Genomic DNA, 144,179 nt, shown 5'->3' with positions numbered 1-144,179 from the left:
ATTCCTTGAGGCCTTTTGAGATTGTATATGACTCCTCACATATCAAAGAGGCCAAGTTCACCAGCATAGATTATGAAAAGCAGAGTCCCTGTGATGCTCTGCTTAGCTATCAATGGCTAAAAATGATGGATAAGATCTTTGCATGATAGATTCTGTTTATTTGTAAAATTATGTACAAATTTAGTTTTCAAAATTTGAATCTTAGCCAGGCTATTTTCTTTGATATCATTTTTAATCTTAATATCATTAATCAGGGTACATACTCTCCAGGTAAGCTATAGGGACCACGGGTTTCTTGAGATAGGGGGCTATATTATGCATTTTTTAAATTTCTAGAACCCAGCAGAGTTTGTGCCATACAAAGGATACTTAATTGGGTAGACAAGACCTTTAGGGGAGGTAATATACCATAATGGTTTAAGAACATGATTAAAGGCAAAGGCATTGAAACCCCTAGTATGGACATCTCCTTCCTCTCCTTATCCCTCTAGCTCAAGCCATGATACTCATCTGTGATAGCTATCATGTTCTCTGACCTCCCAAAACTGAGTTGAGTGTGATTGTTCTGTATTCTTATAGGAGCCATATGTTTTACCATATCACACCCACCTTAGTTGATGTTTCCTGCTTGCCTCCTGCTTGTCCATGTGCCCGGTGCCTAGCAGCATGCCTCACTACAGAAGTGCTTGTTGAATCAGTGAATGATGAGAAACATTTGTTTGCTTGGCCTGTTACCTCTTAGATCTTGAACCTTTCAAGGCCTGAGTAGAAAAGAGATATTGGAAGACAATGCACAGGAGGAGAATAGTAAGGAGGTAGAAGAATTTTACCTTTCTCTTGAAAGTATCGCACTGCCCGCCCCCCCCCCCCCCCCTTCCGCCACTGTCATCAGCAGGCCTGGATTCAGGGATGTTTTTCTGCTCCTTTAAAATTTGGGTTTAAACATAGACAAATGCTTTCTATCTTGTTTGTGATGTAGATATGTTAGGCTGATATTTTTATCCATCCATCCATCCTTCCATTTGTTTATTGAGTCTGTCAACACATATCTACAGTGTCCTCTGTGTGTTGGGCACAGTGCTAAGTGCTGTTCATAGTGGTGAGTGAGAGGCAGTCTCTGACCTCAAGGAGTTTTCCTTTTGGCAGGTTAGTTGGGTTCTAAACAAATATAGCTTGAATGTCCCCCAATCCCCTCCAGTTTATGGATCTTAACTGAGGTCACTTTTTGTCTTTGTCAATAAGTCCAGGGTATCTATAGTCTCCCATGTACCAAATGGCATGCTGTCAGTTCTGTCCCTCTCTTATGTCTCTATGGGCTCCTCAAAAGCTATTCTTTCTTGGAAATGAAATAATGCCTATCATTGATACATGCTTGGTAGTTGAGTAAACCTTTTACAAATTGAATATTTTTATTATTATTACTAATATAATCATATAAATATGTCCTGCTAATTACATTTCTACTTCTTCTCCTTTGATGCCTCCTCTCACCATATTTCCTGGCCATTGCATGCTGCTTTGTTTCTTACTATAAAGCTGCTTTACCTTTTTACTGTGCTCCCACAGCTGTTGGAAACGCCTACATGATGTGACCTTCTGGTTTATCAGCTTCCTCTATGGCGACTGTCTTTAGATTTATGTTCCTTTGTAAGCATTTACAATTATCTACTACTAAGACTTGCTTTGCTCATCTCATCACCCAACCACTGTTCTCCCCAAGACCTCTTGGAGCATCTGCTCTTTCTCCTGCCAGTTTGAGTTTGTTGCCGTTTTTCATACCTCCAGATCTCAGGTGCTCACCTCTCCCCAGTCAGCAGTGAAGCATTTTCCTCTTTCATGTCTACCTGCTTTTGTAGGGATCCCATGACATTGTAGCTTGGGCTTCTAGTGAGAGTTATTTCATTATCACATGTCTTTCCTTTTCTTACACTATTAAATGTTAGAACCTGCCCCGGTAGCTGGAACCACTGATGCCATCCAGCTTTTAGGCCCCTGTACCAGCCTCTTTTCTCATTTATGGTGTTGATTATTTCCCCCCATGGGGCTTTCTATTTTACCTCTGTTCGAACTGGAAGGTTTGAACCAAGGAAGAAGAAAAAATTGGGATTAGGTAGTGGAAGAAGGGAATCAGGATTAGGTAGGGTACATGGAGGAGATGAGAGATCCAGCAGAAGGAATCGCCCTGTGCAAAGCCACAGAGGCCAGGAGCAGCATGGGTGTGTGATAGAGCAACATGAGCTGAGAAAATGCAAGCATCATGATGTAGCCAGGGCACTATAGAATGCAAGGGCTTAGATGGCAAGAGGTAATCCTGCAAAGTTTGATTATATTAGAACCAGGAGGGCCTCTCCTAGATACTGAGAACAGAAAAAAACAACCTGGAAGTGAAACAGGTTGGGTTTTTCCAAGTGCAGGTGTTTTATTGGTAGCTATTTTTTCCCTGGCCTCTAAAAGCTGAAATACAAGCTGATGACCTTTTGTACATATTAAGGATGGCTTTCATTTCTTCTTGGTCCTTTTTTCCATCATTTTTGCTACCCAATGTGACTGGTTTAGCCAGTGTATAGATTACTGTTTTCTGGATCTGTTGATTGTCATGACCTGATAGTTGCCTCAAGCTTCCAGAATCCAATTATCAGCCTTTCCAAGTTTTGGATATGTCGGGACTCTCAGGTGAGTCTTTTTGTCTTTTTTTTTCCCCCAAGATTTTCTTTTTTTGAGCCCAATATGGGGTTCAAACTTTCACCCCCAAGATCATGAGTCACACACTCTATGGACTGAGCCTGCTAGGCGCCCCTCAGATGAGTCTTCTTTGCCCACATACAAGGAATTACCCTTGTCTGAACCCACCAGATTTGAATAGTCTCCACATGGCTATCTTGAAGATATCATCACCATGACAATCCTTTGACAAAAATCACATACCGACAGCAATGGAAGACTGTGCTCCTACAGGGAACTCTCATCCTGGGCAATCTTCATGGTCCCTTTCATGTGAGGCCTTGCTAGTCTATGCTTCTCTCACTTCCCTTTGAACTCTAGAATCTATTTATTCCATTTATTTGACAATTACTAATACCGCTTAAATTTTGTCTCTTATTATACCATTTAGCTTTCTGTAAATTTCAGTCTTGCATCCCCAACTAACTCTGAGTTCTTTGAAGGCAGAGAACATGATGTTAACTGCTTGAAGCCTCCTCAAGAGCCAGTCTTATGGCTGGAGACATAGGAGGTATTTGGTATTACCAAATGAAATGTGAAATGAAACAATGGGGCCATGGGCAAATGAACTGCAGGAAAGATTGAACTGCTTGGAGAACTCAGAGGTGGTTCAAAAGAGCAGCTAGGCAGCATGAGCCTGGGCTCTGGAGCTATTGGACTTGGAGTTGCAGCTCTGCTAGGCTGCTCACAGGCTGTGTGACTTAGGGAGGTGGGTTGGTTTCTCTGAGCCTCCCCCTCTACCTTTTTTTCTCTTCTTTTTAAAACAAAGTTGATGACATGAACTTCACAGGTTTGTTTAAAGATCAAATGAGATAATGTATCAGTAATGAAATCACTGCTGTTACTGTTATTCATCATAAAAATGGTTCTTTGTGTTGGAAAAATCAGAAGGACAGGGAAAGGTTAGGGCAAATTATTTATCATAGAAAAGACTAGAATAGAAAAAGTTGCTTATTTGTTGGATTAAGTACAAGATCCTCTTTCTTGGAATGAGTCCTGCTCTGGAGTTGGACTGCCTGATTTCCATTTGGCCTCCTTGTCTGCTAGCTGTGCCACACTGGGAAAGCCAACTTAAACTCTGTGTGCCACAAGTTTGTAATCTATAAAATGAAAATTGTAATATTTACTGCATAAAGTTATTGGGAGAAGCAAGTGAAACAACCCCTGTAAGGTGCTTAGTAACACAATGCCAAGCACATAACTCTAGATAAGCTGAGTTTTTTTTAAGATTTTATTTATTTATTAATGAAAGACACACAGAGAGAGAGAGAGGCACAGAGACACAGGCAGAGGGAGAAGCAGGCTCCATGCAGGGAGCCTGACGCAGGACTCAATCCCAGGTCTCCAGGATCAGGCCCTGGGCTGAAGGCGGGGCTAAACCGCTGAGCCACCGAGGCTGCCCTAGGCTGGGTTTTTTATTGCTACTTACATCAGTTACCTATTACTGTATAATTAACTACTCAAAAACTAAGTGTTTTAAAACAATGAGTGTTTTTTATTGCTCATGGGTATACAGATCAGCTGGACAGTTCTCTTGATGTCAGCTGTGCTCATTCATACCTTTGCGGTCAGTTCTAGGGCAGGTAGGCAGGTCTGTGATCTTGGCTGGGCTCTCTCACATGTGTGGGGTCAGTGAGCTATAGGCTATCCCAGGATGGCCTTGATGGGGCTCACGGGGCTGTGTTCTATGTAGTTTTTCTTTCTCTAGAAGGACAGTCAGGGCTTGTTCACATGACAGCTGGGCATGAATCCAAGGGAGAGTTAAAGTAAGCAAGAACTGACACAGCGGGATTTCTACTGCATTCTATTGGCCAAAGCAGATCATAAGGCCAGCCTGGATACAGGCATGGGGAATAGACGACATCTCTTGAGAGGAAAATCTACAAGGTCACATTGCAAGAGGCATGGATACACGGAGGGGTGAAGATTGTGGCCAGTTTTGCAGTTGCTCTACCATACTACCTTTATGTTCCTTCTAGAAATATAAGAACAAATGTTTGTACCGTGGTTTGCAGATTACAAAGACCTTTGGCCTGAAAGTACCGAGTCTTATGATGAGACTCTGAGTTAAGTATTTTTGAGCCTTTACTCACTGCTACCTACTATCTCAGGCACATGCTTCTATTGAAATCTTTTTCTTACCCTTCCAGCACACAGTGATGGCTAACATTTGGGCAATAAAGTTTCCTCCTCAGCCTACTGTTCTGACTCTTCCAGGGTCGTTTTATTTACTTTCATGGTTTCATGTTCTACCTTTATGTAGGGACATTGATATTCCTGCCTAAATCTTCCAGAGTCTTATTCTTAGGGCTTGTTAATCAGTGCTTTGTAGCTGTCACATGACCATCTCAAACTCAGCATGCCCAGATATGTAAACAGATGTGTTATCATTTTAAGATATAATTAGGCTGATATTTCCCAGAGTAAAAATGCTATGAAAATACAAAATACATATTGTAGTCTTTTGGCCCCTCTATGATTTTTATGTCTTTTAACTCCTTAAAGTTTTAGAGACACTGCACATGGCCTTCTGTAATTAACATTCTTAGCAAAAATACTTTTTGGATAAAGGCATTTCCTAATTGGCCTTAATCTTGGGTTGGAAGGTAGGGTCCTGGATGTAGATTGGGTAGTTTTTATTTAGGGTTTTAGTGGTGCTACTAAATATAGCATGTCCCATTTTTCCTTTTCCCTCAAACTGTCTCATTGATGTAACATGAAACCAAATAGAACAGTGCCGAACAGCTTGAAAGAGTGAATATCATGTGTTGAAAAGGAATATCACAGTATCACCTGATAAAAATAGCTTATACCCACAGCAAGCAGAGATTGGTGCGCTCTAGAAGAGTGCATGCTTTTTAAAGGTTTGATTCACTTTTTTACCCCCAAGAAATTGATAGTTGTTTGCAAAAGCTGTACCAAGTAATGGTTTGCTAGATGGGGAAAAATAGCCTTTAAACTTGGTGGTCAAGTACAGTTCTTAAAAATAAGCAGAAGAAATGTGGTTAAAGGGGTGCTTAACTTTTCCATGTTACCAGTCAAATATGTTCAGATTTCTGAGGATTGAGGTAGAGGTTTGACAAAGTCACGGTTAAGATGCCTGAAGAGGAAGGGATGATATTACTTATTTATTCTACAGGTCTTAGCCAGGGACAACATCATTTATTCATTCACCAGTTGTTAACCAAGGAAATGCTTTATCTTGAGTATCAGGGGATACAAAGACAAACTCTTCAAGGAATTTCCTACATGTAGGGATTACATTTTATTTATATAAGTATGCATAAAAATATTACCATGTCAAAAGGGACAGGTATTGTCAGAAAGGTATAACGTGATATGGAATTTGTATGTTCTATCATTTATTCTGACAAAAATTGATTAAGTACCTACTTCATCCAGGCACTGTGGTAGGAGCTGGGGACACAGTTCACACTCCAGCAGGGCATATAAATAACAAGCTAATGAACTATTAAATAAAGTAATACAGGTTAGCAGACAGAGACCTGCAGGTGTTGTTTTAGGTAGGTGATCAGGATTATGTAGAAATGAGCGTGGGGAAATGAAGGTCTTTCTGAAGTAAAAAATCTAGACATGGCTAGGTATGGGGGAGCAAGTAATGTGTTTGGGGAAGAGCAATCCAATTGGACTGGCTTGGGGGTGGGTGAGATGAGGGTAATAAGACAGTTGGCAAACCTCCATCTTCTACTCTTTTGAAAGGTTCTCAAGTTGGAGAAGTCAAGACTGACCTAGAAGCAATGGCTGGGGGTTTCAGGGCTTGAAGTCTATGCTGTCGAGTAGTGAGTGGTAGAAGGAATTCTGGTACCCTGTTAGAATGGAACTCCAAAAGGCCAAAAGAACAGGAACGTTGTCTTTTTCATCTATCTCTATATGGTGCCTATCCCAGTGTCTGACACATAGTAGGTGATCAAGAGTTGAGTTTTGAATTATGTTCTGAGCATCACACGTGTGGTTCTGTGAAATCCATGGATCTTCTTGCAAGTATTCAGTTGAGATGGCTATGGATTTAAATGGAAGTCTATAGCTAAGTTTTCCCTAAAACGCCAGCCAATTCCACTTTGACTCCCCTGGTTGACATGAATTACAAGTAACCCCTTTTTCATTTCATAGACATTTTCTCTGCTAGGATCAGAGAATGGTTTTACTGTCCATAGAACTGTACCTGATTTAAACAGGGTATGGTAATTTAATTTCTATTTATTTCGCTTATTCACAAACATTTATTTATTTCAGAAAGAGTAATTTTATCCAAGATTTCACAGACAGTAATCACTGAGACCTTGTGGCTCTGAGTCCATGCTCTTTCTACTACATCCTGCTGTCTTATATGAAACGGATTTCATTTCATGCAAGTTCTGTTTATGTACCTCTGTGTTATATTTCAATTTCTTTAATAGCAGCACCATTTTACTAGCTAAGCAGACTGCCTGTTCTGGATGGAGACCTACTCACTGTGCTGAGGAGGACACCTTACTCTCTGTTCCCTGTTTAATGAAGTCCTTCTAGATCTCTGGCCCCCGTGATTCTCTTGTCTCTGGTTCCTGCAACATTTATACCCTGCCCCCACACCCTCTCACACTTAGCTTGTTTTCCTACTGTTTTTCCTGGTTGAGTCTTATCTCCCTAGATGGGTTGTATGTTCTAACACCAGAGCTGGGGATCCCTGGGTGGTTCAGCAGTTTAGCACCTGCCTTTGGCCCAGGGTGCGATCCCGGAGTCCTGGGATCGAGTCCCGCATCGGGCTTCCAGCATGGAGCTTGCTTCTCCCTTTGCCTCTCTTTCTCTCTCTCTCTCTCTTTCTCTCTCTCTCTCTCTTTCTCTCTCTCTCTCTCTCATGAATGAATAAATAAAATAAAAACAAAAACAAAAACAAAAAATAAACTAACACCAGAGCTATCTTTTAAACCAGAAACTCCATTTGTGTTTGCGTGACACTAGACATGGGTACTTATGAACTACTTGGTTGATTCAGAACCATCCATGGGTGAAAGGAAAGTGATAATGAATTCCTCCAGGACATAGGTCATATTGTCAACCTCATTTATATTCCTGGCCAACTATGGTATCAAGCCCAGAGTAGGTGCTCAGTAAATATGTTTTTGATATGTGGCCCTAGCTCCTCTACACCCTTGGAGTTTGTTCTTGGCATCTCTATTTAGCAGTATTCTTAGTGATGTTAATTACTTCACCATCCTTGAGGCAGAGTCTGGGGTTTATTTATCTGTGCAAAAATGAAAATAGTAATAATAGCTTGGTTTTTAGTTATTCCTATGCACTGGGCATTATACTAAGCATTTTACGTAAAGTACTATATTAAACCCTTATAACCACCCTCTGAAGCCAGTCAGTCTCCAGAGCCCAAACTCCTGACCTTGGTACTATGTTGCCTTTGAAGACCTTGTCTGTACTGGATAACTCCCAGCCCTCACGATTCTCTGGAGAAAGCCAATTGAAGGCGTTGCCTAAGCATTTTTTAAAAATATTTTATTTATTTATTCATAAGAGACACAGAGAGAGAGAGCAGAGACACAGGCAGAGGGAGAAGCAGGCTCCTTGCAGGGAGCCCGATGTGGGACTCATCTCAGGTCTCCAGGATTAGGCCCTGGGCCGAAGGCGGGGCTAAACCACTGAGCCACCCGGGCTGCTCTGCGTAAGCATTTTAAACATTTCTAAGTCCTTTGTATTTTAGTGTCAGGGCTATTATGAATATATTCTATGAAATTCTGTGGTTTCTTTTTCCTCTTTGCTGAATTGGCTAAATACAGGATTAATACAGGGAATATCTAGAGTAGACTAGAATTGACGTATTTGCCACCCCTGGCTTTGCCAGGGAACAACATTCCCTGTTTTCTAAAGCTTTCTTGGCACTGTTAATGTGGATAATGTGGTGAAGGATATCTGTGATGTAAATAATGGTCACTGGGACGGAGGAGATAACAGTTTTGGGGATGGTATTTCTAGTTTTGGGGAGGTGCAAAAGAATTACAGTGGCCAGGGAGGGTTGGATACTGCATTTATTTTCCTGAGACCTCATTCAGATTTCTACTCATTTAGCACTATTTAAGAGTAGTTCTTGGTGGTGGGGGTGGGGGTGGGATAGGGAAGAGGAGAACATGGGCTCTTCTATGAGCTCTTCTTCTCCATCATTTTCATTTTCTCCTTAACTGACCTGTGTTTTCAGTTGACGGCAAGAATATAGAATATGAAACTTGCACAACTAAATGATGAGATTTCGTAAGGGCAGAGAAAGTTGTATAATCATTTTAGACTTCAGTGTTTTCCTCTGTAAATACCATGTACTCCATAGAACTGTTGGTGGAATAAATGAGATCCAGATACCTAACTGTGACCTACAACATCCAGTATTACCTGATCTCCCCCTGCTTCTCACATCTCAGATCACCCCAGTCCAGCCTCACTGGATTTCTTGTCTTGTTCCAGGGGCCCCGGCTGGCTCCTGACCCTGTGCCATCCTGCTCTACCCACACTTCCAGATCCTTAGGTGGCTGGCTGATTTCCTCCTTCCCTTGGCTCAGGCCTCTGTTCAAATGACCTCTCCTCAGAGAACCTTCCCACCCTCAATCTAGAAGAGCCCTCTCTCCTTCCTCCCCTGTTTTGTCTATCCCCTTATCCTGCATTATTTTCCTTATACTACTTACTGCTATCTTAAACTACTTTATTTTTTATTACTTATTTGTTCTCCCCTCACTTGAATGAAAGCTCCATGAGGGCAGGGGTTTCGTCCATCAAGTTTCCTTTTCTCTTCAGTCCCTCCAGGGCTGCCTGGCATGTGGTAAGCACTCAGTGTTTCTTGTCATGTATGTAAATGCGCCCCACATGATCCATTTCTTGTGGAATGGATAGACTTCTTAATTAAAGCTTTGTAGCAACTTTTTTTCCTGGGTTATGCATTTTTTATTTTTATGTATTTAACCAGTAAAACTTTATTGAACTTGGTTACAGAGAATCAGGGTCAAATTGAATCCGGACAAATGGAGACAGCTTCCTAAGGATTAGGTGGCTACCTTACGGGGTAAGAATTATTAAGTGCAGGGTTATCGCTGACAGCTGATTTTTAGAGAAGTAGCCAAGGTAGGATGGGAAGAACTGGATTCAAGTAGGTGAAGAAAACAAGAGTAGTGTTTGAACATGACAGGGCTGTAATCAAACTGGACAGGCAAGGAGTGCCAAAGGCCTTATACTTACTGATGATGTGACTTTGTTCAAGTCCTTTGACCTCTTCTACACTTCTGATTCCTTTTCTGTAAAATGAGACTCTTCTTCATAACTGAAGAAGGGAGATGGGGGAGGGACTGCCTATCACATAAGGGTTATTGTAAAACTGTTGGGAGAATGTATGTGATAATACTTTATATCAAGTGGAACTCATATAAATTAATATAAATGCATATGAAGTGCTTGGCACCCAGTAAATACTCAACAAATAGCACCTATTGTTTGTCTTAAAATTATTAAAGCACTGGAAATGATTTGAAACACTTTTAAAGATTTCAGTGTCTTAGTGTTAATGATCAACCTTTTTTGGATTTCAACAGATTTTAAACAAACTGTTGGATTGTCTTCTACTCTCTGTTTGCTTTTAGTAAGCATAGGAGGTCCCTTGAGCACAGTGAGAATCTGGACTCTGGAATCAGACAGAAATGAGTGCAAATCCTGAAGTGAATGAATAAGTAGGCAAATGGACTAGTGCCCAAACCTAATCTTAGCCTATGCAAGTTTCAATTTCCTTTCTCTCTCAAATTGCTGTCCATCATGTAAAAGAAGCATGTGGCCAAAATGCCAGAAGCAAGAGAAATAAACTGTGGACTAGATAATTCACAGATGCCTTTTGTACCCCTGCATGAATGTGAACCACCCTGTATTTCCTCCTTGACAGACGCATGCTTGGTTCACACAGCCCTACTGAGTCTGCCCACTATTTTATAAGACAGATACCAAGATCCATTGAGTGTCAGCCACTCACTGTCACCATCACTGGTGAATGACAAGAGTCCTGGAAAAGAAAGGGCTATAGGCAGGTCACCTTTCCTCTAGCTTATCAAGGGGGATACATAGATCCTCCTTTTCTTGGTAACTGGACTCCGACTTAACTTTGAAGGTCTCTCAAATCTATGGTCTTTGCAACTTCTGGGAATGATGTAAATAATAATAATCTTGATACAAAGTTTGATTGAGTACTTGCTAGTATCAGACATTGTACTCAATCCTTCATCTGAATCCTTCCACAGCACAAGAAGGTATAGGTATTATTTTTGTCCCATTTTTTTCAGATGGGGGAAACTAAAGTTTCTTTCTTTCTTTTTTTTTTTTTTTAAAGATTTTATTTATTTGTTTATTTATTTATTTATTTATTTATTTATTTAGCACAAGCACAGAGAGGGAGAGGGAGAAGCAGGCTCCCTACTGAGCAAGGAGCCTGATGTGGGGCTCAATCCCAGGACCCTGGGACCATGACCTGAGCTGAAGGCAGATGCTTAACTGGAGTCACCCAGGCACCCTGAAACAGAAGTTTCAAGAGATGAAATAACTTTCCCAAAGTACCCCAACTAGAAAATGGAGAAGTTGAGAGGTCAATGAAAATCATCTGACTCCAGAGCCCCTGCTGGGTTGTCAATCTGTAAGGTGGTCTGTCATCTCTGCCAGCCTGTGAAGTCTTTGGAAGGAGAGATAGATCTCCTTCACCTTAATCCCCATTCATCCCCAATACCCTACTTGGTCAGTGGTTATTAAGATGAAAATTTTTAAAAATACGCATACACACACACAGAGAGAGAGGAATATTACTCAGCCATCAAAAAGAATGAAATCTTGCCTTTTGCAATGACATGAATGGAGCTAGAGTGTGTTATGCTAAGCAAAGTAAGTCAGTCAGAGAAAGACAAATACCATATGATTTCACTCACATGTGGAATTTAAGAAACAAAACAGATGAACATATGGGAGTGAGGAAAAAGAGAGAGGGGGAATCAAACAATAAGAGACTTTTAATGATAGAGAACAAAATGAAGGTTGACGGAGGGAGTAGGGTGGGGGATGGGCTAGATGGGTGATGAGTATTAAGGAGGGCACTTGTTGTGATGAGCCCCCTGCGTGTTGTGTGCAAGAGATGAATGAATTCTACTACTAAAACCAATATCGCACTGTATGTTAACTAACCAGAATTTAAATAAAGTTTTGGGGAAAATAGAAACTTAACTTTGAAGGTCCCTCAAATCTGTGGTCTTTATGTGGATGGTGCCCTAATCTATATCTTGAGCTGCAAGATAAAAAGTGCCTATACCTAGGCTTCTACTCAGCCATTTGCTCAGACAGGTAGTCTCCCCAAGCTTCACAGCACCTTTGGAGGAGGAGGGGGTATTACTCCATTTTACAGAGGAAGAGATATCCTCCCAGTCCTTTTTAGTAATCGGCAGTGAAGTTGGGATATAAACTCAGGTTTCTTAATATCATACTTAGTCATTTCCCCTCCTCTGCATCTTTGAACTTTTAAGAGACTTAGACATTTTCTTGATAGAGGCAAGGTTATTTGACAAAGTCTTTTTTTTTTTTTTAAAGCCTACCATAATTGTGTGGTAAAAGCTATTTTAATCACTAATACAGGCACAAATGCTCTATTGATTTTTTTTTAAAGCGAAGTTACAAAAACCCATGTCCCTCTTTTTGTGAAAAATCATTATTACTAGGTGTTGTGGTCTGCAAGATGCTAAATAAGGATTCTAGCTAAAATGCTTTGCAAAACTATTTCATTGCAAAATCAATAATATACATGAAAAATTTATGAAAAGGTGAATTAAGGCTAAAACAACTCTTTACCTTTTAGTGAATACACACACGTATGAAACATTAATATGCATTGTTAACTTTTGGTCATCTGCCAGGATTTGAGATCTAGTGGCTTTGTTTATTTATTTAGTTATTTTAAAGATTATATTTATTTATTTATGAGAGACACAGAGAGAGGCAGAGATACCAGCAGAGGGAGAAGCCGGCCTCATGCTGGAAGCCTGATGTGGGACTCAATCCCGGGTCTCAGGGATCACACCCTGAGTCAAAGGCAGATGCTCAACCGCCGAGCTACCCAGGCGTTCCGAGATCTGGTGGCTTTGTAGATGAAGAAAATACCGAGAGTTTTGCCTGAAATGTAATGGTAACCATAACCAAATTGGGCAGGCCACAGGTACCAAAGGCCTTAAGTACTTAGAAAGGTAGAGCTCTAATATAGGGGGCCAGACTCTGTATTCCGGGTAAGATTCCTGGGCCTCCAGGTGCTTTCTGGATGTTTTCAGTACACCATGTGAATAACACAGTGAGCTGGTATTTGGCTTATCATGGCTGCAAGGCATGCTGTGCAGAATAGAGCCAAGACAATTAGGAATGGAGAGGGAGGGGGAGGATTTGAAAATTATGTAGGGGTACCAGGCATGGCCCATAATGGCAGTTTCTCAAATGAATGAATGTACAATTAGGAGGACTCAGAGAGTCCTGGTGAAGAAGGACAAAGAGATAAGCTGAAAGCTGGGCAAGTTATTCAACTTCTAGAGGAGAAAGGTAAGAATACTTCCTGTATTGGTTCATTAGTCAGGGTTTTCCAGAGATGGTTGTATATATATAGAGATTTATTATAAAGATTTGGCTCATGTGCTAATGGAGGCTGACAAGTCCCAAGTTAGCAAGCCAAAGACTCTGGACAGCCAATGGTGTCATTCCATTTTGAGTCCAAAGGCCTGAGAGCCAGGAGACCTGATGGTGTAGTTCCACTGAATGCCTGCAAGCTCAAGACCTAGAAAGAGCTGATGTTTCAATTAGAGTTGGAAGGCATGAAGGAACTGATGTCCCAACTCAGTGCAGTTCAAGCAGGAGACGTTTCCGTTTACTCACTGGAAGGTCAATCTTTTTGTTCCATTTCTGACCTTCAACTGATTAAATGAGCCCACCCACATTTGGGAGGGCAATCTGCTTTACTCCATACACTCATTCAAATGCTAATCTCATCCCAAACACCTCATAGACACCCAGAATAATATTTGACCAAATATGTGGGCACCCTATGACCCAGTCAAGTTGACATATAAATTAACCATCACAATTCCCATGCTTGTCGTAGAAATGCTACAGGAATTAAAAAATACCGCACAAATGTAAGAGTGCCATCATTTATTCAAGGGAAAAGGTGTTTATTCCTTAATGATAATAACGTACATTTACATAGTGCTTCCCATGTGCTAGTTAGTGTTCTGTTTTACTTGCCTTCTCTCATTTAATTCTCACAATAACCTTATCTCTCCCTTTACCCTGAGAGTGTCCATGTCTATAATTGTTACTGCAGGTAGACTGCCTGCAGTATGACATGGAGAGCAGGAGCACAGGCTCTGGAGCCAGCCTGCCATGGTTTGAATTCTGGCTCTTTGCACCTTGATTTCCTCTCCTGTGAAATGAGATAACAGTTATAAAGTGCCTAGAAAAGAGCCTAGCATTTAGTATGTAAATATATGCCAGGCCATCTATATGTAGAGGTAGCACATGAGTGTGTACGTGTGCATGTGGCAGTGGTGGTGGTCACAGTAATTACAAGCTCACTTGCCTTCAGGAGCCAGTCAGATAACATCAGGGTGTGAAGCAACCAATAATAAGTCAGTAAGGAGTGGTAGAGTCAGTGTAGAACTAGGAAGTGCCCTCTTCCTTTAAAGGCACTGACGGCAGCCCCAGTAGTGCAGTGGTTTAGCGCTGCCTGCAGCCCCGGGGGCGTGATCCTGGAGACCCCGGATACAGTCCCACATGGGGCTCCCTGCATGGAGCCTGGTTCTCCCTCTGCCTGTGTCTCTGCCTCTCTCTCTGTGTGTCTCTATGAATAAATGAATAAAATCTTTAAGAAAAGAAAAGGAAAGAAAGAAAAAAAAGAAAGAAAAGAAAAGAAAAGAAAGAAAAGAAAAGAAAAGAAAAGAAAAGAAAAGAAAAGAAAAGAAAAGAAAAGAAAAGAAAAGAAAGGCACTGAAATTTGGGAATTTACAAATCATGCTCAGACCACCCCCACCACCCCCTCCCCCCCCAGCCTCCACCGTCTGTCTCATGCCAAGCTGCTGTAATGTGTGTTTTATGAGGACCTAACAGTTCTGCTAGCAGGGTGGCCCATTTTACAGGTGTCAGAATCAAAGCCCACTCCCCACATAGTAAGCACCAGAGGGAATTGGGACTGAACACAGGGCCCTCCCTAGGCAAATCCCATCCCCTGCTGACCTCACTCTCTTAGCCATTCTTAGGCCTAACACAGGAACCTCTGTCGTGGCCACCCCTGTCGTGGCCACAGAGGTTGTGGCTGTGTTTGCACTTGTGTTAGCCACTCCCTTGTGAGCTCAGAAGGGTTGAGGCCTTACTCATCTTTGTGTTTCCTGCTTCCCTAGCACACTGGTATCCATTGAGTAACATCTGCGGGGTCTAAGTTCTGGTCCTTGTCCATCTCTCAACAGGTGGTGGACTTGGGCAATTAGTGTAGTGTCTAAGATGTTCAATTTCTCCATCCTCAGGACTGGAATAATTCCCACAGGTTGTATTCCCTGGGAAGCAGACTCTGAGATGTGTGCTAGCATGCCAGAAGGAGACTTTTAGTGAGTGCTCTTGAGATTGATGAAGTTTTGGAATATAGGTGAGGTCTGGAGCCAACAACCAAGAAAGAATTCTTGAGACGTCTTTGGTGCAAAATGGTGGTTTTATTAAAGCCCAGGGACAGGACCTCAGGACAGGAAGAGCGGCTGCCCTGGGCCTGTGAGAGGTGGCTGATTATATACCCAGGAGTTGGGGGAAGTAAGCAGAAGGGAGATTTCAAAAGGATTTTCGTATGCTAAGGAGGAGCTACAAGATATTGGAGGCCTTGCCATTGTCAAGTTAGATTGTTTTTACCTCTAGCAAGGCTTTCACATTAAGACAACTGCAACTTTCCTGAAGAATGCCACACATATCCCACCCTGGGTGGGGGTCATTTGTGGGACATCAGCTGTGCTTTGTCCTCAGCTAGCCCTGCTCCCTCATCAGGATCATAAAGAGGGAAGGAAAGAGAAAGGAAGGGGAAGAGAAGGGGGAGGCGGAATGGGGGGAGGAAGCAGGATCAGACCGAGGGAGAAGTGGGGCTGCAGCACGGTCTCAGTGAAGGCCTCAGCCAAGCCCATGAGGAGCCAGAAAGCTAAGATAGCGCTTCCAGAGTGTCCAGAGTCAGAGTAGGGGTGCCAGGTCTCTAGACCCTATGCTGACCAGGCACTGGATGTGGGGTGCCCCAAGAATGGGGCATGACTTTGGGAGAGACAAATCTGTCTTGTCAGCTGAGGGCTGTCTAGGGCATGAAGTCCTTCTATCCTGAAGGAGGAGCTGAGCAGCTCCCTACAGCCTCCACTACAGCAACTTCACGGGGTGTTTGGAAAGCTGATACTTGTAAAAGCATACCGGGAATTGCTAAACAAATGTAACATTTTTAGTTGGTAATATTAGCAGTAGTACATTTGGGGCTCAGGAGATATTTCAGCTAAGTTGAGTCTATTTTTTTAGGACAGATTCCCAGTAAGAATCATGAAGTTGGTATATACCGTGGTTTTATTCCTCTCACTTCCCCCAAAGACACCCTTTCCCCTCTTTCTTTTGTTATTAATCTCCTCTTAAAAGTGCTTATGCCATCCTATTTTAAAACCTCTAGGGTTGGTTTGATTTGATTTCCTTTCCACTAAAATGACTGTTCTGAACCCTGACCTTAATCCGGGGTGGTTAGAGCAGCTGGAAGCACTTTCTTGACTATCTATCTATCTTCACACTTTATATTCCACATAGGCTCAGGGAAATTCTAAGTTCGAGTGCAGTTTTTAAACATTGCTAACATTAACTATTCCTATTATCAGTGAGGTTAATTAAACATAATTGAGTGCCAGCCCTAGCATTCCCAACTCTGTACTGACCCTGGAGTCAGTCTGTCAGCTTGTAGAGCTCAGACATGAGAACACCACAGCAAAAGCCGTCAACGTGAAAGATGAATGTTCCAGAGATCAAGAGTGTTGAGCAACTCTGAGTCAATTCCGGGGGCCAGCTGCTTATAGAAAGAACTATGTATGAGAGTTCAAAGGTGTAATATATTGTTGATTTCACACACACACACACACACACACACACACACACACACACTCATGTACCCAGGCAGTACCACTGTGAATTCCAGCATCATGTGATTTCTCTCAAACATCATGTGTCTGTATTTCTAACTCATAAATTTCATCATGTCCCTTCTCTGCCAAAATATCTTCTGTTGCTCCCTTGACATCTCCACCATAAAATTTAAAGTCTTAGCAAAGCTCTTTTAGTCTCTGAATATGTCAGCATCTTGTATGCTGTTGTGTCTTTGCGGATGCCATTTCCTTTACCCCAAAAAGCCTTCTCAATGTCACCCCTACCGAGCAGTCTTCCCTGGCTTCATCACAATGCCACAGTGTCACTTGCTGCTCTGTACAGGCTTTACTCCCACTGAGCCACCTGATGGGAGAGAAATGAATTCATGGAACTTTCAAGAGATGACAGGGTCAGGGTGGAGAGAGAACAGGAGAAGTAATAAGCAAAACCCTTTTACTTAAAACTTATATCCTATGGAGTCAATATTCAGTTATAAGCATGACTTTATGTATCTGATCCTTGATTTTGGTTTTGGTTTTAAGAAGAACCAAGAACCAACCACCTTTTGACCCAAGGATTAGGAGCTTCTAAGAAGAGGTTTCGTGACAGAAGTAAAACTTTCCCCTGACTGCCCCCTTGTGGAGGTGCTGCAAGAGCCCAGAGACGATAGACAAAAACACAAACCTTGTTCCCCAGGTGGAGAGATCTTGAAATATATTGTGGATTGTCCATTGCTTTGTTTAGTCAGGCTACCACGTGTAGATAGTTACATACTTTTTAAAATTAGAGTATGGAAAGTCGTGCCCCGAAATGAATTCAGTTTGCCTCTGGTAAATCCGATGGTTCTTCAAAAACATTAGAATACACAAAGAGAAGGCTCTGAATAGCACATGAGAAAAGGTCATGTGTGGTTAAGAGAGGCCTCTGGCAGGTGAAGTGCTAGATGCACACCAGCTTCTACTCGCTTGCCTTCACAAACTGAAGACAGCACTATGAAGAACACTTTCAGTTCTGTTTCTCTTAGATTAGCGGCTCTTGCCGTGCCCAAGAATCACCTGATGAGCTATGTTAAAATGCTGATTTCTGAGCCTCTCTTCCAGATTCTGATTCAGTGGATCTGGGCTATCGTCCAGGAATATACATTTCAATAAGCACCCTAGGGTGATTCTAATGGACACACATCTTGCAGTGTGGATGGGTTTTACAGAGCCATTTACACACTTTTCCGTGACTAGGCACCTTTCAGTAGAAGTTATGATTTCAGATATTCTGAACCATTGTCCTTTGATAGCACCCTTTTTAGACTCATGCCCTGATTTTTGGCTTGAAAGACATGGTCTTCATTTCTGCATATGAGATTGCTAGTTAGAATTAGCATTTGACCTCCAACTATGAAACAGACTTTCTCCTTTTCCACCTCCCTGTCTTTCTTTGTACCCATCTACCTGTCTACCTCGCTGTGTAGCTATGTACATATCCACTCATATATCTATGCGCTTTGTGTTCAGTGAAGCAACATGAACCACGGGATAAGCCAGTCTTTTGAGACACGGGTTACACTAGGGTTCTGGCATTTTTGATGGGTAAAGGTGAAATGTGCTGGCCAGGAACTAACCCCCCTGAGAACAATACCAACAACCATTTCTTGAGTACCTGTGAGGTACTTGGTACTCTACAGGCCTTCTTAGGTACATCATTACTAACCCAGAAGAGGGTAGTTCACAGTTGAGGAAACCAGAAACTTAAAAGAGATTATGTAGCCAGGACTCCTGGGTGGCTCTGGGGTTAAGTGTCTGCCTTCGGCTCATGGTGTGATCCTGGAGACCCAGGATGGAGTCCGGGTCAGGCCCCCTACACGGAGCCTGCTTCTCCCTCTGCCTGTGTCTCTGTGTCTCTCATGAATAAATAAATAAAATCTTTTTTTTTTTTAAGTGAGAGAGAGAGATTATGTAACCACTCAAGTCCTCCAGAGTCTTGGAGGTTGAACTATGCCTGAATCCAGGTATGTCTGACTCCAAAGCTCTCTGCTTCCTTTCTCTCAATGAACTTGTATCTTTGGCTACACAGATGGGCACCAAAGTTCACTGACCTTTTCCAGGTCCACTAGTCAGTTTTGTTTTCATTAAACATACAATTTTAATTGGAAATTCTGTTTTTAGGAAAGTTAGCAAATCAAGAATTTCTCCAGGGCACTGATACTAATATCTTCCCAGTTTCTGAGAAATCTAAAACTCAGTTGTACTGAAGAAAAAAGAATACTTGCTGTGATTTTTTTTTTTTTTAGAGGTTTCTGAAAGTTGTTTTAGGACCAAACCGGGCAACCATGTATCTTAATTTTGTATTTTTTTAAAAAGATTTATTTATTTATTCATTTAGACAGAGCGAAGAGAGAGAGGCAGAGAGACAGGCAGAGGGAAAAGCAGGCTTCATGCAGGAAGCCCGATGTGGGCCTCGATCCTGGGTCTCCAGGATCACACCCCGGGCTGCAGGCGGCGCTGAACCGCTGCCCTTAATTTTGTATTTTGTAGAGAACCTGCAGCATTGTTGACACTCCTAAAAGGTCAATAACAACTTGTTTGATATTTCAAGATAATTGTGAGTCTCTGCATGTTTGCATAGCTGAACCTTTATTGCTAAAGGTCCCTTATAAATGTTGCATTGCCCTCAATGTTTGGAGCTGCCTTGAATGCCTTGTATGCCAGTGAAAATGCATTTGTTGCAGTGGAAGGGCATTTGATTGAACACAGTGTAGTTCATTTTCCTTTAGCTATCAGAACGTTTTAAAAAATAAAGTTTGTATTTTTCTGATTATGAACTAGGTTTGAATGTTAAAAATTAGGAAAATATAAAATGGTATAAAGAAGATAAGTCACCCATAATCCTCTTATTCAAGAGTAATGGTAGTAATAATAAAAAATGCTTTTTAAATCAGGCATGCTTACTGTGTGTCAGCTCACTGTTGTGAGGAGACATAATTCTAATTTTATAGATTTGGTAACTAAGACTTGGAAAGGTTAAACATCTATCCTCCTAAGTGGTAAGTAGTGAAGCCTGGATATAACATTCAGGTCTTTTTCTAGTTCCAAAGCCAGTACGCTTTTTGTGCCTCTCCCACATAACCACTGTTAACATTCCAGTATGTTTCTTCCAAGTCTTTTTTTATGTGTATTTTTTCATGGCTGAGATCATACTGTGAAGATAATTTTCGACCCTCCCGTTTTCACTTAACATAATGGCATAAGCGTTTTCCTTATAGGATCTGGCTCTGCTTTTCTATCTGACTTCAACTCATACCACCTTCCACCTTGCATGTCACTTCCCAGCCACACTGGCCTTCTGTCTTCCCGGACATGCCAAGAATGTTCTTGCCTGGGGACATTCGCACTGGCCTGGCTCAATTGCTCTTGTCTCAGCCCTCAAATGATTCCTTTTTTTTTTCTCAGCCTTCAGGCCCCAACTTAAATGTAGAGGGCTTTCCCTGAACATCTGTCTCAAGTAGGTCCTGTTCTCTTTCTTAGCCCCCTGTGGGTTTCCTTTGTAGCACTTGTTGTAACTTACCATTAGTTTATTTTATTTGCTTTTTCACTGTATCCTCATGTCACCTTCATCCTTTTAGGTCTAGCCTACCACAGGCTTACACATGATTCTATACTAGACATTTTTGTGTCTAATATACTTTATTATTATGGTAGTTTCATGGTAGTTCATCTACTGGGTCAAACTATAGGAACATTTTGAAGCCTCTTGCTTCATATTACTGACAAAATTTCATTCCAGGCCCCTGGGTGGCTCAGTCGGTTAAGTGTCTGACTCTAGATTTCAGCTCGGGTCATGATCTCAGGGTTGTGAGATCAAGTTCTGCATCGGGCTCCTCACTGGGAGTGGAGCCTGCTTAAGATTCTCTCCCTCTCACTCTGCCCTTCCTCCCCCCAAAAAAGGAAAAAAAATTTCATCCTAGCAGCCCAAATATATATAACTGCAAGCTCTGTCTGAGGATGCTGCTTTCACTGTACCTTTACTGGTGCGATCAGTTTTAAGTCTTAGCTAAGTATATATCCGTGAAACCATCACCTCCATAAATTGGTTTAAAAATAAATAAATAAATAAAGTAAAATAGACCAAAAACACAGCTTTAGCTCTTTTGATAAGTGACTCAAATGATGCCCACACATTTTAGGTGCTCAGGACATTTTTGTTGAATGAATAGAGGAATCTCATTTGATAAGGTTGCATTTAGCCAGGGTTCTAAGAACACTCAAATCCTTTTCTGGACTCCTTTTCTTGTGAGATCACAGAGAAATATAAGTGCAGAGAATGAGCAGAGGTGCACAGATGAACTCCATCTGTAGTCCTTATAATCTGGACTGGACCTTGTGAAGAATTCCTTTTGCTGGGCCTACATGCGGCCGGAGCCTAAAAATGGGGTTGTCCTGTGTCTCTTTACCCCATTTGTTTTGGAATGGTGAGGAAAGTCCTATTCAGAGTAAGGAAGACTATTTGCCCTATCATTGCTGGTATAGACCTGTCCATATGCCATTTCCATATTATCTCCTTGACAGAGGAGATACCATTTTTATTCAAATATATCAAATCAACAAAGCCTTTAAAAATTGATAATATTTAATGCATGACGCTATCAAAACTTTACCCTGAGATCATGATCCAATAAAAAGCTCTGAAACCTGACTGGATTTATTCCTGCAAGTATCTTCTTTAAGTGGGCAGTAAAGAGGGAGACAGATACTCAGACTTCCCCTTATCAGTGTTGTTTTAATGTACATAGTTTTTAAAACTAGCTGTGAGGTTAGATATTTTCCATACTTGTTAATCAGCTGTAAGTCCTCTTTTGGATAACTATTTGCGTGTTTTGCCTAAGTCTATACTGACGTCCTTTATAATTTATGTGAGTGCTTTAAAAAGCACTAGTCCTTTTTTATACCTGTGGCAAATATTTTTCCAGCTCATATTCTTTATAATTTTTATTGTTTTAGACTTATGGAAGTTTTGAATTTACACATACGTAGTCAAGCCTATCAATATTTTTCCTTGTTAATTACTTTAAGCTTAGAAAAGTCTAGGATTAGACAAATAGTTATTTTTTTCTTATTTTACAGTTTGATAAGCATGTCTTGTTTAGAAAGTGCTTTTTAATGGTATAAAGGAACACTGAAATTGTTTGAGTTGTAAATAACTGGTTCTGTAGTACCTTCCCTAAAATTGGTGTGAACTTTTTTCCAATTTGGTTTTGAGAAAATAGATTTCAAAATTAGGTGTAACTAGATAAGCTTTAAAGATGTTTCTTTGTTTAGTTCCTTGGAATCATTCAGCTTTTTTTTTTTTTTTTTTTTTTTTTTTTTATGCTCTCCCTTCTATCTCCTGGAATAGTACGCAGAGGAACTCTTTAGCATACTAATATAATAAGGATGCTTTTTATGGCTTAAGAGATCTTGGGAATCCTTGGGAAATTGTTCGGTGACTCTCTGCAATGGAATTAATGTTTTTAAGTCAGAAGCCTGGATTCTATATCAGAGATACACTTTCAGAGCTCTTCTTGCTGTGAGCTCTCCCAGCCCCTCCTTCCTGCTGGCCGTCCTAGGAGTCGTGCATCCCCCCCATAATTGGATTGTGGCCAGTGTTCCTTTGTTGTTTGCTGTTCAGGGAGGGGAGATTGTGTATTATATTCCCAAAGGAATGGGGGCTGTAGTAGTGTCAGCGCATTGTCTCAGGGGTTCTGCAGATCCAAGGCCAGTTCTTCATTCTCTGTCCCTCAAGTCACTTCTCGGCCTTGGCTGTTCTTCGGCTAAAGAGAAAGATTCCCAAATGTTACTGATTATTCTCATCTATTTTTCCAAAAGGAAAATGTCAGTACCAAGGAAGAGGGTGGGTGTGAAAGGGCAATTAATTATATTAAGGGCTTAAAACTAAACAAAATGGAAAAAACTAAATAGATTAAGGATACTATTTTATCATCCATTATTTTCCTTTTTAGACCCCTCCAGAGGTGATTCTTTTCCTAATCACTATACTGTTTGGATCCTCAAAACAACTGACTAGAAATGGCATTCTGAAACATGCTTTATTTTAAATTGTGTTTTCTTGTTTAAACTAGCTTGGTATGATGAGGAAACAGAGGCACAGAAAGGGCTGGGGACCTAGTCAAGGTGGCACAGCTAGTTAGTTACAGAATAAAGGTACTTGGTGTTCGTGCTTCCATTCCAGTACTTTCCATTGTCTCTTCTTACAATCTCCAAAGAAATATGTTTTACAACTTTAGTTATGAACAGCAAACAGCATACATCTTTTGGATTGTATTTTTTAAAAGCTAAAATAACCCATTGAGGGGAACCCCTGGCTGGCTCAGTTGGTAGAGCATCCCACTTTTAATCTTGGGGTCATTAGTTCAAGCCCCACATTGAGTATAGAGATTACTTAATAAAATTTTTTAAAAATAACCCATTGAAGATAAATATATTTTTATTTCTGTTAATTACATCTTAGCAATGTCACTTAAACTGTAACCACCTGAAGTAGACACTGAACTTTCTGTATGAGAGTTGCAATGTCCTGAATTGTGTCACTCCAAAATCTATATGTGGAAGCTCTAACCCTCCAATGTGACTATTTGGAGATAGAGCTTTTTGGAGGTGATTAAGGTTAAATGAGCTCATAAGGATGGGGTCCTATTTCAATAGGATTGTTGGCCTTATAAGAGAGAGAGAGAGATCTTTCTCTTTGCCATGTGAGCACACAGCCAACACAAGGTGATCATATCTGCAAATCAAGTAGAGCGTCCTCTTCAGAACCCATGACACCCTGATCTTGGACTTACAGACTTCAGAACTATGAGAAAATAAATTTCTGTTATTTAAGCCATGCAGTCTATGGTATTTTGTTACGGCAATACAAGCTGACTAATACAAAAGTTTTATTGTCTTATTAAATTCTGGTTCTTAGACCCAATACACCCAGATCTTTGATACTCTGGATACCTTTTGTGTATATGGATTGTGAGCACTTAAGAGCACTTATTTTACTTGTAAGAAATAACTTATTGTTGAGAAATATCCTCACTTACATATTGAACTGGTGGATGGAAGGTGGCCTGTCCTCCGTTGAACCAGGAATAAAGGATGCATTAGAATTGTGATGTCACTGTAGCCAGACGTCTTTGCTGGGCTGCGAACTCAGTTCTTGGCTCCTGAAATAACTTAATTAAAGGCAAGTGCACATAATACCTGAACAGCATTACTGCACTGGTTTTGTCTTCCCTGCCATGCTGAGTTATTCATTAACATTTGTGTAAAACATCTGAATCATAGAATCCTTTTAGGAGGTCATCCAGCTTTTTCTCTGTAGACCAACTCTTCTGCAAGCATCTCTAATGAAATTCTGAGCCTCTCATTTTCTCCACTGCAGAGTTGGTGCCCTTGCATTGATAGATTCAGCTGATGTCAAAACTGGAAACAAATATTTAACAATGCAACCTTGGACAAAGTATGAGATCTAAAAATGTATGGCTTTGTACCTTATAAAGTTCTTGAAATAAGAGAAAGCCACCTGCTGGTCTTTATGTCTTAACTGGATAGTAATGTTACTTCCATAATGTTAACCACCAAATGTCCTCCACCTCCCAGGATGGTCAGGCTCCTTGGATCACTCAGGGCACTAAAAACAATGAAACAAGAAAGAACACCCACCCACATAGCCAGCCAATACCTGTACATCTTTCCACTGACCCTACTCTCCATATATTAGAGAATAATCAGTTAAGCCTTGGTGACTGTCAGTGATACTTCAGATCCATTCAAATGACTGTGTTTGGTTCCTACTCAGAGTTGGTAGTTACTCTGTAAAGTAGGCTGGGTGCAACCAGAGCCCCATTTCACAGCTGATGATGCTGATGCAAAGCAAGGCTTGAGGGCTCCACAGTAAAGGAATCGAGCAGCTCCATTACTATGAACCACACTGAAAATTAACCAGCTCCTCAAGGATTATCTGGCACATTGCCAGGCACTGGCATAAAGAGAAGAATCAGGCATGGTCCCTGCCTGGCCTTGCAGAACTCTTAATATAGTGGGAAAGAAAGCCCCATAAACTGATCATTAGAGTGGGGAAAGTGCTGCAGTGTTAGAAAGGAAGCAGAGGCGGCTGTGAGGGCAGAGAGGAGGATACCTAATGCAGATTCTTGAAAACTGGTCAACTTAAGTTAAAGAGATAAGATATTGTTACTTAGGAAGGTTTTCCCTTTGATTCCAAGGTGATCTCCATAGCTTCTAATGGAATGAAAAAAACCAGACTTTTGATATATATTGGCTTTCCTGCATTTTAAGTTAAGGACTTTATTAGACATAGAGCCATACGCTTTTAGATCTCATACTTTGTCCAAGGTTGTGCTGTTAAGTTTTGACATCAGCTTGATTTACCAGTGCAAGGCACCAGCTCTGCAGTGGGGAAGATGAGAGTCTTACACTTTCAAACTTTCGGAAACATTGATTTAATTTCAACATTCTCTCAGGTGTTGGCTTTTCAAAAACATCTTTCTTTCACATCCCTCCTGTAGTTAGAATGGGCTGTAGGGGTGCATTTTCTCAGCAGATGCCACCAGGGATGGGAAAGATGAGTCCCGGTACAGTAGAACACAGCTGTTTGCTACAGCCACCCGGAGAAGAGCACCCAGACGGGGAGACCCAATGTCCAAGGGACTCAATTGTTTGTTTTAAGAGTCATGAAAACACTTGGCATATGGGTCCTAACATGGAAAGCATAGCAACAGGGATTCTGAGGTTGGTGTTTGGGCATCAGAGAGATAGGTGGAGGTTGTGAGAAGGTCTATTCACAAAAGCCAGTTGGTAGGCTCTAGTGCTGAAATCAGTGGGAAATGGCTGTGCCCAAGCATACTCAGGTTATGTACATCAGCCTGCCTGAACATCTGTTTCCTCCTGTTTAAAATGGTGGTGATTCTATCTCATAGGGTTATTATAAGAGATCAATAAAATTTACATGCATAAGGAGGCAAGTCTCTGAGAAAATGTGGCTTTTCCCACCTCTCCCTCCTTCCCATATCCTCTTCCCCTGCCTTCCCACACTACTCCTTTCCATTTTCAGGAGCTAATGGTACATAGAACTATATTCTACATATATTCTGTGCAAGTGCGCCACTAAGCCTTCTAAGAGAGATTGTGATACAGGAACTCCTAAGACCCTTAGTCTGGTATTGCCACTTTAAAAAATTGGATGGCTGGTCTCTATGTCAGAATATGAATTGTTGTAGCAGGCAGCCCTCAAATGTCAGTGGCTTAAAGCAGTGAAAGTACTTTTCATGCATATCACAGTTCAAATGGGTCTGCAGGAGGCTGTGCTCCTCATGGTCATTCATGGCCCCAGGCCCCTTCCACCTAGTGGCTCTGCTCTCCTTTCAGGCCTCAAGAGTTCAGCATTGTACCCGCTGCATCTACTCAGTAGGCAAGGGAAGAAATAGAAGGTGAAGCATCATACAGAAGTTGTAGGAGGACCAGGCTAGGAAGGATGTGCATGCATTACTTCCATCCACATTCCAGTAGCCAGAGCCCAGGTACTCAGCTCCACTATAGTCTAGCTAGATGGCCAGGCAGAAAAGGAAACAAGATTTGGTGGACACATGACAATCTCTGCCCCATGGCCAGACCTAACCCCAAATTGGTCAAACTACTAGAAAAGTAGTGAATGAGCTCCCTTTCACTGAAACTGTGTAAGCAGAGTCTGATGACCCCTTGTTTGGAATGTCGTGCTGGGATGGGGTAGGACAAGTTCAAGCTAGAAGAATACAGAGGACAGTTCTCTCTCTGAGATTCTCTGATTCAGTAAAGCAGCAGAGAATTGGAGCCGATTTACTCAGCCGAATTTCCGGTGCCTTAAACTGAGTTCTTGGAGTAGAAATAGAACATTGAATTTCATTTCATAAATTGTTCTTCCAGCTTGACGTATTGGAGATTTTTAGCACGCACACTCACACCTGGCTACCCGCCACCTTCTGCCATTGCAGATACGCTTACAGGAAACCGTAAGTGGATCTGCTTTTGATGCTGGCAGCATCTTAGTAAAATGCTTTTGCTGGCATCATGGAACAGGAGCAGAATTCAGCTGGGACCAATAATGAGGCTATTTAGAAAGTTCTTTCCTCCACCCCCTGACAAGGCAGATGTGGTGGGGATTTTTCCACTCCCATTCTGTCGATGGTGGCCGAAATTAGTTCAAGGCCATCAAAAATGTTTAGACCTCGAGTGTTGAAACCCCAGGCCCATAAAAAGGACAAATTCTTTCTCCTATCTAGCGAGAGCAAAAGAAACTCACCCCAGAGACTCCTAGCTCAGAGGTTTGTCACCTATTTGTCCTGTTAGCAGACCTAGAAAAAGCACAGCCATGTGTCAATTTAGAAGGAAAGAAGTATTGGTCTAAATTTAAAGTATCTCCAGATAACATTACTGTGGCTAATGCTTCCCCTCCCCGTCTGAAATCATGTTATATTGAAGCAACATTTTATTCTAAGCATTTTCACTTCTTTCATCTCATTTAAAACTCCCAGTCATTGTTGTGTGAGGAAGGGATTTCATGCTTTATCCCAATTTAACAGATAAGACTAATTGAGGTCCAGAGAGATTAAGTGCCTCACTTAAGGTTAAGTGACTTCAGGATTGGCACCTAATCTCTATAGTTCCAAACTCTATAGTTCGCTAGACTACATGAGGTTATATCAGCTGGTGCTTTTTTTGGTGGGGAGGAGAGAACACTCCAGTTCATAACTGAGTCCATCTGTATGTTGTTCCATTCATCTATATGTTCATCCACAAACTCTCCACCAGGCATTATGCTTGAGATACAAAGATGCATGAGGGTCTTTGCCTTCAACAAGTTCATAGCTTAGTAAGGGAGATGGACCTATAGATAAATAAATGATAGATACAATTAAGTATATAGACAGAGTACAGTGGGTAATATATGTGGGGAAGGAGCAGGATTGGACACACAGTGAAAGCATGGTCAGTTTTTTTTTTTTAAAGAAGTTCAGGAATAGTATCACAAAGGAGGCCACATTTGAGCTGAATCTTAATGACCATCAAGTATACAAGGGGTATTGGGGCATCCCAGGTAGGATACCAGCTTGTGCAAAAGCAAGGAAGCCTGAGAGAATGTGGCCTGTGTAAGGATATGCTGGCACAGTGGGGATGGTTTTGGAGAATGGTGAACCCCAGGGGGCAGCCTGGCAGCATTGCTAGGCTAAAATGAAGGATGATGATCTGTAATACTTGTGTTCACCTTCATTTCTGGGCCCATGGTGACATTCTAGTTCTCAAAACTTAGGGAATATTTTAAGTCTGATCCACACAATCTATCTAGTCCTTGAATATGTACCGTCTTGTCTTGTTCTGTCCCTGTTCTCATCAATAAACCTGGCCTCCCAAGTCTGATTATAAATGCTCAAAGATCCTGAACCATATCACATTTTTGCCACATCACCATCCCAATGCTAAGAACAGTGTATTGTGGGTGCCAAGAAATTGCCTGGTGTTTTAAAAATGTTCAGAAATCAAGCAGCGAGCTCAAGGGAATGTTAGCAGGCTATGACATTTCGAGAAAGAAAGTGTGGAGCTTTCAGTTCAACTGGGTAACCCAGGACTGTGTCAGTCCTGGAGAACATAGATGAAGGTGGGTTATGGTCCTCAGAGAGCTAACAGTCTTCAGTGAGAGGTAGACATGGAAGGCAGCCATTGAAATTCTGTGAGAAATGGAGTAATCTGGAGGACAAGTTCTATGAGAAGTCAAATAAGAAACTGCTAATTCTGTCTGGGGAGATTTGGGAAGCTTTATTGTGGACTCTCAGCTCAATGTAAACTCTTGAGGCAGAGGATGTATGCGCCTTGTTTGATGTTTAATATTTAGTTTCCAGCACATAGTGGGTTCTCAGTAAATATTTGCTGAATGAATTTGTGGGAATTAATACTCAAACTTTATTTTGAAGGATGAAGAGCTGTTCAGTAAGCAGAAGAATAGAGAGAATAGCTCATACAAAGTTAATATACATAAGTGTGCATTTTTATTTACCGGAGTTATTTCCCTAAATATAATTAAAGAGGGCATTCTGGGAGAGTATGGCTATCAATGGGATTTCTGCTTTGCATGAACAGTGCTGGTTTCTGTCTCTTGTCTCGATATGATTATTAATAGAGTCTCCTTGCACTCTCAAGTGTCTGGATTTGACCAAAAGAAGGAGAGGTCCCTTCTCTTGGGCATCAGTCAAGAAAAGTGGTTGATGTAGAAAGTAAGGCCTACTACCAGATTTCAGGAGCACTAATTCAGTGCTTATTCGGCAGATATTTATTGAATGTGATTCTAAACTGGATACTAGAGACTCCTAAGGATGAACAAGACATGGTTTCTCCTTGCCTTTATTTTAAAGTGATGATTGCACATATCCTTTCTTGCTTGTAGTTTGTGTGAAAATAGCACTGTAAACACTGTGAATGTTTGTTGAATGATTATGAGTCAGTATTTATTATTTAACCTCTCTGTTCTCATTAGTTGTCCTCATCTGTCAATGAAGAGATAACAGTGATAGTACCTACCTTATAGGATTATTGTGATTTAAGTGAGTTAATGCATGTGAAGAGCTAATACTAGCACCTGATATAGTAAATGCTCAGTACATAGTAGTTGTTGTGTGAAACCACGTTGCAAATGGAAGAGAGCTACCTATAGCTCTCTGCAGCTTAAAAATGAGAATAGCAATTCTTTGGAAGCTTTGTTTAGGGAAAGTTGGATTTGTTAATCTATTCATCCATCATTTATTGTGAATCATATATGTGCCCCACCCTTTAAGGAGCTCAAGCTTGGTAGGAGAAATAGACATGCAAAAGAAGACTATGAACTTATATACATCTGTGTCATGAACTTATATACATTGGTGTCATGAAACAATATCCTATTAGCTTGTGGAGCTGGAGGTCTGCTGGGTGGATTTCATTGGAAATCTCGGCAGGACAGGGATGAACATTAATTAATATTAATTGAGGAAGCAATGTGATTAACTTGGAATCTTAGGTCAATGTGTCTGGCTAAAGGGGTTCAGTAAAAATTAGAGATAAGGATATATTGATGATAATAATCCAGGTGAGAGATACAGAGACTTGAGTAATATCAAGTGAGTAACATTGGGTATAAGAAAAGTTAGGGAGATAGAATCTACACAACTAAGTGATTGGCAAGACTCCTTAAGAAGCTTACAGTTAACTTTTCTTGACTGGAGGGAAGTATATCTCTCAGAACAGGATCAAGACACTTTGATATGTGCTAAGCCCCCTAACCTTGTGTGTCCCCACTGTTAATTGTTGAACTTTGTGCTTGTGTAATTAAAGAGTGATTATGAAGTAGATTAGTTGTGGACCTTTAAGGTAGGTATAAAGTAGGAGAGGAGTAAGCACTGTCATTGTTATCTTGTGTGCTTTGAGAAGCCCCAGAAACTGAGGCATTGCGCTTGGAATCTTGGATAGCAATTACCAAATGCTTTGAATTAGAGGTACTAGATGAGGAGGCTTGGGCCTAAGATAGCAGCATTGGTTTTTGATTCCCAATTCACTTTTCTCCCCACTGCAGTATAGACTAGACTAGACTAGCTTTAGACTAGATTAAATTGGTTTAGTGGGACCCACTCTTTTCCCAACCAGGAAAGCAGTACTATTTTATTTGTTTAAATATTAGGAGTTCTAATAGATTTTACTTGGATAAAAAGCACTTTCTGGGGTAAAAAAAAAACCTCAAAAGTAAATCCTCTGGAATTACAAACTGGCTAAATAGCCTGTACTCCTATAGTGCAGAACTATTGGCTGTCCTTTTAAACTAACTATATATATATGTGTGTGTGTGTGTGTATGTATATGTAGCTATATATAATGATATAATTTTATACAAACACACACACACATACACACATATATATATACACATTAAATATTAACAGTTATTGTTTATAAAGGCTGTAACATTGTTAAAAAATATTTGGAATACACTATTAATTCTCTTAAGTATTTGCACTTCCTAGAGTTCTTCCAGAGTCCTGGTTGCATAGAGTGTGGAATGTGGGTAAATGATGAATTCATACTCCAGGCTTCAGCGTAAGCAGTATCCTCCTCTTTTCCATGCCTTCCACATCAGACAGGACTCATTGGACTTGTCTGTGACTGTTACTTCTCCAGTAATGGAAGCTCAAATTTAGTTTGCAAATTCTCACATTATAGCCTCTAAATGAGGTTGCAGCCAGAGAGCATGGTCATCTCTAGTGGTAAAATAACAGTCTTTGTTGAAAGTTCATGGCTTCAGCACCATGGGTTTGTCCTGAAGAGCAACTTCCACTGCGCAGTTCTTGATTTTAGTCATTTAAGCATTTGCAGAGGGAGAAAGACCTTACTTTGGCAGAGATTTCTCACATCAAAAAAATGGTTCTATGGAAGGGTAGATTCCAAAAGTTAATTTTTTGGAGTCATCTTTGGTATTCATCTGTTTATTATTTATTTCTAAGAGAAGCCATAGCTTAAACTGCCATGTGAATATGTTCATTTTACCTTAGCAAATATTTACTGAGTACCAACTATGAGACCACCAATGTGTCCAACCGAAGGAAAACAAAGAACAGCAGCCTTTGCCCTGGAGTATCTTGAGAGCAGCTCAGGGAGACAGACCTGTAAACAACTGGGGTGGAGGTAGAAAGAATAGGCCACTATAAAAGCTCAAATAATGAATCAGCTCATTTTGCTTAGTGAGGTTGAAGCCTTGAAGGATGAGTATGATTTTCCAGGGAGAGAAGTCATTTCAAATGGAAGAAATGAGCAGGAACAAAGACTTGAGGTAGAAGGATCATGGAACATGGGAGAATAGATTGGCATGTGTAGAGCTGTATATATGGAAGGGAATGTCCCAAACGACCAGGAAGCTTAAATTAAGATGAGATTGCAAGGAGCCTTGAATGCCACTCTGAAAAATTAGACTTGATATAAGTAGTGAGGATCACGGAAGGTACTTTAGGCAGGAGAGTAACAACATAGGTTGAACCATACAAAAGTGACCATATTTGATTCTCTTTAACCTATAAAAATAATTGTGTGTTTCTACCTAATATTTAAAAATGTTAAAAATGCTTACTATCTTTGAATACTACATATAGAGCATATACTACACCCTATAATACATGCCGTGCATGCATTATCTCATTTAAGCCTTACAATCTTAGGCATGATTATTGTCCCCATTTTGAATATGATGACACTAAAGTTCAAAGGAACCTTTGAACTTGATCAAGGTCCTGGTCAAAGCTGTTGGTTTTAATGATGTTAACCAACCATCTCTAGTTCTATTTTATTAAGATAACTTTGGTGACCAGACAGGATATTGGAGGAATGTGATGCTAACTTGGCTCTTCATTTGAGACAGATTTTAAAATCCTCAAAAGCTTGACTTCCCTTTAGCCAGCATTCTTACACTGTAAAGTCAATTGAAAATCTGAGTTAACCTTATGGAAAATTTTGTTTGCTAATTAAAAACTATTTATTTATAGACTCTGACATATTAGAGCTGGCAGGGACTTCAGAAATTGCCTAGTTTCAGTTCTTATTTAATCAAAAAGATTCTGGTCCAAAGAGAAGAGTGCTTTGCCCAAGGTCATAGAATTATTAGTGGTAGAAATGGAACTGGCCTTGAGGTCTTCTGGCTTCTCCTGTATTCCCTCGTGATTTAAAATGGATCTTACTTTGAGGAATACACATTGAGCACCTACTGTGTATAAGGGTCATTGCTCTAGGCATGTTTATCAGTAATACCCTGACACACAGAAACATGTAAAACTTCATGTCAGGTGGATGGAACAGCTTAGCTATCTACTGATACCAAGTTAAAAGATGTCAGGGATCCTGGGTGGCTCAGTGGTTTAGCACCTGCCTTCAGCCAGGGTGTGATCTTGGAGTCCTGGGATTGAGTCCCGTATCGGGCTCCCTGCATGGAACCTGCTTCTCCCTCTGCCTCTCTCTCTCTCTCTCTCTCTCTCTCTCTCGTGTCTCTCATGAATAAATAAATAAAATATATATTTTTTAAAAAGTTGTCTTTTCACTGCCCACATCTTGGAATTGGCACACAGAAATCCAAAGTGAGGGTGTTTGTTGTCCTAAGCCCTTGTGCATTTTGTGCCTCAGGGTACCCATGTGCTAATAAATAATAATACACTCAAGCAGACATTTATATATTATCTGAGTTACAAAACCTTTAAGATGACAAAAGAGCTTCAAAATTTTTGAACAAGATAAAAATTTTAATGATAAGGATAACATATATGACATGTACATTTTATATTCCTAAGGGTTTTTGAAGGCTAGCAAAACCTTTTTCCAGCATTCTCATTTCACTGACAATGTAAAAACAATTAAATGTGATGACTTTTTGATTATCTCATGATCCATTTTATAGATAATGAAGTGAACAAGATAAATATTGAATAATAATATCAATAAGTACCAGTTGGGGGTAAAGTTGGAATTTCTTTTTATATTTTCCTTTAAACTGTCCACAGAACCTTAGGTTATATGTAATAAATATAGTTTGTAAAACCCTGATGTAGGTTTTAAAAACTGTGATTTTAGTTATTCATTCTTCTCAGGGAGCAAACTGAATAGGTCAATATCAATAACCCTTTTTAAAGAACTTAAGTATAATTTCTGTAATAACCCAGGATTAATGGTGACTTGATAAAATAAAAGTTATGTATTTGTGAATAATTTCAGAGTAGGACCAGGGCTTGTCTAGGGACTGAAATTTCACAGGAGCCCAGTATCATTATGGTTGCCTCATAATATCATAAAGGAAAGTTAGCATTAAATAGGTATTTGTAGACTACAAGGCTTTGGGGGTTGTAATGTTAAAACATCTGTTCAAAAACCTTACATTAAAAAAAATACTCATCTTCGTTAAAGATGTGATCCTTTTCAAGGAGGTATTTTGAACTTGAAGCTGCCGTTGCTAAGGGGTTGCTAAGGGAAATGAGCTACTCAGCACTAATGTGTAACTTTATTCGTCTGCTTAAAAGTAGTTAAATCATTCCCCCAGCTTCAGAGTCAAAGAAGAGAACCAAAGAGGGTCAAGTGGAGAGTTTCCTCTTTCTGACAGGTATATAGCATGCCTCTCCTGTTTTTCACTTTTTTTCTTCATCTCCTACAGAAAAAGGAAGCAACCTTCCTGGGCATAAGAAGGGTGAAAAGGTAAACTAGACTGCTGTGCAGGGCAGGGCTTATAATGAACGTATACTGTCCCTGGCTAAAGCAGAAGCAAGTCCCCGACCACTGAGAGAAATGCTTCTGCTGATGACCAACCTCAGGAAAGGGCTTTTTATAATAACCCTGCATTAAGGGTGACACGAGAAAGAAAGGTATGTGTTCAGGAATAAAGTACCAAACAACTATGCCCTAAGCATTTGGTTTAAAAGTTTTTCTAAAATATTTGGAATCAATTATTTATGTTCTTTTACTGAGTGCCCACTATGTCCTAGGTACTGACATTCTTCATGCTGGGATGATACGGCAAATAACATACAATTTCTACCTTGTAAGCTCACAGTACAGCGTGAAAATAACAAAGAACTGTAATTCGTTGAACACAATCGGTGATAGAATTGTTTGAAAATTGTTGAAGTTTAGAATTATGCCCAGAGTTGAATTTTTGATAAGTAAAATTTGGAAAATATTTGGAAGGATTAATATCTTGGGGCTTTAGTAGACAATTCCGTTGGAAGATCAAGCACTCTTTCCTCCACTTCCAGACGGAGGCACACACATAAAATAATAGCAGGCAAAAAGGTGACCCTTGTAATTCTCACCCCTTCAGGCCAGGGTTCTATCATCACCTGGTGGCACAATACTGAAATTGCAAGCATAGATTAGGTTTTTTTTTGTTCTTGGGTTTTGTTTTGTTTTTTTATTGTTTTTGCTATAATGTCAACAAATATCAATGACATTGCCTCTTTTTTTTGAAGATTTATTTATTTATTTTAGATCATGCACACACCAGAGGGGGAGGAGCTAGGGAGAGAGGGAGAGAGAGAGAGAGAGAATCTCAAGCAGACTCCCTGCTAAGCATGGAGCCCAATGCAGGGCTTGATCCATGACCCCCATGACGCTGGGATCATGACCTGAGCCAAAATCAAGAGTAAGATGTTTAACCAGATGAGCCACCTAGACACCCTGACATTACTTTATATATATATATATATATATATATATATATATATATATATATATAAGAGATTTATTTATTTACTTTAGAGAGAGAAGTGGGGCAGGGACAAAAGGAGAGGGAAAGAGAATCCTCAAGCAGCCACCCTGCTGAGTGTGGAGCCCAACACAAGGCTCCATCTCAGGACCCCAAGATCATGACCTGAGCTGAAATCAAGAGTCGGCTGCTCAACCAACTGAGCCACCCAGGCGCCCCATTATAGACATTATTTTGAGTGTTAGTTTCTGAGTATAGAATAACATAGAGAATAAGACTTAAATTTCTCTAGATCTTCACTCTTCTATGTAGGGTTGTATTTGTAGGGAAGAGTGTGAACTGAGGTTAGACTTGTATAAATTTGCCTCTTACTAGCTGTGTGATCTTGAGCAAATTCTCTAAACTTTAGTTTCCCTAATTGGAAATCTCAGCGTTATGAGATTTATAGGCAAAGTCCCTAGTGCAATGTTGGACACATAATAGATGTGCAATAAATGTTAATTCCTACTCCTTTTATGGAAGTACTTACTGAATAAAAGGTCTGTTCTCCCACAGTCATCATAATATTCCTCTATTTATAACTTTTAAAAAATGGAAGAGGTTGGAATAGATTCAAAAGAAATCTCATGGGGGATCTAGCTAAAATGAGCTGGCTGCCACTATCCCCTTCCTGTCCTCCTCCCCACCTTTGTTCTTATATGGAATATCTGGAATTTTCTTAGACAAAGCCTATCATTCTTTAAGCTTAGCCTTAGTTCCAGCTTTTTCCAGAAAGCCTTCCCCCATCAGTCCAGATGGCATTGTCACCATCAACTATCCTTCACTATTTCATTTCGATACTCACTTTTTATATTCTCTACACTATCAAGATTCATGCATAAAGAGGGAAGTTCCTTTTCCAACCAGACTGTAAGCTCCTTGAAGGTGGGATCTATGACTTGTATTTCTTTCTGTTCTTCACACTCAGAATTTAGCACTGAACTTTGCCTATTGGGCAAAATCCTAATCTGCAACAGGCATTTTCATCAGAACTGGAACAGATTGGGGGCACCTGGGTGGCTCAGTGGTTGAGCATGCCTTTGGCTCGGGTCATGATCCTGGGGTGGTGGGAATGAGTCCCACATTGGGTTCCCTGCAGGGAGCCTATTTCTCCCTCTGCCTGTGTGTTTACCTCTTTGTGTCTCTCATGAATAAATAAAATCTTTTTTAAAGAAAGAACTGGAACAGATCATTCAGACTTTATTAGTTATTATTCTTTTACTATTCTCTAATTGTTTTGAGAGTGTCTGAATTGTATCATCCTCAACATGATTGAATTATTTAATAGGTAGGTACTAATTCATACAGTTTTTTCCTGTTCTCCATATTAATAATAGGTACCACTTCGAGCGCAGCCTCTACCAAGCCTATATCTGTTTTAATCCTGGCAACAAACACTGAGGGAAGTATTACTGTGCCCATTTTACAGAGGAGGAAACTGAGGCTGGGGAAGCCAGCATATCTTTTCTCCTAAGATGGTGTTCAGCGCCCCCTAGTTGAAGCACATGAAATAGGCCTTGGGATAGTTTTTGAGGTGGTGGTCAGTGAATTGTTGATCTTTATTCCTTTCTTATAACTGAGTGTTGCCTGGAACCAGGCTCTCTCCTGTAAGGGGCTAAGGACGTAGAAGTTCACCTAACCAATGTTTGCTGAGCCACTGCTCTATGTAAGGAGTTTTGCCAGATTTGGAAGAAGTAGGGAATGAGGACCTAATGAGGTACTCACTCTACTTGCTAAGATTTTTTTGCTTTCCAGCTTTAATACTTTGTGTCTCTCTTACTTCAAATGTATAGCCTGGTCATAATGATAGATTAAATAAGATATATTCTGAGGACATGCTGAGTTAGAAGCACATGACAAAGAAATCTCTTGGCCACTTTTTTTAAAAAAAAGATTTTTATTTATTTATTCACGAGAGACACAGAGAGAGAGACAGAGACGCAGGCAGAGGGAGAAGCAGGCTCCATGCAGGGAGCCCAATGTGGGACTGGATCCTGGGACCCCAAGATTACGCCCTGGGCCAAAGGCAGGAACCAAACCGCTGAGCCACCCAGGGATCCCCTCTTGGCCACTTTTAGATGAGGAAAACATCTTTCTAGAAAAATGCTTAGTTATAACCATTGTCACCACTATGATGGCGTATGAGATTGTGCACGTCAGGTACCTACTGTAGTGTTCGATATACAGTAGATTCTTGGTAAAAAAAAAAAAAAGTTTTTATCTGTACTTTATAAGTCCTGTTATTTGTTTCATTATCTCCTCCCTTTCCTCCCCTTCCCTTTATCTTTCCTTCCTTCTCCTCCTCCTTCTTCCTCCTACAAACTTCCTTCCTTGCTTTTTACAATACATCTATTTCTTTATTTATAGTTACAGTATTATACATGAGTTCAGGGTTTTGTTTTAACTCTATACTGAATTATTTTCAAAACTATATTAATATGGATAAAAACTGTATCTTTTGGTATGGCTACTCCGTATTTATCTGCTCAATGGCCTCTGATTTGGAAAGATTAATATTTATATGAAGTTTTTTTGTTTCTTTACTTTAAATTAGTAAGTGAAGCTTATCTGAATTGAAATGGAAAGACTTCAAATCCCTTAATGCAGGGATCTTCAGAAATCTCTGTGTTTGCACATTGACCCTGTTGAGTTTTCTTAGGCTATGGTGAAGAATATAACAGTGAAACGTCCAGACAGGGACTCCACCTAAATTAGATTTTTTTTTGATGAATGTGTATTTACCTTTTTAAGAATTTTGTAAGTAAAGCAGTTTTCCTGTCCTTTAAATTTTCTTTCCCAGAAAAGACATCCTAATGCATTAAGGGTACAGTCAAAGGCACTTCTGAAAAAGTGTACATTGATTCTAGAAAGAACCTTCTACTTTTGGCTGCTATTGTAGTGTAAGGCTTAGGAGTATGGAAAGAAAACAGGAAGATCAAGTGTGAATCAACCTGGAGGTTGGTTTACCTGCACAGGTGGACTCTTGGCAATCTAAGTGGACTAGACATCCATTTCTCACATTTTCCTACACAGTAGCATCCTTGTAGCTCTTTCTCACAATCCATAGTAGATGAAACTACTTAGGAAAGAGAAAAACATCATATGATCGGGTCATATATCTCTAAGAGAACATCGACAGTGAAATCCTGATCTTTCCCATAGACTCCGCGTCAGTCTGGTGCATTTTTCTTGCCTCTGTGATATGTTTGTATTTTTCTCATAAAATTTGATTTCATGTTTTTCATAGGAAAAAAAAGACAAAACCAATACCACAATTCATCAAAGGAAAATTAGGTTTTAAATTTTATCAAAAGCCCTTAAATAGAATATACCATCATCAGGGCATGCTGATTGCATTTTCTCTAAATAAGAAAGACCAGCAGTTTAGGTTGAGTTTTCAAGGAAAGAAGGAGAAGATAAAAAGAAATAGCATTACAGGAAAATGTCAGGTCATAGTCACTGATGATGCTATTTAAATCATGTGCCATAATCATATTAGGACAGAGCACATGGAATTCCCGATTTCTGCATGACAGTGAAGAACGGCCAGCAATTATCAGTGTGTGTGGTGTGTGTGTGTGTGTGTGTGTGTGTGTGTGTGTGTGGATATGTGAGTGTCTGTTTGCTCTACCTTCCCACCCTATTTTGCTAATTCCTTTAAGTGGCAGGAAGAGATAATCCAGACACCCAGAACAGGAGAAAAAGGTCTGCAGCTGTGCTGGGAGGTTACTGGTATGAAGAGAGAGGCTCAGTCAGACTTGGAGTTTTGTGCTATTGCACGTGAATGCTCTGGAACTGCCCTAATCGACTGAAAATGAGCCGGCTACGGTCATATGGAACAGGTCTGTTTAGCCACATCGCTGGGTAGCATGGCAGATGGTAGGCCGTCAATGGGTGGTATTGATTGGCTAGATTTGCCTTAGGGTAACAAGACTATGGTCCTTAAAACCCCGCTTCATCTTATTTTCCTTTGTGCAGCTACGTACAGTTGTGGTTTTCTCTTCTCACTCCCCAAACCCCCAATATCTCCTTTTTATCCCTTTTCAAATCAAAAGTCTTTCTTGGTAATCAAAATAGAGAGGTTACCTTGAGATAAACACTCTTTAAATTATCACCAAGGCAAGAAAACTCGAGAATATTTTATTTACTAGGCTGATTACATTTTAATGTTTGAAGAAAGTGACATTTTTTAATTAGTGTTTAAGACATATGGTGAGTGTACAAATTAGCTTATTTCATACAACCAGAATTTGATGAGAGCAACTCCTCCTTCTCATTCCCCAGTTAAAAATTGTCACTTGAAACTTAATATATGCGAGGAGGTTAAATGGTATTAAGTGATGCAGCCTTGACTTAAAGATGAAGGAGACAGTCACTGTTGTGTGTGGCTAAATATTGCCTGGATGGGCTGGAAAAATACTAGTATCGACATCTGTGTTTGCAAGAGGATGTGGAAGTTCCAGGGCTTTAATTTTGTCCAGCCAAGAAAACCAAGTCCCAGGTATCTGTGCGTGTTGGTTTCTCTTTTAGATACGAGGGGACGTAGAATAGTGGATGCACGCTCTGTAATAAAATCCTCCTTAAAATCAGGCCATATAACAATGTAAGTGATGAGATTTATTTTTGTCCAGGTGGTCCTTTATCTGTGAACATCCACCCTCCATCGCTTGGAGCTCTCAGCCTGGGACATTCTATTTATTCCTGGCAGAGGAGCAGATTAATTGGAATAGAATTGTACAAAGGAGACACCAAGTTAGCTATATACCCAAAATAACACAGGACAGAAACGTTCCACTTGGAGGCAGATCTTAGGGAAAAAGAACAGAACTGGGGAGAGATATATGATTACTTTGCTCTTGTGGTTGTTTATAGCTATTCATATAATTGGATTTTTGAAAGAGGTGCTTAAGATCTTGCTTTTGTTTTACTTTCAAGCTTTTGGGTTATTTCCTATCATGAAGGACCCTATCAGACAAACCTAATGCTTTACCCAGAAGCAAAGTTGCGCCCTCAAACTCTTGCCTCCATCTTGCATGTGCTTCGTCCATATGTTTACTTTTGAATTGGTTTTTTATCATGTGAATCAATATTCTCCTCCCTTTGCTAAAGGAGGATCATTTCCGTGGAGTTTCTGGTCGTCCCCCACCACCCCCTTGCTCTGTGTCGCTTGGGTTTTCCTTGCTCATCCCTCGCTGAATGAAACAAAGCATGTTTGTGTTTCCTTCTTCACAGCTCTTATTAGAATTGGTGCTGGTGTTTTGTTTTGCTTCCTCGCCAGAAGTCAGGAGATGGAATTTTATTTATTTATTTTGACAAGATACAGGGAGAGAGGAGCCCGGTGCCCGTTAGGAGGCTGGCGTTTCTCGCATCACACTCCACACCTGGGGCGGGGCGGGGGGGGGGGGGGCAACAGCCCTCTAGGATGGTTCATCTGAGTCTGTGCCCTCTACCCACCTGGTGGCTGTGTCGTGAACTGTTACTTTAAAGAGTAGTTTAGACACCAGCCATGTTTGGGGCAGGCTGCTCCTTCCTGCAAAGAGAGCAGCGCACGTGAAGGAGCCCACGGTGGGGGAGATGCGGGGAGAACGCGGCTCGCGGGCTCAGGTTTTAATGTGCGAACTCAGGGGAAATCCTATATTGACTGTTCCGGGGCGCGCAGCAGCACTGAAGAACCCTTTGCAGACGGAGTGCTTTGCAAAGGATTCTAACTGTTTCTCTTAAAACAAAATCTGTGGCAAGATGTTTGAAATCAGCAGGACGCTTAATGCTGCTTTGTTAAATAATGAGGTAATATTTTGTCACTTTTTTCTGGGCAGCATCTGTTTCCCCCCCCCTTCATTTTTATCCCCCTATGTTTATGAAGGATTCTCTTTTTTTTTTCTTTTTTCTTTCTCCCTCCCCCGCCCCCCCCCCTTTTTTTTCTTCTCCTGGAAGTCAAGGAATACAGTTCACGCTTCCCTTTCTGTTCCTTCCTTTTGGTGCTTTTGGAGAATTTGGTTTGTCTTTTCCGTTTGCAGCTTCAGCCGGCTGCTGTTCGCTGGCCCATTGTGCCACGTAAGGCTTCTGCGCTGCGCGGAGTAGGGAGTTATTAACGCTGAATTGGCTTCTGGTACAGTCCATCTGGACCCTGTGTGGGAAAGCTGGCTGCCGGCGACTGATGCTGACATGTCCGCAACCTTTGGGATGTGTGCATGGTGGCAAGGGGCTGACTGATAGGAGAGTCCTCCTTTTAAGGGAAATTGTTATTAATGAGTCCAGAAACTGCTCATTTATGGTAAGAGGGATCCAGCGACGCTGGCGGCCCCACAGCTCTGGGGTGTCATTTTTAGGTCGCCTTAGCTGCCCGAGTGAGACAAGTTTATTTCTCTGGTGGTGGAGGATTGTGGCAGAAGGAAAAAAAAAATCCTGCATGACTGGGAGACTCGCCTGCCTGATTCTTGAGATAATATATTGAGAATCTGTTGCTTTACAAATGTCACACCACTGATGGAGCGGTCAGCCCCTCACTCTGAAAGATGAATGGTACTATTGGAAATGCAATAATAAGGTTGACTTTTCCCAACAATAGCATTCGGCCTTTGTCTTTAGAGAAAAGGCCTCTGAGGACATTTGTGCATTTGCTTGAGGATTCCCTTGAAAGACTTCAGAGTGGAGGGTTTTTGGAGAAGTGATCAATATACAAAGTGCATGGATTTTCCAGCCTCGCAAGCCAGCTGATTACTTGGGCCGTAGTGCACAGTCCTGCTTCAGCTGAGCGGCCACAGCATCTTCTGATACACCTGATGGTAATTAATAGCTCGCTGAGCGTGCTGGGGTTAGGCTGGATGCGGGAGAGTGGTTTTAAGAAATTCTGACTTTGGTAACCTCCAGAGAAAGGCAAAGGAAATATTTTGCTCTGGAGTGAGCTGTTTTCATCTGTGTGTTTGTCAGCCCTGCGTTCATGGGTTTCTCCTCACAGTACTCTGTGTGGGGGAGATGGCACTCAGGACTGCTGTCATTGATTTAGGGCACCTGTCCCTGCCCTGCGTCTGTGTGTTGTGCTCTGTAGAACACTCAACCTAGGACTTCATCCCGGGAACCCAGTTCAGCAGATCCAGTGGTACTATTGTGACTTGTACGACTCTTTGTATATTTGCTAGAGAAATTATTTTAAAAGTTTACTTAATTCAGTCTGGTTCCACTTGAAGGGATTATAGTTTTGACATTTCTACTTTTCTGTTTCATGGATTTGTATTTCTAACAGCTCGATGCATTAATATTCAACTCTAATTTTCCATATAGTGTACCCAACATGTATTATTTCATGGTGTATCTATATTTTTCAAAGCGTGCATATCTATGTATATTTATGGGTGTGTGCTCGTGAAATAGTAGCTGGGAGACAATAGTTCTAATTTTTTAAATGTAAAGGTTATTTCCTTTTTGACTAATTTTTCACGGGCCCATCTATTCTCGGACTTGGGGTCCAGAGTGTAGCATGATTTTCAGTCTGTATTTCTATTCTTCCCAGGCCCATCTCGCTGCCAAGTCCAGCCAAAATTTAAATTATGTTGCATTATTTCTTTAGTAACATTTGTTACCTCTCTGTATTCACTGAAGAACAAATTGACTAAACTATGAATTAAATAAATAGTGATAAATTAGCTTTTTGGTTAGAAGTAAAGCGTTAAGTTCCTCAGGTAAGCCACCTTAAAACCCAAACCAGAGCAAATTACTGTACACTGAAGGCTGGTATCACAGAAGTTATGAAATGCACAACATAGGCAGGCGGACTGTATACATCACCACACACTTGCTAGATGTCTCTTTGCAAGTCTTTTCAGAGGCTGAAGAAAAAAGACATCTTTTGGAGGAGAGAAGCAAAATCACGTGTTCAGTCCAGCAAGATGAGCACTCTGTACCGGTCATGAAATGACGCTGTTGTTAAAAGCTTGCTTTACCATTCTTTATAGCAGTGGGGATAGTAAAGAGAGATTGTGTTTTAGTGGATTTTTAAAAATTCAGATCATGCCCCATCCAAGTTGAGAAATAAATTCATTTAAATAAATCATTCATCATTCTGTGTTTTGAAAAGCTCAGACAGAAGGCAGAAAGGTAGAGGCTGACAGCTGCCCTCCCCCCCCCCCCACCAGCTTTTTTTCTTTTTTTATTAGGAAGTAGTTTTCTGAATCAAACTTGGAGGAACCCAGTTTGTGGAGCAAACACAATCTCAAACTTGCTTTCTCCTGAAACGCTGGCCTGGTTAGCTGCGGAAGGAGCATTACTTACTAAAAATCAGCAATATTAGGAAATAATAAAGTTAAAATGTAGATGTATTAGCACATTAAAGTGCTTTTGTTGTATCTTTAAGCCTAGAGGCAGATCATTAAATATGCATTTCGCTAGAAAGCAACTGTCGAGAAAGATAAGGTGGTTGAAAATATTCTATCCTGGAAAAGCCCTCTGTCAAAGGGGTTTGGCGTTGCAGCCCTCAGGACAGGGGAAAGGGGGGACACTCCCACTGTTAGGGTTTGCAAGTGGCCGTCCGGTGACCTGCAGTTGTTACAGTACTTTTGAGCTAGGAGGAGGGAAAAGGTAAAAATACAAGTATGGCTGTTGTTGCTTCAGCCTGGCCTTAATTACCAGACACAAGAAGCAGTTCAGAAATCTGGTCTCTGTTGTTGTAGAGGTCACCAAATCATTAACATCGTCAATCTGGCAGTAGCTAATTTAAATAGCACCTGATGTTGCAACGCCTCCCTTCGTTTCCCCAGCCAATCAGATCCTGGCTTCGGCTGACAGATGGTCCCATAAATGGATGTAAAAAGGGGAAGCTTCGAGCCAATTTCAGCAAGGCTCTGTTCAGTTGTTCTTATCTACATCCTAGAATCGGGGGTTTCAGCTCACTGCTCCTTTTCTTTCTTTTTTTTTCTTTCTCTCCCCCATCCCCTCCCCCCAAATAATTGATTTACTTTACAATCATCCACATTGTGTTTTGTGGATCTTTAAATATATATAACAATAGTAGTCATTTAAAAAATATATCCTGAAACCTTTGCAAATTTTAAAAGAAGAGTCGAAGCTCTGCGAGACCCAATATTTGCCAATAAGAATGGTTATGGTAGGTATGACTAGATTTATAATCTGTTGTTTGTGTTGCTGGAGGGAAGAAAAGCATCTACACCTTGACCAGTCTTATGCTTGCACAAGAGTTTAGTTCTCTGCTGCTGTTTGGTTCCTACATTTACTATCTCTTTTGTGTAGAGAGTGCCGGTAGGTCCTTTTATTGAAAAGCAGTGGGGAAATAGATTGTCATTTTTAACAGGTCATTGTCAGTTTTCCCTTCAACATAAAGGAGGGGGCTGGTATAGAGGGGAGGTGGACTGAAATAATTGCTGGTTTGCTGAAAGAGGTTATATTACATGAGACCATATTGGCAGAAAAGGCTTTTTTTTTTTTTTTTGTAAGGGAGAGGGGGGTTTGTCTATATGCCTGGGTTTTGTGGGGCTGGAGGTGGATGCAGCGGGGCTAGGAATCTCCATTTCCATGCTGGAAATGTAAAGCTCGAGAGGCAGCTCCTGGATCCTGAACGTTGAGATGGGCAGTGGTGTTTCGGGGGACTGCGCAGTCAAAACGGCAAAGAGAGTGATTTATTTGGGCTTCAGTAAATGCTGCATCTTGTATTTCAAAGAGTTTCCTGTCATGACCTCATAAAAAAGAGGAGGCGGCTTGTTTGTGTAGCGGTGCCTGGCGTGTTGAGTTGTTGCTTCCTTCCCTGGGCAGCAGCTCTGTAAGAAGGAATGTCAGCTTTTACATAACGTTCCTTTCCGCTTTTGACACACTGTGTGAGGGTCCATCTTCTTCTGATCACAGATGGAGTGGAATGGCTTGAAGATGGTAAGTGAAAATTCAGAGGAAGGCAGCTTGGAGATTCCAGCCGTGTGTGTGTGTGTGTGTGTGTGTGTGTGTGTGTAAGGATGATGGACTGTGCATCGTAAATCACCGTGCAGATCGTGTGTGTATGTGTGTGTTTATTAGTATTTCTCTTTTCTGAAAGCCAGAATCCATCTCCAAGTGTAATGGCACTGCATGCACACAAGGCACACACACTGCCTCTTCCATCGAACACACATTTAGCCAAGCAAGGTTGGTGTCTTTTTTGACAATCACAATGTCACCGTCGCTGTTGGCTGGCGTGTCCACCGCCTCTGTGAGCTTTCAGCAGAATTACATGACTGTTAAAGTTAAAGGCACATTTCTTTTTTAGTCTCCTACTAGGAGTGATGGGGAAGGCTGGATACGAGGGGTGGGGAGGTGGGGTTCAGTACCAGCAGATGCATTTGTGAAACAGGACTTTGGGATGTGGAAGGGGAAGTGGAAAACCTTTCTGCCAAAGTAGTAAATCTATTTTTAGCATCATCTTTTTCGGGGAAAAAAAAAGAAGCAGGGAAACTCCTTGAGTGCCGCTCCTGTCGCCTGATGTTGACCCCGAAGACATGGCAAAAAATGGCACAATCAGATGCCACGGGTGCCCACTTTGACTTTGAATTTCACCAGCAATAGCTTTCACAGGGGCTTCAAAGCCGGGTGTGTGGGGAGGCTGTAAATTCATATCCATCTCACTTATTTTTTGCTAGCAAAGCCTGGGGAGGACTTTTCGCTCTGCATAGATGTTATAACAAAGCTGTGGTCTTTTTCCCATTCTTAGAGGATTGCCTTTGTCTGGCTGCTTGTTTTGATGGGTGTAAAACAAATAAGATTAGACCGAGCAGCCCAACTGAAAGCGATAGCTGGGAGGAAAACCCAATGAAAGGTTGCCGGGGAAACGAACAGAGGAAAAGCCGAGTCGGGAGCAGGTGGCTATCATGAGAACACACTGCAAACAGTGTAAAAAGGGGGGAGGACAGGACCTCGATTATCTTTGCTGTTCTTTGTGGCCGGCCCAACTTTAATTATTCTTTATAAATAGGTGTTAATTACATTTCTAACTCTGGTTTACAGTGATTTTTAGAAATCTATTTTTAAGCATCTGTTCTGTCTCTCCTGGGTTTTTGTGTTTTGTTTTGTTTTGTTTTTTTTGTTGTTGTTGTTTTTCTTTTTGGTTTAAAAAACAGAGAGAGGGAGAGAGAGAGAAGAAGACGAGGGGGAAGGGAGGGTAGGGAATCTTGCTTTTTTCCCCCCTTTCTCTCTCTCTCTCTCTTTCTGTCTCTCTCTCTTTCCCCCTTTTCCCTGCTGTGAAATTGTACGTGCGAAAAATCGCAAGGAATCCTGTGAGGCCATTTGAAAAAAATGTAAATTATATTGAATGAAGTTGACGGAAGCATAATAGTGAACTCCCACAGCTGATAGGTTCTGCAAATGATTTCTTAGAAATTTCCAGCAAATATCCATAGGAAAAATATAGGTAGAATAGATTTACCCTAAAGCAATGATTTTGTGCTAGGTGATATTGGTGTTTTTACTAAATCAGATGTTGATACTACAATTCCAGGGAGTTCATTGCATCCCTCGTTTTATATCCTAAGTAGAAATTACTTTTAAAAATAATAAATGAAAAACTGTATTTTGGCCTTTGCTTCGTTTACCACTCTATACCTCTAACCACAAGGTCCATCAGGCTGCACCCTTGCAGCAACTGCAAGGCATTTGGTCCTGGGTCTGATCTTGGCATAAACTGAGTGAAAAGCTGATTTTTTTTTTTTTTAGTGTCTCTGAATGTCTAGGACCCGTGCGTGCGCTGGGTGACAGGCGTCTCTCCCTTTTTCTCTGAGTGTGCTTTCCTAGTAGGTTCTTTTTCTCGTGATGGTGGGTACCAGAGAACTGAAAGGTATAGTGCTTAGGCGAATAGGAGGTAGCATAAAACCATGATCTGTTATGGTTCCTTCCAAATTAGATACATGATCACATAGCTAATGTTGAGCCCAAAAATGAGATATTAAAATTATACTGAAATATGTTAAAAGGTTAGGAAATATAATTGGCTTTACTGAAGGTACTCTTAATTTTTACTCTCTCCATTGCAAATCTCTGCACTCACCGCCCCCCCTTCTTTTTTCCTTGCAAAGGGCTTCTTTTTGTTTTGTCTTCTTATTGGGGGATTTTTAAAAAATTTTGTTCTGACTCTTGAGGAAATATATATAAACTTATTTTTTGTCATATGTCGAACACTCGAACCTTTGCATAGTCATATACCTCTTAAAGATTAGACTAGTTTTTTATTATCTCTAATAGAGTTTCTTTTTCTGAGAAATTTCTAGCATTTTTTAGTTAGGGGGAAAATCGTTTCCATAAGAACTGTCACCTTGTCATGGGTTGTAAAAAAGACACGTGGTTCTACTGCTGACCTTTCTTGCTTCTTTGTCTTAAAAATATTAATGCCTACTACCTGCATGTGGAGGTGTGCCTTTATGGAAACACAGGGCTGAGTGTGCATTTATTAAGAAATGAAAATCTGATCAGAAATATTTCTGCAAAAAACACCTGACTACATCGCAGTTTTCATGATCAGAATGTCCGTATATATCATTGTAACATCATGGCTACATCGTTTAATATTTAAATTTTTAAAAGGATAAAATGAAAATAGCTAGGGAAATGGCTGAGAAACTGCTTTGAGAATCACAGACTTATAATTTTAATATCTCGGTTAGAAGGAAAAAAAAGCCTAACAAGCAACTTAGCCACTCATTTCTGTAGTCCCATTCATTTCTAACTGCCATTCATTCAAGTCATCGTCCTGGCCAGATACAGATGAGCTTGCTTCTGTTTGATAGTTTTCCAAAGCCTTAAAAGTTTTTCCTCTCCCTATAGCCCTTTATTGGTCCTTTGAATATTCAAGGATTTTGTGATGAGAGGAGGGCCAGAGTGTTGTGAGCTAATAACAATGGAATTTTTCTCTTAAGGAAAGAGAAAGAAAATGAGCTACGCATCTGCGTTTGAGTTTGTAACTCAGTCTTGAAAAAGGGTTTGAGACCTGGTTGACTTCACGTATTTTAAACTTAGCATTTCTGTTGGGGGTAATCTGCTTGACATTTCGAATCTAGAGATCATGCCTGAATAGTGCTTTGTGTGTGTGTTCAGTGTCTCTAAAAGAATTTGTGGGTGAATCAAGGTGTTTTTCTCAAGTAAGAATTACCACTAACAATGAAAAGGTTTCCTCAGGGCAAGTCCTTTCTTTGGTTTGATTTCTTCCCTTTGCACTTATTTCTTTATTGTGGGTGGATTCTTTTCCTACATGTAGACCAAATACTGTTCCTTCCGTGAGAATATATGCTGCTTCACTTAGTCCTTGGCATCTTAATGCCTTATTTTAATTAAAAAAAGAAAAAGAAACAAATTGTGTGTACCGCAAAGAAGGAATGGCGGTGTTGATAGAGGTCATTGTGTGTGGACGGAGGTACTTTGGCCTTGACAAATTTCTTCATCAGTTCCAATGATCTGTGGCCACCAGGCACTTAATTTATATGCCTGGACACTTAATATGTACATTTGTTGTTGAGCTGGCCAGCGGATGCTAGACACATGAGTGTGCGCTGGCAAATGCTGCAATGCAGTATTTTTTCCCAATGTCATTAGGAATTTTGGGGGTATAAAGGGGCACAAACATTCTCAAGCTTTTATCTTACTATCTTCCAGTAGATGGACCATGTTGTAAAGAATTGGCCAAATATCCTTTTAAAAGTGAAGTCAACCTTTTATTGCCCGCTATCTGTTCTTCCATCCATTAGATAGATATGTGGCAAATATGTATATGTGAAAGAGGGAGATTCTGTGTGTGTGTGTGTGTGTGTGTGTGTGTGTGTATCTGTGTAGGCATGTGTGTTTCTGGAATCCTGCACCTGTCTTAGGTTTTCCTTATTTGGTATTACCAAATGTGTATACATACTTGCAAGTGTATGTGCATCTAAAAATGGAAAGAAAACCAAACTGGGCTGGCTTCCCATAAGAAGTGGCTTCTCCTCCTCACAAACTCCAAGAGTTTTCTTATTAGAAAAATGCAAAACTTAATCAAAAAGATATATCCAGACCCTGCAGACTTCCATTAGTAAACAAACACCTTCCTTTAGTTGCCACTTGAGAAACTACAAATGTGCAGATCCATAACAATATTTGTGATCTCGAAGCTGCTCTCTCAATCAAGGGGATGGGTTCAAATTAAAATGTACGTGTATGTGGAAGGAGAGTTGCTTTTTCTTTGGGAGCATTTGAACCTAATCTTTAACCATTGGTAAAAACAAGTAGGAGGTAGGGTGCCTGTGTTCGCAGTTCCTGCATTGTTTTGGGAGTTTGTGTGTGTATGTGTGTGCTTCAGAAACATCCTCGTATTTTTAAGATCTCAGTGTATTTTAAGGGTAGAGGGCTATTATAGGTGAGTGGCTTTTTAAGGGTGAAAAGAAAGGTGATCTGTGGATGGGTGGGAGTTGTCACAGGCAGTAATTGTCATAAATTACTCATCTAGAAATGGAAAGAGAAAAAGGCTGGAGGACAAGAGTGGAGAGGGGCACCAACATGTGGATCTGCGCCTGCCGATAGAAGAGATAATGAGTGAGAAATTTGAACTGGTGCAGTGCGGGAACCCAATCATTTCTCAGAACCTTGACTTTGCAGGTTCATTACTTCCTTGCTTGCTTGTTCACACCTTTAATTATATCCAGTTTGGGATGCTAGCTAGGGGCACCAAAGATGAGCCATTTTGTTTGTTGTTTACTTCATTAAGTATTCAGGCAGAGTGCTCACAATAGCTTTGGAGCATCAGTGTTAGGAATCAAGCACTTTGGAAATGGAATTGTTACAAAAGAATAAAAAATAAGAAAGCAATCAGCCAGCTAGCTTGCTTTGGATGTTCACTCTGCTTAATGGTAATATTTATGCTGTTCCTTGTACATTCATTAAGAAATAAATTATGCAGTGTCAGTGCTCCTAATATGCTGGTTGCTCCCCCTGCCCCCCCTCGCTCTCGCTCTTCTCTCTCTCTCCCCACGCTCCACCCCCAAGATTTTGCCTTTTACTTGGCCATTTTAGGACGGACCATTTTTGCTATGGGGAAGATCATCCTTCAGTTCCTCGTTCTATTTAATACCAGAGATGTTTTCCCCTCAATATGGATCTTTCTCCATCAGGATCACGAAATGCTGAACACCATAAAGGAATCTTTAAATAATTTTTGTTGAGGAAGCAGTGAAAATGTTGAAGAAATAAGGTCAATGTAATTGTTGTGCTTGCGCTTTGTTTTTTGTTGTTTTTGGAAAGCCTTATTTTTAACCACAAAAGTAAAGTGCAAAACTAGCATATGTGATTTTTTAAAAATGGAAAAAGATACAAGTCATAGGTCTCTCTTAAAAATAACTCACCTGGGACTCTTGGTTTGAAAGATAACATTTAAACTCGAGTTTAATTTTTTTAATTATTCATGTTAAAGCTATAAAAATATAATTCATAAATATATTTTTTCTATAAGAAGTTTAGTTCTATTTTCAGGATATGAGGAAGTAGAGAAACAATTCTAGCAAGATGCTGAATTCTGAAAAACACACCACAACGTGGAGGTTGCCTCCTCTCTGCACTTTGTGGCGTTGAATCCACTCCTGCTCCTTCTATGACTCAGTTACCTTCTGTCGTCTACTTCTTGTGGCGACTAGCCCTTGAAGTTGTTTTCCCAGGTGTGTTCATTGAGGAGGCTAGGCTATTATCTGTTGAGGACTTACTATGTACTTTCTCTGGAAGGTGGAATTCAAGGTCACCGTTTCTTTTTCTTCTGGCACTGATCAGAAGACAGAATAAGAGTGTAAGTAAGTCCCTATGGTTGGGGCTAAGGTTCAGGTGAGGGCTTGTAAGGTTGGTTGTTAGGTAACCCAGTTTGTGTCAAGCTATGGGAAGAGATCTGTTGGAACATTCAAATACACAAATGTTTTTCTTTTTGTATTTGTAAGAGCCTCGGCATGACTCCAAAAGATAGAAGTCAAAGATCTTCTGGATATTTTTGTCTGTAAGTTTCCATGTATGGAGATGTTTGCTTCCAGGAAAGGTAAAGTTTAGACAGGAGGAGGAACTTGTCTTTCTGTCTGCTACCCATGGAGCTTGGCTAGAGCCAATCAATTTTATAGAAATGCGAAGGCTGTTCTAACAGAGATGCCTCTTTGAGTACCTCTCCCTCATGTCACCCTCCAGGGAGGACCTCAGAAGACAGTGACCCTCTTGGCAGGCCCTTGTGCAAACGGTAAGTTTGCACATGGAGCAGATGTCATAGAGTAATGTCGTGATACACACCCACATCCTGCCTACAGCGGGGTGGGGATGGTATAGATGGACAGCCACGACGCCCAGTGTGCTTGGGATGTGCCAATAATGGCTTCTCAAGTAGCCTGTGTTTTCCTAAGCTGGCAGTCCAAACCTTTAGAGTTTTCCTTTTTAATTTGTACTTGAAAATTAACAGGCTGAGTTGAACTTTTCTCTTTTCAAGTGCCCCCTTTGAAGATGCAGCAGTAGTAAATACAGCTTTAATGATAAACTTTAGCTCTAAGTGCTATTTAAAAGTCTGTCATGGAAAGCCTGAGAACTTGCAATCTTTACTAATGAAACTTTTATTAGGAGAGTGCTCACTTAAAATGGAGTAAACGACTAAGTCCCTGGAATGTGTGATTTTGACCAGATTTGACTCATCCTCTCTTATGTTACTTTTTGTAATACAGCCAACCACACATCTAAAATTCTGGATATTGTACTTGTCTTCAATATTAATTATCTCTGTTGATGCACTGGGTACAGACAGTACAATTCCCACAAGTCCAGATTCTTACTGTAACACCAAAACAAAAGTGATATTTATGAATAATATTGGGAAAGTTGTCCTCATAGTAACCATTCCCCAAAGGAAACTTTACATAAATGTGCATTTATTATTCAGGATATTAAAAGGGAATCCTTAGCTTTTACTTTTTAATTTGGGCTAAAATATGTAAATTGGTTTTATTTTGGAGTTGCTCTGTTTTAGGTGGCTTTGGGGGAGGATAACTTTCTAGCTTGATTATATTTTAATCACCTCTGTAGTAGAAAAGGTTCCAATCCTGAAATCAACCTGGTTATTGTGATTAGGACCCAGAGGGCCAGTGTGCAGATGGAGCTAAAAGCATTTACATCGACTTGTACGTATGTAGAAAAATTAGATTTGTTTCTGCTAGATACCACTATCCCCATGTCCTTAGTGGCAGGGCCAGCTCAGAGGCTACGGAACCACAAGTCTTTCTCTGGATTCACAGGATCTTCATGGTGTGCCTGGTACAGGCAACAAACTGGAAAGGTTGCATCTTGTTTTAAGAAACCAGGAAGTGCCAAGGACTTTGAAGTCAGGTGGACTTGGGCTAGAATCCTGACTTTCCCTATTAGCAATTGAGTGATCTTGGATGAGGTCCTTCAGCTTTCAAGCTTCAATGTCCTCATCTTTAAGAGGAGATGAGAAGGCCTGACTCACAGGGTTTTGTGAAGATCAGACGAGACACAGTATGGGAAGGCACCAGTCATACAGCTGACTACTAAAGATGCCTAGAGAATGTTAGGTCTCTTTCAGTCTCCCTGTGCCAGATGTCCTGGGGAGAAGTGACATTGAATGCTCTCCCCAGAACTCAAGGAGGGTGGGGGTGACATACAGTAATTTTTAAATACAAACAAGCCCTCAGTTCTTCCCTGGAATTGTGTGGCTTTATTAGGTTTTCTGCATTCTCATAGGCTTTGGCAAGGTGCATTCATAGTCCCCTTTGGAATTAGAATTAACTTGGGATTTAGTTGTTAAAAAGAGAAAAAAGGTGAATATAAAATTAATTTTAATCAGTGCTGTTTTTTCCTTTTTTAATTTCATGAAAGAGTCTGTTAGGAAATTCAGAAGTCAAGCAGGAAAAAAAATGGGTTAAGCTAATGAATACAGTCTCATCTTTGCTGTCTAAAATATATTATTATAACCTGTGAGCTATTTGACTTTGGCCCAGAAACCAGCTTACTTTGGAGCTATTTTTTTTCCTCTTTACCACACCAGCTTTTTTCTTCTATCCCTCTTATTTCCCCAGCAGACTGAATTTTGAAGTTCTATTTTTCAAGGAGTGGTGAAGAGGTTGAGGCAAAAAGTGGCTTAATGAGATTTTTCTAACTTGCCATCAGTTTTCTTTCTCCTGCGTGGTGAGGCAGGATGATGGATGGCTTTGGCAGCGCAAATAGCTCTAGAAGCGATTGCATTGACTAGAGAGGTGTGGGAGATGTGAGCAGAATGCTGGCCCTCAATTTATGACCCTCCCATTTGCAGAAAGGAAAGGACAGGACGAGAGTCACCATAAGGGCCTTGATGTCACTGTTGATCACATGCACTTGGGAAGGGGTAATGGGGGTTGTCAGGACCGGTGTTAGGCCGAGCCTAATTTTGTGCCTTTTCCCCAAGGCTCAGAAAGGGGGAATAAACAGGCACGTTCAATAAAATTCACAGGTTGTTCTAAATTGAGACCTGTTGCTGTTACCAATGAGGGTGAAGAAACAATGTAAGTAGTACCTGAAGGGGTTCACGACTGAAACTGAAAAAAATATGTAATGTCCTTGGAACAGTATTTTAATGTCATGGATTTGGGATTTCACTTTATGTGATCATGAGAAGATTGTGAAAGGGAGTCATTTTTTTCCTTCAACCGAATCCTTAAAATCAGGGGAAGGATTATAAATTGATTTGATCCCCCAAGCACCGTTTTGCAGGACCTACCCTTCTGTAAAAAAAAAAAAAAAAGACTCCTTACTATGAAACAGACAATAGAATTTTTCTCTTTCCACGTGTATCTATTTCAAGGCTTCCCCAAGGTTCTTCTAAGGATTTTGTAAGCAGCCTTGTGCACCAACTTTCTGGAAGAATTTGGTTGATTTTTACAGCATGTTTTGGTACGGGTGGAAATACAGTAGTGGAAGAAGGGAGATTGAATGTAGAGAGGCTAGAAGATGTTTGTGCATAGGTTAGCCTAGAAAAATCTCACACCTATTAGTGGAGGCTCAAAAAGAGATGATTGGGTGAGCGATTTGAGCAGGTGACTGGGCAGGGAAGGGGCAGGTGGATATTCTTAGGATCTCCTTGCTAGATAAATGTTTATATTTTGTTTATATTATTAAAAAAATTGCCCCATATTTAAACCAGTACTTGAGTCACCACTCCTTTATGCTTAAACCTTTGGCTTAAGGTTATCAGCAAGAAGAAAAGACTTTTAGCTTAGAAGAACTTTAGTAAAAACTCTTAAACAGGTCTCCAGTTGGTGGATTTTGGAGACATGGGCTTACAGTTGGCTATAATCATAACAGTACTCTTCCTGAACTATCATCATGTCAATTTTCCAAGAACAGAGGATCTTGTATTTCTAGAACTTCACAATTCCCAGCACAGCTCTGCTGTAATGGCTCTGTGACTAAGGAGATGATTTCTCATATTCACTTCACATTGTATCATTTTTGTCCTATGGTGTTGGGTTGATCTCCCTAATGTAGTTAGGGCAGGTGTTGTTAACCCCTTTTTATAGAAAGTAAAGCTCAGCTGCCTGCCCTGGGATACATGTTTAACAGTATCAGACGTCTTAGCTCCGGAGTGCTGAGGAATACGTTCAGCTCAGACAAAGTTAACTTCCCTAGGAGCAAAAAGCAAAAATGAAAGCAAATCAGTAGAAATAATTCCTTTTCTAGATCAGATTTTTCAGTGTGGAATAAGCAAATACAGTTGCATGTCTGGGCCTATGAACCACATTCTGGGTGCCTCCTGGAATGTCACAGTATTTAAAACATGTTCTAAAATAGTGAGTAAGGACTATGACAGGCAAAATGTGCAAAGTGTCTCAGCAGAGGAGGTCCAATAGACAGAAGAGGAAACATCCCATGCTGCTGGGGAAAGGAGACAGTCTTCAAGGAGGAAATGCCATTTGGGTGGAGCCAGGAAAGATGGGTAGGCGGGGAAATCAGGAAAACGGGGCATCCCGTGTGGAAGGAAGAGTATAAGTAAAGGCATGAGATGGACACTTGCCTAAGGAATGATAATTAGTATGGTGTAAATGCAACATAGGATGCATAAAGATAAAGCTAGAGAGATAGAGAGAACTTATCATTTAGGAAGGTTAAGGTGTCTGACTTGGTTTTAACTTTATTTGAATCAGTAGCTACGAAATGTCTTAGAGACTTATAGTTTCCTGATTGTCTGGGAGGGTTGAGACTTGCCTTTATTGGGTCATGATTTCTCAGAAGTTGAGGTCATCCAAAAGATACTACTGAATTAGACATTGGTTATTTAGAGAGAATTGGCATTAAAGCATTCTTCTAATCAGAGTATGATGTTATGATGATGATGCTGCTCACTGGTGCAGTCACATCGAGGATTGCTTTTGGGGTTACAGTGCCAAAAAGCACTAGGAGGAAAAAATATCAACTTTATTTCAGATTGCAAAGAAGTGTGCTATTAGAGGAGCACGCTGCATTCTCTTACCAGCTGCTCATGTCATGGGAAAATGTGTGGCCAGAGAAAGGATGATGGTAGTTGGGGAATCAGCTTATTTCCACCAGAATAGAAAACTACCCACTTCAGACTTCCAAGTGCACGTGCCAGGGCATGCTTGTCTTCCCTGGTAGCCTGTGAACTCTGGAGAGCAGAGATCATGTCAAATGCTCTCTGATTCAATGTTGGGCACGCGTTTATTGAATCGAGTTATAATTTTTTTTAGAGTCTGAACTACAGAGTTCTGACTTGAGAGTTTAGGTCTGTCCTTTAGTTTATTCCCCCAAGCCACCTAACCTGGCTGAGTTCCAGGTTCTCAATATGTAAAACACATTAATGCAACTTCATGCCTTGATGGGAGGATCAGTTAAGCCATATCCTCGATACATTCCAATAGATAGAATAACAATATTAGTAAATTACTAGGTTCTAGTTTAGCCTACAGTTATTTTACTGGGTTTTGACCAGAATTTTTTAAAAATGAAAACATAAGTGAAATGGAAAGGATCAGTGGCTAGTGCTTGTTAAGGGTAAGTATTATTTTGTGAAACTTTTGTTTCAGTTACCTATGTTTTGAGTTGTGATGTGAAGTTGCTGTTCATTATATGTCTTACTTTTTTTGCTTTGTTGAATCCTGGTCAGTAAATTTTGAAAAGCACTGTGTTTTTGGTTTTTGGTTTTTTTTTTTTTTTTTTTTTAAGATTTTATTTATTTGACAGAGAAAGAGATTGTGCATGCACAAGCAGGGGGAGAAGCAGAGGGAGAGGGAAAAGCAGACTCCGCTGTGGAGGGAGCCCAAAGCAGGGCTCGATCCCAGGACCCTGCGATCAGGAGCTGAGCCAAAAGCAGATGCTTAACTGATTGAGCCACCCAGGCGCCCCTAACAAACACTGTTCTAGGTGATAGTGAGCTCTGTATTATCCAAAGGAAAAAACCCAGTCACCTTTTTTTTTTCAGAGCTATGCAATGCAAAATCCCTAGGATCTTCCAAATTATTAAAGAAAAAAATGACATCTGATTATTTTAGATTTAATATGGAAAATGTATTTTTTGATTTTTTTTTATTATTATTCTTGAGAGAAGCATAAGCAGAGAGAGAAGCAGGCTCCCTGCAGGGAGCTCCATGCGAGACTCGCCAGGGTCCCTGGGATCATGCCCTGAGCCAAAGGCAGACGCTCAACCACTGAGCCACCAAGACATCCCAATATGAAAAATGTATCTTAAATCTTTGAAAATTAAGGCTATCTGCATGGTATATGTTGGGGCTCTCTATTAAAGTATTTATTAACTAGCAAATTTTATATCTTGGTCATGCTACCTAGCTGAACCTTCAAAGTAATAATGATAATGAGAGTACTAAGTAGTGGAGGTGATCTAGAGGTGGGACTAGAAATAATGAAATTAGCTTTAGCTTTCCTTTCTTGAGCTCTTACTCTGAGTCAGGCGCTGTGCCTTACACATCATTCCTTTTAATCCCTAGAGCAACCTTAAGAGGTAAATGTTAATTTTCCTGTTTTATGGATGAACTAACTGAGATTTTGAAAGGTAAACTAAGGTGACACAGCCAGCAATTCGGCCAGATTTGGTTTAAACCCAGATGTGTCTAATTCTAGAACAAAACGTAAACGATTTATTCAATTCCATGAAAATGTACTAAGGTGCTTACTCTGCGTTAGAACTTCTTTACAGGGAACGGTGGGTCAGTTGGTCTCTGCCCTTGAGGGTTTACTGTGCATGGAAGTGGGTGAGATGTGATCTAATCACAAGAGGACAGGCACAAAGACTTTCTTACTAAGTATTTAATTTTGGAAGTAGTGAGAAGAGTACCTGCCACATAGTTTAGGTATTCAGTAAAGATTTGTTGAACTGAACTGTAATTGGATTAACTCTCACCTGGTGATTTGGAAGAGAGTGGGAGCCTATTGAGGAACCTCTGTGCTGGGGAATATCCTTAAACCTAGAAAGTGGCAGATCCATCTGCTCGGTGCCCTTTAGAACTCATGAAATTGGCAGCAGCAAAAAGCCAACCAGAGCTCACGAACTCAAATTATGAACTTCAAATTTCATTCAGGCAGAGAGAACCTTTTTCATCTTAGTATGAAAAGAGAGTCCTGTGGCAGAAACATTTAGAGAATGATAAATAGAGGGCGGCCTTCCTTAGAATGAAAAATAGTCATTATTGTTGTTATTGCTATTTTTACTATTGCTATTTTATTTTTATTTTACACTAACCTTATAACCTCAAGCAAGTCGCGTTACCTCTGTGAGCCTCCATTTCCACGTTTGTAAGATGATTTATACTTCTCGGGGTTGTTGTGAGGATGGAGTAGATCCGTTTGAGAAAGCCTCGCTCAGCACTTACTGTTTAGTGGTCTCTAAGGACTTAGTGTAAAGGAGGCATAGCTCCCCGCCCTCAGGGAGCTGAGCGTCTAGTGAAAGTGCAGGGAGGGCGGCTTCAGCCCCGCTACCTGCAAAGTCCACTCCTGAAAGAATGCACCCCTTGCAGTCTGCTTTGGGTGTATATGTTATCATCATGCATGTCTCATTTGCATCATTGGAAGTTCAAGTTTATTGAGGATAAGGATGCCATGATGGTCATCTTTTTATACTCTGCCCCTCGGCCCCTGCCTTACCCATTGGTGCAGGGTTGCCTTATATAGTTATCACTCAATAAATCCAGCCCAGTTCCGCAAATATTTACCAAGTTGTTCAGATGCTGTGCTGGGAAAGGGAGAGTAACACTTGCTCAACAGAGTTGAGTTGAAAAAAACTCTAGAGTACAAAAGGGGAACAGTATCATGAGGTGGTGATAAACTACGCTGTGCTCACAATGCCTGTGATCTATTCAGGAGGAAAGGAGGGCCCCAAAGACAATTTGGTGGTGAACTTAAAAATTAATGTATTCTTTCTTTTTCTCCATGCTATTTTGTTTGTATTTCATGGGAAACCAGTGTATTTGCTGCAGGCACACAGTTGAGATGTGATCACAGAGATGGCCACTTAATAGATTTGTGGCTCAGGATCAAGCCCAGCCACCTTCACAATGCCCCGGACACCCTCTGTGGCCTGGCTGCTGCCCTCCTTTCCAGCCTCCCATCCTGCAGCTCTCTGCCTTCCATTCATTCTCCACTATGGGACTTCGCTGTGCTGTTCCATCCACACCTATGTTTGAACAGATCCCTTGGTCTCAAACATCATTCTTCTTTTCTTCACTTGGCTTCAAGAGACCAATAGGAGGTGACTTCTCAACCAGGAAAGTGTCCCTGACTTACGCTGAGTTAGGGCCTCATCTTTGAGCACTGCCAGCATCCTTCCGTCATTGGTCTTCCCCACGGCATTATCACTTGTTGATTTGTCTTGTCTCACCACCACGTCAGCAGTCTGGGGTCCTCTCTGTGTCTGGCCTCTAGCAGGTGCTCAGTAACGAATTGCTAACTGAATGATGGAGTTGGGTGTTGGTTAGATTGTTCATAAAGGGCTTGCCATCAGATACCCTGTTACCTCTAAGCTGTGAGAGGGATGTGGGACCCAAAGCCCTCTATTGTGAAGACTGGTTTTGACGCTATTGTTGCTCACCAGCCACGGTTCTGTAACTTTGGATTGAGGATCTTGAGTGTATCTATTTACACGAAACTTTTCCTGACTACCATGACTCACCTTCACTTCCTCAGTAGTTCTTCTTTCTTTCAGACTCCTTTATGTCACTTGGTCTTTACCATACAGTTAACAAAGATATATCACGATAATAGGGACCCTTTATAGTGTATGTGTCAGGCTTTACAAAAAGTACAGACTTAGCTTATCTCACTGAACCTCACAACTAGAGGAAGCAGGTATTTTTATTCCCATCTTGAAGAAAGGACACCACGTGGTTTACATAACTTTCATAAGGTCACTTGGCTAGGGAGTGTCAGACTTGGAATTCCAAGCCTAGTCTGTTTGATTCCAGAGCCCATGTTCTGTGTCCTGTTTTGTATTACTCACTTCTTAAAGAGAAGTGACTAATGAGAGACATTTAGCCTAGTGGTTATTAATAGACTTGCAGGCAAGATTGCCAGGGTTCAAATCCTGTCTTTACCAGTTGCAACCTTGGGCAGATCACTTATCCCCCCTATGTGTCAGTTTCTTCGGGTGTAAACTAGGTTGTTGTGATTTAATAGACCAATGTGTATTAAGAAGTTAAAACAGTGCTTGGCATATAAAGTGCTATTGATCATCATCATTATTATTATCATGTAATATTAATTTGTGTCCCATTCTTCAAATAGTCATTGAGTGCTTGCTATAGGCCAGACACTGTTCTAGGTACTGGAAATGCAGTGGTAATTAAGACAAGTCCCTGCCCTCATGGAGCTTTTGTTTTATTTCATTTCATTTTTCGGTTTATTTATCATTATTTTATTTATCTATTTTTTAATATTTTATTTGAATTCAAGCTGCCAACGTCTAGTATAACACCCAGTGCTCATCCCATCAAGTGCCCTCCTCAGTGCCTGTCACCCAGTTACCCCATCCCCCACCCACCTCCCCTTCTGCAACCCTTTGTTTGTTTCCCAGAGTTAGGAGTCTCTCATGGGTTGCCTTTCTTTCTAATTTTTCCCCAACAGTTTCCCTCTTTTTCTTCATAGTCTCTCTCATTATTTCTTATATTCCACATATGAGTGAAACCGTATGATAATTGTCTTTTCTCCAATTGACTTTGGAGCTTTCATTTTAGGAGGAAGACAGACAATAGAGTAAGTAAATAAGTAGAATTAGTGGATATATTATGTGATATTTTATAATTTCATGTGATGAAATACTATTTAAAAAAATACAATGAGATAATGGGTTGGAGAGTGACACCAATGAGAATTTGTTTGTGAACATGTAATGAGGCCACAACAGTTCAGCCAGTGTCTTGCTTCTGCTTGGTAAGTGGGAGCAGTCATTGCCTGTTGTGAAAGGCTGGGCTTTGTTTGTCCAGCTGCTGACTCTTGGGGTGACAGACTTGTCCTACCTGTACTCAGTGTGGGGTGGTCATCCCTGGAGTACCGGAAAATTAAGAGATTTGTTTGGGAATACCCAGCAAAGAGAACTCATAATAGGCTAGGGGTCTCCAATATGAGGAAAAGCCTCCAATCGATTTCCCTATAGTTGAGGCTGCAAACTGGGTAAATGTTCCAAGAAAATCAGAAGGAAGGTTAGGCCAATCATTTAAAAAGTGCAGTAGTCATTGGCATTATCATAGGATTCTTGATTTCTTTTTTAAAAAGTATTTTTATTTATTTATTCATGAGAGACACACAAAGAGAAAGACATAGGTAGAGGGAGAAGCAGGCTCCCTGCGGGGAGCCTGATATGGGACTCGATCCCGGGACCCCAGGATCATGCCCTGAGCCAAAGGCAGAGGTTCAGCCACTGAGCCACCCCGGTGCCCTGGATTCTTCACTTCTTCTTTTTTTTTTTTTTTTTTTTTTTTAATTTCTTATTTATTTATGATAGTCACAGAGAGAGAGAGAGAGAGAGAGAGGCAGAGACACAGGCGGAGGGAGAAGCAGGCTCCATGCACCGGGAGCCTGATGTGGGATTCGATCCCGGGTCTCCAGGATCGCGCCCTGGGCCAAAGGCAGGCGCCAAACCGCTGCGCCACCCAGGGATCCCGGATTCTTCACTTCTATAAAGGTATTCTAGTGGTTAAGAGCATGGGCTTTGAAGCCAGAGAAATTAAGGGTTTTTTTCTTCTCCCCACTGACTTGTGGTAGGGTCTTGGTAAAGTCACTAACTTGTTCTAGCCTCAGTTTCCTTGTCTGTAAAATGTAGTTAATACCTACTTCAAAGACTAAAGGATTGTTAGCATATGTAAAGAGACTGGTTTGGGACCTGGCACATAGTAAGCATCTCATAAAGGAACATCTAAAAATATAGTTCAGCCCCCCCCCCCAGGATGTGTGTTTTAGATATTAGTCATTTTTTTTGCATGGCTCATAGGGAAAGAAGATCTAGAATAAAATATGCAGGCTACTTCCCATGTCATAACCTACAAAAAGGAGAACAGATAGCCTCAAAACTGAAGATATATCATCCCAGAAAGGATCACAGATGCCAGAGGAAGATAAAAGAGCTCTGGAGTGTGGGATCCTGAGTTCAGGTCTTGAATCTCCTGCTTTCTAGTTTTAAGTTAAAGTGTTTACTTTTGAATATGTATTTTCATAGGTTAAAAGTACTCAGGCCAAGAGTCTTATATTAGCTGAAATTGTAAATAAGCCTACTTGATGCTCCATTGTGAGCAACTAGAAAGCATTAGGTTTAAAATATAGATATGTGTATTTTCATCTCCTCTCTCCATTGTGTATACTATTGCATAAAATTAGATTGAAATCTTAAGATTAAAGGAGAGATAGAGTTTATTCTCGTGCCAAAGCTCTTTTGTTTTCATTTGCAATGTATGGATTTAAATTACTTAAAAGAAAAGAAAAAAGCCAAACTCTCCATCAAACGTTTCTGAGAGTAGAAGAATAACTGAACACTTGGCAGGTACCTTTGGTGTAGAGCACTGGATGAAGCCCTAAGTATTTTCTGCCTCTTGTGTTTAGTGGCATGTAAGGATTGTGATTCTCCCAAAATTTATTTGCCCTGCCTTTGGCCATTAGTTCACATTTGTTTTGATCTTGATGCCTGCACTCATCTAAAATAAACAGTGCAGGTAGAGTGAGGAAAAGGCTTAAGAAAAGGATTTAAAAATATAAAACCATACATTTCTCTTCTGGTTTTCTCAGCACACTGCAGAGCCTGGTGGGTTGGGAAAAAGGAAATCTGCAATGTTCCCATGTCCTCTCCCTCTAAACTCTCCTAGCGCCCTGCACCTGCCTCTGATCACTGATTCATTCAGCAGCCTTATGGTCAAATTCTTCTGTATACTGCATGCCTGGAGCAAGAAGGCAAGTAAAATTCGGGTCCTGCTCTCAAGGAGCTCCCAGTAGTGTAAACTGTGACTGAATGTGGATTGGTGAGTGCCGTGACGAAGGGGAGAGAGGAGGTGCCGAGGCCGCGTGGGGCAGGGAGGCAGCCTTCAACTGAACTTTGCAATTTAGTCGGGGGAGGAGAGGAAGCACACATGTAACAGCAGGGAAGAAACATCCATTCCACAGAAGGCATTCAGAATATGGCACTTGCTTTGGTTGCAATTTGGAACTTTGTCTCTTCATAGATCTGTCTACTAACCACTGCCACCCGCCCTCCCTGTCCAAGCCTAAATTCCTAGAGGGCAAGGATCAAATGCCAGGGAACTCAGTTCTCTAACCATAATAATACATTTAATGTCTGCCACATTCCTATGAACACTGTCAACACTGAGAAAACATAGACACAGAATTGTTAAGTAACATGCCCAAAACCACACAGTGGAATAGGGATTTGAACCTAGGCGTTCAGGCTCTGGTGCATGTGTTCCTAACCATTATGCTGTGCAATAGATATTGGAGACTTGCTAAAATTGATTTGAATTGAACGAAAGTAGAAGTTATTGCGTGATAATGTATTCGCTCATTTGTTTAAAAAAAAAAACCCAAAATATGCAAGGCATTCCTAGCTCTGATAGTTGCTGCAACAAAGTAATGAGTCCCCATTGACTTTTTTGACTTTGGCTTATGTGACTTTTAGGAACTCTCAAAGGTGGAATTGTTCTGTGGGACTCTTAACCTCTAGACTGCAGCCAGATTCAGACCCAAAGTTAAAATGAAATAGGAGTTTAGGTCTGATGCAGAGGCAATCCGAGTTAGAAGGAATGTGGGAGTAAAGAAACAGAGGCTATGAAAATGGCCTTAAAAATACGTTCTTTGGGGACCGTTTGAAAGAAGTTGAAGAAGGCAAGAGTGATAAGGGCAACATAGCTTTAAAAGATAAAAGTGCTCCTATTTTTAAATTGATTTTGAAGAGGTGAGAGAGATACGAGAGAGGTTTATGATGAGAGCAGAGTGGTGGGGAGCAGAGCAAGGAAAGCAGAGTTAGCTGTGGAGAGCAGGTGAGCCATAGAGAGCCATCCCTTTATTCATTTGTTCTACCAACAAAACCCAAAACTCTGCACTGGTCCCTGGGATGACGATGACTCAAACACAGTCCCTGCCCTCCACAGGCTCACAGTCCAGTGGTAGAGACAGGAAGATGGAGAGTCTGGGGCTGTGTGGTAAACGTCTGTGAGGGAAGGAAGTGTGTGCGATGGATGGGCCTGGAGCTGGGACAAGAAGGGGAGCTGGGGAAAGGCAAGTGAGGCCTGATGGTGGGAGAGGACGGCTTTCCAGGTCAACAGGAGTGCTCTTGCAGAGTGTGACATGGAACACACCACAGCGTGTACTCATTTGTCCTTGCTGGCTGCAGAAGGATGTTGCTGGGAGCTTGCTTTCCAGGGTTTATGGAGGTTGTGGTAGGTAAAGGAGGAAGAGGAGAATCAGTGACAGGAAGACCTGTCTGGTGTAGATTCCAGCTCTGCACCTTGTGAACCAGGGCTAGTCACTCTACTTTGTTTGCTCCCTGACCCCTGGTTTGCTCACCTATAAAATGCAAATGATGCATGGGACTGTGGGTGAGAAGGAGGCAAATCCCCGCTCATCCCTCAGGGTCTTCATGAAGATGGGATGGGGTGTTAGGTGTGAATGTGCTCACAGAGTCTAGCATGTGATTTAAAGGATTCTTTCCAGTGGCTTTGTAAGGGTTCATCTCGCTTCTGCAGGGAGTTAACAATTTCTGTGTTTTCTCTGTACTTCCCAACACATCTTTCCAACTGTGCCCTGGAAAAGCCTCTTGAAGTGAATTTGGTCAATGTAGCTGCTCCTTTGGGTCCATAAGAAGGAAGGAGCAATCCAAGAGGAGGGTGGACCAAGGATGACCCCCGTTCTTCCAGCCTGAGCAGGGTATGGAAAGCCAGAAATGCCCTCTGCTATCCATACCCAGAGCACACTGTGGCAATTTCCCGAAATTTCCCATGAAAACAAGAGGGTTTTCCTCTTGGGAAATCAGAAACCTGAATGACTGCACTTATTACATTTGAAGTATCTAACTTTAAGCCATTCACAGCAGAGGGTTTTTTAAAAAGGCAAAGTGTACCAGAAATTATGTTTGTAAGTGTTAAAAATGGGGCTTTCATGATTCACTTTTTAAAGTTCACTTAATCCCTTCCCCATTGCTCAGTATTTTCCTGACTGGTATTATTGTAAGAACTTATTAGTTAATGTTTGTGAAACATTTTGAAGATGAAGGAAATAGCTATTGACAGAGGTGATGAGTAGTAACATTTTTAAGTGTTCTTTTCCATTTCAGAAATTAAATTCCAAGGATAAATGTTACCACTTCTTAATCGACTTTGCCACCTCATTTTAATGGGAATATGTATTCAGAAGGTTCCATTTTTGATAAGGGGAATGAACATGTATTGAGTCCTTACTCTGTGCCCAGTTCTGAGTCAGATGCCTTAAATTTGTTATTTTTCATCTTCACAGCAACCCTGCAAGGCAGATAGAGTTGTGTGTATTTTTCGGATGAGTAAATTTAAATTGCACCTCAGAGAGTCTGAAGTGTCTAAACCGAGGTCAAGGCTGGAGCCAATTTTCAAACCCAAACTCTAAACTCCATGCTCTTGCCATTGCACCGTGTAGAATTTTGAATTAAGATCTTTCCTCTAACAGCTATGTATTTGGCAGTTTTAGTGACTAACAGCAGATATGGTTTTAATCAGATTAGATCGTTTGCTTTCTCCAAGAGTCCTCGGTTGCATGTTACGGTGTTAGGAACTCTTCCCTCCAACTTGGAGGCTTCAGGAAGGGTACAGAGTTTGGTTCACACTTGAGGTCAAGATGCAGTTCTGGCTAAGTGAGACTGGATATTGCCCGAGGCCTTACTTCTTCATCTTGTATAGAGTTCAGTTCTTCAAGCCTCGGTTTCCCCAACTCTAAGTGGGGTGAATGACAGTTACCTATTTTGCAAAGTTGTGGGAGAATTAAGTGAAGTAGCGTACCTGACAACATCTGCCCCCATTTATTATGCGCTAACTGCTGGTATATTGGAAGGAGTTCAGAGTAATTGCTTGCCTAAACCTTTTCTCATGTAACCCAAAGCACTTTTTAATCAGTGTTACCACAGGAGCTCTGTTTATTGGGCCTTTGCCATGTTCGGGGCAGAGACTCTGCTGGGCACTCTGTATGTGCTTCTCCGTGACCACGTTTATGACATTATACATTACTTCTTTGTTGATTTATTTACTTCCTTACAGATAGGAACCCCCTTTCTCTCCTGTATTCCAGGCATTTGTCATAATGGCTTCTGGCCCATTGAAGGAACCCATTAACGTTAAGGAAGTTAGCTTGACTTTTGTCCCTTTGTACTGCCTTTCCTCTTCTTTTAGGAACGAACTTCAGTTGTGGGGAGGAGCTGTTCAAATGGAGGACAGTATTGTCATTATTAAATTGTGACTTGCTTTAAAATATGCCTGAAACTAAAAAATAATAATTTGTTTGCCCTAATTTGACAACTGCTGATTTTGAATATTTGTTAGCCTTTCACTTTTTTTAAGATAAATTTCTGGGATAAAAATACTATATCAAGAGTTGGAGAAGATTGTCAAGCAAATTTACTTTGTATCTGTGATTTTAAAGGACATGGTTACCTGACTCAAAGAAGTAAACTCTTTTCAGTACTTGAGTGTATACATGTATCTATCCAAATTTTTCTTAGGGACTTATTAAATTAGTCCTAAATGGGTCTTATCTGAGAATTACATATAATACGGTTTGAATTTTAGTATGAAGATAATCATTTTGAAACCTTATCATATATCTTAAAAACTCTTACCATTTCTGAATTTTTAAAATGTCTATTTTACTTCTGCCCAATTGGTATGAATTAGTGAGCTTTCAAAAGCGTATCTTGAAAAGCAAAGGTTATTTGTGAAGACATAACTATTAACTTATTTATTCTTTGTTCTAATCCAAAATTTTCTGTTGTTACAAGGCAAATCATAAAAACACATCTATTAAATGTCTTATGCTTTGAGGCAAAAAAAAACATCTATTTTTCTTTTTTAAACATATAACAATGATGAAATTGAAGTAAAGGAAAATTAAGAGAATAGAAAAATAAGAAATTCAGAGGTAAAGTTTGTGTTTAGAAAGAATTAAAAGTTTGCAGCGAGATTCTGTGTTCTTTCTTTAAACACAGAGGACTACAGATTAGCCACTCATTTTCCTAGCAATATTACAAAGAGGGGACCCAATGAATTACAAGATGCAGAGGCCATAAAACTAAAGCAAACCCATCATACGGAGGACAAAGAATGTTAGTGGTTCATTGTCCTAATAAAGTATTTGTCTTAAAGTGGATAAATATTCTGATATGTGGTATTTGTGATTTTTTTTGCCTCCCCACATTGCTTGTTGTTCATGAGATTTTTAATAAATATGTATTAGGAAGATCTCCGTATGCAGGAAGGAGAGAGGGAGAAGCTTAAAGAGCATGGCGTGGAATGCCGCTTGACAGTGTCATACATTCACAAGATGTCCTTGAAGATGGAGCACAGAACAGAGATCAGGGAAATTTTGGCAGCTGCAGTTGGGAAAATAAATGGCTGTTGTGTGATTGGGCAGATCCTAAAAGCAGGCTCCTGCTCAAACCATGTAATTAAGAAAAGTGGGAGCTTTTGTCCAAGTGCAGAATGTTCATAATATCAGAGTTTGTCAGCAGGAGCTCTTAGAACGGATCAGTACTTTTCACTCCCTGATCCAGGGAACGGGGTTCTTATAAATCTTCTTCTCTCCTTGCTGTCCTCCTGAAGGTTGCTGCCGGGCGATAAGGCCGACTTAGATTGTAACCTTGCTAATACACAGTGATTTAGGTGAAGGAGAGACCGAATCACAGTCCGTTTCAAGAAATGTGATTTTTATTCATTTGGGTTCCTATGTGTCCTCTAATGTAAGAACAGAGTGTGGCCAAGGAGAGAGTCTGCAGGATGGCTCTGGGAGGGAAATGGAACCATTTTTAAACCTGTGACTCTAAACTGCTTTGAAGGATTTGCCATTTTCTTTCATTTTTAAAAATAACTTCCTTTCAGATCATAAAAGTGCTGTATTTTCATTATAAAACAAAAAACTTAGAAAATAGAGACAAGCATAATCCCACACTTTATTGTTAGCATTTTCATTTTTCGCTCTTATGCTGCACCTGTTTATATAATCAAGATAATCAATTTTTTATTTCACTTTTTTCTATATTTATCATATGCATTTTCTCATGTTATAAAGCCCATTATACACATAATTTTGCCATCTGTGGAATGCTGTATCATGAAACTATACAATAACCTACTTAGTCACTCCCCCTTGTTGGGCCCTTAGATTATTTCTGTTTTTTCACTCTTTTAGAGACCCTTTTCATAATAAACCTTATCATGCACACTTTTGGTCTTTAGAATTTTGGATTCTTTTCTGAGCTTCAGAATGGATCCTTGGGTCTAAGAACCTGAATAGAAGGATCAGAAAAATTGTGCCAAATTATATTTCCACCAGTGATGATGAGAGAGACTATTTCACTGTACCTTCTTAAGGCTTGCCAGTTGCAAACCTTGAATTTCTGTGTTCTCTGTAAACAAGGTCTCCACAAATAATTCAAAGATCCACTTCTCCCAGCCCAGATCTGTATTCTCACCAAAACTGATATGATAGAGTCCTGTTTTACTCACATTCATCTTCCTTCCCAGGGGGTGTCCAGGATCAAATACCTTACTAAAGTAGTTGAGGGATAATGTTCTCCTATCAGACCAAAAAATCCTTTTTCTAATGCATCCTTCTTATTTAAAAAAAAAAAAGGAAGAAATGAAACAGAAGAAAAGGAAAAAAGAAAAAATTCAGAGAAGGAATGAATCAAAAATAAAATTTCAAGTGTGATAAGTAATTTTTAAATTTAAAACTGCCCTATCAGAATGATGTTCAGGATTTTTTCACTAATGAACGTGTAGCTATAATAACATGAGGTTGTGTGAATAGTCCATGGGTCTAATTTTTCGTGGCCACTTATATATAACATTGAAGTACTGAGAACCATTTTCTTTCACTCAGGATCTTTAGCTACAAAATGCCCCCAAATAATCTCTCTCCTTTGAATTGCACAATTGGAAGAGCCATTGGCATCCTACAATTCTTAACAAAGAGAAGGTTGCCCTGTGCAGATTTTCCTAGATACTGACTCCCTCTCTCTCTCTCCCTTTATTATCCTCTCTATCTCCACCTAGGTTTGTTAAGAAAACAAATATAAACTTTCATAGTAAAAAATATTTTATTTGTATTTCTGAATAATTTAATCTGTGCATAAGACAAATTCAGAGATGTGACCTAGTGCTGGAGATCATGATATAGATGCAGAATAGCACATTGCTTTGTACAGCTGAATCTAGGTGAGTTTGCTCACACTCTGAGCCAGGAGCCAGGCATTTTATAAATACACAATATTTATGTTTACATGAATTGTGCCATTGGCTCTTGGTTATGCATTTAATCAGAGATAAGCTCAACTTAATCAGTCTGGGGGCAGTTTTACAAATGATTCATTAATGTTCTTTGTGTGGAAGATGAAGGTAACACATCTACCATCACAACTGGTTCCCACCCCAACAGGTGCCCATAGCTTCTCAGGAGGCATTTTGGTTATTTTATCCACATTAAACATTCAGAGTTTGGGAGCTTAGGGGGTTGGATGGGAACAGAATTGTTTTCCAATTGATTTTTTTTATTAGATCTAACATTTTTTGCAGGAAGCCGAAGAGCTTGGCCACAAAATTGCACTTATACTGAAATGAAAACATTTATGCTCTTCAGATATTTCTTTAACAAAGAAAGCTTATCAAAAGTTTGAGATCATCTTTATTTATTGGCCATTTTGGAAAAGAGGACTGAACTGGGGACTCAGGGGGTGAAATAAAATTATTTTAAAAATCATCTTTATAATGAACTGGATGTTCATGCCACCCCTCAACCCTGGAGGGTTTGCTGTAAAAGTCTGCAAATACCAAAATACCCAGGAGTTTTACTAAGACTTCCCCAGGTTGGGCATACCGGAAATCATTTTAGACCCCCGACTGAAGCTCTAAAGAAACACTGTAAGATATAAAGGAGGCCAGTATTTGTTTAGGAGGGCAAATGTGTGTGATGTATCTGGGGAGGAAGATTAAAAATGTGAATTTCTGTGAATTTGAGAAGAATGCCTAAGAGAAATTAAATTTTGATTATGCTTTTCATATCCATCCTGGCCCTGCTATTTTTAAGTATTAATGCTTCTTGTTCTCTCCAAAGGCTGCTGATTTTTTAAAAACCCTGACTACCCCCACCGAGAATACTCTTGGCATGCCTGGTATTTCTCTTCAGTGAAGAAGATGCTGTTTCAAAGGAGTAATGCCTCAAGCTTACCTCCTTGTTACGAAGTCATTTGCTTAGGACGTAAGCATTTAGACCAGAAACAGGACGGTCAGTTCAGTGTCAGGACATGTCTGGGTGTATTCCTGTCTGTGCTCTTTGGCAAGGAGGGCAAAGTCATTAGAGACTTTGGCAAGTCATTAGAGAAACTCTGGAGGCAACTGCATAAAGGAAGGGGTATATGCGATTGACTCTAATAATTTGTTTACCTGCCCTCCTCTCCCATCCTCCTGTCTTGAACCCTCTAAGGGCAAGGACAAAATTATTTTTGTTTTCCAGATTCCTAGAACCATGCCTTGGTCTGTAATAGCATTCAATAAACTTGTGTTGAATTGAACACACTTGTTTTAAGGATATGCCGAGAATTTATTGCCACATAACTTCCTAGAGTAAATAGGTCCTTCAGGTTATTTGTGCCTCTACCCAAAGGTACTATTAAACTGTCAGCATGTTTTCCCCAGTTGGAGTGAAATTTTTTTTCTAGAGTTTTCTAGCTACCTTCCAGCAGAATTACAGAAACTTGCTACAAATGGTTTTGAGGGACACACGTACAGTCTTCAGCCAGATTCTTCTGCTCCAGAGGTCTTTGGGAGTCATCACCTGTAATTTGGTTTCGATGGTGGGGTGGGGGGGTCCGGGGGGAGCTATTCCCAAGTTCCCTTTTCCTAGAGTGATCAGATCATCAATCTCGGCCCTGCTCTTGAGCCCCATTAATAACATGTGTCTCCTTCCCAGTTGAATCATAACCAGGAAAGCATTGCATTTAGAAAAAACTATTAATCTGAAGGGACTTGAGGGAATTAAAGCCTCTTAAAGAGAAGGAGGGGAGAGTATGGATTTTATGAGCTGACGGACGAAACTTTTAAAAAATATGAAATTGGGGGGTTGTAAGGACATTTTTAGTATCTTTCAAGGAGCAAGGAGAGAAGTGAGGAATTATTCCTAAAAATAATATCTGTCTTCAGGAACACAGAGCCTGCTGTGTAATTTTCTAACTTTGGGGATTTGTTTTTCAGGCTTTCGAAAGGCGGGTGAGATGCAATAGTCTGGGCTGCACCACCAGAGTCTAACATACTGCGTGTCAGGATTTTATAAGGGTTAAGTGGGAAATGCCTACAAAGAGAATTAGGACTTTTATTTTTGTTCTTATGAATAATTTAAATCTATTTCTTTAATGGTTCGATTCAGTGACTGCCCTTGGTAAACATTATTCTTCATGCTCTCGGGAGCGCTTGCTCTATTACATAAGGGTTAGCCTTTATACATAAATTTTCAAAAGTCCTTCCAACATGGTAAAAGAAAACACCTTTAAATACTCATTAAAATACTGAATAAAATACGTGTGTCACAGATGTACACACTTGAGACATGTTTGCAATCAGTACACTCCATTAACATCTTTCTAGTTTCTGGGAATGCTTACATTTAGAGGGCACTGGAGGTGGAGCGGAGAGTATTTGGAACAGAAGGATCACATTCCTATGACCTTCTTAGTTTCTTTTCTCTAGATCCTTTTGCCTGAGTTGAACATCATGACCACCCCTCTGCCAGAAAACCAGAAGTTGAGGACTGCTGGGAGTATAGGAGGTGTGTCCTAGGCTCTTGGATGACAAATATCAGTAGTGAGTTCTACAATAGCACAGGTTCCTAGAACATAAAGCCAGAACCTTTTATGTGCCTCATGAAATAAATCCTAAGAGTGTAAGTAGGTTAAGATGTGTAAATGCAAGACCATGCAGTTTATTGTTGGGACTGCCGTTTTTATGGAAAATATTGGAGCAAGGCCACACGGTATGGCCAACAGGATAGGATTGATGAAGGGGCTGTGGTAGGACCTCTGATGTGGCTCTCTGGTGCCCAGGACAGTGACTGTCCTTAGTGGTTAGGAGGACCAGCCCTCTAACTCTCAGCCTGACTCTCCCCAAATTTGAGCAAATGAAAGCCTGTCAAGAGTAGGAGAACAGAGGGAACTGTGAAGACTTCATGAGCTGGTGGAAGAAATATTAAATGCTGCTTTAAGTACATTTTTAGAAACTTACAGTGGTCTTGCTTAGTACACTTAAAGGGCCTTCTGGCCTTCTGGTCGTGCTTGCACTCTCCTCTGGCATATAGACCCTTCAGCAATAAATATTTGGTTAATGAATGAATGAATTCTGAGAACAAGAAACTATATGAAAAGAATGATTGGGAAGGAAGCGAAGTTTTCGCACTTTGATTGTATTGCTACTCTTAGAATCAACCAAAGGGTTTCAATCTGGAGACAAAGAATTGCCATTAGTGTACATAAAATGTGTGTGTGCATTTTTCTGCTGAGAATGGGCAAAGGCATTCAACAGGTTCTCAAGGGGTCCTTGTCACCCAAAGATTCAGCCCCTCCTCTTGAATGAATGCCTCTTAAAATCTATATTTGAAATAATACCTAAAGGTATGCCTGACATATAATAAGTACCCAGTAAGTGTTCGCCCCTCTTTTGTTATATGTAAAATTGGGTTGACATTAATACCTCTTTGGCTTGTACTTTACAGAGTTGTTTGAGGGATTTAGTGAACTATTGAACATGCAAGGGCTTTCATTCATTCAATAGTCTTTTATCCAGAACCTACCAATCATCAGGCCCTCTTCTACATGCAGGAAGAGATGCTATAATAAACAAAATAGATGTGGTCTCTGAGCTATGGAGCTCAGAGTTCAGGTCACCATTCTTTGTGAACTGTAAAGTGCCATATTCAGTAAAGTATGGAGGTAGACATGTCTCCACATGTCTGTTAAAGTGCATTTTTATGATATGGCTACCCCTCACTGCCTCTCCCCAGAAAGGGAAAAGTAAAACCTCATCTAAATGTCCATGATTGCACTGTCACACTGTACCCTGTCATTGTATTCATGTGTACTCAAGTGAGGTAGTCTGTAGACCTGGGCTCAAGTCCCATTTCCTGCTCTAACTAGCACTGTCATCCTGGGCAAGTCATTTTCCCTTTCTGGTCCTCAGTTTCCTCATCATTAAATTATGGAGTTGGGCTCTGTGGTCCCTCATGTTCTCTAATATCTGTCATGCACCCACATCGTGAACTCAGTGAGGGCCAGCTCCTTGTCTTTGTCATCTCTGTATCCTCAGGGCCTGGCACAGTGCCTGGCATTCGAGGGCTCCATCTCTGTCCATCTAGCATTCCCAGATCTAGCCATAGTGGAAGTAAACCTTATTTTTTATGTGCATTTGACCTGACAAGTCCAGGAAATAGTGTAGCAGATACCTTGGGTAGACAATAAGAAAAGACGGGATTGGGCAGGTAATTGGGGCTATCAGGAAGGACCTGGGGTTCTGGCAACAGAGATGCTCCGAAGGGGTTGGATTTTCAGGAGCACCCTAAGAAAGAGGCTGAACCTGGCCTCTGCTTCTTACCTCCCTCCACAGAGATAAATGATCCTGAATGGCGATTCAGCAGCTGCATGTGTGAGGCCTTCCCTCTTGCTTTTGTTGTATATTTTGCCGGAAAAAAAAAAAAAAAAAAAAGTGGTGAGAGGGGTGAGGTTAATGTGTTGAGTGTGAGTAATTAGTCATTCAAACCATTGACATTTACAATGACAGGATTTGAGTGCGTATGTTATTGTGCACTGCTCTAATAGTTTATCCCTGAAATTTTCTGCCTGTATAATGTTTCTTAAAATACATCACAGGAACATAAAAGATTTAATGCAGTGCTTTGTACAACCATTAGAGTTTGACGTCAACTGAACCTCCTCAATGCTCTATCCTGGATGCTCACTGTAATTCTGTTCTTAATTGCCATTCAGAAGAGGTAAGGAGGGCAAGTCAGGGGTTTGGAACCTGGTCAGCTGCAAAGTTGGCCATGTGACCCACACAGACTGTTTCAAGAAAGTACATAGGCATACTTGAGTAACTGATACATTTATTTGCAATGAAAATTGTGCTGTTAGAATTTCAAAGGCTTGGGGAAGGAAGTGTTCTGGTCTTGCTGAGCAGCCTCCGTTGCTTATTGGAGGATACGCTTTCTTGCTAACACACATTTACCTCTGGTCTGTTTCCCAAGTCGAGATTACAGGTGTCCTTCCTTTTAGATGTGTCATTAACCTTAAAATACTATAGTTTTGTATTCTTGAGTTTGATATCTTTAGAGCTTAGCAATTTCTCTTATTTTCCAAGTAATGTTTTAAAATCCTCTTGGTTCACTTGTGTGTCAGATTTCATCCTGACATTCGCTATTTCTGATTGTTTTTTAAAGCCTGTCTTGTATCTGGGATGTATCATTAAGACCAATGAGGGGTCTTATTAGATAATGTATGTTAACACATTTGCAGTATTTCTCAGCTTTAGAATGGTACGTGTTTATTGAGCAAATTCTGTGCATGTGTGTATTTTCATCAGTTCTTTCTGAATACACAAAAGGATAACTGTGTAGTGTGTGTGAACTGCAAAGAGATCTCCATTTCCATAAACCAAGAATGACTTGGCCTAATTTATAGGTTTGGTCAGTGGAAGTAGCTTGGTACTGAACGTTGCATCTCATGGATTCTTTTCAGAGGTTTGGGTCCAATTAGGGTCGGCTGACCTATGCATGGGGCTCAACTCCAGGAGTCGGCATAATTTAGGAAATCCACATAAGATGTGAGGAGACCAGAAAGCTGGTTGGGGAACTGAAATTACTTTGCTGTGGACTTGGTACTTCCTGGGCTTCTCTGGAGCAGGGAGGCCTGTGAGATGTTCACATGGATGAATGCTGGCTTTCACCACACATGTCTGTGATGCCAGCATCCAGTGAACAAAAGATGAAGCCGGCTCTCCGGTGACCTTTAATAGTCCTGGTCCCATAAAGTCTCAGCATGCTTAGGTATGACTTACATTCTTCATACTCCAACATTAATGCCCAAAAAGCTGCCTCAGTGCAGGATATTTTCTAAGTGTTTGTGCGGGAACCGTAAGAAGGGTAACCTGAGAAAGATGGAGAGCAGGGGGCAAGCTTTACAGATTGTGGGACTGGCTTTTTTGCCATAAAATCAAAAGGTAGCAGTTGGGTACTCTGTGCTTCCACCAGCCCAGCATCCTGAGCTGGATAAATTCTTTTTTAAAGTTCCTTATCAAGTTGGCAGTGTTTCTTGTATTTGTTGCCTGGACACCTGACTTAGTGAAGCAGTGAGACGACATAGCAAATGAAGACACTGCTCAGACCCAGGAGGCCCAGCAGTTGGGCAGAGCAGAAACCTGCCTCCCAGCCAGGAGCTGTGATGATGCTCTACGCCATCATCTCCATTAGCATGTGCCTCCCTTGGGCCCATCTCCCTCATGTTTTCCTGGACAGAGCAGCTGAAGAGGCTTTGTTTGGGTACAGCTTCTATCAGTGCCGAGAAGAGCTTGATTTAAGATTCTTCTCAGAAACCCTTTGTTTTCTCCTTGCTGTCTGGACCAGCCTTCCAGAATCTCACAGTTGACCTGAATCCAAGAAGTTCTGATGATGTGGTAAGCGGAGCCACTTAAGTTACTTACATGATGGTAAAGAATCTTAGAAGCTCCTCACCTTCCTCAGTCTGCCTTATTTCCCTGACTCCTCTTGAGACTTCTCTTTTTTTCTCTCTCTCTCTCTTTTGGTTTCATTTCCCATTTGTGATCATGCAGAAAAGGAAACAATTAGAGTAACACCTACGTAGGGCATGATGAAGAATAATAGTCATAATGTCTCCAGGCATTTATTCTGAAGAGAAACATGCAAGGGAGGCTTTATTCCAATTTACAAAGAGGAAACTGAGGCTCAGAGTATTGAAGTAGCCTGCCTGAGATCACATAGCTAATAAGTGGTAGAACTACAGGTTTTTTGTTTGTTTTTTAAAAATTTTATTTATTTATACATGAGAGACACACAGAGAGAGAGACAGAGACACAGGCAGAGGGAAAGCAGGCTCCCAGGCTCCCAGGCTCCTGGGATCACGACCTGAGCTAAAGGCAGACATTGAACCACTGAGCCACCCACGCACCCCTAGATCCACAGTTTTAAGTCAGCTGTTACCTTGACTAAAATCCTATTCCTTTTTTTACTTTATCCCTTCTGCTTCAGTGAGAAAATAAGCAAAAATCAAAACAAAACCAAAAAAAGTATCTAAGTATTGATGAGGATGTACAGCAACTGGAACTTTGATACTCTGCTGGTGGGAGTGTAAGTTGGTGCCACTATTTTAAAAGGATATTGACAGTGTCTACTACATAGAACATACATCTACTCTGACCCAAAAATAGACTCCCAGGAATATTCCTAACAGAAATGTGTGTATATGTAAACCACAAGACATGTGCATGATGTTCATAGCAGCATTATCTATAATAATTAAAAACTAGAAACAACCCAAATGTCTATCAACAGAAGAGATAAATAAAATGTGATATTTTTATACAATGGAATTTGCTACGGCAGCGTAGAGGCAAAACCTACCACTGTATCTAACGACATGGATGACACCCAGAAATAATGTGTGAAAAGACATAAAAGAGTACATATTGTGTGATTCCGTGTATATAAGTTCAAAAGCAGATAAAAAAAATCTATGGATTAGAAGTCAGTTACCTTTGGGGGATGGTATGAATGATGGAGGTGGGGACACAAGAAAGGCTTCTGGGATGCTAGTCATGTTCTATATCGTGAGCTGAAAGGTGATTACTCAGGTGTGAATTGTGTTCTGATTATAAATATTCTTTGAGTTGTACTCTTAAGGTTTGCACACTTTACATGTATATAAAAGTGCTTATACCCCAGAAATTCTCTCAGCAGCTAAATGGTGATAATAATGGAAGCTGCTAGTTATCAGAAGTGTGCTAAGCCTTCCTTTCCTCATCTGTGGATGTAGAGAATATTAGAATATGCCTCACTGCCTTTTTGTGAGGACTTAGTGAGAGAAGCCATGTCAGACGATTGGTAGAGTGACTTTAATGACTATCAATGATGATGGACTACATTCCCACTACTACTCAGGGGCTTTCTTGCAAGATGGGTGGCCTTGTTCCCGTTATTCAAATGAAGAAGACTAAGACTCCTAGAGTTTCAGTCCCTTACCCAAGGTCACACAACTAGTGAATGGCAGAGCATGATTCCATTTTTAAGAATTGACCAATGTCAGAGGTGATGGAGGTCATATCATGAAGGATGAATAAGAGATGATGATAGGAGGGAGTGGAAATGTGGGACTGCTGGGTTGCATTGGGGCCATGAAAACAGGGTACAGACCCAGACTCTGCCCGTTTCCCGTGATGCCAGAATTCATTGGATGTCTCTGGAATTCATCTCAAACATGAGTTTTGAACTAGATTTTATTTCCTTAAGTGCTTTCTGGCGTTGCAGTTTTGTGATTCTCCATGTTTGTCATGCCACACAGGACCTCTTCATAACCAGGCCCATGATATGAGTTCAAATCCATTTTCCATGTAGAGCTTTATTCCAGCCTCATCTTCTCAGTACTTTCCCTGAATCCCATCCTGTGAAGCAGGATTATTGACTCCCCTACTCCATGACCATTGTCCTACTGGGAGCCTGTGCCTGTGTCCTCAATAGACTGTAAGCTCCTGGAGGGTAGAGACTAAGATTTATTTATCTCTTTTTGTTTCCCCCCATACATGCTGCCTGGAACAGTTCACACATTTGTGGCAATTTTTGTTTAATTAACTATTTGAATCCAAATTTAATTTAAATTTAAACTATTGACTTTTTGAGTAAAGTCTAAGAGGGTAGCCTCAGGCTGTGCTGGATCTAAGGTGGAGACCTAGAGAGAACTCTTCCTTTATGTTTTTTATTTTATTAGAGGTCCAGGAGAAACAGTAATAGAGCAACTAAGGAGAAAAATCATTAGATGACTTCGTAGCTCACCAGCATGTGCTTATGAAATCTGAAGTTTGATCAGTGCCTAAGCATCAGTGAAAGTCTAAGCTCTTCCCATATGGAACGGCCCCACTTAATTTAATGTCATTTTACTTTATGAGATAGTTAATAAACAGGTACTGTATTTGATCTTGTGAGCATAGCCCTCTATATTTAGTTTTTCAGCTTTAATGGAACTATAATTTTAATCATGATTATTACTTTACATTTTAATTATAATTTGGTGTGGCTTAAGTATACATTTCTGAGAGTGATTGTGTAATGAAAACAGGAATTAGCTTTTCATTAACAAAATAATGGGAGAGTTCCCACTGCATTCTAGTCTGTGTTCAAAATCTATGGGCTGGCCTAAAAATAGCAAGGGGAGTTTAACATTTTGGTTAAAAACATGCTTCTAAATTGGCTGTGTTCACAACCCAGTCTCTTTTGCTCCATCTTGCTTTATCTTGTTCTCTTTCTTTTCAAAATGGAAAATAAAATCTTGAAAGAGACTTTAGTTGTGTCTTTGAGATTTCAGGAGACTTATTTTTATTATTTTTATTTTTATTTAGATAATTAGCACCATGGAGCCACAGGTGTCAAATGGCCCGACATCCAATACAAGCAATGGACCCTCCAGCAACAATAGAAACTGTCCTTCTCCCATGCAGACAGGGGCAGCCACAGATGACAGCAAAACCAACCTCATAGTCAACTATTTACCCCAGAACATGACCCAGGAGGAATTCAGGAGTCTCTTTGGGAGCATTGGTGAAATAGAATCCTGCAAACTCGTGAGAGACAAAATTACAGGTATGCTCTTCTTCAATGTTCTAGGATTAGGATTAGCAGCTGCATTGTTCCATTAGCTGTACAGACCTCAGCGGAAATGTACACAGAGGTGGATGCATCTGAGTGTCCGCTGTGTGTAGCCTGCATTCAAGGATGGCATGGGTCCACAGTTGTAAACTCACATGTGTGTGTGCAACCACATAAGACCAGACTGCAGATTGGAAGGACTGGGAAGCAGATGAGGATGTTGGAGCTTCCTTGAGCTTTACTTTTTGTGAACTAATCCTTTGTTTTCATCCCCTTTTATTCCCAATCAGCCACCTGTGTTCTATAGTTCTCTGTCCTGCCGTCGGCCCTCCCTGTACTCCACACGAGTTTTTATCTATTCCTTTATTCTCAAGCATTTGGTTTGTGTGTGTCCAGTGTTCTTCCATGTGTCTGAGAGAGTGTTTTAAAGGGGGGAGGTGTTGTGGCCTTTGGAAGGAGATCACCACTGCCCATTGTCCCTGGGGAGAAATACACTCTAAGGATAGCAGATTATTCTGGAATAAAACTACTCCAGTAGGAAGGAGAAGCTTAGTGAAGGTCTGCAGTTGAGGTATTTTGTTTTGTTTTGTTTTGTTTTGAAGATACTCTGTGAGAAGCCAGAGACTTTTTACTTGAACGTAAAACAATACCCAAACAACTTCAATACTTGAAATTTTAGCTTCTAATTTTTTTCCTTATCGACAACCATTTGTTGAGGACCTAATGTTTGCCAGACACTATGATTCTTTGGGGGGTAACATTCTCCTGTAATTTCTTTCAAAGTGAGACTATTTTCTTGGAAAACTGCTGGGCTACATCGTGATGGCAGTGCAGCCACTGCTCTCTGGGCCTCCACTCCTAAAATCATTCACACTCAACGGAGTATTGGGCATTTTTCAGCATTGACTTTTGTTTCCCTTTTGGTGGACAGTTTAAGTGACGAGCCTGTATTAGAAAAAGGAAACTCTATCATTAAAATAGGAAGATAAATCATGTTGGTTTTAAATAGGGAAATCCAGCATACATGTGTGCATGTTGCTATATGTGTTCTTCTGCTTCGCTTGTAAATCTGTCTCCCATATAAATTAAGGCACTTTGCAAAATCATGAAACTAAAATAACTTGAAAATAAAAGTCACATAACCCTCCAAACATGATTTCCTCATCTATAAAATTGGAAAAGGATATTTTTCTCAAAGGGCTTACTGTGAGGATGAAATGAGAGACCAGATATACACCGTACTGCCTAGCGTATCGTCCAGTGCCTAGCGGTCTCTCAGTAATCGGGAGATGTTACTATTACAGATACAGGTAGTAGGTTACAGGGAGAGTGGCTGAACAGAGAAATCTTATCAAGGTCTCCAAATAGGGCCAGGGCTTTGGTGATTTTATCTGAGAGCACCGAATCATCCATCCTTTAACAGAATTGCCTGTGCTCTCAGAGAGCCAATGTTTAGATTTCTGAATAATCTTTATATAATAGGATGATAATTCAAACAAAATTAAAACCAGTTAACCATATGATTCTTCCTCCCACTCCTGTATAGAAAATGTATTTTTGGTGTAGCCTTACCTTCTAAATAGGGACTCTGCCAGCTATATTAGTGAACATTATTAATCACCTTTTCAAAAGAATTCCCTTAGAACTGTAGTGAGATTTTTGAAAAGTACTGATTCATGGTGTTGTTCCTTGTTTTCTAAAGACACATGTTTAAACAAGCAGATTCCTTTACTGAAAGAATGCTAATTTGGTAGTTCACCGAGTGGATTTGAATAGGAGTGACAGCTTCGAAGACAGCCTTTAATTTGGTATACAAAACCAAAATTGTCAACTTTGGTTTGTTTAGCACCCTCTCCAGCACAAGCAGAGACATACAGTAGCATCTGAGCTTAAAGAAGAAGCTTATGGGTTGAGAGCAGAAATATAATTCAGGCACAAATTTATAATTATGCATTTTTTAAATTTCAGACAAAAAATTTTTTCTATTTGCAGAGAACTTATGAGAATGAGGCAAGGAAATATAGAGAGACCAGAGATATTTGCCCTCATTTGGTAGCAGTGTTTAATAAAAGTAGAACTTGTGGTTGTAAAGAGCGCTTATTAAATTCTTCATTTACACTACCTAATTAATTCCAGCATTTTAAATTAACAGTGAAACTGGTCCCTGCTGTACCATTCCATAGATGCAGCATATTTCCTCCATCCACCAGTTGTTCAGGTTTAATTGACTACGCTAAAAGTCAGAGAAGGAGGGAGAGATTAGGGCTGTGGGGAGGTGGGGAAGGAGTGAGAATCACTCTAATGGAAGACCATCTGAGGCCTACATTTGGTGGTAAGTGGTAACACAGGCTGGGAGAGGTGAGGTGTAATACCAGGCAAGTTGAAAGGCTGCTGCTGGTGGTTCAGAAGTCAGGGTGAATGACATCATAGGTATTTTTGTTGCCCTGATTTTTCACATCCCAGTCCCCCCTGTTCCTCCAACACCTCCTACAGATCTCAATACATCTTGATCCTGTGAAGTTTACAAGGAGTTCTAAATATCTAGTGGGAGGATGGGGGGGGGGGAAGTGGTGAAGAGATAAGAATTCAAGATTAAGATTTTCCAGCCCAAACCACTCCCTAAGAGAATGGATTCCCTTCAAGGTTCCGGCTTATCAAATGAAGAGAAAGAGAGACTTTGAGAGGAAGAGGAGAGAGAGACTCATTGATGCGTTGCATGTAGGCTGGGTTCCCTCCTGGCTGTGGCTTGTCAATGAATTCTCCATCTGAGAACACATAGAGGAAGTTTGGGCGTGGACTTAAATGTTTGCTGCTAAGTGCATAATTGCTATTATTTAGCAAGTACTTACTCTATGCTAGTTACTTGCTAAGCACTGAACATACCTGAAACAGCCTCCATTTTCTTCAGTGAGGACACCGAAACTTTGTGAGGTCAAGTAACTTCCCCTGGTACAGTTGTTACCAAGTGGTAGAGCTGGGGTTCAACCCCATATTGGAAAAGCATGATCTTATGGAGAAGTGCGTGCAGGATGCCTCTGGCTGTGTTAAGTGAAGATCCCCACCTAACCCTCAGCCCATAACCCATGGAAACGTTGTGATCCTCTGAGTGGCAGTTGCTGGCCACCCTCTGGAGAGTCTACCCAACGCACCACGCCTTTAAACTAGACTCCTGTGTACAACGGGATGCCGAGATAACAATATTTATCATCCTCTGGGGATACAACTCAGCCTTCGGAGTAGAACCAAATTTACTGAAAGTGCCAGGTTTAAGATTCTGTTACAGTGTTTTTGAACATCTCTGTTATTTATCTTCTCAGAGATATTAGATTTTCTTTTTTCCAATTGAGAAAGGACACTTATCAGGATAATCTAGGTACCAGGGAGAGAAAACACGTCTCCCAAGTTGCTTCCGTGCGCAGCCGTGGCCACGTGAAGCCATGTTCTTCATTTTTCTCCTTCATCCACCTGCAACCTCTACTGCTGGAGAGAAAGGGAAGTGGTACATGGGCCACAAGCTTTTGTGTGACCTCGAAACTCAGGCAAGGAAACACCAAATCCCTGATAGAAATTACATTATTCCCATGAACTGCAGAGAATTGAATTACTTTCTAATTTTTAATTTCGCTGCCTTTCTGTTTTTTTCCAAGCTTTGAGATTGCATTACAGATGCTCTGTGTTTTAGGGGAGGAAACTTGGCTTAAGTGGGAGGATACAGTTAGGGGGCTCAGGGTGTCTCTTAAAGCCAGCAGAGCTAGAATGCTAAATTACATTTTAATAATTGTCGATCTTGTTATCACCCCTCTCCCAAAGGAACAGAGAAAGGAGGAAAAAGTAACAAAAGAAAAAATCCCCAGAAATCAGTGTACAACAGTTTGGTCTGCCTATCTAGATAGAGTGTGTGATGATTTGCATCACAGCAATCAAAAAGAATTATATTTTTACTTGATGTGACTCTTTATGTGCCCATGCAGTGTCATTTTTTATCCATTTCATGTTAGGTGAGAGCTCTCAAGGGAGGGTTTTGAGGACAGAGTGGTCCAAACTGGACATTATCCATTATAAAGCTGAATATGTGGAGTGACCTGGATTTGGAACAGGTTGATAAAGGAGTGGGGTCTGTGTGAGCTGGAGCTGCGGGCAGAGGTTTGAAAGATAGGGTTGGGATTTAGGTAGAGGGAAGAAAACCAAAAGTAAAGAGGTAAACTTCCAGTGTAAGAATGAAAGCCTTTCTTATTCTTTCGTGCTCTGGACCCGGGAGGTAGAGCTGGGACATGGCTCTTTGGAAGCAGCGATCCAACGTGAAGTGGCACTGCCAGGTGAAGTTAAGCATAGTGAAAAACGAAGCTAAGACAGCACTTCCTAAACCTCTCCTCTAGCCCATTCTTTCATTTTTTTCTTCATAAGGCATGTCTTTGGCTTAATTAATGTTCTCATTCAGTGGAGAAAGCAGGACAGGCAAAAAAAGAGCTTTCACTGCTGTGGACATCAGGGTGAATGCTTTGCCACCACTTTTGTATCTGGAATCACATCTCTAATTAAAGGAACCAACTCTGTTTTGATTTGGTGACACTGGGTAACTTATGTTCTTTCTCGGATTTGTGAAAATGCTCTTAATCCCATGTGTCCCTCTCAGTGGGTGACATGTGGGCCAGGGACTACGGCAGCGGGGAGGGCGAGGACGTGGGGAGGGGCTGGCAGGGGGCCTAGGCCAGGAGGCACTGCGTGGAATATAGTCTCTTGGGTTGAAGACGGAAAGGAGGCTGAGGGCTGTGGATTGCTTTAGTTACCTCGTATACCTTCAAGGAACTGGATTTACAGGACACCACGGGAATTTGATTGAGTTTTACTTCTGAGGTAACTTTATAAAACAATAAAAGACCCTGAAAAATTCTAAATATGAAAGTGCTTTTAATTCACTCCTAAAATGTGAATTCAGCCCTAAGGTGCGTTTATTGGCATGCTTTCTTACGTCAACCAGCAAAGACAAATAAAAATAATAGCACCAGCTTTTGCACGTTTGTGTGCACCTTATGTGTGTTCTGGGCACTATATTAGAGGCTTTAAACAGAGCAGTTCCTTTAAATAGTAAATTGAGATTTCTTGGAGACTCATAATAATAGCCAGTGTTTATGTGCACGTACTATGCACTACTGCTGAGATCAGTAGGTGGAATTTCATGTAATGCTCAAGTCAGTCATTTTATAGGTGAAGAAAGTCGGATTTAGGAATGAGTGAGTAATTAGCCCTAGGTGACTTCCTTCTAAGTAGGGGAGCTGGGACTTGAACCCAGGACTATCTAATTGTGAGTTGTCCAATTTGTAGTTTATCTTTGGTAGTTTCTCAAAAAATACTCAACTGATTTCTCCCCTTTACAAACCAACGCAGCTTATATTACCTAGGTAATGAAAACTTTTAATTCAGGGAAAACATAATTCGAATTCAAAATCTTTGTGTTGGAAAAGAGCGTACTATGCATTAAAAAAAAATAAGTACCAGTGGTTTGTTCTGTTCTTGGTGATAATTTTTTTTCAAGATTTTATTTATTTATTCATGAGAGACACAGAAAGAGAGAGGCAGAGATACAGGCAGAAGGAGAGGCAGGCTCCCCACAAGGAGCCCGATGCGGGACTCGATCCCAGGACCCCGGGATCACGCCCTGAGCCAAAGGCAGGTGCTCAACCACTGAGCCACCCAGGTGCCCTTGGTGATAAATTTTTTTAAGAAGATTACATTTTATCTAAATTCAGTTTGCCAACATATAGTCACCCAGTTGCCCTGTCCCCCTGATTTTTTTTTTAATTAAGCAGGTCACTGCTTACCTGAACAAGGAAAAACAGACTAAGAGTGGTTTTTAACTTCAGATTTTGTTTCTTCAAAAAATACCCTTCACTATGTTCCCCTTTTCTTTCTTTTGCAAGCACTGTATTAAAAATGGATGTTGCCTTAAAGTTAAGCATAGTGAAAACCCAGCCTCAATTATGCATAATCCAAGAAAATCCCAAGATATTGATTAGCTAAATAAACTTTTCTACATGCACATCAGAGGGATATCCACTAGTGATGGGAAGGGGAGAGGAAATAGTAGCCTTCATCATCACATTTTGCTGCTGAATTTGAAAACATGCTTGGTACAGTGCAATGTGTCCCTTGAATTTATAAGAAAATCAGGCAGATTTGCATCTGTCATTTTATTTGTCACCTCCCTGCAGTCATCTTCTATGTAGAAGAAGGAAAGAATTTTGATTTGTTGACTTGTGGAGAAAAATGGATTCTTGTTGGGGTGAATGGAAAATACTTAGTTATGGAGAAGATTTGGCAGCCTGGTGGAGACACAATGGGAGAACAGGGGTGTCCCTTATTAAGGGGAACTTGGAAAATGTCAGAATGTTAAGTAATGACAGTAGACCACGTAATTATTGTGCCTCTAACACACCCGTCAGGGCAGTCAGAGACCTCCCATCCTTTCTTTTTTTTTTTTTCCTCCCATCCTTTCTAATCAGGATAGGTTGGCAACCGAGTGGAGCCATGAGGGTTAGAATTTGTACAAGTACATTCTGCTTCTTTCCACATAATTCCTCTCTCAGGATGGCAGTAGTCAGGATTACAGACCAGGGATGGTTTCCTTTTGCCCCCTGGCTGTCTTCCCCTTCATCTCCCCTTCCCTATCAGATGGTTCTGCCCTGTTCCAAACTCAGATAACCATAGGAAAGTATTCTCACTTCCCAGGAGAGATGTCTCAAAGGATTTTTACCTAGGATGTGAATCAGGCCTGGGTATTTTAAGGATTTTCTATTTCTGTACTTTAGCTGACTGTTTGGTTCGTAGGACCAATTCCCTGCTCACCCAGCCTCCCCTCCTTCCCCCAGTACATACATACACACCCCCCACACGCACACACTCCCTCCCTCATTCCCTCCCCCTTCTCTGGAGAATGACCTGGTTGATTGAGACTAGGAGCTAAGGAAGAAGGTAATGTCAAGTTGAAATTTCCACACATTATCTAAAAATGTAATTCATCAGCTTCAGGGTAGGAGGAAAGTGCTTTCTGAAATGTGTTAATGGGAAATTCATTTTTTTCTTGTCTTCTGGGAGGTGTGGCAGGGTGATTTCTCTTTTCGGTCTGGCTCCCCCTCCTTATTCCACATCCTCCTTACTGCTCTTAACCGATGAACCCTGTATCTGTCTTTATGCCTTGTAAGAACTAAAGATCTTTAAGTTGCCTTTTTATTTTTTCTGCAGTCCTCAAATTGAGCTTTGATGGGAGAAGATATTTCTAGTTTGGAGAGAACATAAAATTCAGATAGAGACCATATATTTGTATAAGGCTTTTATATTTGTAAAACATTTTCAATCAGCCAACAGTATTTATTTAGTGTCTGCTCTCTCAGACCAAATAAATGTTATTCCCTTTCCTTCTCTTCTCTTAAATTCTGTATCAGGGTCTGTGAGGAAGCCAGAGAGGCTAAAACATAGTTTGTGCCTACATGTTGCTGCTGGCAGGGCAGGGATGGGGGAAGCCAGGACACATTATGGGGCCCTGCAGCAGTCTGCAGGTCTGGGATGTGGACACATCACCTTTGCTATTTTGTAGAGGGTTTTGTTATGTTGTGTGGGGATTTTTTTTTTAATTTTATTATTTATGTATTTGAGAGAGTGGCAGAGTGCATGAGTGAGGGGAGAGGCAGATAGAGAGAGAGAGGCAGATTCCTCAGTAAGCAGGGAGCCCAATGCAGGGCTCGATCCCAGGACCCTGGGGTCATGACCTGAGCTGAAGGCAGATGCTAAACCAACTGAGCCAGCCCGGCGCCTCTGTTCTGTTTTGTTTTTCACCAAGGTCCAAGCTCACCCTTCCTGACCCTGCCTATTCATTTCATTAGCACAGAAAGACTCCTAACAGTGCAGTGAAGCTGGAGAGTTGACGGAAGGCCTACTATGTGTCAGCTACAGGGTGAGGCGCATCATGACATGCTATCTCACTGCAGCTGTGTGGCAGTCATGTGTAATCACTGGTATTATCTCCATTTTACAGATAAGGAAGCCAAGACTGAGAATCAGTTAGCTGGAGAGTGGAGTTAGATCTGTCTGTCTGCAAAGTCTACGGTCTTTCTCTTACCTTAGCACTCTGCCTCTGCTGAATGAACACGAAGACATCGGCTACTGGGGTTCAAAGAGGAACAAGATGACGGTGGGCTGGGGATCTCGGAACAAGTATCAAATAGGAGTGAGCTGGGATCTTGGTAGAGAGCAGGTTGGGGGAGACCAGTCGCTAAAGAGGCAGCAGCTGAGCCAAGTTTCAGACACCTCTCCAAGGGACAGTGAGTGGAACAGTCAGGACTATTCTGTGAGTGAGTGTTAGTGCCCCCTTTGTGTTGATAAAATAACTGAAGCCCAGAAAGGTTAAATAAGTTATCCAAGGTCACAGCTAATAAGCAGTGGGGCTGAGATTTGAACCCAAGTTTGTCAGACTCCAAAGTCTGTGTTTTTCTACTTTACTAATAAATAACCCGACCTAACGCGGAAGGAGGTGGACAATTTGCAGACTCCCCGTGGCGTCTAAGCCTTGAGAATCATTGTTTATCTTGCTGAGGTCAGTTACGTGTTCTCTCAGCGACTCTCTTTTCACCTCCTTCAATTTCTTGCTGACTTGTAAGTCTGGTTTTCTGCTTGGCCCTTGTTTTGTAGTTGGATGTCTGGTGATACGTGAGGTCCCATCAGCATTAAGTGGATACAGCTAGTTAGGGTAATTACTCTAATTCCTAAGGCTGCTAATGGAATTTCCCATCACAAACATCTTGAATCAGATTAAACCATTTTACTGGTGGTATGGCTTAAAATGTATACTTAATCATCCCCAATATTTGCCATTTTTGTTTGTTTTCAAAGGCTTTTACTTTTAGTACTTCCTCTGACCCTGTTGAAATCACCAATATAGACAATGTCTGTACTCACTGCAAATGAGGCCAGTGCAGCCAAGGAAGACTGCAGTCAGGAGCACTTGGCTTCTTATTTTCCTTGCTCCTTCTTCTCTTTGCTCGTCGCCTGTCCCGACTCCTCTTTTTCTTTTTATTTATTTGCATGCCATTTGATTAAAAATGGATTTGAATTGGCTTTGTAAGATAGTACGGAAAAGAGATAGAATTAAAATAGCCATGGATTTTTTAAAAAGCCAGGTAGACCAAATTGTGTGTAGAAGAAATGGTAAAAGGAGAACGAGAAGGAAAAAGTAAGTTCAGTGTGGCTAGGTGAGTTGTCCGAGAAGTAACAAACCACCTAGCCCAAGTTTTCTTTACATCAAGGGAAAATAGATGGTGACCTTGATCCCATTCTCAAGTGGTAAGCAGGACCCCAGCCCCGGCCCCCTCCCTGCCCCCACGCTCACATTAGCCCGCAGATCTCCACGGAGACGCTTCCCAGCTATGATACAGGGTGGCATAGGGAGCCTGGAATCACATACAAAGAGTTTTCCTTTCCTCATCTTTCTTGCCTGAACCATGTTGGATTGATTGACATGTTTTTTTTGTTTGTTTGTTTTCTGGCCAGAGCAGGCAGTGCCAGAGAGAAGCTGCCTGAGTGGAGTACCTGAGTTCATTGTTTTTGTAAATAATGTGCCAAAGGGGGTGTTCTGAATTGGGCTTCCTCACTTGCTGCCCTGAACTGAGGTATCCCAGCTTCAGTCTCCCCCGGCCCCTCACACCCTGGCGCAGGACACGTAGGCACTTCAGTCCTCTGCTTCCATCTCCCTGGGAAGGGTTCCTGCAATGACTTCTGGTGGGTTCTCCGCTGCCCGGAACTCTGAACTGGACGGCAAACAGGAAAATCAAAGGTGACTCTCACTTCTTGCTCCCGATCCTGCAAACTGGAACTGGTCCTCAGCCACCTTTCCTCTTCTCGGTGCCCCTTGCCAGGCAGCGGAGCCCACAAGGAGACAGACCCCACTCTAAGTCCAAAAGAAATAGAGCACTCCATCCAGTGCTCCACACTCCCTGATACACACACACACACACACACACACACACATGCACACACACACACACAGCCCAGACGCTTCTTTGTCAGGAATTCCAGGCACGGTGCAGTGAGACCAACATCCAGGAGAGTCCCGCACCATCCCCCAGCTCCTCTCACACACACGCGTGACAGGTGTGCGCCCGGCCTTGCATTAGGCACTTTATCCCCACGGACCTCCATCTTCTCAACACACAGTAGGATAGATCCTTACCTTACTGTCTTTGCGTGGTACTTACCATCCAAACCAGCTGACACACGTGGAGGCACCTGTAAGCTGAAGCAACCTGTAAATGGGAGGGGCCCCTTCTGTCTCCTAAATGCTTCCCTCTTCTTTCTCACCAAGTGTCCTACCCCTGGGCCAACAGATGGATAAAGAGAGAGGAAAGGACAAGCTGGTATCTGTCTGTCCCTGGTTCAGTCCTCAGTTACGTAACTCCGAGTAGGAAGTAAGAGATGCCAGAGGAGAAGGCCGGAGAGTGGAATGGCACCTTACATTTATTAAGCGCCGCTGGATGCCAGTTGCTCTGTGGTTGTTATCTCAGTTAATCCTGACCACAACCCCAAGAGGTAATAGCAGCCCCATTCTTTAGATGAGGAAACCAAAGCTCACATTGTTTGAAGTGACTGACCAAACTGTCTGTGTACCCATGTCTGTCTGACCACATGCTGCTGCCAGTTGGAACAAGGGCCCTTCACAGAGAGGGCTCCTCGCATTCTTGCTGTTTCATCCTGAATCTTGCATGTGGCTGTGTAGGATGTATTCCAGTAAACCTCAGAAATAGCTACAGTAACAATGAACAGCCGTTTTAGTGGTTCTGGAAGATTGTAAATGAAAGCCTTTAGTTCAATATTCAGAAATGCCAGGATGATTTCTGAGATTGTTTTTAAAATCAGGCCACCTTTATGAGTGGCAATGTGATAAAATGGAAGGACCCACCAAATTCTCATTCTAGCTATGGGACTTTCAGTGGATCAAACCATTCTGTGCCTCAGATTGTTGTACATAAAACGGGGATAATAACACTGGCTCTTTCCACCTTACTGTGTCTCAACGTGAGATGAGCTGCTAATATGTTGGTAAGTTTTTAAAGTGTTATACCAATTCAGGATATTACTGTGGTCACCTAGAAGATAGGACCTTGTAAGCAGGGGATTTATGAGGGTAAAGCAAATACTAAACCCCTTGCGATAAGCTAGTTTTGCTTTCTAGTCTGCCTTCCAGATGTTTTGTTCAGTTATCTACGTACATCTCAACAAAAGCTGATTAACTCTCTCAGACATCAGTGTCTAACTGTTATTAATGCTCAAGCTGATCAAATTACAATGCCACAGATCCTACTTGTGCTGTTAATATTAGATTTTGGATTCCGGTCTATAATGAATGATTTTTCCTCCATGCATTGGAAAAATTGGTTAGCAGGGTTCATAAGAAAGTTTAATTAGCAGGCTGTTTGTGAAAATAGTGGTTGTGAGTCATCATTCAGAATGAACTAACATTTCTCAGTGCTGAATTTGTTCTTCTGTTCCCTGAGCAGCCACATAGGATCCTCGTGTTTGGGAAGCTGGTGTCTGCATGCTGCCCACTTGAACTGCCTGTGTAATAAACTAATGACAAAAACAGCACATTTTAAATCCCAGAGAGGAAGAGGAGGTGTGGGGTTTTTGTGTATGTGTGTGTGTGTGTGTGTGTGTGTGTGTGTGTGTCTTCCCAGGGGATATCATGGACCTACTATAATCTGGAACTGTGCTGGGCAGCGTAGCCTGGTAATGGAGAGCTTGACTGCTTGCCTTAGTATCCCCACCTTACTAGTCACTAGCTGTTTGACAGACAAATTTTACCCTCTCTGTGCCTCAGTTTTCTCATTTGTAAAATAGGGATATTGATAGGATTATTGCGAGCATCAGTACATATAAAACACTCAAAAACAGCACCTGGTGTACAGTAACATAATTCTTACAGCAGTTCTGTGAGGTGTAGGTATTATTAGCCCTATTTTCAGGTGAGGAAACAAGCTCAGAAAAGTTACATAACTTGTCCAAGGTCATACAAATTCTAAATGTCAGAGCAAAATTGAACCCAAGTTTGTTTGGCTCTATTTTCATCTGCAATACTATATTGGCTCCCAGGGTCATGAGCCTAGTCAGTTAAGCATAGATAATGTGCAGGTGTTTGTGTGTGCACGTATACATGTGTGCTCCTGCTTGGGAGTCCATACACCCACACACAATTGTATTTCGTTTTTCCTTTGGGTCTTTGGTTCTCTGAGTGAAACTCCTTGAGTGATTGCATGCTGACCACTGACACATAGTAAGCTAGAAATCAGACCTGGTACGACTTGTACCAACATGAAAATATGTCTTCAAAACGTCTGACCCCCTCCCCATCATGCATCTCCATCCTGTGTAGATTATCCCAGAAGCAAGTCTCTGTGATGTCTTCTGAGGAACAGAATCATAGGTTGTTACAGTGAAAAGAGACCTTAGAAGTTCTCTGGCTTGGTTTCCTTTTTTCTGTGGGCCCCTCTGGTATCTCAGGAACTCTAGCTCAGAGCACAGGCCCAGACCCCCCAGTTCAGGGTAATTATATCCTGAGGCAGTATTCGGTCCTGTTTCAAATAGGAATGTTCATTTGGGAATCTCATCTAAAAGTCTTTCCAAAAGAAGTTTAATAGGTAATATGTTTTTTTTTAAAAGAGGTTTTGTGACCAAATGAGTTTGGGAAACGGAAGTGAACCAAGTTAAAAAGAGGTTTCTTTTTATCACTACTTCTTTGAGTCTGTGCTAATGTGCATTATAAATCTTAAAAGGAAGATATAATATGTAACCATCTCCTCAGAACCTTTTTTCCTCCAGCATTTTATGAACTATGGTTCTAAGCTAAGAGAGAGGGATGGAGCTCCATTAGGGATAAATTTGCAAGTAGAAGGGAACGAGGCAGTTTGGGGCAGTTCCTACCTGATGACCTCATTTCTTTTGTTAAGAAAGAGGTGAGGTCCTCTTTTGCATTTGGGTGGGCAAGTGGAGGCCTTGGTGTCCTAGAAAAGTCTTGCTAGCTCCCCGAGAGAAACTGAATATGGTGCCAGATGGATCCATCTCTTCAGCACCAACACAGCCCCATCACATATTAGGCATTTTTGTTGAAAGTCACCGAGTACTGAGCACGTCCTGGGCACTATTTAAATCATGGGTTCATTTGGTTCTCTGTCAGAGTGACATTTCATTTTCCATTGCCCAAAAGAGCTGAACCATAGAAGGTGTTTACATTTTGTGATTCTCACACACATTTCCGGGCATTCCTTCATTTTCACCTCTCCCAGGTACTTACTTGACTCAGTGTAATGAGGCTGGTCACACTTGCACGGTATAGCCATTCCCTGAGAAGCCCTTAGCTGTAAAAAAAAAAAAGAAAGAAAAAAAAAAACTAAAGAAGATCGCTTCCCTCCCTGATTCCTACTCTGCAGACCCATTTCTGTGTGAGTCCTTTGTTCTTGGGTTTTTATTTCTTGATTTTGTCTTATTTCTTACCTGCAAGCTGAATGGTGATAAAAAGGGGAAATGTGCTATTCTTTCTTGTTTCTTTTCTTTTTCATGGATCTGGGGAATTTCTCTTTTAACATTTGTTGGAACCGAACATGGTTGTGAGCTTCCTGTCTGGTACTTTACTATCAGTGAACTCCTTGATGATAGGGACGGGGTACTCATCGCCGCATTTCACACAGCTCTTAGCGGTAAGTCCAAGGCCAGAGATCCGCAAGCTCTTATTTCAGAAATGACACACTGACAAAGATTCTCAGAGAAAGTCCTTCTCTAGCTCATATTTGACATCCTGACTTCTCTCTGCACAGACAAGTTATTTATCTCACCTCCTTCATCGAGAGCCATGAATTTTCTTTTACTTTGGATAGAGGCAGTTTTAATAGATTTATATTCAGTTAATATTTATGAAGCATCTACCGTGTGCTGGGCCCTCTCCCATAATTTATCTCACTTAATCTAAATCCCGACATGGTATCAGGAGCCTCCACACAGGCTTTATACAAATAGCGTGTGATGGGAGTTTTGGAAGCCTTGTCTTTAGTGTCAAACACAGCACTTCCTTTCACCCACAGACATTTCACCCACAGGCAGCCTCATTTTGCCCGAAGGCTAATTACAGTGTATGTAATTAGTACTACCCTGATAACTTTTTCTACCTCTTTTTCCTTTGTTGCTAGACCGTTGTCTAACATCGGCTGCATTTCTGGAATCACCTGTTGGTGTGCATCCATTCTGGGTGGCAAGCCTTGTCTGTCTGACATCAAGACCTTTTGTTTTATGTGAGAACAAGCCAACCAAAAATTAAGAATTCTGGTTCATTTCTGTGGGTAGCTGGGAGTTTGCCAAAATCCTCCTTTTTTTCTTTCAACCCTCGTTAAAAATATGTTTAAATGTTTGACTATTTTTTCCCTTCTGTAAGAATATTCTGTGCATAATTTAATTGAATGTTGCTTCGATTAAGAACCTTTTATTGCCCCAGGGTCATCAGTCTGAACACTTCTCTTTGTGTGATAGATGCTGAGGGTGAGGTGGTTGTCACTGAGGTTTCTATTATCCCTGGCACATTCTCTCTTTTTCCCTTTCAGCTTTTTTTTAAAACTAAGTACTTGATACTAGCTTTTTATCTTATGAATCGCCTTTCTTCCCTGAACAGACAGAAGAAAAATAGGGTTCAGATTAGTTTCATTTTGTCAGTTATTGAGGTTTATTATTGAAATATATATTTGAAGATCTCTCATTTGGAGCAACTTATTTTATAGGAGAAACCAAAAGAGGCTTAAAAAAAAAAACTCCTTTGAGAATTTGTTGGTTGGCTTTCTTTTTGGAATAATGTAGTTTTGTAACTGGTCCTTCCTGCTTTGGGGACTGCTGGAAATTGTTGTGTATAGTCTGTGCGTTTCCATGTGCCTCTCCCCAATAACAGAAGCTTTGTTTCACATTTACTTGAACAATTTGGTTGATACCATCTCTGAAATCAGGAAACTCTATCAAAAGCCTGTATGGACTTAGGAGCCAGATGGAGTTGTGTCCTGGGATCTGAGGCCTCTGGACATTAGTCTTCTGGATTATAAATGGTAGTGATAATGCCTACCTTATAGAATTGTTTTAGAGAGTAAATGAGATAAAAGACATAAAGGAGTCAGCTAAAAATGTTCTCATCAAAAATATGAGTAAGTAAATAAATAAATGTATCCATATATCAAATCATCGTAATGTATACTTTTAATATCTTATAATCTTATTTGTCAATTGTACCTCAATAAAGCTGAAAAAACCCCAAAGAACTCAGTACAGTGATTGGCACATGGTAAGCACTCAAAAAAATAACTATTTTTCTTTTTTCAGAGAAAGAGAGAGAGAGAGCATGAGAGCCAGTGGGTGGGGAGAGGGTAGGGCAAAGGGAGAAGGAGAGAGAGAATCTCAAGCAGGCTTCACATTCAGCAGGGAGCTGACACAGGACTCCATCTCATGACCCTGAGATTGTGACCTGAGCCGAAATCGAGTCAGATGCTTAACTGACTGAGCCACTCAAGGTGCCCCCCAAATAACTATTTTTGTCCCTATTTATTCACTTGTTGAATTTGTTAACTTATTCAACTGTTCAACAGAGATTTATTGAAAGCCTACTATGTGCCAGACATTGGTCATACAAGATTAATAAGATCCATGTCCCTGCCCAGAAGGGCTTTAGGGTTCACTAAGAACTGCATTTCATTCAGCAAGCTTATATTGAATGCCTCCTGTGGGACAAGTGCTTTTTGCTCATTGCCATCTTGATGCCACATGATGAGTTCTCAGCTTCTGGGGAAATTACATCTACTTAGGAAGCCAGAATGTAGCCTCTGGAAATAACCTAGTACCAGTTCAGTGTAATTTTAAATACTTTGGGAATTCAAAATAAGGGAGGCTGAGTCTATCTCTTTCAATAGTGTTTGTTGTTGACAGAAAGCAGATACACTCAAAATTTCAGATGCCTAAATGATTCCTGAATATGCTCCAGAGGTCTAGGAAGATGTCATATATACATCTGAGCAGATTCAACTTGGAAGCGGTATTGACAGTTCAGGTTGATATCAACCATCAGCGGCCTCCTGGAAGTAATGGCTGTAAACTGAGTGGTAGGTCTGTCCCCTCGAGGAATGGATGCTCATGCTGTCCCCTCCTGCTGGAATGCCCTTCTCATCTATTGCCTGGCTATCTCCTATCAATCTTTTTGGATTAGTCTCAGAAAGCTCTCTCTCCTTCTAACTGTCGTAACACTGAACCATACTCTACTATCATTGATTCATAGGTCTGACTGTCCTACTAGACCATGAACCCCTCGCTTCTTCCTTGGTCCTCAGTTTTAGAGTTTATAGAACAGACTTGAAGATGACTGATACCAAAGTCCTTTCCAAGACTGTCATTCTATGATGTACCAGATCCAGCTTGACAGGCACAACCAAGTTAAAAGGTGGGACTGGGATACTTTGAGGGTGTACATTGGAATTAAATGGAAAGAATGAGGACTTGGAGATAGTACTAGAAAACCAGGCTCTCTCAAAGTCTCAGGCACACTGTGCTATGCATGTCCAGCAGGTGTGTTTAGCATACAAATGAGCACATATTCAAGAAACCAGGACACAGCAAGTGCACAGGCTCTGGAATCGGACAGGTCTGGCTGCTACTCTGTGGCCAAATAAACTTGGGTGTCTTATTTCTACTTTCTGGGTCTCAGTTTCCCCTTCTATAAAACAGGGATAGAAATGCCTGAAGGTTTAAATAATGATATATGTAAAGTGTTTAGCTTGTAATAGGTGCTTAGTAATTATTCTCTATTCTTTTTGTTTCCTCAGTTAGAACTCAGGATAAACTGAAAGAAGTTGGGAGTATAGGGTCTAAAATAAATATAATTTAGCTCTTTCCCTGCTGACACCAGGTAGCACAGAGGCAGAGGCTCAGGTGCACTCAAGATTTGCCCTCCCTGCCCCGCCCCCCAGTCGCCCACTGCCATGGCCAAGAAAGGCGTTGCTGATGGAGGTGTAATGGATGTTAATACTGCTTTACAAGAGGTGTTGAAGACTGCCCTCATCCATGATGGCCTGGTGTAAGGAATTCCCAAAGCTGCCACAGCCTTAGACGAGCACCGAGCCCATCTCTGTGTGCTTGCGTCCAACTGTGTTGAGCTTATATATGTCAATTTGGTGGAAGCCCTTTGTGCTGAGCACCAAATCAAACAAATTAAGGTTGATGGCAGCAAGAAAGTAGGGGGATGGGTAGGCCTCTGCAAAACTGACAGACAGGGAAAACCCCGTAAAATGGTTGGTTGCAGTTGTGTGGTAGTCGAGGACGGTGGTAAAGGATCTCAAGCCAAGGATGTCACCAAGGAATACTTCCTATGCAAGAAATGAACAAATAAAAAACCTGGGTTTTGTTCCTCAAATAAATAAATAAAATATAATTTAGAATCTTTGAACCATAGCATTAGAAGACATCAGTACATCTTGCTGACCACTCCACATCCCCTGGTAAGACATTGACCTGGCCTGTTTGCATACTTCCAGTCATGGAGCCCTTACCACCTCACGAGGCAGCCACACCCTTATAAATCCCTACTAGAAAGTTCTTCCTTTTATCAAGGCAGAAGTCTACTCTACAACTTTCTTCTCCCTGGTCTTTGTTCTCTCCCTTGAGCACAACACGGCAGGCCTACCCCTCCCTGCTTTCCCATGACAGCCTTTCCAATATTAGGATTGGCTTTGAGCAGCAATAAAGTCTCCTTCAGACTAGAGACTGCAGGTCTGTCAGGTGTATCTCATGAGTTTGGTTCCTCTGAACATGGTAAGGCCCTGGGAAAAGAGTTTGCTGCTCTTTCTGGTTTCTTTCTGTTCAGTGTATGAGAGATTGAATGTGGTCAAGAGGATGTAACTATGTATGTGAAGAGATATTTATCCATTTACCCAACAGACATTTATCCAACAATGTCCTGGAGCCTTTGGTAGGTGCTGGGGTACGGAGATGAATAAAATACCATCTTGGCCTCAGGTTGCCCCCTGTCTAATGAGGAACAGAGTCACATCAAGAGATGGTTTCAGAAAGATCTTCACTTTATCTGCAAGATGGAGGAGAGGAGGCTGAGTTGTTTTCCTACATGTCTTATTCAAGAGCACCGTAGAAGTATTTTAAAGAAACCAGGGCTGCTCCTTTCTTCTTTTCATGCATTTATCAAGGACAGTGGTGTGCTGCCCTCATGTTCACTTGTGTCATTGCTCCAACATGCCACTCATGGTTCTGCCCCAGGGCCTTTGCACGTAAGATTTCCTCTGCCTGGGATGCCTTTCCCTCAGACCGGCTGCCTCTTTTCCCTCAAGTCTTTGCTGTCATGTCACCTTAGTCTTACTTAACCACTCTGTTAAAAAGTTGTAGCCTCATCCCCTACACTGTCTTCCCCCTTCTGTGCTTTATTTCCTCCCAAGAACTCACCATCATCTGACAAACTTTATATTTTATTTACCTTTCTCATCTTGCTCTGTCACCCCCAATCAGAATATAGATTCAGTGATGGCAGAAACCAAGTATTTTTGTTCTCTGCTATAATCTCAGCAAATGGAACTGTGTCTGGCACATAATAGGTGCTCAATAAATACTTGAGTGGTAAATGTATGCCGTGCTTGGATTTAGCCCTTAGGTTAGAAGCTGATCATCCCTTTATGGGAAAGCCATACCAAAATTCTACTGTTTCTTCATCTCTGAACCCAAATTCTCCCACCTCCAGGAAGCCTTCTGCACTGTGCTAAGTCAGAATCAGTCTCCATCTCCTCTCCGTTCCTGTATATAGTTTTTTGTTGTTGTTCCTGTGTATAGTTTTAAAAGAAATATCTCTGATATATTTATTATTTTTGCTTAACTAAAAGTAATTCTTTTTTTTTTAAGATTTTATTTATTTATTCATGAGAGACACACAGAGAGAGAGACAGAGACATAGGCTGAGGGAGAAGCAGGCTCTATGCAGGGAGCCCGATGTGGGACTCGATCCTGGGACTCGATCCTGGGACTCGATCCCGGGTCTCCAGGAGTTGGAGGGGAGTTGAGGGGAGTAGGCTCACTATACCGCTGAGCCACCAGGGCTGCCCTAAAAGTAATTCTTGTATCCATCTTCCCTTCTGCATATTAAGTCCCCTGAAGTTAGGAACAACTTCTTGGTCATTTTGGGGCCCACTCAAGTATGTAGCTCATTGTAGGTGCCTGTTATGTATGGAATTTATGTGCCTGTTGCATATCGTGTGCTCCAATATAAGAGTAAAGCATCAAAAACATTCTCTACCTTTAAGAGGGTTGGGGGCCTTACTGAGGAGATAGCATTCTCATAGACGATTGTAGAAGGCAGTATTTAATGTGATGTGGGAGAAAAAAGACAAGGATCCACCATCTATTGAGCATCTATTAAATGTCAGGCACTTTGCATATATTATCACTTTTAATCTTCCTAAAAAGTAACATTAGGTTCATTTTACAGATGAGATTACAGTAGCAGAAAGGAACAAAGTAGGAATGCAGAATTGGGGGAAGAAAAGAAATAATATATACAAAGAAGTTCTGAGAACTTTCATATTGGAGCTTCCCTTCCTTGTTACTATGGATTAGAATGTGTAGCTTTTTCAGAAACCAAGGTGTAGGGAGGTTAACTTAACTTAGTTAGCTAAGGCCACACAGCAATAAGTGGCAGCTGCATTTCTTATATTGTTACATTTCTGTATCAAATCCCCAGATGATGCCAACGATGCTGGTACAGGGGCCATCCTCCCAAGACTTTAAGCCATACTTAGTTTAAGGCGATTGTATGAACTACTAAAAGAAAATAAATTATCTGACTAGTTGTCTCTACTGACCCTGAGCTTGCAGGAGAAAAGCCAGGACTCAGACTGCCTAACATTGTGTAAAGCCCACAGAGGTGGGCTGGGTGGGAACAGAGCCATGGGTGCAGAACCATGGGTGCTCCAGCATCTCAAAGGTCTCCCCAGTGCAGAGTGTGTGCATCCCCCTGAGTGCTTACTTGATGCTGAACATTGCTGTGCCTTTTCACAGAGGCCAGACCCCGTGGGGAGAAAAACATGGGCTGAGAAGTCATACAGACCTGGGCTTATTCAAATCCTAGCCATGGACCCTACTTTCTGGTTGTCTTTTGGCAGGATACTTAACATGTCTTAGCCCATTTTCCTTATCTGCAGGATGGGCCCAATGATACCCACTTTGCACATGATTAAACTAGGAAACATTAGTAGGGAGCTTAGCACTGTGCTTGGCACGAGATAGACCCTGTTAGTCTACATGTTAACATAGTTAATCCTCACGGTGATTCTTTGTGAAGATAAGGGATCATCCCTCTTTTTCCAGGTAAAGGAACAGGCTAATAAACCTTAAGTGACTAAACCAAAGTTACACAAGTAAGTATAGTTTACACACACACACACACACACACACACATACACATACAGAGGTATGTAGAGTGTGTGTGTGTGTAGTAGTAGCATCTGCATGTCTCTCTGATCCTGTTTAGGGTGTGTTCAGGTCAATTTTGAGGCATCTGACAACAGGGAAAGGCATCTCAGGACTGGCAGGGAGGGAGTCCTGGGATTTAGAGTTGGCTGTAGTTAACCCAGCATGTGGATTACCGCCATGCAGGTGATCTTAAAGTGACTGGGGATTTTATCATGTGCTTTGAGAACAGAATTTCAGCCTGAGCTAGGGGTTCTAACATTCAAAAAATTCCTTACTCAACTCAGAAGTTTTTATCAACAGCAGCTACCCATCTGGCTGCCCCCTTGGGGACTTTACATTTGAGGGGAGTAGCTGTTAGGTTTCTGGAGAATGACGATTTTTGAAGAAAGAAAGAGCCAAGTGTGCAGGTTGGAGTGCAGAAATGCTGAGGTCCCTTCCAGCCAGCCCTGCAAAGTGGTGGCCTCTCTTGCTGCCATCAACCATGAGGATGTCACATTTGGGGTCCTGCTGTCATAACCCCCAGGACCCCAAAGACAAGGGAAAACAACTTCTATCTGGAATGACTGGGAAAACGAGGGGTTATAATCAGCTATGATGGTGATTCCTAGAGTTTGGATACAATAAAAATGCTTAGCACAAACTACTAAAGGTAATTTCGTTTTTCTTAGATGATTCAAAAAAGCATCAGAGGTATTTCAGGGCTTTGGAATAGTTGTCAGTGACATTTCAGTTCAAATGGAGTAACTGTGAGTATGGCAAAGGATACTGGATTTGGAGTCAAAAGATCTAAACCAAGGGTCAGCAAACTATGGCCCAAAGGCCAGGTTGAGCCCACTGCCTGTTTTTTCTAAATGTGTTTTGTTGGAATACATATAGCCTATGTATGGCTGCTTTCATGCTATAATGGCGAAGTTGTCATGGCAGAGACCAGAGGACCCACCAATCCTAAACTACTCACTATCTCACCTTGTATGTAAAAAAGTTTGCGAGGGGGCCTGGGTGGCTCAGTCGGTTGAGTGTCTGCCTTCGGCTCAGGTCATGATTCCAGGGTCCTTGGATCAAGCCCCACATCAGGTTCCTGGCTCAGTGGGGAGTCTGTTTCCCCTCTTCCTCTGCCATTTACCCTGCTTGTGCTCTCTGGTGTCGTCTCTCTCTCCACCCCCGCCCCCAGGACCTGTCAAATAAATAATCTTTAAAAAAAGAAATAAGTTTGCCAACCCCCCGATCTAGACTAAGATCCAGCTCTATAATGTAGGGCAAATCACTATTTCCTCTGATCTTCAAGTTCCACATCTATAAAATGATGATTATGTCTCCCACAGGGTTGGTGTGAGAGCCAGATGCAACAGAACGGGCGGCCAGGCACTTTGGAAACTCCGAGGGTGGGCAGCACCTGATCTGTGCTGGAGGAGAGCCCACCCAGACATTCTTGGTGTTTTCTTTTCCAGTCCTTGGTGCCAGCTTGTCATGCTCTCCCTTTCTCACAAAAGCAAAAAGAATTCCCCAGGTCCCCCTCCTTCCACCCAAACAAAGTGTTCTTCCAGAAAAGGAGGATTGGTGCGGACGTGCATATCTGCTCGTTCATCTACCTGTTGAGCACCTGCGTTGGAGGAATCATGCTGTATAAGCCAGTCCTTGCGAGAAGAGGTGTTTGGTTTCCGGGGGGAAGTTTGTATACAAATCATCCTAGCAGAACGGAGAGGACACATCGTGTGTGTGTGTGTGTGTGTGCACGCACGCATTTGTGCAATTTATAAAAACAGAAATATTCAGGTTCAGAGTTTAGAAAAGCTGGTTAAAAACATGAACCTCTTTTTCCAAACTACCCTGAAATGCCTTGCAAGGTCGCCACTACAGATAACGTTTCCCCCTTGAAAACTACATTCTAATTTTAAGTTTCCACCCCAAAATGCCAAGAATGCATTTCCTGCCCTGCCTGGTTACCAGAGATCTGTCATCCATGCCTTCTGGACAGGACCATGAGGGGTGGTCGCATGTAAGGGATGTGGATCACCTGAGCTTCAAGGAGACAGGTACTCACAATAGTTTATGAATTTGGGAGACACTCTTCATTTCATAATATCCTCTTTTCTTTATTGATTTTATTTTTTATTGATGATCAATAAACATAACCTCAGTGGTTTTTTTTAATCAACTTGCTATCAAACGCATAAATTGAGAAGAAAAATAAAGTTTTAAAAAATGTTCTGTTCTGAAAATACTGTTGCTATACCTCTATTGTCAAATCTTGCTACCACTGATGGAGGAAGCTATTGTTATTTGGGGGAAAAGGAATAATAAGAGGACCTTATCTATTTCTGGGATGCGGATACACACACACTTCACTCTAGGCTCCAGACTGGGTCCCCTGGGGTCTTCCCAGCATGGTGGTTCTCTTGGTCCCCATGGATCTAGTGTTGGTATTTTTTGTGAATGTGTTTCATCTGTATTTTTCTATGTGCATTTAAATATAGAACTGCAAACCCAAAACTCATCACCAATGTATGCCCACCATACATACAAGTTAAAACATAAAACTCTTCCTCATTTTACTCTCCCTGGCTACTAATACTTTTTGAAAGAAATGAGGCTTAGGTTTTTATATTTTCTACCTCGGGATTTAATCCTCTCTAGAGTGTTTTAAAAGAGATTGCTTAGCTCCATTGAGTGTTTTTTATTTGACTTAGCTGGACTCCTGTGTTGGCAAGAAGCACGTGCAGAAGCTGTTCTTGAACTAGGCTAACCACTGGCCATTTCCTTGGGCCGCAGTTTATCTCCTGTCTTTCAATTCACAGGCAGCGCTTTCCACCTCTGTCCCCCTCTTGTTCAATGAGGTGCTCTGTTTTGGAGTTTGCACCTCGTTATTTCACATCAAGGAGGACCTCCAGTCTTTCCACCCCACCTTCCTTTCTGAAACAATGTTCATCTGGTTTTTAGTTTTTCTCAAAAGCACCCTCATTCCTGATGTTAAGTGCAATCTGTCTCTAAACCTTGAGCAGATGATGATGGCACAGTTGTGCTAATTGCTGCCAACCTGAGGTGATGGTGGGTGTGGGACTCATACAGGCAGGTGAGTGGATCTGACACAGCTTGCTGGGCTGGAGTCCTTTCTTTCTGGGCGCCTGGGTAGCTCAGTTGGTCGAGCGTCCGGCTCTTGATTTCAGCTCAGGCCATGATCTCATGGGTCCTGGGTTCGAGGCCCTGCATCAGGTTCCGCACTCAGCAGGGAGGCTTCTTGAAGATTCTGTCCCTCTGCCCCTCCCCCTGCTCTCTCTCTCTCTCTCTCTCAAATAAATAAATAAATCTTAAAGAAAAAAAAGGAGTCCTTGTTTGACTTGACCTTCAGAACCTTCCTAGGATCTGAAGCAAGGGTCTAAAACAAAGATAAAATATAGACTGTAGAAATCATAGCCACTATATTTGTTGCAGATTTCCATAAATAGATGAATAATTAGAAAGAAATACCAGGGAACGTGCACCCCAGGTAGGCATGATAAATTCTTCCATATACATTCCATCAGTAGGATGAATCATGAACTATTTGGGTTTAGGTTCAATGTTTGCAGTTAAGTGGTGAGTGTTTTGTCTATATTTTTTCATATTTCAATTTTAATTTTATACAAATTCAATTTAGCTGGATAGATTGTCTGACTTGTTTCCTAGAACTCATAACTAAGGTTTATCATTGAGATTATTGCTTTTAAAAATGCCCTTTAAGCATCTCAACTTGGTGCATGACTGTTTAAAATGAATAATTGTAAGAATATTTTGGTACTGCAATTTTTGAGCCCTATCTTATTTACAAGGAAAATAGAACTGATAAATTTGAATGATGAAAATGGATTTAATTAGGTGAATTTAGTGAGGCTTGATGAGGTGGAGCCAAATTTAGGATAAATGATATTTTTAAACTAATGTCTCTTATATTTTTGGATTTGCGAAAGTTCCTCAGAACATGTAGAAGGGTCTTGTAATTCACACACACCTCTCTCTCACACACACACATTTACTCTCCTGCACGCATGCACGTGCACACACACATGCAGAAGGGGCCCTGCAGCTGGAGTATGTTCAACATTCTCCCCTCCTGCTTCAGTTACTAATTCTGCCTATAAAGGGTATATCTGGCAAAGTTTGCTTCTGTCTTTCCTGTTCTAACCCTGTAATTCCCAAACACAAAGGAATATTCTAATGGAAAGTATTGTCATTTCGGGTTTTCCATTTTGGGGACAAAAATGGGCACTTAGCCATTCCTCATGATTCTCTTTGCTTGCGTCCTATGAAGGATAACAAAGTCACCCATTTTCTGATCCAGAACCCAACTTGTTTTCCCAGGTTCCCTCCTACAACCAACACAAACACAGACATTTACCAGCAAAACAGAAGCTGTTGGAAAGATTTTTTTGGCTGCCGAAATGGGCTCCTGTCATCAGGACATGGCAGGCTTTTTGCTGTATTGTCTCCCAGCCCTGGCCCGGGTACTCCAGAAAGAGCTTTATGTAATCAGTCTTCCCTGACATGTGACGTCCTGTCATTTCCCTCCCCTTGGGCTCTGCTGCCGCCCACAAATCAATAACATTGCCGGGGAAGTTCAAGCTGGTTTTGCAGCCACCCTAAGCTCTGTGTTTCTTAAAGGCTATGTCAGAAAATGTAAAGTTCCCTAATGATATTTCTGGCTGATGACACATGGCAGAGCTGATGGACTATTTATAATCAGTGGCACGATCGCAAGCACATTATTTTTATTTCACTTAGGGGGGAGCCCTGTCACTTGCTACCTCTCTTTGCAGACAAGTCGATGCCATCTCCACCTAAAGGAGCTAAGCCCTCTTTGCAGAATGCGTTTGCACTCTCCCCTTTGTGTTAGGAGCTCCCCGGTTCTTTCCAATAGAACCCCCCCCCCTTTTTTAATTGTTCCTGGGCTGGGGGGGATGATAAGGGCAACCAGTGATTTGTAGCAACTGCTTTAAATTCTGGTCATGCCTTCACTATAAATGTCTCATCTCAGTCTTTGCTGCTCAGATCCTGCTACATTCCTCGGAGTGTGGGCGTGGCTGGCATGTGACCGAGGCAGCAGGCGCAGCTACTGCATTCAGGCGCTCGCCCCACTTTCACAGGACTGGGCATAGCACAGCGGTCTTTCGTTGAGCAGCTACTATATCCTAGGCAATGTACTTGGTAGGCATTTTATGCACAGTGTCTCATTAACACTTTCAAAACTGTCGGTGCCAAGTGCTGTTATCTCCAAAGAAGACGTGTGGGGGAAAAAACGGGACCTTGAATGACTTCTCTCCATCGCCACACAGCTAACAGGAAAAGCCCCATGACTCCAGTTCAAATCTAACAACCCACACCTGCTCTCTTTCCACTACCTTCTCACTTTTTTTCAATTAAGTGGACCCTTGTGTATATATGTCGATGTGCAGGGGCACTTACACATTCCCAACTTGGGCACCTCCTGTGAGTTCACAGGCTGACCAAAGTGAGAGATGGAAAAACTGGAAACTTTTCCACCTGGGGTAAACCCTGATGTAAAAGGAACCATGTAGGGATCCCTGGGTGGCGCAGTGGTTTGGCGCCTGCCTTTGGCCCAGGGCACGATCCTGGAGACCTGGGATCGAATGCCATGTCGGGCTCCCGGTGCATGGAGCCTGCTTCTGCCTCTGCCTGTGTCTCTGCCTCTCTCTCTCTCCGTGACTATCATAAATAAATAAAAATTAAAAAAAAAGGAACCATGTATTAGAGGAGGGTTTTGACTCATTGCAATGGGAAGTGTTACTGCTATAAAGATACTGAGCTCTCTCTCTCTCTCTCTCTCTCTCTCTTTTAAAAAATGTTTCCACAGGACAGAGTTTAGGGTATGGATTCGTTAACTATATTGATCCAAAGGATGCAGAGAAAGCCATCAACACTTTAAATGGACTCAGACTCCAGACCAAAACCATAAAGGTAAGAAGTGATATGCTGGTTCCTGATTGGGAAGCACTGGTTACATTTCATCCCTTTGCTCTAATAAATCCAGACTATGAGGGAGCTGGAAGTGGTGTCCTTGATTTATGCAAAGGACATTTATCATCCCCTGCACTTAGTGGGGGACACAGATCATTACAAGGAATGAAATGCAGGCTGAGTAGAGGGAAGGGACCAGAGGGCAGATGGGGTGTCAGGGTCCACGAAGAAGACCTGTGAGCCCAAGTCTGCAGAGATGGCCAGAACTGAGCCATGGGAAGAAGCTGGGGCAGGGAAGCTGTTCTAGACAGGGGGAACCACACATGGGAAGCTGTGGAAATGAACGTAAACGTTATGAGTGGGGAACAGCATACAGAATAGCATGGCCTAAGTTCGGTTGGGAGGTGGGCAGGGGCCTTGTGTGCCAGGCTGAACAGTTTGGCTTTACCTAAAGGTGGACAGTTAGTCTCCTGAGACTGGAAAAGAAAAAATCAGTTATAAATAAACCCTGGTGTAATAGGATGGCTACATAGGAACATAGTAGAGGAATGACAGAAAAACTGGCATTGGAGCAACTGGAAAATAATCAGGGCTGTAGATCATATCTCAGATGGGATTGTTTTAATTCGAAAAAGAGAAACAGTCACCCAGAACCTGCTCCTCCAGACAGGTTTCTGTGCCTGGGTTGTCACTCTCCCCGTTCAGACTTCACCTTGTAGGGATCCTTGAGGAAGCGTGCTGTTTGCTTTGAGGGCCCCCTCCAACAGCCAGTGGTGGTCTCCTGGATGGAGCTTCCTCCTCAGCCTCTCTTCCCCCACTTCCCCCGCCCCCTCCAGGCAGAGTCCGCTTGGGGGCAGCTGCCAGCCCATTAATGAGTCCCATCCTTCATAGCCTATTAAACCACAGGGAAGTGTCTCCTGGGCGCTCTTATCCTCACGACAGCAGGTCTGACGCAAAGTAGGACAAAAGAGAAACCTCTCCCAGAATGGAAATCTATAGATGGCACCAGCTCTCAGCGTATGAAAACACAAAAGCAGAACTTTTGGGTTCAACAGAGCTACTTTTCCAACATCCAGACTGACAGAGGAGACTATTGGTATAAGATAACCTTAGCTCTAGGAGGTAATCAAAACAAAACCAAAACCAAAACCTTCTCTTTTTGTAATATATTATATGATTGTCTTCCTTCCTTCCTTTATTTTAAGCAGCTTTACTTTTGTAATTGAGTTTAGTTTTATTTCTAAAAATGATTGCTTTCCTGACCTCATACGGGCTATGGTGCACACAGACCCCAAAATGGGCCTGACTCAGGCTGCCTCCATCTCATCTTACAATCAATCCCTATGAGTTATCTACTGGAGAAATAATTAAGAGTTGTTTAATTATGGGGTAGTCCTCTGAGAGGCAGGAGGATTAATTTCTTTCAAAGGAAAAACATACCTATTTTTATGCTTTAGGTGAAGATGGGAGGCTCACGTCCCTGACTGTTTGTTGAGGCCACACCAGGTGGAGAGCTGTATTTGTGGGTTTGATTGATTTTTTCTGTGCTATCTAGTTCAGTATTAGAATGTCAGACATTTACTCTTCACTTGATGGACACCCTGACCTTGAACTGAGAAAGCACTTTTCTTTCCTCTACAGTTTTCCTGAAACCCAAACCTTCCCAAGAGTTTAGGATCAAATCATCAGCCATCCATTCTGCCTTTTTTTTTTTTTTAAATATTCCATGAAGCCATTGGGCTTCCTGTAAGACTGATTGGACCCGGCTTTTCTGTTCTCAGAATGCACCCCCTGATCCATCATGCCGTCGGAAGCAGTGCTTTGTCTAGGTGAACCATACAGACAAGGAACATTGATTATTTTCATTCTGTGAGGAGACAGTCTGCGCCACCCCCCTCACCCACCCTGGGCTCACTCCGCATCAAAAGGCTGCCAACACATTTGCACCCAGCAGTAACATGGGCTTCCGAGGCACCGTAGGATTCAGAATGCATGATGCCACGACTGAATCAATAATTTCCATTCTCTACTACGAATGAAAATTTAATGTGCAAACCTAGGGATTTCAGCCCTTTCATTAAAGCAGTTTATTTGCCATACTAAAAATTAAGTTTGAGTGATAGGTTCCTTTATTAACTTTTCTTTCCTTTCCTAAAGGGACACAATGTTTAAGGTAAAAATCATATTAAAGGGGAGGGGGGAAAAAAGCAAACCCTTTTCATGTGCTGTTAATAGTCTCATAATTTATTAATTTTTTAAAATTGCTTTTCTGCCTTTCAGGCCACTGTTTACTTCTGCTTCAGTTTGCTTTGATAAGTGACACGAGATTTATCTCTTTGCTCTGACTCCCATGAAGGAATAGATAACTTGCCTATCTGGAAAACACAAGTATCCCGGAAGCATGCTTTACAGAGATCTCCCCAGAATCATCTAGCACATGTTTGCAAGATGTGATCAAGTTTGTCCCTCCTTCTCACCTTTCTGGACTGCTTCGTGTAAAAACACCCCACTTTAAATGTAATGCACAGTGTGGTTACAGGCAAAACAAGAGTTAATTCCTAAATTTTGATGATTAATGATTAGCAGCTCAATTCAGGGATAGTTCTAGAAAGCCCTGAGGGAGTGGTGGAGACTTTGGTGAGCAATAAAAACAGCAGCCCGTCTTCAGCTATTGCTGATTGTTTAAGCCCGGATTATTGCCAAATCTTCCAATTATTCAATAAAATAATTGAAAAAATATTTTTTTAATCTCTCAATTTTTAAAGGTTGGAAACCAACTTGAAAATTTTAAAGCATAGGTGGTCAGGCCAAACAAAACTTAATAGTTGGCCTGTGAACAAGCAGGTTGCAGCTTCTGGAGTCAAATTTGGATACACAAACACTGTTTTGCCTATTGGAAGTGAATGGTTTGTTACTGGGCTGCTAGGGGAAGGTGCCCACAAATGATGGTTCCCAGTTAACAGATTTTCATCACCCCTTTAGTAAGGGGGATGTAATATGACTATGTGCCAATACCGAGGGCATTGGAGGGCAAGGCCAGGCCTTTGTCCTCAAAGAGATTACAATCTTAGCCTAGATACAGCATCAAAGCAGAGAGAGAGCATGACTCGTTAATTAAGCCCCTACAAGTAGCATGGATGACTGCTGATAATGTGCCTATCTGGAAAAAACAAGCATATTCTTTGGAAGCATGCATTACAGTGATCTCCTAGGAACATCTAGTACATGTTTGCAGACATGTGACTGCAGATGGATTATTCTTTGGATTATAACTCGTTTAGTGGGAGAAAGTGGCCAGGCTCAAAGATGACGTGACTTGTGCAAAGGCACGCAAGTGACCAGCAGCTGAGCTGAGTTAGCATCCAAAGGTCCTGTGAAGGATCCTGCTACAAGCAGAGCTGCTTAATATGTGAGCATGAGCTTAAAAGGAAATGATAATAATTACTTATTATACTAATAATTAATAATAGTAATGCTACCTTATATTGAATATTTTACTCTGTGTCCAACAGTATTCCAGCCCCTTCACATGCTTGATAGGATTGAATCCTTGAAGGAGCTCTAGGGCTGGGGGCTTTACATACATTAATCCTACTTAAGAAGCCCGGTAAGAAGTACTCCTCACTCCTTCGTACAGTTGAGGAAACTACGGCCCACAGAGGTTAGGAGACTTGCCCAGGATCACACAGTTGGTAAGTGAGATTTGGAGACAGGAAGTGTGTTTCAAAAATAACTCTGGCAATGGGTCATAAGTGTTGGAAGGTCATGCATTCTGTAAGATTGTGTGGGTGTGTGTTGGCTCTGCACACACACACACACAGGTTATACTCTCCGGCATTTTTAGGAGCTAAAAAAAGGAAACAAACTGTGTGGTCCCTCCGGGTCCCTCAGTAAACAGACCCATGGTTTGAGGCTTTTGCCATCAATCTGCGGATAGACCTGACTTGAGGCTGTTTCTTCTTGAATCCCTGCTTTCCAGGCTCTGTGCTAGGTCCTGGGATTTAGGAGACCCCGAGAGGGCAGTGCCCTGGGCATTCTCTCATCCACGTGTGTCAGCGAGCATGGCATGGACTATGGGCTTCCACGTCTAGCTTGCCAGACCAGCCTGGTGCTCCACTTGGGAAACTGAGTCTTTTCTGAGGATTTCAACTCTGAACCCAGTGGAGATGATTTGCCCCGTTTAGGGCTTTAGAATGCATTTTTGATTAGCTTTTTTCCTCACTTGTCTCCAACGGAGATTCCCTTCAGACTCTGAGAAGCAGTGGGTGAAATGGCTGTGGATTCTGGATGCCCGTCCCCGTCCTGGGCTCTCGCCTGTCTCCACGCACTCTAAAACAGTAGCTTCGGAGTCCACACTGTAATTTCAGCCTCTTACTAGGAAGCCCTGCATCAAATCCAGCTGTAGCATTCCAACTCTTTGTTGCATTAATTAGTAACAAAATGAGATGGTCTATAGTACCTTCAAAAGGGATATCTTTACAGAAAGTGTGTATTGATATTCAAGTTACACTGAAAAGCTTCATTAAAAAGTGACCCAAAGTGGAATATGAGGATTTGGAATCACTCCAACTAAGCCTTTCAGGGTAGTGGGACACCAGTTTGGATTTTAACTTGAGTTCAAGGAGCATGAGTAAAGCAGTGGTCATTGCTCTGCCTCCATGGGGAGCTCCTGTCTCACTTGGGACACAGACATGCAAAGGGCCAACTCTACTGCCATGAGATGGGGCTGTCGGGCTGCGGGGGTTCCCATCGGTTTCGGGGCAGAGGAGCTGGGAGTAGGAAGCTGTGCGAGGTTTGAGCAGGAGAGGGACCTGGTCAAAGGGAAGTTCCAAGAAGGCTCATCTGGCAATGGTGTGTCACTTGGGGTGTTTGACGAATGAAACCAGCAGCTTGCAGGCTACGGTGCTAGGTTTTGTCAGCCTTAGACACTGGTTTTCATCAGCTCTTTAGGAGCTTTGTTACTCATTTTAAAAGCAAGGCATGCATATTTATAAATAATTTGGAAAATAGGTTACCATATAATGAAGGCAGTATCAGCCATTCCCAACTCAATACTGTAAACACCATTTTATATATTTCCTTCCTTTTCTCATTGCATTACAGGCTTACAAATGATGTTGTGTCTTGCCTTTTTCTAATAATTGCATTAAGCTATTACTCAAATTATAAAAATATGATTTTTTTAAGAAAACATTCCCAGAGTACAGCTCTTGTGCAAACCGGAGGTGTGAGTGATTTCAGGACTGGAGCAGGAATGAAGGGACAAAGGCTGCTTCAGCCACTCAGAGCGAACCCAGGGAGGTTGGCACTTAGTCAGGAGAGGGGCCGTGAGAGTAGGAAGGAGGCTTTATCACAAGGCAGCAGCCCAGCTCCGGAGGGAGAAGGACTGGAGAAGTGGAAGGTGTGAGTGAAGGCTTTTCAGAAGGAGAAAACCTCCCTTCTCTGGGAAGGACAACAGACTGAGCCCCTGTATCCGGGCATCTCCGTGCTGGGAGGCTGCTTAGCCATTTCTCCACACTCGCTTTGTTCTAGTAGCCTAACGGGGCCTCCAGGGGTCTCTGGCACTGGAGTTCTGCTCAGTTCAGTTTGCCCCTCCCGCTTCTTCCACTTGCCAAGGGTCATCAGGGTGCTGTGCTCCCCTCCCTCCCTCCCTACCCCCCTCAATCCACCTGCCTTGCTAAAGGTCTTCGTTCCGCTGAAGCATCTTTTCTTTGCACTCGGCATAAGCAATTATTTCTCCTATCACTGCTCTTAATGCTTCCCGGACAGTTAGCAGATCATTTTTTTGCTGACGGGTATCACCCCACCCAGAAATGATAGACTGCCTCCCCCAATCTTATTAATAATAAAAAGGCATTTTTCTCTCCTCCCCCGTTACAGCTAGAGACAGAGCAGTGTGGGAGCTCTCCCCTGCCAAGGTCAGCAGGGGAGGCTGGATCACTGAATCCCTAAGGAGCCAGGAGAGGGAGGGCACGTAGCCACAGCAGGGGAAACTGGAGGGCTGTGTACCCCAGTTGTACCAGGCTGCTCTTTCTCTCACGTGAGAGCTTCTGTTCGCTCGCTCTGCTCCCTGGTTCCCGGCTGACTTCCTCCAAGTGAGTAATCTCAGGGACAGGTGTCTATCCCTGCTCTCTCTGCCCAGTGAGGTTGTTGTGATTTCAGGATCTTAAAGGTCATCCCCAGTGTCCTGGGTCTGGATTACAAAAGAAAATCAGACGGATCCAGGCTGAGAGGACACGTGGTTTCAGAAGTGTGTGGAATGGGGTTTGGGGGCATTAGCTGTCTGCAAGTGGGGAAGAAGCCAGCAGTAGGATGTGAGCTGCCTTCAAGAAGCCAGCTAGCCATGGCTGTTAGGAGAACTGTGGATTCGGGCTTCCAGGCATCCAGCCTGGGCTACCTGCCCTTGGTGTCTGGGTCCCATGCTAACGGGTGTCCAGAGGCAAGTGGGGAAGACGGCAAAGATGGTGCAGGCCTCAGAGGTTCATCCACGCTGGTTGCTCTTCTGTTCTCTATGGGAAAAGAAGCCTGCAGTGCCTCCGAGGCTCCATCCTGTATTGCAGGAATCCGGGAAGAGACCCGATGCAGCCATCGGGGCAGAACATTTGCCTTGGGTGGGAATGAGTCTCTGTTTGTCGGGGACATCCTGATAGAGTCATTGGGGTGACGTAGAAGAGATTCCTATACCACATGGGAGTCTGACCTGAAAGTCCCTTGAGCTCGGAGATTCTGTGTTTTTGTGACGTTTCTAGGCTTCACACTGTTCTCAAGTAGAGTAGCCACTAGCTACACAGGGCTTCTTAAATTTGAATTTAAATGAATTAAAAATAAGTAAAATGGAAAGTTCAGTCATGCTAGGTACATCTGAAGCGCTCGGTAGCTGCATGGAGCTAGTGGCCACCATCGAACGGCACAATCCAGAACGTTTTCATGATCCCAGAAAGTTCTATTGGACAGTGCTGGCTTAGAACAACAGCAACTGTGGGGAATACAGACTCTCTTCTCTGTGGCCATCATGAAGCCCCAAGGCAAGTCAGCTGGTCTGTCACAGGTCATAGAGCCAATCCCACTTCCCTTCCCCTTTGTTGTCCATTCAGAAGAGCCCTGAGTTAAGATGAAGAGTCAGTCAGGTCCCACCTCTGTCAAAAACTACCAGGATGACCTTGGGCAACTTACTTTACTTCTCTGGATTCATTTCCTCATCTGCAAAATGGTGTTTTCCAGCTCTAACAATCTCACTAATAAAATATTATAGCATGATCTTGTCAGCTTGGTAACTTTCCAGGGAAAGTAGCAGTTTGCGCCAAGCACACAGCTTTTATTTCACTGTCCACGTTAGCCTGACATAGTGGAAAGATCCCAGAGCTTGGAGTCATATCCAGCTTTGTCTTAGCTTAGCTGTGTGACCTTGGACAAGTACTTGATCTCACCGAGCCAGAGTTTGTCACCCAGAAAACAGAACGAATAATACCTCACTTCTGGGTCATCATGGTTTATAGCGGGCTGCTCGAGTAATGCTCCCCAGAATGAAGACAAAAGTGAGTAGGGTTACCCCCTAGGCGAAAATCACATAAGTGGGAAGGTTTTTCCCCATCTACATGTACCAGAACTGTATATTCTTCAAAGATGCATAAGAAAGTAAGGCCAGAGTCTTGAGTCTTACTGAGACTCGGGCAGCATATATAGAGGCTCTTGTGTGGCGGGAAGTAGAGTGGGGCTCCCAAGTGGCTGCAGTCACCTTATCAGACTTCCATAAGGCAAGATCAGGAGTTGCAGTTTACTGAGAAGACTGTCTTAAGCTCTAGGTCTGAGACCAGCTCTTCCACTAACCAGCCCGTGGAACCTTTAGCACATCCCTACCTTCTGGGGACCACTAGACACATGGCAAGATCCTTGTACTAAGGAAAGCCCCTTGGTAATTTAACAGACTCTGTTAAAGTTGTAGGCATATGACTAGATCACCCCACCATTTTTTTTTTAAAAAATACTTATCCAGTCTACTGTATGCCAGATATTCTCATGATATTCCCAGATACTCTTAAACACCATGATGGAGGTACTGTGAAAGCTGCTGCCATGGAAATGTGTGTCATCTGTAGAGTTCAAGGAGATAGCAGTCATTTGTGTCCAGGCCTTGTGGAGGAGGCAGCGTTCAGGTGGGGTCTGTGGGGATGGGTAGGGGTTCATTTTGACATGATGATGAACCAAGAGAAGTAGAAACATTAAGTGCATATTCATAAAACTGACCTTTTTAAATCTGAACTGAGGCACAGGGCACATGAGAGTTAGCAGGAGACGAGAGGTTGGCTCAGATCCCAGAGGGCCGTCAGCGCTCCCACATGGGATGTGAACATCCATCTCAAGCTGCTGAAGACCCACTGAAGGTCTTTAAGAGGGAGAAGTGGCACCATCAGGGCTCATTAGAAACATGACCATGGGGTCTTACCCCTGATAAAAGAATATCATGTATTAGGTGCCAGGTGGGGGAAGTATGAGGAGTGGGGCCACATAAGCAGACACCTGCTCTGCCTGTGGGCAGGGCTGCAGCCACAGGCACGGGGGGCCAGGGGGTAAGCTTATCCTCACAATCAAAGCTGTTGTTTCTAGAAGCCAGCTGGCTTTTTCTTCTCTTCCTGCTCCCGGAGGTGGGATCAGAGGTACCCGCAAGGGTTTGCTCCTAGAAGGCCCTGGCGGCACCAGAGTCTGTTCCCTGCTGCCATTTCTCCTGTCTCTTTGGAATGAGTATCCCCCAGGGATCTATATGCTCTGGGGAGTTTGCACTCGCTCAGAGAGTAGGGTGTTACAACAGATTGGGGAAAATCTGCGCCCTGATCTTCTGAAATGGTGGGTCTCTGTATGTGTCTCCTCTGCTAGACTAATAGTCCTGCATGTCAGGGATTGTTGTGTTCATCTCTGTTCCCGCAGGGTCTCATGTAAGGCCAGAGCAGTTATATCAAAGCTGCTATTTATTGAGCACTTCCTGTGTGCCCGGGATAGTGCCTAGAAATCTTTTTTTTTTTTTAAGATTTATTTATTTATTTATTTTAGAGAGAGAATAGGGTGAAGGGCAGAGGGAGAGGAAGAGAATCTCAAGCAGACTCCCTGCCGGGAGCACAGGGCTTACCATGGGGCTCGATCTCATGACCCTGACATCATGACCTGAGCTGAAATTAAGGGTCAGATGCAGGATGCCTGAGTGGCTCAGCAGTTGAGCATCTTCCTTCAGCTCAGGGCGTGATCCCAGGATCCAGGATCGGGGCCCACATCAGGCTCCCCGCATGGAGCCTGCTTCTCCCTCTGCCTGTGTGTGTCTCTGCCTCTCTCTGTGTCTCTCATGAATAAATAAATAAAATCATAAAAAAAGTCAGATGCTTACATGACTGAGCCACCCAGGTGCTCCAGAGTGCCTAGAAATCTTATGTGCAGTAGCTTGTTTCATGCTCCAAGTGCTCTGTTAGAAAGCTTCTAACCTATGTTATTCAAGTGATACAGCTCAGAAAGGTTGTGACTTACCCAAGCTTACGTAGCTAGTAAGTAATCAGGATTTAAATCCATATCTTTCTAGCCCCAAAGCCCTTGTTCTTAACCTTTGTCTCTTTTCCATTTCAGAAATAGATGCTCAGTGGCAGTTAAAGTAACATAAGCAAGAACTTCCTTGGAAATGGCCCATCTCAAAATACAGTTGCTTACTGCCCTAACTAACACCTCCCAATGAGAGAAACCCACGAGATAAGGGGTGATGTGGACAGGAAGGATGCTCCTGTCCTAGTGTGTGGAGCTAGAACAGAAATAGGAGGAGGATGGAAGCTATAGAAGAGACAGGTTTGCACTCAGTGGAAGGGTGAGCTTGCCAATAATCAGTAATGGCCAGTGATGGGGCACAGTGCCTCGTGAAGTAGTGAGCTTCCTGTGTAGCGCATTATGCGGGTGGCCGGCTACCTGGGGTCTCACCCAGACCTTTGCAGGCCACTTCCAACACCAAACTTTCTGTGGAACAGATTTGAAGGATGGTGCTTTCTACTGGGATCGCCGATGGCACCTGTCACCTTTATTTCCACTTACCCTGAGCCGCAGTTGTAGAGATTAGCAGTTTTGTGAATAGAATGCCCGGCTCGTGAAACCATCCAGTCAATGACAGAGATCTGTACTCTATTTTGAGGGGGCCTAACAAGTGATGCCCTTGTTTTCCACATCCTAGCTGTAAGCTGGTTGAGAGAGAAGACAAAAAGAGAAAGGTGTATTAAATCCTAAAGTCCCCTTTATTACGGATTTCATCCTGGATGGATTTCCTGAACACAATGGGCTTCCTAACACAGAACCCCACACTTTGACAGCCCTTGTCACAGGTGCTATGGACCCCACAGGCCTCCCCCACGAAAGCAGAGCCTGCTCCCACAGTACAGAGCCTGGGCCGGAAAGTGCACTTCCAGCTGTGTCTGGCTGCTGAAGGGAGTAGGCAGCGGCTGAGGCCCCCATGCCCATTGCCTTTCTTGAAGCCTGTCCCAGTGGTTCCAGTATGTCCCCTGGGCGGGGGGGTGGGGGGCACTGAGAGGCCTGGATTGCCACCCCAGGGGCTCCCTGCACTTGGAAGCTAACACCCGGGTGGGAAATGAGGAGCCCCTTGCCCGGGACAGGCCCTGTACGGCACCCGTCATTTACTTGCTCACTTCCTCACTGGACCACGGGGTCCTTGAAGCAGAGGCACTGCCAGCACCCAGCACCCAGCACCCAGCACCCAGCACCCAGCACGGGGCCTGCCAGACAGGAAGTGCTCAGGAAGGGGAAGAACGAATGAACTCTCTCATCTTCTTCTAAGGCCAGGATTCTGCTAAAGGAGCACCTTTCCAAGGCAGAGGAAGACGTCTTTATCCTACCAGCTTCTTAGCACCCCAAAGCGAGCATTTATCAGCTTTCCCAGTCCTCTCCTTTTCCTGTACCGTGGCACATTAGACAGGAGGGGATGGGTGGCCAGAGGATTCGGGATAGGTTTCTCCCCCGGCTGTGCTGTCCTTCCCGCCGTGTGCAGACCAAGGCCTGGCTGTGAGCAGGGAGTGGAGCCTGCGAGTGCTGGGTGGCAGGGGAGGGGCAGCCCCAGCCCTGGGCCTGCCATACCATGTTGGTGAGAATCACTGGCAGCACCTTATGAAGTCATTTTGGAAACTAGGAAGTACTTTGTGGAAACTGGGAAGTACAGTGGAATCTGTAGGAATGTGCTAGAGAAAATGCATGGCAGCCAAGTTGTAAAGGATGACTCCCCTAGGCTGATGGAGGAGGACAGCGGTGCCTCTCTAGGTGCTCACTGGTGGTATCCCAGATGTTTGTGCAGTAAAACTGAGGTGTGTCCAATGGGGCTAGAGTTCCACGCTGGCCCACAAAAGCCTGTAGTACCTACCACATAATAATATTTACTGGAGATCTACTAAGTCCTAGGAATCTGCTATACACATTAAATCTATTATCTCAGTTCTTCACCAAAGGAAAATTGTCCCCCTTTATACCAGTAGAGAAACTGAGATTTATCAAGACCAAATTGCCCCATGTCGCACAGCTAGTGAGCGCCGGGGCCAGCCCACAGTCAGGGCTTACAAACGTCACGCTCTACTGTTGCGCTTGCAGAGCACTGAGTTAGGGCGAGCCTGTAGAGACGGGGACTTTGGAGAGACTGTAAATCTTTTATCAAGATCATGTGTAAAGTCACCTGCCTTGGGCCACCCTTACCTAGAGAGAAAGGAGTGGCTGCCCAGCTCCCAGCTCTTTCTGAGCTCCAAAGCAAGATCATAGCGGCCTAGAAATGCCAGCCCTGTCTTCAGGGATTCTGGGGTAATGAATTGAGGAGGATCCTGAAAGTCAGGGGCACGTGATTGTCCTGGGCACCGCCTTCAGCCCTGGAAGCCCTGGGCTCTAGGCCACTAGCTTAGTGGGGTTAACAAAGCAGCAATGTCAGGCCCTCCGCCGGGGCTAGGAGTGGATAATTTTTGAGAAATGTTTTAGCACAACGAAGTGCCTGATGCCTGTAGTCACTCGGGATTTCATAAAGGTCTGAAGCACTTTAAAAGTGCAAATACCAGGACAAGCACTCGGATAATAAATGCTAATTAAAAAGGGAGGTCCTTTTTCTGTCATTTTTGCCCACACCCACTTCTACAGAGTTCTTGGACAGGGGATTGAGGGAACAAGAGCCTTAAGGCTCCAAGTAAAGGAGAACAACTAAGCAGGAGTTAGGTTTGGTGAATGATCTAAGTGCCATGTTCACCTTTGGGCCTTGTTTTGGCTCTGTGCTGTGCTGTGCGGCAGCAATTCTCCCCGGATGAGGTTTGGGGAAATGGTTTTGGTTCTGCCAATGACTTTCCAGTGGCAGCTTCTTTTCCTAGCAGGTCTGTCCCCAGCCCACCCCCTTCCCCAGCTCTGGCTGCCCAGACCATTGAGTGTCAAGGTCATTAGTATCCATTGCATGTCCAGCAGGCTCTGCACTAAGCTCTTGACTGTCATCATCTTATGTCCTCACAGCAGAGGATGGCTATCACTAGACCAACCGGTCCCTGACCCCACCACACACCTGTCTCACCGCCAGTCTCACCTCGGCTCTGTCTTCTTCCTGGCCCTTTTAACCCTTTATCAGAAGGGCTAGTAGTCTTCCCTTCTCTGTGTTCCAGTCCCAGCTCTCTAGCCCTGGAATAGCACACATCCTGGGGCATTGTGGTAATTGGTCCATATGCGTACCATTCTTGCATTCGACTCATGTTTATTGGGTACCTCCTGTGTGTTGTCCCCACTGGACTTGGAAATCCTTTAGGGCAAGAAACCACTCTTTGTTCTCGCTTGTTGGGCATCCCCAGCACACAGCACCGTGCCTGCTACATAGCAGATCCTCGGGAAATGTTTGCTAAGAGAAGGCCTCTAGGTGATGTCTAGTTGTAGAACCATCTCCTTTCAGTCCTTCCAACCCCAGACCCCGGGGAATAGGAAATCTATCTCTTAGCTCTTAGCTTAATAGGGAAACACAGCTATGATTCTGGATGCTTAAGTCTTGGTGAGGCCCCTAAGTGGAGAAACCCAAGCTGCAGTTAGCCCCAGAGAATCACCAAAGCCTACATTGTTCAGTATGTTTTATGGGCATGTTCATTTATTCTTTCTGTCAGCATTGAGCATTCTACAGGTATGAGGCTCTGTGCTGTGAGGTAGAGCCCACAAAGATGAATAACACACACACACACACACACACACACACACACACACACACATACACACACACACACACACACACCATGACCACAATGAGATCAGCAGACCAGATAGAAAGGTGGTGAATCAAGGTCAGAATCGGTTAAGTATGGACCATGGGTGCAGTACATTGAGAGCACTAGTAGTGTGTTGGGGGGATTTTTAGGAGGAAGTAAGATCAGGGAAAGCTGTCAAGAGAACATGACTTTGGAGCTGCGCCTTAAAGGAAAATACGATTAGGGCCTGAGAAAGTAGGTGGAAAAGTTTTCCCCATGAGCAAAGACATAGAAGTAGGAGGGTATGTTATGGGGTATGTTATGGGGCAGCACAAATGTAATTCAGGTAATTAATTTGTCTAATAATTGGCAGGGGTGAGACAGGGGTACTCCTATTACTGTGAATGTATCACTACAGTGTTCTTATTCCCTTCTCCCTACCACTCCTTTCTCATGCCTAAAAATTAGTTCTGCTGGGTTATAACCTGAAAGACTTTGTTCCTCAAAGGATGGGGTAGGAGAGCCTTGTGTGGAGTGATGGTCTGTGCAAGCAGTCACATGAAACTCCTGCTCCTTCAGCCCCCACTCCCCAGGGACTGGCCATGTAAATGTCCCTTTGCACGTCAGCCCTCTGCTGGGAACCAGCCTACTGGGGCCAGACCTGAGTTTCTAGAAGAGATAGATACTGCAGATAGGCTGCCTCACTCCAATAGAGGGAGGAGACCAGCGAGGCAGATTCGTCACTCACATCATTTTATCTGTTGAGTCAACCTCTATTTTTAGGGACCTGGCATCTCTGTCATGGAGTGGGAGCGAGTGCCAAGGGTGAGGGGTCTGCTAAGCCTTCATTCCTCTTTGCTAGATCCATTGCCAGACCCATTCTCACATGCAAGTTCTGCTTCACCACTCGAGATGTAGTTCTTGATGCCAAGGGTCCAGTTTAACATGTACACTTTCTTCTGTACACAGGCTTCTGTGTGTGCGCAGTACACAAGCACATGCACACTCACTCACCCCTCTAGTCTTAGCAGGCCTTGTAAATTGGTTATATGGATTAAATAAAACTCCCAACTGAAAAATGCTAAGGCATATAGGTCCCTTCCTGTCCAACATTGTCAGATGTGCTCCGAAATGACTGTTTTCATCATCTATTCTGAGCCATAACTGCCCCAGAAATAGCTTTAGCAGGAAAGTGCTTTTGTTAGACTAGCTGTAAATTATATTTCAAATGTCTGATGTTGTTTTCTTAAAAAATAAATAAATAAGTAAATGAAAGTCTAAAATTAATGACTGCTGGGGTTTGCTTTGCTTATGTGTACTGCTACAGATTTGGCTTCTTGCAGATGGAATTTCAGATCTGTTTACACTTCTGTGTTAGCTTTTTGGGGGAAAAAAAAGCAGTTGAGAGATCTGGGAGGACAAATTTACAAAGTCGAACTTATTATAACCATCCGTGAGGCTCGCTTCTTTCTCCCCCTGCCCTCTCCCTCCCTCCTCCACCCTCCCCCCACCCTCATTTTGTTGATTGTGGTTTTATCTGCTCCTCCTCAAAGTTAGAAGGCAACTGGTTCTTGCAGATGTTATGACAAGGTCACATATCCAGTTTCACAAGCAGATGTTCATGAAGCCCCATTTCACCAGCACTTTGTCATTCAGTGAGAGCAGACCTTGTGGGAGCAGATTGGAACAACACAAAGGATGGGACATAAAAAATCTTGCAGAGAACCTGATCGCTTTAATGTGTTGAAGACGAAGGGCTTGGGGGTTGGGAGGGCGGCAAGGAGAGAAATCTGCAGAGCGGAATTTCATGGAGATTTTTTTTTTTGGTTTATTCAAAGATTATTATGTGTTGGATACAGTAAATCATCTATACACCCACATCCAGGAGGTAAATCTTCAGAACTCCGTGCGTGGGTAGTTCTGCATTTAACAGCTGCCATACAGTAGCTATTTTGTTCTGCTCTAAGAGACCCTTATCTGTGCATTTGTTTTAAGTTATCGCCAACTCTCCTTTTGTTCCTCTATTGCTGTTCTCCTGATTCTCATTACCATTGCAAGAGTAGCGAAGAATCTCAACTACTGAGTTATTTCAACTGACACCATGAGTTAGAATGATAGACGAGGGGCTGCCATTTCAGTTGTTGACTCAGCCTCTACTTGGAGGGTGTTGCTATAATGGATTTAGCTCCTCTTGCCTTTTCCCAGGTCTCATATGCCCGTCCGAGCTCTGCCTCAATCAGGGATGCTAACCTCTACGTTAGCGGCCTTCCCAAAACCATGACCCAGAAGGAACTGGAGCAGCTTTTCTCGCAATATGGCCGTATCATCACCTCTCGAATCCTGGTTGATCAAGTCACAGGTTAAGTGTTTCTTTGTCATTTCTTTCCTTGTGTCTCAATGCCGCAGCCAGTGCCCTGTGACCCATTGGAGCAGAGAGATAATGGTTACTTACGGTAAAGGAGATATGGGTCATGCATAGATAGATTTTTGACTTAGGAGAAAGACTTCTTACCAATCAAATGCCCACATCTAAAATGGGCCATCTTAGGAGGTAGATCTCCATCATGGGAATTGTTCCAGCAGCAGCTAAACTACTTGGCAGGGCTGTAAAGCAGATTCAGGCATCAGGTTGTGAGTGGGACTGAATGACCTTCAAAGTCTCTTTCAACCCTCAACCAAGTAACATTACTTTTGTGCGTGAAAAGAACCTGCACTAGAGCTCCGGCTCCGGTGACAGCGTTGTAGAGCTGGAGGGAACCTCATGCTGCCTCATTTCACACATGAGAAAATGGAGGTCCAAAGTGAAGTCTCTGACTCCTGCCCGGCTAGTTAGTAGCAGCCTGGTACTATGCTACTTTGTCCAGAATAAAGAAAGGCAACCACCACCTCTCGGTAAGAAATGTAAGGTGCCCTGGGTTGCATTTTTAGTGACCGAATGTTTTCACCTACTCCACATCTGATCCCAGTTTAAAACACCCCCTGAGAGCAGTTTAGCGTGTGTTTATCATTCAATGCATGCAACAAACCCTCAATGAAGGCAGCTCTGCCCCCAGACACTGTGCAGAGGAGGGACACTGGGGACCAGGGATAAAGGAGGCACAGTCCTGCCCTTGCTGGACTCCAGTATGATGAGCACCTGCTAGGAGCTGTCCAGGGGACCACGGGAGCTCAGGAGAAGGTGTGCTGCACCTAGCCAGGATTGTTGCGAAGGCTCCATCAAGGAAGTGATGTTTGAGCAGGGTTTTGGAGGATGACCTGAAGTTACTTGGCAGAAAGGAGGGATAGAGATTTCTAGGTGGATGTGATGCATCCTATAAAATAGGTGGATAGGACATATTGTAAGGCGTGGAGTCGAGAAAGAGCACAACCTGTTCAAGGAGTAAATACGGCTGGCATGAGGCTCAACAGAGGATTTGGGGCCACATCATCAGGGGCATTAGATGCCGTACTGAGAAGTCTGACTTATCTGTTTGCAACATGGGCCCATGGAAAGGGGGTTTTTGTGGGTTTTGTTTGTTATTCTGCGTGTGGAGTGGAACAGGTACCATGCACAAGGTAAAGAATTGAAAAGTTATGAAAAATGTATAAAGGATGTTTTTAAAGAGTGTAATGTGGTCAGAGTTTGCTTGTCAAATAGATTACATAGTCGCTAGGTGTGAAGGGCACATGGCAGGACTAGACGCTGGGTGATGGGTGACAACAACTAAGGGAGACAAGGACTGAACAGGCCGGTGCTAGAGGCTGGAATGGATGTGACAGGTGCCTGTGTTCTGTGGGTGGCAGTCACTGGTCCAGAGCCGTGGTAGCAAAAACACAGGCAGATGCATCTTGATGGGTGAGAGGGATTCGGGGAGGCAGGCTCAGCCCTGGCCCCACTAGTGGGCTGACTCCCCCTAGAATATCCATGCGGCCCAGCCCATCTCTTCCCAAGGATGTTTACCAGTTTGGTTTGTTCATACTTTATGAAGGCTCTTTCTCTTTTCCCCAGGAGTGTCCAGAGGGGTGGGATTCATCCGGTTTGATAAGAGAATCGAGGCAGAAGAAGCCATCAAAGGGCTGAACGGCCAGAAGCCCAGCGGTGCTACGGAACCAATTACTGTGAAGTTTGCCAACAACCCCAGCCAGAAGTCCAGCCAGGCGCTGCTGTCCCAGCTCTACCAATCCCCCAACCGGCGCTACCCTGGTCCGCTTCACCACCAGGCCCAGAGGTTCAGGTAGGCACAGCCTCCAGGGAAGGGCCCTGCTACACAAATACACAGCTGGGCGAGGGCCAGGGCAACCCACAGCCCTGAAAGATGGGGCAAGCCTAAGAACCTCCGCCCCCAGGAGTCCCTGTGTGAATGAACCTCCCCACTGAGCCTCAGTTTCCACTACTGTAAAATGAAATGGTTGGACCAGATGCTCTTCCAAGCCCCCTTTCAACTTACCACTGTGACTGGTTAAACTTCAGATTCTTGGATTAGAACAAAATTTCTACATTTAACCAAACCAGAAGGTTCCATTTCAACAAAAGTTCATCACAAATAAATGGCCACATTCAACACCTTAGACTTAAGGCTGAGGGAGTGGCTTTTAATAAAGTTAAAGAAAAGTGTAGGCCAGGAGGCAGATCCTCCCAGGGAGAATGGTTTGGCCTGTCCTCCTCTTTCTCCTGCAGGTTACTCTGTAGGGTAGGTAGTCTCTTTTGTGTTAACTTCACTCTGACTGTGAAGTCAGCAGATTCTGGGAAGACAAGAAGGAAGATTTTTCTAAGCCTTGTTAATGTTTCCTCAGGCACCCAACCCTCCCAGTGCACTGGGGCACTTCCCTTCTCCTGGGACATTTCTGAAAGGCAGGTTTCACTCCTTGAAGCCAATCAACCTGACTGCCTTTATTGTACAAGAGATAAGAACATTTTTGACGTGTCCATAATAATTTTAAATACTTATTTTATTCCACGCATGTCCCAACTACCCTTTAATTGAAAGGGTTTTTGTTTTTTGTTTTTTGTTTTTTTCTCCCTTTCAAACATCACATGGAAAGATAGCAGGCCCTCCATCTGGCCATGACGAGGAGGAAAATCAGCCTCAGCAGTGTCCTGTCCTGGGAATTTGAAAGGGTTAATGATTTCATGAAGAGTCCAAGTCATCTAATTTTTATTTTGTGTGAGAGCACATGCAGTATTTATGTAAAAAGCCTTTCCAGCAGGCTTCTAATGGTGGAAACTATGGTTACTACTGCCCCATGGTGTGAATAGCTTGTCCTCCAGTAAAATACTGAACATGAGGGAGATTATAACATAATGGCAATTTGCTAGGAGGAGCTTTCAGGTTGTAAATAGTAAGCTAATTGTAAAAAATCTTAACCCTCAAACTCCTTCTGCCCCCCAAAAAATGTGTGTGGTAAGAAGATTTAGTTAATGTAGCTAGAATAAGAGAAAAGATCCATTCTGGTATGCATTGTGCATGCACGTGTATTCCTTTCATGCACGAGTTTAATTGCAATAAAAGGTGAATCGTAATAAAAGGTGAACGATGTAAGAAGCTGCCCCCTTTTAATGATTTCACACACGATATAAAATGAAATCCACACAAATGTTCTGAGGGGAGGGGGGAGTGGGATTAATTCAGACCTTGAAAGAAAGGGAGCTTCATTAGACACTTGCTTTAAACTCTAGCATTGACCTGAACATGAATTACTCATAGTTGGAGGCAGAAAAGGGGGAACTACCAGTGGATAGACTCCTAAGCATTGGGGAAAGTTATTGAGCTTTTCTTCTTTGAAAATGGAGCATTCTTATTAATAGTTCCATTGAGCGATCTTGCCATCTGTGAGGCATTAACCCAGAGACCCTCCTTCTCTTTGCAGGCTGGACAATTTGCTTAATATGGCCTATGGCGTAAAGAGGTAATTAAAACTCCACAGATTGCCAGATGTCCGTGTTGGCACAGACTGGGGCTAGAAATTTTTTTTTTTTAATTCACTAACTTTACTTTTTTTTTTTTTAATTCTTCCTTTTTCCTCCACCAGCATGTCAAATTCATAATTTTAATTTCAGACCTCAGTTGGTTTTGTTTCTTTTAGGGCACACAAAGTGTGCTTGTGTGTTTCACTTTTTCTTTTATTTGCAGGTGGGCTTCTCCTACGGTTCAGGTGCCACAGCTACCAAGCCCTTGATAATCTGGTTCTCTGGACGCCTTCCCTAAGGGAGAAGGCTCCTACTCTTTGCCAGCTGATCTTGCAAACTTGCAGAGTAACTGTTTGGCATTAGCAATGCCAAGATTCAGTTAAGAGGGCAGATTCCAGCAAATCAAAATTAGAACATTTTGCTAATCATGGTTGACAATCTTATGATTGTCAGTGGAAAAATTAGATTTTGGACTACCAGGCCTGGCCGAAGCATGAATAAACGTGTGGATGACCTGCTGACTCTCACCCCCACCTCAGGGTGCATTTCAGGGCACAGCCTGAGAATGAAGTGTATCTGTGTGCACCTCAACCAGGAGTTTCTTTTGTTACAGGTTTTAGCAGTTATAAATCCTCCCTTGGTTTTACATGTATTATGTTTTAAACTTGCGGTTTCTTTCATTTAAAGCCTTTCTGTGGGGTCGGGGGCTCAAAGAGAATCAAGGTTTGTGGGGCTCTCTGAATGCAGTCACAGGAATGATCCAGACCTAGTCTAAAAGCTGAGTCTCAGGAAGTTGAGTGCATTATGTCACTGTGTCCATGAGATTCCCATATGTGCTTTTGATAAGCTTCACTGAGCTGCTAGGGACATAGCATCTTCATCATCCTGCTCAATAGAGCTGCACACTTTAATTCCCCTTCCTACAGTCAGGCAAAGAGATGTGGTCCTTAATAGTCCCAGTCACACTCCCATATGAGGCAGTGTTTCACCACTTGGCCATGCATGGTAAGTACCCCGACTCTGGAAACTGGCACTCAGTAGAGGAAGTAAGCTGACTGCAGACTCACTAGCACAGCGCCAGCCTCTCAGATCTCAATCTTGGCACCAGGAGGATGACTGTGAATTACTTCCATGTGTCTGGCACACTGCTTGCCTCTTCCCTCTCCCACTTTTACATTTTTCCCACCTCAGGCCTTCGTTCCCCTCCAACTTCAGGGAGGTGGCACCAATTATGTACGGATGCTAAGGCATGATGAGGCCAGAGAAGGCACAGCAGCAGCATGCATGCTGCCACCATCTCTGGTTCCCCACTCAGAGTAAACACCACTAGTCCATAAGAGCATTCTCTTTTCCTGTTGGACCCAGATTTGGATCCAGACTCCTTCCTCCCAAAGTGCTCCAGGTGGCCATCACCAACTAGAGCTGAGACTCTGCTTGAAACCTCTTTGCTGGCTCCTGACTTTGATGGCCTTAAAATAAATACCTCGCTGTTCTCTACCTTTAACCTGAACGGAGTCAATTCACTCAGTTGGAGGAGAGAAGGCTGAGAAGACAGTCTTCAGAAATAATGCAAATAACAGACATGGATTTGCCCTTCTAAGAATCCTTACCATGCTGTTTTTTGGTTTTGTCTTGTTACTTGTTTTTAAGAGGCGAGATTGACTTAGTGACTGATGCCAAAATTAGTACCTATTGAGTTGTTATGTTTAGCATATCTTCAGCAGCCATTTGATTATCTAAATTCTCTTTAGATGCAGAACTGTTCTTTCATTGGACTTTCAGATCTCCGAGAATATTTGCTTATTTTAAAACATGCCTGGGCAGTTGTCAGTTAAACATAGGATTCTTGATTTGGCTCAGGTCGTGATCTCAGGGTTGTGAGATCGAGTCCCTAATCAAACTCCCACACTGGGTGTGGAGCCTGTTTGAGACTCTCTCTCCATCTCCCCCCCCCCTCCTAAAAAACAAAACACAAAACAACAAAACATCCTAGATATGGGACACCTGGGTGGCTCAGTGGTTGAATGTCTGCCTTCGACTCAGGTTGTGATCCCTGAGTCCTGGAATTGAGTTCCATATCGGGCTCCCTGCATGGAGCCTGCTTCTCCAGCTCTGCCTATGTCTCTGCCCCTCTCTATGTGTCTCATGAATAAATAAATAAAATCTTTTTTTAAAAAAAGTCCCAGATAACACTTTACTCCATTCTCTCCCCAGTTTTGCTTCCTCTCCTCTTCCTATCCCCTTTTTCAGAAGACAAAACAAAACAAAACCCAATCACATGAAAACCAAGACGCTAGTCAATGGATAGGGCCCAAATCCCTGTATACGTTTGGTATAAAACAAAATGTTAACAAATATTTTTCTGCCGTGGGCCCTGGTTACCTAATCTAGATGCATCCATTATGAATCACACATGGATATATTTTATCAGACAGTGAATAGAATCTGAAGGGTTGTTTTGCTTTTCAAGATAACATGAAAACTGAGATTTCAAAGCCCAATACAAAAGTAGTTGTAATAGGGCAAATAACAGTTTTCAGCTTTTCTAATTCAAGATACATAAATGCACAAACCACTTGAAATCTCACTCCTGTGATGCTTAGAAATGAATTCCAGATAATATAGCATCAAGGAGTGATAATGTCTTTATTATTATGGCTTGGGGGTTTTTCTTTCGGAACTCTTTTGAATAGATGCTAAATGAAACAGAACCACCCATATGATTAATAACAAGGTATGTCTGTTCATTCTCATGTGTCTCTCTCCTCAAAATATCAAGAGATCTTTGACAACCATAAGTCAGGGGACTGCAAAGACAGTAGACTTGAGCACTCCTGGGGCCATCTCCAAATCTGCCCTAAAAAATAAATAAAATTTTCCAAGCATTGATATCCACCAATGTTATTCACTCATGCAATCAAGAAGTATTTACTGAGTGTTTTCTATGTGTCACTATGTCTGTGATGTTCCCGTATGTGCCCAACTGAATAAATAAGTAGAGCAACAGAATGAATGAAACCGAGCTCCTCCTCCCAAGAGCTCGCTGTCTGTTGTGGGGAGGGACAAGAAGGGTCAGGGTGGGAGACCCTATGACCATATACTGTGGCAGAAGCATAATGGAGCCTTGCTCTGGGAGTTCCTTGTGGTTATTAGGAATCGACCTAGCCTTTTTCGTGCCATATATAGGCCTTAGCCAGTTTAGCCTTTCCATTCAAAAGAAATGCCGCAGACACTAGTTTTTTTGTGTTTTGGTTTTTAAACCCTGAAGACTCTCCTTGCAAACACTCACTCAGCCCTCTGCCCCATGTCTGTGTCTGTGCATCTGTGTGTTATCCGTGGTCAGACTGATGTCTGGACCAGTCCCCCCTTCTACCTGTTCCCCCAGGTTCTCCCCAATCACAATTGATGGGATGACAAGCCTTGTGGGAATGAACATCCCTGGTCACACGGGAACGGGCTGGTGCATCTTTGTCTACAACCTGTCCCCTGATTCCGACGAGAGTGTCCTCTGGCAGCTCTTCGGCCCCTTCGGCGCCGTGAACAACGTCAAGGTCATCCGCGACTTCAACACCAACAAGTGCAAGGGCTTCGGCTTTGTCACCATGACCAACTATGATGAGGCGGCCATGGCCATTGCCAGCCTCAACGGGTACCGCCTAGGAGACCGAGTGTTGCAAGTTTCCTTTAAAACCAACAAAGCCCACAAGTCCTGAATTTCCCATCCTTACTTATTAAAATATATATATAAATATATACGAACAAAACACATGCGCGCACACACACACACACACACATACACACGCACACACACAAAAGAGAGAGAAACAAACTTTTCGAGGCTTATATTCAACCATGGACTTTATAAGCCAGTGTTGCCTAAGTATTAAAACATTGGATTATCCTGACGTGTACCAGGAAAGGATTTTATAATGCTTAGAAAAAAAGAAAAAAAAAACAAAAAAATACCTTTGATGCATTGAATGTTCTTTCATAGCTGTCGTTGTTGAATATAATATACATAGATAGCGATGTGCAGGGATTTTAACCCAGCCAGCTAACTTTACTACCTTCCTTGAAGGTGGATCTTTTTAAGATGACCATTCGCTCATTTGAAGAAGAAAAACAAAAAACAAAAAAAAAATAATAATAAAAATAAAACAATTTTTACAAAGTAATGGGATTCAAAGAAAGAAAAAAAAAGATTTTTCTTTTTTGTCACAAAGTTGATCCAATCAGATTGGTAAAAAACCCCCACACAAATCAAAAGAGGAATAATAAAAATTGCAAAAATGAAAAAAAAAAAAACTTTTGCAAATTTTTTTATTTTTCCTTTTTTCTTTTATATCATGTGAACTAAAAACAGTCTTCTGTTAGGGGATGGGGGCAAGGGGGATACCTGATGACATTAACAATTTAATAACATTAACATTGTTGCCAAAGAGGTGGTCTCTTTGCTGAAAATGGGTTTCAAGAAAAATCTATTTTTATAAAATATAAAGAATTTTTACAAGAGAATCTGGATTTGAGAAAAAAATATTTTGACTGGCTAATTTAGGGGAAATTGACAACTTTGTCGCGTTCATACTGCACTGGTAACTTTTTAGAGATCAAGATGTGTGTTTTAAACTGGATTCGTAGACTGTTTTTTGAAGGATGGGCTATAAACAGATGATCTTCATATCTTTTCATAGCATGTAATAATAATAAAAAACAATTATTAATTACTAGGGGAAAGGAGTGTTCGTTCTACCCAGGGTACCACAGTTCCCCACAGTCAAAACCCAAAAGCAAGGAGATGAGTTGAAAGACAGTTTTTCTTTAAGTCATCAGTATGGGATGTCAGCAGAACAAAAATTAAAAAGATTAATTTTCCTTTTGATCTAAAACTTCCTTAGTTTGAGCAGTAGGTGCTACGAAATTATTTACATATCTTAGTATCATAGTTAAATGTAATGTGTTTAGGAGAGGAAAACAAAAGATACATTTGCTTTAAATTCATTAAGGAATTTTCAAATTCACTTTGTAGCCCATGCTGATAGAATTGGGCTGTGTTGGTACATTTGAAACACTGTTTATGTTGCTTGAAACACTTATTTATTTAATCGCCGATGTGATGATGCCTATGGCCGAGATCAAATATAGCTAGATTGGCTAGACTACTTATTTGTTTACTTAAACTATGGGAAGAAGCATATTATTGTGTCATTCTGTTGTGTGTGTATGTGTATATACAATATAAATATATATATATAAAGTTATTTTTTCTTTGGGTTAATTTATTATAAGTTGTAACACTTGGCTAGTTTTGTTTGTATATGTCTTACAATGTTTTCTTATGATATTTAAGTGACAGTTAAAGAGGTATCAAGGTAACTTGTGTAGAACTATTGTTTGATATATTGTCATGTTTGTTGTGAATATTTTTTCTTACTGCACAGTAGAAAAATAAAAACAACTGGGTCTTTATTTTAATGTAATTCAGATTGGGGAAAACAAAACAGAGCTAAGGGAACAAAATGACTGAGGGAGCATCCTCCCGCGTCCAGTGCACTGATCATTTTAGTATGTTTGTGCTTTGTACGGTTATATATTTAAAACAAAAACAAAACAAAAAAATACAAGGGTTCATGCTCTTCCCTGGGTAATAGAAACAGTTACTCGCTATGCATAATCTAGTTGATAGTTAAATTTGCTATTGCTTTTCTTGTCTTGTTATATAAAATCTTTTCAATACAAGTTTAGTCTTAATGGTAATAAAACGTTATGGTTATTTATAACTTGTGCTTATTTTGTGCGTTTTTTCCCATGCTGAACCCACTAAGTGCATGTAGAGAGAACTGTTGTTTTCACACTGAAGAGGCAAGCTTTGTAGTAGCAGTCATAGTGGTAGACAGATCACGAAAACCAAGGCTGCATCATAGACTCCTCCTTTACATTTTTTTTCTGTTTTTTTTTCCTCTTTTCGGTTGCGGAAAAACAAAAAAACAAAAACAACCACCAGATTTCAGTTCAGAGAACACTCGTTCAACATTCAGGGAAAACTTTTTACATCGCCTGCTATGAATGAACGCAGTTTGCTGGCAAAGTTTTGATGCATTTGCTGAGCATTAGTGGGAAAGGCATGCCAAAAATCTCTTCTCTATAATGTGTTCACTCTCGGGGGAAAAAAAAAGGAAAAAAAATCTTAGGACCAGGCAGTTGTATACTTTAGTTATAATGAATGACTTCATGTTAATCTTGCTAGTTTAGATGATTTCTGAGGGGAAGTATTGTAAATGTTTTTTTTTTTCATAACCTTGTTGTGTTTGAATTATTTGTACTTTATCTGTCCAGACAATAAATGAAAGTGTGTAGAATGGATTTGAGCTTCCCAGATTTTTAAATGTGTTCACTCAAACTTTTTTTTGTAGCATCTTCAGATTTCCCCAATAATTTTATCATTAAACAAATGCAAAAACAAACAAACAAACAAAAAAGTAGAGTAAAATTGTGCTTTGCAACTTAGCCCGGTCTCTCCAAGTCAATTCCGTATTCAAAAGTCACTGGCCTAGTTCCTTATGACTGAAAGTGTGGCTCCAGCCTCCAGTATCTGCATCATCTGGGAGCTTGTTAAAATGCAGAATCTTGGGCTGAATGCAAATCTATATTTAAGCAGATTCCCAGGTGAATCACCAGCACTTTAAAGTGAGGAACACTGCCCTGATTGATAATGAGCTGGCACGTTTGGCTTTATGTTTGGCATGATGATACATTGGCGTCTGTTATCCATTTATAACTTATTTGTGACTTATTCAGAAGAAAGGAGATCACTATTTGCAGAGCATCTATTGTCAGGCTGTGTGGTGCCCTCTGCATTCTCCCACTTGGCTCCCCAGCAATCCGGGGGAAGTGGATAGCACTATCCTCATTTCACAGATGGCAAGACTGAGGCACAATAGAATAAGCTGCTTGAAACAGCTAGCAAGTTCCCAGCTGGGTTTTGGATCCCAGTCTGATTATACTGCACAGCACCTCAGCATCGAGGTCACAGAGCTTGCGCAGTTTTAAGGAAACCGACCTTAAAATAGACCTTTGCATTGGAAGTGACAGCTAAACAAGAAAAGTCACCTTTTTATTTTAGCATTCACTTTTGCATAGAAGCGGCAAATATTTGGCTTTCTTACCTTTAAATAGAAACCCTAAGCAAAGACTTAAACAGTGTATATAAAAAAATAAAAATTAAAAAAAGCCATGGATTTTGAGCTCCCCTGAGAGGGGGCACAAAATGCCTAAGGTATCATGAAGTCATATTAAAATATGCCTTGAACTTTACAGATGAGCTTTTTAGTGATTTCCTGATATGATCACTCTTGGATGATCTACTGTCTGTCTTTCGTTTCCATTTTCTCCCTAATTGAAAATTCATAATGCCCCATAAACCATCACCGTCCATAAACTGACACTTGCAGAAGAAATGCTCCCACTGAGCCAGATGAAGGAATAGTCAGATTCTCTTCCATTTCTCATTAGCCCCCCCTTTTTATTATTATATTAAATTACCTCAATGGTTGGGATAATTAAATTCAGGGCAAAGAATGGGATTTAATTAACTAAGCTAAATATTAAAACTAAGTCAGCCTGAACTTCACGTAGTTGAACTTAAAGATTCTTATTTTAGTTTTATTTAAAGACAAGCCCCTATGTTCCTTTTCTGAAGAAAAATGGACAAACTCCTAGCTGCTCCCAGGAATAACAGAGCTTCACAATGTGTGTGTACGATCTAAAAATGTCACTGCTAAACCTGCAATGGTTATTACTAATCATCACCACCTCTGATCCTTAAAGGTGTCGTTTTAGTGCACTTTAAGCAAATGGATATATTATTTTGGAATATTAGAAGTCGGTGGAATCTTACCAGTTCCTAATGTTCACTCCCCAGCTTCCAACAGATCTGTCCTGAAAGTTTCACAAATGGCTGTAGGCGTTTAAATAGGTCTGTAAAATATCCATAACAGGCCATTCTACATACACTCTCTTGGCAGCACTTCTCAACATCAGCATAACATGTCTGCCTAACATCTAATAAAAATTTCATCTTGCTGTGAGTGTAAGCCTGTTACCTTAAATCTCCAGGCAAACATTATATAGTTTCTGTAGGTGTTTGTGGGAAAGTTTTAACAAATCACAAGAATGCAGAAATTATTACATTTCTTTTAGGTCCTAGGTACATTATGTTTTGCTTGGATGAAAAACTGCATGCCAGGGAAGGCTGAAGGCATTTACTTAGTGTTACTTCTGTCAAACTGATAGGAAGAAAGGAGGGCAAAAACATGCGCTTGTGTCTGTAACCATCCCGCATCATTACCAGCATCAACACTACCTACATCTGGCAGCAAAGATCAAGCAATGACCAAATGTTATTACAGCCAGAAGATTTTATCAACTTGGGTCCTATTTAAATTTCTTTCAACAAGACCAGTCATTATTTGTTCATTTATAAATAAAAAAATTTCAATCCCAGAGAACATGTAAAAGTACATTTGAAACTCAAAGTCTCATAGTGCTTCTTTGCAGACAGTATTTGTGTCTAGCTACCTTAGCCTTGTCAAAATTTGGCACTTAATCGCCTTTCACCAGAGCTGGTTCAGGAAACTCTCAGTTCTTCACATTGTTTTGCACTTAACTTTCTGCAGGCACCGTGCTTTTGTTCTTTAACCAACATACGCATGCAAACACATGGAGGCAAGCATTCATACAACTGAATAGGAAATGGGTGTTTTACTTTCATTTGCAAATTAAAAAATCATTCCTGACAAAGCATCATTAACAGCAAGAGTGTGTTTTCTAAACGGAAGAGTCATTACAATCTTAATTTGAGTCCATCCTGCCTGGATCCATTCCACAGCCCTAAGAAGAGCCCCTGGAACACAGCTGTATAATATCCCTCCATCCTCCACTGCCTTCGTCCTACCTGGAAAAGAGAATAATAAAAGGAAATTACATTTTATTTCCATGAGCTAAAATCAAGTTTTAATATTGTCCAAAAATGACTCGTACCATTCCTTTATCTTATTAGCTTTTTGGCATATTAAGTAATAAGGTAATTTCTCATGGTACAGTATTTATGTAAGAATCATATTTCTCGCCATGCAGATCACTTACAGAAGTGTCTGTTAACAGGAGAGAATGATGCATAATCGGCACTTAAGATTAAAATAGACCTGAGAACATAAAAGTGTTCCTTCAATTAAAGGAGTAGCATTTCTTCAGTCTCCTCTTTTTTGTTTCTCTGGCAGGATGAAAACTGGCTTAAAATCACCCAACCCCAGGTTAATTACAGGAAGGTTTCCCTGTGCAAGTCCGGCTTAATCTGCTAGTGGTTCAAATGCAAAGTAGACTCACATGCCACTCCAGGATACCATGTAATTATCTTAAACAGTTTCCACCAAAGTCCTTGAGGTTTAAGAGATTATTTCTAGAAAGAGCACTAGCGTTTATTACTGTTCTGCTATGCCAGGCACTATACCTTTAGCGTTTGGTCCTTCGGCAAAATCAGTTAAGAGTATCCTCCTTTTACATAGAGCAAAAAGAGACTCAGAGAGATTTGTTATCTTGTGCAAGCAGGTAGGTGGTAAAAATGGAATTCAAACCCAGATCCGCCTGACCCCAAAGCCCCTAGTTATACCACCCTGGCTATGAGCCAATTCTATCATAATTAGAACCAAAACCATTACCAAATGGTCCTTATTTCAATTAAAGGCAGAGATGAGTCCTGTTATGTAAGGGACAAGGGAAATAACATTAATGCTTTGTGCCTGGGGCTAATCCCCAAATCTTCAATGGAAAAACAGATCCAGTAACAGTGGTTTATACACAAATTGGCAAGGAAAAACTAAAAATGAGAGTTTTTAAATCCTGATGAGCAACAGCTTTTAAACATGAAAATTTCGTTGACAAGTCTATTCAAACCACCAAAAGTCAATAAGGTAGAAAGGAACTGATGATAGAACCCTAAGGTAAGAAATGCTTACAAGCCAACTCAGCCACCCTCAGAGCTGGCCCTCCAAGTCTCCCTAAGAGATGAAGGTGTCCTGTGAACACTAGCACCACGATGAGAGCTCCTTTTCCTACCCGTATTGCCTCTGAATCCTTAGAACATTCCTAGGAGGCACATAGTATAATCCCTATTTTACATCTGAAAAAATAGGCTCAGAGATATTAAGTACCTTGCCCAAGATTTTACAGCATGTCGAAGACCTGGAATTTATACCCAGGTTGTCACTGCAATGTCTTTCCACTAAACCACACTGATGGCCTTTCAGTGTGATACCACCACTTGTCGCACAGCCACCTACCTGTGAGGTATGGCAGGCTGAGGGTGGAGACCCAGCCTAAGCCTTGTCTACACCTGAATCCCTACCCTGGACATCTGCCACATGCCAGGCGCTGAGTTAGGGGGCACAGCGATAAGCAAACATATTCAACACTTTTTTCTGCCACCTATTTTGTGCAGTGGATTGTGACAGGAAACAAACAAGCAAAGGGAAGGACATTTAGACCTTTGTTATAAAGACAAGATATATGAAATAATTAGGTAGCCATGCCAGGTAGTTTCTGTGCTGTAAAGAGAATTACAGGAAATTTTGAAAATTTGTGTGGAGTGAAACAGTATTTTGGTAGCCAGGAAGGAAAGAGAGTGTGGCCTGGTGGAAGGAGAATATGCTTGAGGGAAAGAAAGTTCTAGGTCTGGATCCCTGGGTTACTCATTTAATGTCTCTGAGATTTGTGATCAGATAAAGAAGGATTAGAGGTAAAATCAAGTTCCTGGCACTTGATGAGGAATACATTTGACCCTTGAACAACACGAGGCCTGGGGCACTGACCACCACATAGTCAACAATCCACATATAATTCTTGACTCCCCCAAAACTTGAGTACTAACAGCCTGCTGTTGACCAGAAGCCTTACCAATAACACACAGTTAACACGTATTTTGTATGTTGTACATGTTATATACTCTATCCTTATAGTAAAATAAGCTGGAGAAAAGACGATGTTATTAAGAAAGTCATAAGGAAAAGAAAACACATTCACAGTGCTATAAAAAAAATCCATGTATAGATGGACGCTCACAGTTCAAACTTCTGCTGTCTATGGGTCAACGGGGGTAGGAATTCAACTGTAGCCAGAAAGATTCCCAGAGGAAAGGCGCTTGGGCCAGACCCTCTGGCAGGGGAAGTGGGTTTGGTGGGTGCCTGTGGATGGATGGATGGATGGATGGATGGATGGATGGATGGATGGAAAGAGCAGAGAAAGCCTCAAGGAGGGAGGAAATAGTAGGATGAAGGGAGAGCGAGCACTGGGAAATCTCACTCGGCCTCATGGAATTAGAGCAATTCTCTTGAAATACGACAGCAACTCCAGCCACATGCCATTGGGGCTCTGACTGCCCCTCGGCAACACAGGCCCTGTGCACACCCCTCCCCTGCTGGGTGCCCGGCCACCGCAGTGACCTCCTCGCCGCACCTTCAGGGATGTCCCTTTCCCAGCAGCCATCTCTTCCGAGAGGGTCCTTGAGAGAGAGGGACCGTGCGGGCCCTGGGTGGTTGGCGTTTAGAGGCTACTGGCTCCGTGAATTCTCCTTTTCACAGACCACCCGGTGCAGGTGGCTGAGGCTGGGCTGCAGTCCTGTGCAGAGAGCTGCAAAGGAGGGCCTGGGGGAGCTGCCCCCCAGCAGGGGCTCAGTGGGCCAGGCAGCCGGCGGCAGCACCAGGGCAGAGGAAGACGGCACCCCCAAGCCCTCCCCATCTTAGCTGTGGGCACAAGAAAGACTCATAGTTCTGACTCAAGACAAGAAAGGGATCCAATCGGACCATTTATAAAGGGCAGCCCTCCCCCGTTTGTCACCCAGTTGGCCTGTCTTGCCTGCTTAGCTAGCTAGGGAACACCCTTGGGAGCTCCTTCCACCCCTGCATTTGAATCTTTGGGAGAAAAAGGACTTTGGATTCCCCGACCCCATCCCTGGTGACTAGCTCCTTATTCTATCCTACAAACATTAGGATTCCTCTCCTTAAAATGCCCTTCCCCTCCTCCCCGCCCCCAACCCCAGGCCCTTTATCACTCAAAACACACACGAACACTTGCGCAGTCCACATGGCTAATCCTGCTTGTTCAGCTCATGATTCACAGCCTCCTGAGAACTTTCCCTGACCTCAGGCTGGGTTAGGGATTTCTGGACAATCCCATATCCCTCTCCTTTCCTGTCTCACAGCACACTTCACACACCACATTTGTACTGCTGTGTGCATGCCTCCCTGGGGACGGAGGAATCAGATGCAGTGCCTGCCTTGGAAGAGCTCAAACACAAGCAGAGCATTGAAGAACAAGAACAAAGCTAGAGGGTGTTTGGGGAGCACAGAGAAAAAAGACAGTCAAGTGTAACTTTGGCAGGGGAGGGTGAGATTGAGGTGTAATAAGAAAGGCATCCTAGAGATGTTTAGGAATCGGCTTTGCCTTGAAGGATCAATCAGACTTGGACAGCCGGCCACCGGGGCAAGGTCAGGAGCATCACAATGGGAGCCATGAACGTGACCCAGGACCAGGATTCAGAATCCTCAGCCTTCCCCATGACCTACTGTGTGACACTGGGCAAGTCAATACATCTCACTGGGCCTCAGTTTCCCAGAAGTTAAGGGAAGGTGTTGGACTAGATGGTTCCTGATGGTCTTGTTCCTGCTTTCTGCTAGACTTTCATTTTCCTGATGTTTTTCTTTGATTCAGCAAATATTTATTGACCACCTCCTCTATGGCATTAAGGATACAATGAGGGGACAAAAGAGATGTTTGTATACAGCGGGGGATGAATGCTGTTAAAGTCAAGTACAGGCTGCTCTGATAGTAACAGGGACACCTGCCCATCTGAGGACAAGGAATGCCCTGCTTCTGTGGCATTTGAGTTGAGGTCCAAAGGATGAGGGGACATGTTGCCTCCTAGGCAGAGGGGAAGAGCACGGAGGGCCAGAGGTGGAGAGGAGGCTCAGCTGCAAGGAGCCAGTGAAGGCGCTAGGGCCGGGCTGGGAGTGGTAGCAGGAACCCGATACCCCAGGGCCTCACTGCAGAAAGGACTTTGATCTGTACCTTAAGAGTAATGGGAAGAGGGATCCCTGGGTGGCGCAGCGGTTTGGCGCCTGCCTTTGGCCCAGGGCGCGATCCTGGAGACCCGGGATCGAGTCCCACATCGGGCTCCCGGTGCATGGAGCCTGCTTCTCCCTCTGCCTATGTCTCTGCCTCTCTCTCTCTCTCTCTCTCTCTCTCTGTGACTATCATAAATAAATTAAAAAAAAAAAAAAAAAAAAGAGTAATGGGAAGGACCTGCATTCCAGCCAATGGATCAGCTTTTCTCAGCCTCAGTTTACTCATCTATAGACTAGCAATGATAAAGTTCCCACTTCATATGGTACTGAAAGAATCAAATGCATTAATGCGTTAAGTGATTAAAGCCCAACCTGGCAAATAGCAATACAAATGTTTGCTATCATCATCATCATCATCATCATCATCGTCCCGTCATTATTCATCTGGCTAATTCTCACACATTCCTCAAAGTTCAGCATGGAAGCCACCTCCTCTGAAGCTCCTTCCCTAACTTCCTTTTTTTTTTTTTTTAAGATTTTATTTATTTATTCATGAGACACACACACACACAGAGAGAGAGAGAGAGAGAGAGAGAGAGAGAGAGATGCAGAAACACAGGCAGAGGGAGAAGCAGGCTCCAGGCGGGGAGCCCGATGTGGGACTCGATCCCGGGTCCCCAGGACCATGCCCTGGGCCTAAGGGAGGCACTAAACCTCTGAGCCCCCCGGGCTCCCTCCTTCCCTAACTTCCTAGATCGGATAATGCACCACTCCCCTGGGTGCCCAAAGTTTCTGTGCTCCCCTGCCTCAGCCTGCAGAGTCGTTTGCTGCTTACATCTCTGCCTTCACCCCTAAACTGTAAGCTCCTTGGGCAAGGGCTGTGACCTATTTGTCAGCACAAGATTGGGCACAAAAAGAACGTCAGTGAAGGTGCTCAACTGCGGTGGGCGGAATGAGTAATGCCCCCCAAGATGTCCACGTCCTGATCTTGGACCTTGGGGTATGTTACCTTGTTACGTGATAAACATGACTTTGCAAATATGCACGGAAGTTAAGGATCCTAAAATGGAGAGATTATCCTGAATTACCTACGTGAGCCCAATACGATCACAAGGGCAGCCAGAGGATCAGTCAGTAGTAGGAGATGCAAAAGGTTGGGCCCAGGAGCCCAGGAAGGTGGTTGCAGGGGGTTTCTGCAAGCTGAAAGGGGTAAGGACCTCCAGAATCCTAAGAGAATAAATTGGTGTTGTTTTAAGCCACTCAGTTTGTAGTAATTTGCTACAGCAGCAGTAGGAAATTAATGTCCCAGCCAAGCGCAAAGCAGGGATTAGAGAAGGAATACTTGTGGGAGAGCCGATGCCCAGCCCAGGCACTCCCCGCACCCCTTGCCCCAGTCAGAGCCAGGGTGCTGTCTGGGTGGCCCCTGGGCCTGCCCACTTTAGCCTTGTCAACGTGGCTTCCAGAAGCATGATGCCACCGCCATGCGAATCCCACCCCTAGGATCTCATGACCTGGCGGGTGGACAAAGGGGGATCAGTGGACTGTTTTCCACGTTCCAGAGGATCGAGGCTGGAGTATGAAGTATAGTAATGGAAGGAACACTGGCCAGGAGACCTCGCCTCAATTCCCAGCTCTGCCACCAATTTCTTGTGTGATTTTGAGCGAATTACATATTCCAGACCTGCTCTTTCTCTGCTGTTCCACATCCCAATCCATGCAGGGAAACCCAGCGGGCTTCTTAAAAACCCCACCCGTTTCCCCCAACCACCCAGTCACCAAACTGATTCTTACCTCTTGAATATTTCTCAAATCCATCCCCTTCCCCACCTCCCCGCAGCCATTCTCCTCGCGTGAGCTCCATCAGGGCGCAGAGACCGAGCTGGGCCCCTCCTGTGCCTGTGGGTTCTGGCACTAACCCCACAGGAGACCCCCTCCTCAGCCCCTGCACCCTTCCCATCCCCTCAGTCAGAATGAGCTAAAATATCCATCTGACCAATCCCTTCGCAGCCTAAATCCCCAGAGGGGAGCCCCGTCACCCAGGGGACTCAGTCTGGATGCCCGAGCACAACTTCAAGGCCCTGCACCACCGAGGCTCTGACTGCTAATGAGCCTCATCCCCTCCCCTTCCTGCCCACAGGTCCGGGTCCACCTGCGCAAAACTGCCCCTATGAACTCTCTCCTTCCTTCCTAACAGAACCCTAATTTTATTAGGCAACAAAACGCCTAGCTTCGACATGTCCTCCAGGCTTCCTGGCAGTTGGAGGTGGTCACGTCTCACAGCTCCAACCAAGGAGATGTAGCAAGTCCCTGGTGAGGCTCCCAGGGAAGCGCTTTAAAGGAGAGCAAACTCCGCGGACATTGTTTTCCCCTTGCCATCATCCTCCTACACCTCTTCTTTCTTCCCCCTCGGAATGCTGATGTGATGTCTGGAGCTGCAGGGGCCATGTGGCAACTATGAAGGCAACAGCCAATAACCATAGATAGCAGATTAGAAACATATGGGGCACCTAGGTCCTCAGTGGCATCTCTAAACTGCTGCAGCAGCCCTGGATTATCTGCCCTGCGCTTCTTATTACACAAGAAAAAATACTTTCCTTACTGCAGAGTTTCTCAACCAGCGAGCAAATTTGTTTTTTGTTGTTGTTGTTTTGTTTTGTTTTTGGCTGGGTGCATTATACTTTATTGATGGTACATGACAAGGCAGGGCTCCCCAAGCCCCTCCCCTTCCTCTGGGTCTAGGATGTAAGTTGGAGGTCAGGAGATTCTCAGTGTGTTGGGGGATTAAGTTGGGGCAGGGACTCCCCAGCAGCTGAGGGTCTCTCTCTTCCTCTTGTTCTTGCTGGGGCTGGTGGTCCAGGAGGCTCTTACTCCTTGGAAGCCATGTGGACCATGAAGTCCACCACCCAGTTGCTGTAGCCGAATTCATTGTCATACCAGGAAATGAGCTTGACGAAGTGGTCATTGAGGGCAATGCCAGCTCCAGCGTCGAAGGTGGAAGAGTGGGTGTCACTGTTGAAGTCACAGGAGACAACCTTGTCCTCAGTGTAGCCCAGGATGCCCTTGAGGGGGCCTTCCAATGCCTGCTTCACTACCTTCTTGATGTCATCATATTTGGCAGCTTTCTCCAGGCAGCAGGTCAGATCCACAACTGACACATTGGGGGTGGGGACACGGAAGGCCATGCCAGTGAGCTTCCTGTTCAGCTCAGGGATGACCTTGGTGCCAGTGGAAGCAGGGATGTTGTTCTGGGCAGCCCCTTGGCCATCGCCACAGCTTCCCAGAGGGGCTGTCCACGGTCTTCTGGGTGGCAGTGATGGCATGGACGGTGGTCATGAGGCCCTCCACAATGCCGAAGTTGTCATGGATGACTTTGGCCAGAGGAGCCAAGCAGTTGGTGGTGCAGGAGGCATTGCTGACAATCTTGAGGGAGTTGTCATACTTCTCGTGGTCCATGCCCATCACAAACATGGGGGCATCAGCAGAAGGAGCAGAGATGATGACCCTCTTGGCCCCGCCCTTCAAGTGAGGCCCCAGCCTTCTCCATGGTGGTGAAGACCCCAGTGAAGACCCACAACATACTCAGCACCAGCATCACCCCATTTGATGTTGGCAGGATCTTGCTCCTGGAAGATGGAGATGGACTTCCCGTTGATGACAAGTTTCTTGTTCTCAGCTTTGACTGTGCCGTGAATTTGCCATGGGTCGAATCCTACTGGAACATGTACACCATGTAGTTGAGATCAATGAAGGGGTCATTGATGGCAACAAGATCCACTTTGCCAGAGTTAAAAGCAGCCCTGGTGACCAGGCACCCAATACGGCCAAATCCGTTCACTCCGACCTGCACTATTGTGTCTCGGGGACGCAGCTGGCCCTGCACCAGAAGGTGCAGCTGTCTGCGAACAGGGAGGAGCAGAGAGCCAGCGCGAATTTTTATTGATGTACTCATTCTAGTTCCTCAACACTCTGGGCAGCCGAGTGAGGCCCTGGGCTGTTAGAGCGCCCAAGCTGTTTGCTCTGGCCCTAGACAGCCTGTCCCTCTACCCTATTGTGACATATATCTTTGAGTTTGTCACTATGTGGGAAAGGATAGACGACTTTGCCTCACTGATTTAAGTTTGATTATGACCCTGTCTGACTGGTCATTGCCTGCGCCTCTCAACCTGACAACACTGATGAGACCATGTTGGTCTTCAGACCCACCCCAAATGCCTGCTGTCGGGGCAGCCCTGGTGGCTCAGCGGTTGAGCACCTGCCTTTGACCCAGGGTGTGAACCTGGAGACCCGGGATCGAGTCCCACATCGGGTTCCCTGCAGGGAGCCTGCTGCTCCCTCTGCCTGTGTGTCTGCTTCTCTGTGTGTGTGTCTCTCATGAATAAGTAGATAAAATCTTTTTAAAAAATGCCTGCTGTCCCCACTTCTAGGAGTTCCATCCCCACCTGCCTCCGTAGTGTCATTGCTTTATTGCTGCCATGCATCTCAGGGCTCCCCATCAGGGGCACTGGCCTATTTTTAGCCCCTGATGCTCCTTGTGGCCCCAATTCCCACCACATCGCTGACTGGAATATCTCAGCGTCTTTGCTCACCTCCAGATCTGTAGGGCTCATTTCTCTCTCACTTGCTCACTCTCACTCTCACTCATCACTAGGATGCACCCTCCCTTTCTCTTATCCCCCTTGGCTAGGAAAGAGACAGGCCTGCCACAGAGTTGCTTAGACACCTAGTGACTCTTTGGATTTGCCAGGGTGGGGCTAGGTCACAGTGGGCTAAGAAGGGCCCACCCAGCACCTTTTGTCTCCAAGCCTGTTTGCTAGCCTGGTCCCCTGTGTCACCCCCCTCCTCACTTACAGTGATGTCTTCTCTTGCCACCCTGTGGTCCTTAGTGTAACCTGGCTGCCAGTGGCCCATCCCCGCGACCTCGATGCCCATCAGATATGCTTACATATGTCTGAAGCTCAAATAGGAACCATCCAAGTTCTCACCCATGGAGTCCATGTGGACCGGGGATGTAGCTAGGCCCTGGAAAGGCATGGGATGTATGTGGAGTCCTGAGCTTCCTGCCACAGAATGAATGATTACAGTATCTAGGCCTCAGTTTCCCCTTTTGTAAGCACAGAAGCAGTTCTATGTGATCTCAGCTCCACCATGCTGACTCCAGAAGGAACCCCAGGGGAAGGCTGGAGGCCCCAGAATATACAGAACCAGTCTAGGAGCGAGAGGAGGGGGAGCAGTGTGGGGGAGAGGAAGTTTTCATCAGGTGCTGAGCTTTCACTGCCAAAAAATTTCCCACAAACAAACCCACCCCAGCAAAGGAAGCTACTGTCGGCTGGCACACTGCAGAAAAGAAGGCGGGCACGAGGCCTCATTAATCCAGCAACTGTGGGATCAGTTGCAGATACCCCCAGCCCACCCACTTCTCACCATCTGCTGCTGCTGCCGCTGAGCCGAAGGCGGGCGGCTCTGGTGGGAGTCCAGCCTGCAACCAGCAGAGGGCCTGGGCCTGGCCTCAGCCCAGGCACATGTTCCCTCAGGGCCAGCTCGGACCCCCCCACACCCACACACGAAGGTATGCCCTGACCCCCCAGAGACTTCTGTTTTGGAAGCAACTGAGGGAGAGGCCCCAGCGCCCTGAACGAGCACTATGCAAACACACGACTAAAGGACATTGACGGAGAACCTACCGTGTGCCAGGCGCATTCCTCACTCCCAGCCCCCCCAAACCACGCTGAGACTCGCTCCGAAACCAGTCCGCCGGAGCCTGGATGATGTCAGTATGCACAGAGGCGAGCCCTCCAGTATCCCGCTTCTCCATTCCTCAGCCTTGGCTTCTCCTTCCACCTCTTTACTCCCTTCTGGCTGCACCTCGGGCCTTACCACCTTCTGTTTCAAGCTCCTCTCCTGCTCCCTCTGTCAACCCCCTGGGACCCTCGGCTCCCCTTTCCCTGTCCCCCCTCCCACTCCCCCATCCCACTGTCCTCGCTTCCCTTCGACCCAGGGTCAACTCGACGGTCAAACATCTAGGTCCTCCGGTGCATTCTCGCTGTCCTCACCAGGCCTCACCCACTGCACCGTTGAGCTCTCCGGCTACTCTCACCTGCTCCTTCACACCTGAACAGACCAGAGGAAGGCACCTGCTAACGCTGATCACGCTTCCTCTAAATTAGGGACCACCAGCCTCAGGGCCTGAAATTGCCTCAAGGAGCACTGTTTCTCTAGTTCATTTTCTCTCCCTCTCTCCTAGATGGCACTTTCCTGCTCTCTCCTCCTTCTTCAAACTTCCAATAGCCCCACCTTCATCTTCATTCTCAAGCAAAGACTTTGCTTCCTATCCTACCTTTCTGCCACTCCTCAGTGTCTTCCTCATCTCTTTGACCTCTAAATGTTGAAGGCTGAGTTCTTAGGCCTTTTCTCTAACTACATTCACTCCCCAAGATCATTCATCCAGAGTTTTGGCTTTTAGTATATTAATAATCGGATGACTCCCAAATGTATTTCCAGCCGATCTCTGCCCAGAACTTGGGAGCCATATACACTATTGCCAAGTTGACATCTCCACCTAATTGTCTAAAGGGCATCTCATACTTAACATAATTTTAAAAAATAGCTTTTTACTCTCCCATCCACCCAACCTGCTCCATTCCCCATTTTAGCAAATGGCAACCTGTCCTGCCAGTCATTCAAGCCCAAAGCCCTGCAGTGACACTA

General features: G+C 42.5%; 1 protein-coding gene and 2 pseudogenes across 11 annotated transcripts; 2 read left to right on the top strand and 1 right to left on the bottom strand.

The window, feature by feature from the left end:
* The first annotated feature begins 40,564 nt into the window (after positions 1 to 40,564).
* ELAVL4 (ELAV like RNA binding protein 4) lies at positions 40,565 to 128,177 on the top strand. Of its 11 annotated transcripts, none has more exons than XM_072724029.1 (8): positions 44,035 to 44,317; positions 75,541 to 75,590; positions 78,543 to 78,783; positions 105,158 to 105,261; positions 120,681 to 120,834; positions 122,464 to 122,689; positions 124,323 to 124,361; positions 127,748 to 128,177. In XM_072724029.1, the coding sequence occupies exons 3-8, from the start codon at positions 78,555 to 78,557 to the stop codon at positions 128,073 to 128,075; spliced, it is 1,080 nt and encodes a 359-aa protein (XP_072580130.1). In that variant the 5' UTR covers positions 44,035 to 44,317; positions 75,541 to 75,590; positions 78,543 to 78,554; the 3' UTR covers positions 128,076 to 128,177. The 11 variants fall into 11 exon arrangements, with proteins under 11 accessions (XP_025847654.1, XP_025847652.1, XP_025847649.1 ...); XM_025991868.2 differs by having other exon boundaries at positions 127,706 to 128,177; XM_025991867.2 differs by lacking the exons at positions 44,035 to 44,317; positions 75,541 to 75,590 and adding an exon at positions 40,713 to 41,004.
* LOC112914737 (small ribosomal subunit protein eS12-like) lies at positions 95,826 to 96,224 on the top strand (annotated as a pseudogene).
* A 12,037-nt stretch (positions 128,178 to 140,214) lies between the features above and the next one.
* On the bottom strand, positions 140,215 to 143,286 carry LOC140594101 (glyceraldehyde-3-phosphate dehydrogenase-like; annotated as a pseudogene).
* Positions 143,287 to 144,179: the final 893 nt, after the last annotated feature.

This window comes from Vulpes vulpes, chromosome 10 (genome assembly GCF_048418805.1).
Source record: "Vulpes vulpes isolate BD-2025 chromosome 10, VulVul3, whole genome shotgun sequence".
Taxonomy (NCBI): Eukaryota; Metazoa; Chordata; class Mammalia; order Carnivora; family Canidae; genus Vulpes; species Vulpes vulpes.
This window is presented reverse-complemented; position numbering and strand designations above follow the sequence as displayed.

Excerpts from the sequence above, each read along its gene's own strand:
- ELAVL4 (XM_025991864.2), top strand. The coding sequence starts at position 40,957 with ATGTTTGAAATCAGCAGGACGCTTAATGCTGCTTTGTTAAATAATGAG. Across the intron at positions 41,005-78,542 it reads CTGCTTTGTTAAATAATGAG|ATAATTAGCACCATGGAGCC; the intron begins GTAATATTTTGT and ends ATTTTTATTTAG. Across the intron at positions 78,784-105,157 it reads CGTGAGAGACAAAATTACAG|GACAGAGTTTAGGGTATGGA; the intron begins GTATGCTCTTCT and ends ATGTTTCCACAG.